A 116,238-nucleotide genomic window follows, 5' to 3' on the forward strand; every position below is an offset into this window, starting at 1 on the left:
TATGTTAGGATTGAAGCCTATCAGTAGAGTTTTTGTGTTCCTCTTTTTAATAATCTAACTCTTGTAAGGTTTAACTTTTTGCAATAATAACATGTGACAGGTGGGGGTCTGCCTAACCCCAGCTTCGTCTTTAAAAAAACTAGCCATTTGGCCCGGCCTATGGCCGGACTTGCTACATAGATAGCTAATGACTCAAAAACCTAAAGTCCACTTGAATAAATAATATATGTATATTGATAGCTAATGATTAATTACTTATAATATATATATATATATATTTTTTGTTTGATGGGTTTATGTGTGTTTTTTTTTTTAAGTATTATTGTCCTAAAAAACAAAGTAAATCTAAAATAAAGCAATAGATAAGAAGACATATAACAGAAAGTCGAAGCTTAAAGTATATAAGTGCTAAAACGTTATAAGTTAAGTATCCATGATAACAATCTCCTGAAAAATTGTTCCAAATTTGGGTGTAATGTTACCGGCGCTCTTCAAGAGGGCCAATAACGCCTACAATTGTTTTCACATAAATGTCGAGAGAAACCTAATCAACAAATAGCCGAAGTTAACAAAGGAAAGTGGTTATTGAAATAAAATATTACCTATGAGGTGAGTTTTGTTTTCAACTTGGCTTGAAATTTGCAATGTCAATACCTTCTCCATTCATTGGCATGACTAATGTGCCAGTTTTGAAAAAGATCTTGTGATCATTCTCAATTAGCCTATAACTTTTCGCAAAAACCACACGTCAATTTTCTAATGTGTAGATATTGCCTTCCTTTAACACATTTCCTTAAAGTATATCTCCAAAATCCTTAAAGTTCAATAATCACGCCAAATTTCTCTAATGTGTAGATATTGCCTTCCTTTAACACATTTCCTTAAAGTATATCTCCAAAATCCTTAAAGTTCAATAATAGATGAGCATTTGTTAACCATTAATTCAATTGTTTACCATTAATTTATATAAAATGGGTATTGACCATTGATATAATTTTTTAATTCTTGGTAATATTTGATAATAAAAGTTTATGAATTAGTATGTATCAAAAATCTTACTTCTAAAATATATTGAAACTCAGTAGCAACGCCAATAATTGATGAGGCTAAAAGGCTCTATTTTTTGTATTAATGGGTATTAGAGTGTATTATTATTAAGATGTCCAATTTTTATGGGTTTCATGATAAAAGTTAAACTTAATTTTTAAACACATTAGTATACTTAACACGTGGTGTCACATTCACCATTTGTATCTCTAATTTCCACACGTGTATTAAAATCTGATTTTTTAAGAAAGCAAATGGTTAACCTCTTTAGTCTCTTGGGTATCTATTTTCAGTTTACTTTAGCAAAAAAGTAAATTCAGACGCTCTCAAAGGTACTTTTCTTTTTCGCAAAATCTCTTGAACTCGCTATCGTTATTTATAGTTTTGTAATTTGCTATATTCATTCTTATTGGAATTGAGTCAGAGTGCTTTTGGTTCCTTCTCTTAAACGTTTAATTATCAGATTTGTTGAATTGCAACACTTTAAGAAACAATTAAAATATTTTTATAGAACCTACATTTAAATCATATCATATTATTAGTGTTTTTGATATATTGATTGTTTTTAGGTATTAGATATATCTTTACATTTGAAGAATGGTTTGTTTGATGGTCTTGCTGTCAAATTTCAATAAAAAAAATTTCGTGACTTATGAGATACATTGCCCTTAATCCATTATAAAGACCTACAAAGAAACACGATAAAACCTCACTGAAGTTGCCAAAATACACAATAGAAAGATTTAGATAAGCTGCATTATGTATCTGGCTAGAGTTTGTTAACCATGATTTGATCTTTTGTCCAGTCCTCATCAAGTCTGGTGTACAAATTAAATATTAAGTTCCCCATATCCTTTGTAAGACCATTGTTGCATGTGTGATATGCCTTAGATACTTCTAACAGAAAATTTTGCTTAATATTAGTTTAAGCAAATATTAGTTTCAGGGCATATATATTTGCTTCGAAATAAGAAACACCATTGATTGAACCATTGTGTTTACCTTTCCCACTGTCCCAATCAACACCAACCCCAAATTACAGTACCAAGAGTGGGTTCTTTCTTTTTATTGTAAGTGAGATTTTCACATTGCAAGAAATTTGGATGAGTGGTCAATATAATATTCATATCTCATAGTTATGCATAGCTGCTAATACTTTTATAATGCACCCATTATTTATGACCAGTTCGAAGCTAGTAATGATTCAAAAGAACTAACTCTTTTCAAAATCATTAGTGACAAATCTGAAACTACAATTCTAATTCATGGACTAAATGTTTGTTTTTGCCTTCCTCGATTGATTGACATTAATAGGTGTTTTGGTTTAGGGGATTAAAACCCGCCCCTCTTCATCACTGGTTGGACTTATTAGGCATACATGAATCAAAAGAAAGAGGTAGATATGTCCCTATGTGATAGCTTTAACACACCCTCCCATCCCTTCTTGACCAGTTTGTTTCAACACACCCTCCCATCCCTTCTTGACCAGTTTAGGGGTTTGCAGTGGTGAAGGGACCCTTAAATACATTACGGTGGCAAAGAGGTCTTTCAGGAGGGGAAAAAAAAGAGGTATTTCATGGAAATGTCCTTTCTTTGAAACATACAGAAGAATCATTGTTGAGATTAGGGAGTCTAAAAACATGAGTGGCAACGGGAAGGATAGACAAAAGAGAAAAAAAATGAAGATAAATTTGATTATCCATAATATCCAAAAATCAATTAAGAAACCCAAGTGAGAGAGAGTCTAACTCAACCACCTCCCCAACCCTAAGCACTTTACTCCATCCCATGTTAAAATTCCAACAGAAATTCCTTATAACGCAAGTTTCATTGGAGTCGGTTAACTTTACCCCACTACATCTCCCTCGCTAGTACCGAATTAGTTCCTCAATATTCTTTTCTTGAAATTATCCAAAGTAAAGAATAAGAATAAGAAAACCTTTTCTCGATAACTAATGCAAGTAATCAACAAATGAAAACCTGGAGAACTAAAGTTTATTTTCCTAATTTACAGATAACTCCTAAGCAGTTTAGAGAACAGGGAATAAAAGCACCAACAACACACATAGTCACACACAAAATATTATCGAAAACACACACACACACACACACACAAATATTATTTAATAATATCATGTCATTTGGGGCGAAACCAAAAGGAATAAAATAAAGAAATAAGACTCAGCAGTTCACAGTTCACAATGGAAGTAATACCAGCCATGACATGGCCGCTTCAAAGGACCTATGGATAATTGCAATCAAACCCTGAAGTACAACCGGTAATAGATTTGGAGTTTTGAGGTATTCAAACACATGGTGAAAGGCACTTCTAGAAGCGATCAATTCCATATCACCATTAAGGATGCCACAATTGTTTGCTAAAACAAATTATCTCCAAAAAAGCTATCGCAAAGAAGATAGGTTGCCTTAACGCCTGCAGAGACCGAACACAGGAAGGACAGCAAACAAAATAAATATCATGTCTTTTATCTAACCAATCAAAAGTTGTTCTTGAGTTACTCCCCTAATTCATGGCAAAGAAACATGGACTTTCCCAAACTGACGATTAAAGCCTCCTATTTATTTTCTTCAACTCAATTAATTCATTTAAACACTTTAAACATCATATTTTTGGAGAAAAAAAACGTAAGGTTGACCTAATCTTTAGTCCAACAGTTAGAACCTTCACTCGTGATTTTCCATAATTTTTTGAAACGAAGTCACCAGTGAGTCTCTATATATCAGAAGTAAAGAGAAAGACATTCATTCAATTACTAACCTGCAATTGCGCTCATTGCACCCACTTCAACTTAACCTCCTAAAGCTGCACAAAGAGCACTTCTTTGCACTAAAGCATCTTTCTCATTACCACTACCTCGATGACTGCCAGGGTTGTGAAGAGCATTGAGCTTCACTCATCTTCAAAACCACTTCCACGAACTAACAACCCGCGCGGGGACATTTCAAATTACAAACTCAGATCCGGAACCAATCAACATGACAAACCGCAAGATCATATAAAGTGGAGGGGAAAGGGCTAGATTCTAGAGCTAAATGATCATATAAGAAGATAAAATCTAAATTAGTTTAAGTAAAACCATAGGTTGTTTCAAGACCAACCCAAAGGTTAGTTTGATTATAAGGGAGTTTGATCACCTAAGTTTCTTTTATTAGTTTTTCTACTTCTTTGGCATGTCGTCATTCTTGGATTGTGTTACATATTTAGTTGTATGATTCATCCCCACCCTTGGTCATGAGTATCTGGACTCCAACGTGAAGCATGCAATCGTTAAATCGACATCTTGTTCGGCAACAAGAAATACTTCCATCAATGTCATTGCAGAATTGTATTGGACTTCATAACTACCTTTCTCGAGAAGAACAAGAAAACACAAAAAGCCCTCGACTCCGTAATGCTTTTGCAAATTGTCAATTCCTTTAGCTAAATGCCATAAGGCTCTTGCTGCCATCGCCTTCATCATAGTTTTAGTTCGCGTGGTCTTGGTTCCCTCCCTTTAATACTATTCCCATACATAGAAGACATGCTTGGTCCGATGATTCCGGGTATCTTTGGTTATTCTCGCTTCACACTCCCACCATTGCTCTTCGCATTGTTCACATTATTCTGCTTCTGCTGTTGTTGTTGTTGTTGTTGTGGTGGTGGTGGCCTCGAATTGGTCTTGGGCATGTTGGTTGCCATGGTAGTGCCAAATACTCAAACTTCACAAATGGAGGAATAGCATTCGGTGTCGTTGTCGCCGTGTTACATAGTTATCTTCACCATTGAATTGAGTTTTATACACGATTTTGAATGTCTCCGGTTAAGCTCTTCTAAAAATCAAAAGAGCAATGTTTCCTAACCCAAGTGTTTCATCAATAACATGTAACATCAAAGAAATTCTTGGAAACTACACAAATGCTTCCTAGCTAGACTTACATGAGATGTGAAGGCCATGAAACTCTTGGATGCACCTCTTTCCATGAGGTTGAGCACCTTCAATGCTATAATAAGAACACCTTTATATACGGATCCAAAATTTCCCATACCAATCAAGTTTTGTGGAGAAAACCATTTCCGTTAGAGACTACTTTTCCAAAAGAGTTTTAAAGAAAGATTTGCTCGGCGCTTTTGCTTCAAACAAAATGCAAGAAACAGAATGATATACTTAAAGGAGGGAGAAGAACACCAAGTATCACCTTTAAAGCAAGAGACATTTCCTTTTTCTTTGACATTTGGATAGGGCATTTCGGCAAATGAAGTTCGGTAACACCCCCGCATAAGTTACTGTTTCCACCAATTGAATATGCACTCACATTTTCAAAGATCCCTCTTATTGGTACGTCACCCTCAAAGTTATTGAATGATAGATTTAAACTTTCCAGAGCACCAATATCAGATATTAAAGATGAAGAGGAGGCTAGACGACCAAGCTCCGAATTGAGAATCTCGAGGTCACTGAGGAAGCAAGTAATAACAGGGAAGGCAGACATAGACTCTGTACCAACTACAATGCTAAGCACTCTTGATACGTTAGTGTCAACATTCACACAGATTCTTAGGACAATAGCTGCTAAAACACCAAATGTAAAAGGAATTATGTATCCTAAGATACCTATTGCTATGGCTCTCCTTCCAGATTGCAAAATAATGTTATGATCCATTTATACTCCAATAAGAAATTGGAAAATTGTGAAGCCAAACAATCCAAAAGTTTCAAGTACAACTTTTCCTCTGTCTGGGAATACTATTCTTGTGAACTCCTTACTCTGACCGAGGAATGAAGGACCGAGCATCAGACCACCCTGAAAACATCGACAGAAATAATAATGTCAGTAGCACGTACATCGTAGACTTAAGTATACTTTTCCTTTTGTTTTCATAGTGACGCAAGAGTATGTGCCTGTGTTTTACTATTTGGCCTCTATATGCCTTTTGACTCGATTGGATTTGTTTATCGTGCAAATTTTAAGCTCCTTCGCTCCAATGAGGCCTGCCAGAGATATTCAGAAGCTTGTATACAGCTCTGCAGAGATATGGGAGTGAAGGTTATTGATCTCTACACAGCCATCCAGAAAACAGATAGTTGGAAAACTTCATGTTTTATAGATGGTGTCCATTTATCTTCTGGGGGTAGCAAGATAGTAGTGGATGAGATACTGAAGGTCTTAAAGGAAGCGGAATGGGAGCCGAGCCTATATTGGAAGTCCTTGCCGTCTGAATTTGCTGAGAATCCTCTTTCTGCTCACAAAGAGGGTGCCATAAACGCTGATGAATGGACCTTATACAGGGAAAACTGGCATTAAATTTATTATTCTCTTTGCTCATAATGTTCAGATGAAAAAGTCTACTATGTTTGTATTGCATACGCAACATCTAAAGAAATTCAAAATACGTTTAAGTTGCCAATGAAAGAATATATCAGTTCAATAAGAGGCTTCAACTATTAAATGTAATTTCTGATCAAATTCCAAATGGTGCGGTTCCTTGGCTTTTGTCTCTGATCATACATGACGCACTGCAAAGACCGCGTTCTCTACAGCTTAACCAGCTACCAGTATAGAATATCAGAAAAGACGAAGTTGAAGGCCAAGTGCCCAACACTACCTTACATAAACATCCATTTGAGATTGTTAAAGATCTCTACCACTGGAGCTAACATTGATATTTACTATCATCCATGTTTTAGTTTCCCAAAATGATCATATATATTCTCTCCTTTTTGTAATTCAAAACTATCCTTTTAACTATTTTATCAGGACAGGATAGAACTGCAATACTCAAATATGTTAATCAAGTCATTTTAAGGGCCTCCACATCGTGCGCCTAGATTACTCTGAATTATAATATTAGCAGCTTTGATGAACCTAAGGTTAAGGTATCAAAAGAATGTGTTCCTTATCTTGCAAACAATATGAGTCAGAGCCTTCTCTATTTATAATTAACTTAAACCAACGATATACAAATAGGAATTTTGGGACACCAAGACATTCTAATTAGATTTCAACACCGTTACCTAATCAAATTTGGAAACCAATTTATCACCTTCAATCTATTTCTATTTCTATTTATTTTCTATGGACTAAATTAGAAACCACCTAAAACCTATGAGAGAGTTCTTCCCACGTGGATCTCTATTTTGTACAGAGAGTTCTCTCACACGTAAATCTCTATTTTGAATAGGAATTTCCCTGCCATAATTCCACAAGACACTTCAAAGAAATTTCCAAATTAAATTTCGAAGATTCAAATCAAATCTGATACAGATTGTATAATACACTGTTGTCCAAACAAATCTAATCCAAGTTATGTATGCTTCCAAACAAACAAATCTAACAATACCTACATTTTCCCAGACGTGCATGCATTCTAAAGAGATTTCTTCTACATTAATCATTACCATGTGTGGTGCTCCCCATTTGTGGAGTCATTGAGACTTACCTTCAAAAGTGATTTCCCAACCTGGTTGTAAACTTGTAATGCAGCTCTATCCTTGCAGCTAAATCAGCTGAGAAGTTAGCTTCTACATGAGTTTTCAATGGGTAATAAAACTCTTTCAGCCGGCATTCTCTTCCAACAGGCCTGAAGATCCAAAGGAATCAGACATTCCCTGAAGCAAAGGCTGATATAGCTGCAGATCTGTCGTCTTCAAGCCAAAGATTATACCAGCCTTTCCTTATAGTACAACCCGTCAGCACCTGCTCTTTGAGCTAGTGCATAGAATATACCCCTGATGAATAAGCAAAAGAACATACCCTGTTACTGTTCAACGAAGAAATGTCATATAGCGGAGGCCAATCCTCCTTCTCAGCCAACAAATGAGCAGCATCTTTAAAATGTTTCAAGGCGTGACTCTCATCAAACATCCATGGGAATATCATCTGTAGTAGTAAACCAAGATGTCAATAAGATGAATCCAGTAAATACAGTAAACACCTAATAGTATGTCTTTGAGGCGGCAGAAATTATACAAAAAGAAAATAAAAAAGAGAACAGGATGCCTTTGGGTAAACAGAAAAACTACTTTTTATGTGAAGGTTATGATTTCTACCTAATAGTATGTCTAGCTGCTTCTATTAGCTCCCATGTAAAATGCATATAATAGTTTTATTAATAGAGATAATCTAATGTGACAGAGGCTCTTAAAAGTATCACCAAATGACCACATGCTTCTATTCTAAGGGAATACTCATGAGACACAGTCACCCTGGAATACTCATTATTTTCAGAGAGACAAATACTAATACGTTACACAAAAAGAATGCAAATATTAAAATTTGGAATATAATCCAATATAGCTTAGCTTGCTCTATTTGGATATACCGATATACTAAAAATCATCTGTGAGGAGAAACCTGTGAGAATTCAACATGGGGGAAAATGCAACTAACCAACCAAATATCTAATGCAAAACTTCAAAATTCTGGAAAAACAACAGCAAACCTAAAGAAGAACTCTAGGCTCAACTACCTTGGCTACAATATTAAAGATCTCAATTCCAGGCAAGAACATACGCACCGGATGATAAGCCCAGGCTGCAATGACCTAAATCGAGTTATTTATGCTCAATGCTATATTAATTTCAATATGCTAGCCTAGAACGGAAACAATAGGCCATATAATCTCGACAAAGCATACATTTAATAGGTTTTGTAGAATATAGAATAGGTGCCTTAAGCAGTATTCATCGTTGCTGCTCCACATGCGTACAGACTATGAATGTTCTTAAAGATCATAACTTAAACAGTTTAATGTGTACATAGTAATTAAAGTCAGCAGCTCCGTTTGAAGTTTACAAAGTCTAATGCAAATCAGCAAAGGTTTTGGGAAACAACTTGTATAGTGCAAGATAACTAACAAAGTTTAGAATTAGTGTGCTTTCACCTTCTTTTACCCTTCTGTCGCTTCTGGCAAGCATCATACTTATGCACCATGTCTTGAATCCCTGCAAAGACCACACTACCAACTCTAATGTCGTCTTGTACCTGTGTTACAATGTTTTTTGTGTTTAAGCTTTCTTCACAACATACATGAGCTAAAAATGAGAATAACCACCTAGCTAATTTAAAACGTTGTAGATGTTCAAGAATTGCAAAGATGAAAACATACCTAAGTTAGTGAGTTTCTTGGCCTGAGTTATGACTTTGTAAATCTTCGTGAACTCCGCATGAATACAGGCTGTTTTACCACGACTGATGTTACCATTTTTTGTCGGTGAGAATGGAAGTTAGAGTCACCCTCCTCAATCTTCGTCTAACGAATCAACTGTATTAAAACTCGGTAAATCATATTTGTCCACCTTTAAACACCCTGATAAAGATAGAGAGAGCAAATACAACAGTATGAGCATCGCAGAAGGTCTCCAGTTTCTAAACCATGACAATGTTGCCAATTCTAAAAGGAGTCTATGCTTTGGCATGAGAATTTGGGATACATGAACTACCATAATTCACAGGTGCAAGGGCAAACTAATAGGTTTACTTCAAACTCCAGGATCAAATGAACTTCATAAAATCAAGATACAACAGGGACTGGGACAAACACTGTTCACCAAAAGGATTTCCTCTAGTCCATTTTCTATGATACATTATACTCATGTGCCAAATTTTCAATATTTGGATAAGTACAACATTGATCATCGTGGTTGGCAACTTGGCATTCTACATTTTAGTATCTTTGTTTACAGAAATTCATTCTGCACTTGATCGATTAAAAAACAGCATCAAATGAAAGTAAGCTTACTTGATATCAAGGCCTTGGGTCGGGTCTTGAACAATATCCGATGACGTATAATTCCAATTACTTCCAATTCTACCCTTGATGAGGTAGGTTCATCAAGCTTGCTTGGGTCCCCATCTCTTTTTTTCTTCAATACCAACAATGGTTTTTTCAAGGACATTCTTGATCCAGACAGTTCATGGTACCCAACAGTGAAAGTATAATTCCCCTGAAAAGAAAAAAATTGAATCAGTTAATTCGACGAATCAATTTGGATCCCCCCATTTTCAATCAAACACCTTTACCATACCCAACCCCAATTCGGGATGGACCAGATGTTGTTAATTAATATATTGTAAAGAGATGTTTTCAAGAAAAATGAAAAATTAAGACTTTACCTGAAACGAAGAGCGGCAGAGGCGACCAATTTCGAGGTTTTGAAGACGATCTTGAAAAGAAGGTTGAACTTCAACTACGCCTTGCATTTCTACGATTGCCCATTCTGCACACAACTTCTGTAAATAAAATTTTGAAAATGAAACACAAACGCTGGAGTTGGAGGCATTGGACTCAGAAGGGAGATCGAATACTCTATTCGTTCTCAAGGATGCAGAATAACAATAATATTTGTAAATAAATCTTTGAAAATCAGACACACATGTTTTTTGCTCTCAAGGAAAAAAATCCTATAACTAATCAATTCCAAATGCAGTATTATGCAGAATAACAGTAACTAAAAGACTTGATGCAAACAACATATAAACAAAAATAACAATACATGCAACTTTAAGTCAAGGGAAGTGAAAGTATATTACCGCCTTCTTTCCTTGTGCAGGGACTTCAGGCCTCAAATCCTGACCAATACTCTTACTTTCCAAATCCCAAATCTTAATCCCATCTTCCGTCCCGGCACATAGCCAATACCTATTAGGACTAAAACAAAGCGCATAAATAATCCCACCAGCATTAAGCAAATACAATCTCTTCCCTTCAGCCAAATCCCAAAGCAAAGTCACCCCATCCTTCCCACCGCTTGCACAAAGCGACCCATCAGGTGAAACAGCCACCGTATTCAAATAGCCAGTATGACCAGCCAAAGTAGATTTCAACTTACAATTTGATAAATTCCAAACCTTCACTGTCCTGTCCCACGACGCAGAAACAATCGTGGGATTCTCCACAAAAGGAGAAAACTTTACACTACTGACCCAATTACTATGCCCATCAGCTTCTTGAATTATGTACTTCCATTCACCCAGCGTATTCCAAAGCTTAATAGTCTTTTGGAAGATTTTAGGAAGATTTAATTGAACTTTCGCCAAGAGTAGTAGAAGGAAGCTTCTTCAAAAGTGCTCGCTGTTGGACTTGCAGTTCCTAAAAAGCATGCTTCAAAGTCATTAAGAACACTTCAGAGGAGGATATTCTGAGAAAGGCGTCATCTTGAGAGAGTTTGAATTAATGATGAAGGTGGTGGAGATATCTGTTGTGTGGTTATCTTCAAATGCAGTTCTTCTTCATCACTTGATCTCTGTATTTGTGGTAGCTTCTCAGAAGAAATTATTGTCTGTTCTTGAGAGTTCAATTATTTTGGAAGAAGAATGAGAGAGAGAGTTTGAAAGAATAGAGATAGGTTTTTAACTATTTTGGGCTACGGTACGAACAATTGAAATAGTGCGTAGAATTCATTTTTTTAGATAAAATCTGATGTGTCAGTATGAGAGAAAAAAAAGGGGCTGACGTGGGTCACTGGGAGCATTCTCCACTACTGAGTATTAATGGTCTTTGATAAGAGGAAACTGTCAATATCAATTATGACTGTATGTAGTATCGCCATTTCAAACGAGTAGTATTTCAGGTATATCAATTTTTTGTGGCAAGTGCAGAACAAATTATCGTAGTCCTTCAACAACCACAAGTTGAAAATACGTACATCATCGTCGCCACCACTAAACATACGCAAACATCCTTCGCAAGTAAGCAGATATTTCTAACTAGAATTTGTGAACTTCTTTGGGTGCACCAAAATTCTCATTTTTTATGTCAAACGAGATTATCATACCATCAGAATTCCAGTTTAAGGCTCCGTTAACATGTATGGATTTGCCCTCAAGACTCAAGTGGAGTGTACTTGTTATAGGACTGCATGAACTGTCCTCTCCCAATGTAAAGATTAGTCACGGGAAACTATCAACGTTAACCACTTTATTCATCGTAGCCTAATCCGAACTTGACATAATAACCGCGATCAGTAGTGAGGGTTATGCTTTATCCCGTGGTTGGATTGAAAACATGTAAATCCATACGTCTGGGGATAATGGTTCCAAATGTAGAATAACAAATCAAGCCATTGCACTATCGCAGTAGACAACATTATGAACTCATCCTGCTTATTGAAGCCGTTACAAATGTTGGTTGACTGCAACTACATGTCTAAGATAACCATTACCAACTGATAGGTAAAAGCACGCCGCCTTATTGCTTAGAATACATTATAATGAAGATAGGATTTTGGATTAATGAGCACCATTGCTTGCAGAAAGATTTGAATCTGGAGACTTCGCAGGTAGTCTAATAAGTATTTCGAGCAGCAGATCATACCGAATAGAATATCGTGAGGATTTAGGAACTCATCATCACACCACCACATGATCCTCCTTTTGTTTCCATTCTTCCATAACTTGACGATCAAGGAAAGGAATGTCATTCGTATTCGATCAGAACCTTGTCAACCAAATGATCAATCCAGTTATGTTGGTGCCCCTTTTCATTTTTGCCCCTTGGGTTTTTTGAAGCTCCATTATTTTGGTACCTCCTTTTCATTTAGCTTGTATACTGTATCTGCCTACTTTGGGCTGACTACCAGTCATTGTTGTTCCCAGCAAACTTTGAAAGGAGTATTTTTCCTGGGCGTCCCCACTGAAATCTGTTTCACTGCAAGTAGGCTTGAGCACTTCTATCAGCAGATTACTCGTACATAGGCTGACAGACGACGTCCATAATAATAATTATAAAAGAATCCGGGCCTGATCAGACAGCTTTGTAAGTCATTCTCATTAAAAACGGGAAGAGTTAATGGAAGTCGTGAACCCATGAATGCAAAGATTGAAGGACCAGTGTATACGTTGTCAGCTTGAAATCATATCGAAAGTATATTGTTAGCCCTTTTAGCAGTTGTACAATTCCTCCTGCCATTGCTAGTTTCAATAAATTGGTGATTTGGAAAGCCCATGAACACTAAACATCATAGATTCATAGCAAGATGGGATTTGATAAGAACATAAAGCAGTTAGGAGGTGGTCAGTTACGTGCACGGTCTCCATTGTTGTTTGAGCAATGTGGACAGAGTGGATGCCTCAGTAATGTATATTACAACCACTTGTCTCTACCTTTTATTTGCTACTATTTGGGATTTGTCTCTGCGTGAATGTCATTTCCATCTCCACCTATCTCTTTTTGATAACTCTAAAACACCAAGAAAAGAAAACTTCACGAAGGCCCAATCCCAATTGGCAATGATTAATGCTAACTTGCTAAGTCTTAATGCTAACTTGCTAAGTACATTTTCTTTGATGTATAGCTTTAACTTGTGTACAAAAAGTGGTTTCAAGCCAATAAAACTGGCAGTCCAACCTCCCAGAATGAACGTTTTCAAATATCCAAATCTCTATATATCACAAATTGGATTACAGCTGACTGGACTTCGATTATGGTTGTCAACTAATCCAACTATTTCAGAAATTCTTTCTCTAGTTCTCTACGTTTAATTCCTCTTTTATGTAGAGTTATTACGCGTAAACATTGTCACCAAATACGGGTTTAAAACGCGTTTAAAACCCGAGATATTGTCAAGGCGTCTGGTTCCAGTTTAAAACCCGGGTTTTTCAACAAAACGAGTTTTAAACCCGTTTTAAACTTAAAAAAAACCCTCCCGCTTAAAACTTTTTTTTTTTTTTTTTTTCTAAAAGAAAACGCTAGAAAAGAAAAGGATTATGGAGTTTACCTTTTTGAAGAGTGGGCGTTAGATTGACTTATTGAGACCGTTCTATTTTGCTTTAGACTATTAATAATTAATTGAAAATTTTAAAGTTATTAACTTATTTGTAGTACTTAATTATGCCATTATGGTTGGTAATTAGTAGTATCTTATTTTGAATAGTGTTTTGGCACTGAATCTAAAACTTCTAGTATTTGGATGAGTAATGATAATTTGATACTTTCATGTATTTGAATTTTCTTTTCATTTGTATTATTATTATTTTTATTTTATGTGTCTATTTTTTTTTTCCACTTTTATAGAAAATCAAACTCCTTATCTATTATATTATTTATCATCGGTTTTTACCGTTTCTTTTACGTATTATACGTTTTAAACCCGTTTTACCGTTTTAAACCCGTTTTTTATGCCCCACGTTTTTTTACGCTTTTTTTTTTCCGTTTTTTTCCCGAGACGTTCCGTTTAAAACACGAACTAAGTTTTTTTCAAGTATACCGTTTTAAACCCGTACCATACTTGGTGACAATGCGCGTAAATAACGTTAAACCACTTACATTAGGCTGTTAATAACCCAGCTTGGACCTGCCCCAAGGCCCAGTCGGGTCAAAGACAAAGTTGAAAGATTCTAGACCGACGAAACCATTGGCAAAAATAAAATCATTTCCCCCTATTGGGTGGGGGGGGGTAATACTAGTTAACCCTATTTTTTAAGTTGCCAAGTAGATGCCATGCAACTGAGTTTCAATTTCGAAAGCAGCAAGACCTTCAACCTGTGGCATAGGCGCATAGCAGGATGTAAACATGGAATAAAAGTCCGTCACACGAAACAAATTATTCAAAAAGTTATGGATAGCACATTGGCACGCTCTTCAAGAACTCTGCACTTGGGATCACGAAGTAGAGGTTGAGATAAAGCATTGGGTGTATAAATCCATTTCAAAGACAGCAAATAGAACTCTGAGATTCCTTGGTATGGCGACATATAGGCAGCATGCTAGAGTAAAGATACATTAACTGGATATTCACAAAACACTAGATAATATCAAAAAGATTTTCCGGATTCGATATGACATTAACATAACTATTATAACTTACAGTACCCAACCAAATTCGAACCACTCGGTCCAACCCGTCTCTTTGCTACTTTCTTCAAAAACACATAACATCCTATGGTATAACAAGCCAAAAAGGGGCAAAAACAGGTGGAAAAGTCAGACACCTTACAGTTAAGGAAGCAGTGTCACCCTATAGCTGAGGCTCTTCTACCTTGATCAGGGGCTGATTAGATGGAGTATGATTTTTATGTTTGTGCTTGGACGGTGTCCTGGCTTTCTTCTTTCCTGCTAAGGGTATCATTGGTAAAAGGGGGGATGGTGACCTGGATGCTTTCTTCTTTCCTGAAGGTGCCTTGGGTAGAACAGGTTCCTCATATGTCGCTGACATCCCTGGTTGACCCAGTTGCAATTCTGAACCATTGAGAGGACTGGCCCATGACAGAGGATTCACTGCGGTAAAATAAATAGATCTTATTAGTACCCTACTACCCTTTTAGTTGCATGGTAGAGTCTTGCATGCAAAAAAATAAGCCTGCTGCAAACAAAAACTACATCTGCCCTATTGTTCTCATCTGGTAAAGTGAAGGCCATCTAAATTATATGTATCTTTAGTCCAAGAAATTAACCCAGTAAAAGGATGCCTAGGAATACAAGGAAATAAAGACGGAACCAAGGTTGATTCATGGGGACTGTGATTGCACACACCCGTTCTTTAAGTTTAAGCAACAGTTCTGGCAGAGATGAAAATGAATGCTCAAAAGGTGTTTGTATCCTTTTTTCAAGAAACAGTTTTTAGGTGTTTTTGAGAAGCTGGGAGACAGAGACAGCAATTGTCCTCCTCACAGTCTGTTCCTCTCCTTCAAACTGACACCTGATTTCAGGATAAATCAGTTTCCAAGGAACAGATTACAGGGGCATATTTCTAGAAGAAAATATAGCTGTCCAGTGTACACAGTTCACTGTTCTCATCCTTCTCAGGGAAAATAAAATAATAAAATAAAATCCAACCCCACTCCCATACGTGAAAATTCCATGCAAACCGGAGAACTGAACCAGTTAATGTTACATGTTTTGGCTCGAAGAAGAGTTTTCTTCAATTCAAACCACAAACAATGAGATTTTGATGAGGCCTTTCCTCTTCTAATTAAGTTATGACAATTACACATACCATCAGAAGGTTCAAGATGCCTTGTTATTGAAAATTCGTTACGTGGACGCTTCCTCACATAGTCCTCCTGCAATGGTTTTGGTATTTGAAATGAAAACTGGGACATATTCACCCCATCTCTCAGATACTCCGGATGATCAAGCAGATATCTGTATCAATACACAGCAACAAATCAAATGAGTAACAGTATGGGAAAGGCACTAATATCAAGACTGCAAGCACTGAACCACAAAATTAACAAATTCTTCCCCAGCTTTCCTTGCAAAAAGAAAAACAAATAATTAAAAGCATATTTAATGGTTATGATCGGTGGAAACGTACTTCTGGATCTCGACCATTGAGCGGAATCTCTTGCCTGATGGTGCCATATAATACCTAAAATGTAAGAAAGAAAAAGTCGTTTTAAGTGTAAGATGAGTTGTGAACTACCTTAAAGGAAACTACAAATACAAAATCGTCTTCACAACAAATTCAACTTGACCCTTGAGAAAACTTAGTTTTAAGAATATGTCCCAAGTATATATCATAACATTCACGACTGTCTTTTAATTAACAATATATTCATATGGAGAACATTTGTGTTATGTTCAGGAATGAAACTGATATAGTATCAAATGAAACCCATCCAGCTTTTTTTTTGGCTTAGTTTGGAAACCTAATTAACCCAGGCATGTCAGATCCTCACCAGGCTTCAAAGAGGGGAACCTTAAGTGCAACCACCGCCAATAAACTCACAGGGAAGCTAAATTTTGAGTGAATAAATGGGGATTAGAGTGGAAGGAAAAATCATCAATCCCATGACATGTTCCTAGATGTACCCATGTTTTGATAATGGAAGGTCTTGATAACTTTCTGAATCTTCACAGGTAATAATTAATTCGCGTAAAAAACTCGTTATAATGTTAAGACACAGAAAACATTGAAACTGCGGTGATCGTCAGTGCGGAGAACTTCAAAATATATGTATGTATTTAGTAATATTTCACATTCAACAAGATGCAAATGGACTTTCAAGTTTCAACCCAAAATGCATGAAAAATCTTCATATTTTGCTCTTTTCGTTGAAAGGCTCACCCACACATGTAGAATCTTTGATGCAACCATGAAAATACTAGGTGTTGAATGAGTGAATGGGAATCAAGGCTGCAAGGAATATTTATCAATCCCATGAAACTACTAGATGTAATACTGGTTTGAAAACGGAAAATCTTGGCACTTTCTGTTTCTTTATTGATTCCTATAACAAACTTCGCACAACATAGAGCAAATTTGAAAACTTCATTCAAAAGTAGCGTCAGCGTCATAAATTTCAAAATTATGTATGTGACGAGTACTATTCCATATCCAACAAAAAGTAAGAAAGTTTTAACTGGAGGTTCACAATGCATGTACGATCTTTATGTTTTTCACATTTAGCATGGACTGCAAGATTTAAAATTGAATTTCCATTCATAATCAAGAGAATGTAACCTAAAATAGGACAGATAAACAGAAAACATACACGTCTGCAAATCTGGTGCTTCCTTCTCCTCTAATCCTCAGTTCTCTTTTCCACCCTTGGGGAGGCTGAGAGATATTGGGTTTGTCAATCGCCCAGACGCGGCTACCATCTTGGGAGATGTCAGCAGGATCATCACACGAGATATCAGGCCTCCACTCACGAGCTATTTCACAAACAAAAGGTATCTGCAATATACTTTCTCGGATTTCTTCATACTTCTCTTTTGTTGGGATCAGCCTCCATTTAAAACAGCTTGCACACTGAACAGTAAATGCCCCTACAGAGGGTAAAACTCTTGAAGGAGGAGCTGGTGCATAAGCTTGGACAGGTTGAGGTTCCTCTTCAACTGTACCATTTGCCTCAGGGTTATAAAGCACCAACTGATTTTGTCCATTGTCATAAGATTGGTTTTCTTGCTCCATGATCTGTAGTTCAACTTCTTCGTCATCTCCCAAAAGAGAAGCATTCAAGGGTTTTTCAAGGGTGTCCTCCAAGCGACTGGGGGAACTAGATTCAGCAAGTTGACCTTTTTCCTGCTTCACAATAGAGGAAGCATCCCTAACATTTGATTCTTCATCATTGCCTAATTTCGAAGCATCTCCCAAATGTGAGGCTTCTTCCCTCTTCACCTTAGGGGAAACCTTTACAGGAGGTGACTGCATCTGGATGGATCTCTAATCCTGTGATATAAAATTCTAGGAAAAGGTGTGCATGAATAAAGTTTCAAAAGAAATTATATGTAAGGTAACTGCATCAGCATTTCTAGAGAACCTTAAAAAACATACATAAACTTTCAATGGAAATCAATAAATGACATGATGTTACAGCAATAAAATATTTCTAAATTTGATCAAAATAAATAAGACACACGGAGGTAGAACTTTGTACCGCAAAAAGTTGACATTATTAAACAACAGCCACATTACAAATCTTTTGACTAAAATCTAACAACTGCCATGAAAGGTCTGCATCTAAACACAAAGTTCCCGATGATGATTCTAAGATCAAACTGAAAATTTTAACTACATTTTTACTTAATGTTATGAGGCTGATACTTCTAGAAACCAAGTATTATCGAAATCAGGTTGATTGTATTTGTACTGATACAATTTAACAAATTCAATTAATTAAGACAAACAATCTTTCCATATCAACACATGGTGTATGTACGCCTTGGTTTTTTCAAAAGTCGAAACCTCTGTGTTTGCCACCTCATACCAGTTAACTACAACACAAGTACCCATGTCATTACTTCGTTGTTTTTCTTCTTACAGAGTGCTCTACTGGATGGCATAAGTACTACTAAGGATCTATGTTGTCAGGGGTGAGGTGACGCAAGGCACCACAGCAACTTGGGGCGCCTTGGCGACGCCTTTGACAGCACTGCATTAGGGATCAGGTTCTATGATTGGTTTATCTACTTTAAATGTATCACACTGCAGATTAAGAAATCATTTATTGAGAAATATCTATACTATCATCATCATTAAAGTGCGTTGTATATCTAAAACCTGATAAAATAAATTACGCGGGGAAGAAGCTATAACATAAAATTCAATAGACACTTTCATTTCGGTTCAGTTTCAGTAAAAGGTGAGTGGGGTACAAGAATTAGTGACACAACAACTAGCTTCCAGAGATGTACACGTATTAACTAACCATTCAATCCGTGATTTTGGACTGGCGTCAGCAAATCCTATAAATAGTTATATATTGAGTCAATCAATGACAAATGGCTAAATGATGTAATTTCCGTATTGTACCATAGGAAAAGCAACTTGAGACAGTTACCACATTCCTAAAAATGACAAACAACTATATTCCTTATGAGTAACGACAACTACCAATCTAAAAAAAACCTACTTCACTAAGTGTCATCGTCTATATTATACTAAAATCAACAGAGTTACGTTTTCAAGGAAAAGGGAAAAAACTAGCAAAACAAAGCAACATTCCCAGGACAACTGATTAACAAGCAAAACCATCACATAACAATATTCAAGACAAACATGCAAGATCTACTACTTAAAATATTATGAACGAACTGAAAGTCAGATTACCCTAACTAACCTAATTCAAGAGTGAACCAGTTATAAACTTGTCTTCAGATAATTAAGCTGACATGCAACAGCTAATTTGGCCTGCAAATGCCAAAACCAACATAATCAAACCCTTGATAAAAATGCTCAAATCATAATAGATCTAGCATTGACAGAAACCAAGATAACAAACATGCATAGCAAACATATAGAAACTCAAAAAAAAAAATAACATCAAATTTTATCTCAAAATCAACCCACGCCACGTAAATTATCACAGCTTGCTTCAAGTCTTCAACATCAAAACTAATAAAATAATAATAATAATAATAATAAAACACATCTCAATGAGCTAAGAAACGTTAAAGCAGCATTGATCGGAAAAATCTAAGCTAAACATCCATTGATTTCATTAAAACCCTAAACACAACCTTCAAACCAAAGCAAAGGAAAAAAAAAAAAAAAAAACATGAAAACAAAGATCTCAATGAGCTAAGCAACATTACGACAACAGTTTAAGATAAATCGAACAAAGCTCGAGTTTTAAGGTGAGTTAAATCGTACGGTTTAATAAATAAATAAAAAAGGTGGTGTTTAATGACTTCACTCTTTTCTCTGGTGTTTTTTCGTTCTCCTCGATTCTCAAACAAATTAAAAAAAATAGAAAGTGAGAAATGAAAAATGAAAATTTTGGAATAGATTTACTGACTTATATATTTAACTTAATTTTTTTATATTCCGAAACTGACCTTGCTTTTTTTGGTTTATTTACTTCCACTGACCTTGCTTGTTTTAGACTTTGTACTTTCAAGTCTTTGATGTGATGATCGTAGTTATCATGTTTGGGGCAACTAATTTATACTGAATCTGTGAACTTCCATAGAAGAGTGATATATATGGTAATCTGTTATAATTAAAACATACCCATAAATATTAACAAATTATTAAGAGTAATGTGACTGTTGTGTAGAATTGGATAGAATTATGGTTCTATGATCCTATGTGTCTGGTGTGTGAGTTGGATAATAATCATGCCATACAAACTCTTTAGGCCTGGGCTACCGAGAATATTCTCATAAGGAGATGAGGGTTTCGAGACCGTTGGATGTGTGATCTAATGGTCTGAAAATAAAAAACAAATAAAAGAGAGAGAATGTGAGTTTGTTTTTTATTTTCGGACCGTTGGATCACACATCCAATGGTCTCGGATCTCGTCCCTATGAGAATATTCTCGGGGTGGACAAACTCTACTTTTTATTACTTGTGCTTGGAATAGTTATCTATGATTTGCATAATTGTATCCCCAATATCTCTCAGATTTGAGCTAATGTTTATTTGATAATCATCATTGGTTAAACTTCATCATGGATCTTTATAGTGAGAGGTTTAATGATCACTCATCCTTAAGTGTTTCTCATTGAAGACTAAATTAGTCATTCAAAAGACTTAACTCTTTTGGGCAATCCAAGTCTTTGCATAACCTTTGAAAACTTTACTAGTGATTTTCTTATTACTCTTCATAAGAACTTAGGTGTCAGTACCAGTTACAAAGCAGAGTGTCATGCTATCGTTTTGGGAGTGGAAATGGCAATTGCACGAGGTTGGTTAAAAATTTGGGTAGAGTTTGATTCCACTGCAACAGTGGCTTCTTTCACTAGTGGATAAATTATTTTGGGAACTACAAACAAGATGGAGAGCATATCCGCTGAAACTCTAATATATCCATCTCCATTACTCACACATGGAGAGACGCCAACATTGCAACTGATATCTTGTAAAAAACAGGTGCAAGCTTGCAGAGAAAGCTTTGATCATCACTGAAGGAAAGCCTGCATGGCTTATCCAATGGGAAAAGCTCTATAACAAATTTGTGAGAATAGGCTAGTATTGTGTGTTGTGTACCCAACTTGTTGGAGTACACATAATATCTTGGTTAGAATCAGAGTTTGGGTTTCCCATACTCAAACCATTCTTTTGTATTTTTCTCTTTATTAACATATTTTAACTTGCCTAGCAAAAAAAAAAAATCATTATAAACAAAATTAGAAAAATCATGGAGTTTGTATGTCAAGTTTATGTTATCTAGATTTCTATGGGATACCAATTGTCTACTTCAAAGAGTAAATCTTAAAACAAATAATGAACAAGCAAAACAATAATGAATTTTAAAATCTACAAAACTTAAAAAGATATCAAATCCTATTGATTTACTTAAAAATTAAACCAAACAAAAAAAACTTGATTCATATATAACAAAATTCAAAACTATAAATCATCTCGCTGTGCAATATTTGAGGTATTCAGAGTTACCCTTTACTCTTGCCAAATATGAATAGTTGTATGCTTGTGTATTTCAAGTAACTATGTGAGCCCTATATGATTATTTAACTTTATCAGCCCATGTACCTAGGTTAACACAATTACACTGCTTAGATTTTATATATCATTGTGTTTTTTTTTTTTGTATTAACCCATGTTCTTAAAGTGTAACCCCTGTTCTTAAAGTGTATGAATTATATCATTGTTTAGGTTGCTTAAATTGGCATGGAAGTCACAAGTTTCCCTCTATTATGCCTCTCTACATGTTATCTTGATAGGTATATATTTATAGTATGTTTCTATTCATAATGCGATTGAATATATAGAAGCAAATATTTTTGGTATGTCCACTTATTAGAACAACACATTTATTATGTGTGCTTCCTTTGCCCTATTTTTCCGGTGTATTTCTTTATATATATATCATTCATGCATGTTCTACCATATCATGTCCTACTAACTCAATAGAAGGGATGCAAGTAGGCTTACGGCTAGTGTCGGTGTCGAAAGCCTCAACCACATCACCAATTAAAGATCCATTAGCGTTTACACTTGTGGGGAGGTTTGAAGATGTGGAACCAAGCCTTACTAGATGCATCAACCAAATCTCATATGCATGTGTACTTGCGTAGTCAGCCTTATGGTCGAAGTAACTTTGATTATTTCACAATATTCATTTATTGATCTAAGTATACTATGTAAAACCAAATTTATTTATTCTCTTTTCATATATATATATATATATTTTTAAAAACCCACTATATATATATATATATTAACAAAACAAAAAAAAAAAAAAAAAAAAAAAAAACCTTCACTTAAAATTATTTATCATTTGCGAATACAGTTTGTCTTTTCCTTCAAAAATATCTAAATCGAGACAACAATTTTTTTTCCCATCTATAAGTATTCAACCTTTGCGAGGCAATTTGCCATTTCCATTTCAATATATTAAATAAACACATCTAGATTTTTTTAAATCAACATACACAGATTTATCACAATTACACATACAATCTTTATATAAAGCAAAACATGATTATTCGAAAATGCTTGTTAATCGTGGTCTCAAAGATTTTTTTTTTTAATGATTTTTTCATTCTTTATACATTCAGTATAATCAACATAGACATAGATAAATTTGTCTCGTATTCTCATTATTGAACCCTTTTATTTCTATATGAGAGAGTGGAGAACTTGATAATGAATACCAAAGTGCCTAATAAAAGTCTATTGGAAATCATTAACAGTTATTGGAATAGTGGTGATTGGATCAATTGGAGACAAAATAGTGGTATGGGGAACACACTAACTTTAGCTAAACTCGAAATCAATTGGGCTTTCATCGAAGCACTTGTTAGATGTTGGGAGCCAAATGATATGGTTTTCAAATTTGGCTCTCATCAACTTTGTCCTACACTAGAAGAATGTTCTCATCTTCTTGGAATGTTTCTTGGAGGAAGCCTTACTTTTCCCCACATAAAAGAAATCTATATAAAGGAGTTTGTCGATTTCCTACATATCTCAAAAAAAAACTCTTGAAAAAGAAACGAATGGTCAAGTGAAAACTTGCTCTCTTGATTTCCTTATCGCTAGATACTTGAATGTCGGTGATCCAAACGATAAAAAAAATGTGTTAGGGCGTGCAAATTCAATTGACTTAGCAATTGTGACATGTTCTTCTTTCGAATAACACAAATAAGATTGATGCTTTCTTATGCAAACTTATTCAAGAAGTTAGAACTAGGAGCGTTACTATCATACCAATGATATTAGCGGAATTTCTTATAGGTTTGACCAATTGTGTCATAAATAGACATACCAAACTTTCTGGATGCATTCCACTTCTTCAAGTTTGGGCATACGAGCATTTATCAAATTCCTTGGTCATGAAAATGAAAAGTGTTGGAGACGATAGATATAATCTTGTCAAGACAAGCATTAGCAAGCGTCCTTGTACAATTCCTAAGGATGCAGATGTATGGTATGCAAGCTTAAATTCTTTGAAGACAGAGGACATGAAGTGGAAATGTGATTGGAACTTGTGTCAGAGAAATATTTATCTACATATTCTAAGTCGACAAAGTCTTGCACTTGTTGACCTTCATGGTTCCACTCCATATGTGCCACTTCGAGTACTACGCCAGTTTGGCTGTGTTCCATTCAATCCAACCACCAATGATCTTGAAAATGACCGTGTTGATTTTATTTCATACTCCATGAAGAAAGAAATTAGATATGTCAAGACATGGGACCAGAGTCGTCAATCTGTTTTTTCGTTTGTTCAAAACAATACCTCAACCATAAGTGAAGTAAATTAACTTGCTCCAAAGCGTAGCAGAGAATTTGAAAGAGATCAAGAAAACCCAAATGACTAGATATCCACTTGTAATAATGCAAGAAGAGAGGGAATTTAATTTCTTTGTCATGATCGCATTATACATCAACCTCCACCGAAGGGACTGAATAATGATTGAGAATTTGGGTTTATTTATGTCAAATGCATGTAAGTCCAATTTTTGACATTATATTATTTTATTTATTTGGAGATGTATTTTAACTTTAAATTGGTGAAAAAAATTATCCAAAAGGAATAACAATAAATTAGATACAATTTTATTCTATCATTTTCAAACAATTAAAAATAAAAATAAAATAAAATATTGTTATGTAGATTTACTTGTTTAAATATCTATATTCATGGAGCTAACCACTTTCTTTTGTCTTTACAGCTGCAATTTTTTGGTTCTAGGTCTTTGTGTTTTTATGGAAAATATTTGACAAGGTTGCAGTATGTTTTCATTCAAATTTGTGGTATTCCTAATCCTCCAACAAATATTTACTTGGCCTCTAACTAGTCGTTTTCATTACAATATATTTCTAATGCTAACCATTATTTGTTTTGTTCTTACATGCTCAGTTCTTTTGGTTTTGTTTTGGTTCTAAGTCTTTCTATTTCTTGAAGTTATTTGGGTCGAAAAAATAGGTATGTATTCATTCATGTATTCATTCGAATTTGCTTTGCTCATTGTTTTAATTTGTTTTGAGTTTGTAACTACTATTTACATGGTCTCCAACTAATGTGATTGGTGGAGGCGGTGTCATATAAGTCGTGCATTTTTCGTGGAGATTCTTGCAATTTTTTTTGTGCGTTTTATATTATTAATATCTTCTTATACGTTAGTTAGTATTAGTGCATTTATTAGGCGAGTAATAATAGTACAAATTTCATTGTTTCTTTTAGATATAACAAAGTGGTTGTATTTATGTTTTATCAAGATGTTTTAGATTTCTCATGAATGAATATCTAATGTCGTTATCATGCTTAATTTAGTTGTTTGGATTTATGTAGGTACTCTACAAGAAATGTATAGAATGACATCTTTTGATGGTTGTTGCAAATTCAATTGCCATTTCAACTACTAGTTTTATATTACAATTGTTTGGACTCTTGCTACTCCCCAGCCTCCCTATGCCCTTTTTTCATATATAAGTGTGAAAGCGTGTTGGAGTATATATGTAATACCAAGTGTGAGAGCTTTTGAGTTACGCCGTTTGTCAAGTAAATGACTGGGTTTCTTGTTATATGCATAATGTTTTAGCACTTTTTGGATGTTGTTACTTTAGTTTTCTAATAGGTTTTATGACTTAATGTTGAAAATACAAAGGAGACTCTGTTGAAATTTATATTCATAAAATGTGTTACAAATAAGGGTTGTTTGTCTGTATTGGCTCATTTGTTGGTGTTTAAGAAGCAAATGATGCGAATAATGGTTCTGAATGTTGCAATATTTGCCAGACTTCCATTTATATTGTAATAACAATGTTTGTTGGTGACTACTTGTGTGATTATTAAGAAGAAAACATGTTGAAAAGTACTTGCTATAGAATTCAATCAGTTGTCTCTTTTTTGGTTTTGCCTCATCATTCTTAATTTAACTTTTAGCTACTATTGATATATGCGCTCGTCCTTTATTATGTGATTACCGCAGGAAAATGCATATTGGATACCACATGAGAATGTATATTGGCAAATGCATACAACTTCTCCAAAATATGTTATGTGGGTTACTTCCTATTATGGTCGAGCTCATGCTCCTGATATAGATGACCACCTATTGTCAAGAGTGGAACGGAGATATTTCAAATGATAAATAGGGGGTGTTCTACGGTGGGCATTTGCATCACTTAAAGAGGAACTGAATTTTGTTCCATAAAAACTGTGATGAACCATAAGTCCATAACAAGGTTCTTTGCTACGCTTACGGCCCATTGCATTGCAGTATTCTAGTAGTTGAGGGGAGTTTTACTTATGTGTGTGTAAGTGGTGGTACCGTACCTCTTCATGGGGCAGAGTTTTGCCTCAAGTTGGGGCCCTCGGTGGACGCATATCATGCAACTCCGAAGCTACTTATTAAAACTTACTAGTATTATGCACACTCTCGTTTACTAGTGAATGTGTAAACCAATTTGAGTGAAAACATCTTTTCTTTCTTTGACGGTTGCCATGCCTATCAATCTACATTTGTTACATCTGTGGAATCAACAAAAATATACACATGTTTTCCGTTTTCCTTTTCCTTCTTATTTTCGTCAGAAAAAAAGAAGCCCATCCAAATAATACCTCTCGACCCGGCCCAAATGCATTAAATAAAGGGGTTTAGAAACTGTACTAGGGTTTATCAAAAAAGAAGCCATGTCATCAGCTAACCTTCTTCCCTCCTCTCAAATTACCAAACCTTCCAAACTTTCATATTCCTCCAACGGTCATATTTCCACCTCTCAAATTCAAATAATTCCCGCCAAAACCACTCCTTCCTCAAAACTCACTCTCTCTCTTCACTCCAACCGCTTTCCCACACTCCTTCGCCAAGCTTCACCTACTTTTCACAATGGGGAAGAAGATTTATCAATACTCGAAACCCGAGAAGTTGTTTCGGAGATATTGCAAGAAGCTGGAGTGTGTAAAGAAGAAGCAATGAATATTGTTTTGAAGTCACCCAAGTATGTTAAGTTGCTTGTTGATAGTGTACTTGATTTGGATGAACATTCACTTTGGAATTCATGGAGTATTGAAAATGAAGATGTGGGTAGTTTGGATTTTAAGAAGAAGGTTTTATATATGGCTAAACAGAAAGGTGATAATGGGGTACTTCCATTTTTGGAGAGTGTTGGGTTGAATCCGTCTAGTTCGACAAATATTGCCAGGTATCTTGTATCGGAATCAGTTCCACGGCTCATTCAAAAGGTATTAGAGTGTCATCTTAATTTATGTTTGCACATTGTTCTACACAGTGTTTGAAGTTATTCTTCTTATGCTTGTATTTGGTGTATAGGTTAAGTATATAAAGGAAATGCTATATCCTGGTAGTGATAATTGTGAGTATGTTGGGAAGAATGCACGGCGTATGATGACTCAACTATCAATTTTTGTCGATGAGGACGTCCAACAAACCTTGTCATTTTTTGAAAAGGTATAGTTACACCTAGTTTGTACTTACAATTCTTTTGTAAGGTTAAAGATGTACTGCTATTTTATTTTAGCTACTATTGTGTGATGTATGTGAAGTGTGGGTGTGTTTTCATCAGTTTTGCTCTTTGAACTGATTTTGACACGTTTTGTTTTAGATGGAAGCAAAGCGCGGAGGACTTAACATGTTGGGTTCTGAAGATGCCTCTTTTCAAAACCTTATTGAATCATTTCCTCGTCTGCTTTTGTTATCGGTGAAAAATCATTTGGAACCTCTTGTTGAATTTCTTGAAGGTGTTGGAGTATCCAAAGAACGCATTGGAGTCGTACTCTTGTTATATCCACCAATCATCTTCTATGACATTGAGAAGGATGTAAAACCAAGACTGCGCGCTTTTGAAAAGGTAAACATGTGTGTCAAGTTTGAAGTTTTGTCTTCCTCATTTTTATGTATGTCCCCTGTGTGTGATAGCTAATCCATCTATCCAAGGTAGATACGAGTAAAAGGAAGTAGGCCAAGGAAACCAACAGAGATCAAATTCAAAACAAAAACATGACGTGAACTATTTACATAGGGTGTATATGGTTCCCTCACCTCCACTTGGTGAGAAATCTAAAAATTCCATAGGACTGCTAGAGCCAACGTTGTAGAGATCGGAGAAGATCAGAGAGATAAACCAGTCACCTGATTGAGCATCTTGAGATACTAATGAAACAGAGAGAGCGAAGTGATAGATGCTAGTCGATAGTTGGTCTTGCTGTTTGATTAAAAATTGAATAAGTCAATGTCTTCGTTTTCCTTTTCTTGGTCAAGAAGAAGCAATTTAGAGTCAGGAGAGGAAGCAACATGGGAGTTTAAAAGAATCCACTCAAGAAGTAGAATCACATTCCAGGACAGCGTATGTGTTGATTGTATATTGCTTTGTATCACCCTATGGGGTTTGTTAGGATTGATAAAGCAATGAAAGGATGTAATATGGTGAAAGTTCTAACTGATTAAGGTGCAATTCCAACAACTCTATATGTCCTGATAAAGGACTATATGTTTCATTATAATCTGACATGCTCTGGGTGTATCTTGCACATTTAGCAAAGTATATATATTGCTTTGTATCACTCTATGGCTTACAGACAGAGAGTAAAAGCTTTGGTTCTGTGGGGTTTGTTAGGATTGATAAAGCAATGAAAGGAAGGAATATTATGAAAGTTCTAACTGATTAATGTGCAATTCCAGCAACTCTATATGTCCTGATAAAGGACTATATGTTTAATTATATTCTGACATGCTCTGGGTGTATCTTGCACATTTATTAAAGCACGCAAGATTGACAACTGTGTGTGGGGTGGGGTGTGAGGGTGTGTGTGTTGGGGGGGGAGGGGACACTAAGACTACCTATTACTCCAAACCACAGATTAATTTTTGATGTAGTGTAATGCTGGACTAAGATTGTGCCAGTTTTTGTGAGGTGTAAGTTGCTTAGATGTAAAATCTAAGATGGTTGATTGTTCTCAAAACTTTTGGTCAAATTGACAAATGATGAAATATTAGTTTTTGACGGCAGAGATAGTTCTAGTTCTATATTTCATAAATGAGTAGTGAGTATAAGCGTATAACAGAGTCATGAATAGTAGAATACAAAATTTGCGTCAACAAGTAAATGTATAAGGTTTTCCCTGGTAGACTAGGAAGAGTTGTGCTGTTTTGTATATTGTAATAAAGAATAGCAATAATATCGCCCTTTGTTGTATTTTGGCTTAGGCCATTAACAAAAAAATAAAAAAAATTGGCATAGGCTATATTATGAACAAAAGTACTTGAGGCTCTAATATGGTGTTACGTTGCATAGTAATACTAGCGCGTGTAAGTTAACATATTTTCTTGGTGTGCCTATTAGGTTGGTGCAAAGGAGAAAGAAATCGGGAAGATGCTACTAAAGTATCCATGGATACTGTCAACAAGCATTCAGGAAAACTATAACGATGTTCTTTCCTTCTTGGAGTTAGAGAAGGTATGCCCAGCCAATCAGAAAACAGCCTTCATACAGATCCTTTTTAGTGGGCACACATACTTTTCTGTTTCCACTCTACTTTACCACTGCATATCAGTGGTAAGTGGACACGCATGTTTATCTGTGTGCTTTGAACCTATTGTTTGATATTTGTATGTCATAATACAAATGGCTGTTTCCTTCGCTTATGTGTTCCTGATTCATGCAACTATATTCTCATTGGTGTGATTTATTGATGGCAGGATATATCTTCATATATGGTGTGAAAGGCTGTCACGATAGAGTTCTTGTCTTTATATTTTTGAAAAGTTTCTGTATTACCTGCTTAAATTTTGCACTCGAGTTCTATTTGTGGACTTTCATATGCTGATCTCAGAACTCACAACCAAAAAATAAATTGACATTAGATGATGATATACAATATTCTACTGTGTGTGCCTTAGTATTACCTGTTTAGGAAAAGAACATTAGTACAATTTGGAATTTAGTAACTCTTCGAGAGTAGTTTTTTTTGTGGGAGCAGGTGTCTGTGTGTTTTGGGGTGAGGGAATTGTCAGACAGGTGCACTCTAATACTATATTACTCTGATTAATCATCTTTATTCATACATGATTTAGCCATAGGCATCATTTGCTCTAGCACTTTGCGGAACTTTTTATTTACCAAAGTCCCTTTGCATCATTTACTCCTACAATCTACTGGCTTTACACTAAGAGTCCATAAATTTGAGCGATGGAGCTCATACAAAATGAACTAAGATATGACTGATTTAGCCATCTTTCATTTAGTCTTTTCTTAATATGCTTCTTTAAAAGGCAATACGTATCGAACCTTGCACCATCTTGTATGGATACCACTAAAATAGGTAAACATGCTGAGCTACACTAGGCCAACCAATTGAAGCATCTCCAGAAACCAATCCCAAATCCGGCACATAAGGAGGCAAAAAATGAACATGCAGTCTCCCCTATAAATGTACTACTAGGTTCTAACTGTAGTAACAGGACATAGATCTTTAAACTTTACTTGAAGAAACATCCATGTTACTGTTCAGTGTTCATGTCTGATGCTAGCAAGCAACCTGTGGGATCTCTCCCCTACCCATTTAAGGAAGGTCTAGTCAATTCTGCTCAGCCTGATTTATTACTGCAGTGCTATCAACCCAGTTACTGTTGACAAATCCATAAAGAACCAGTTCATCTTTTAATATCTTTTCAGATTCAGAACAGACCTGTTTGGTTAACCATAGGTGGGAGGAATCACCCTGCTTGTTGTTTGTCCTTTATTATATTCTCTTCATTCCTTATAATAGCATGCTATGAACAGGAACTTCCATATATCGTTTGCACAAATGATATGATCAACAGTCGTTAGAAGAAGAGGAGACAGAACCTTACAGTCTTAATGGCCTCAGCTAACAAAAGTTTCCTGCTCTTGTAGACTATTCTATCATTGCTATGTGATTAACGTTACAGTCTCCTTTACAAGTCTTTTCTTTTTTGCTGACGCCTTCTCATGGATTTCTTTTGTCTTAATATATTGTCAGTAAAAAAGATATGCTATTTCATTTTAGGTGCCAAAAGTGAGAGTAGACCTTGCGATCAAGAGTTGGCCCCATATATTGGGTTGTTCGACCAACAAGATGAAGACAATGGTAGAACATCTTGGTGAATTGGGCATTAAAAGCAAGAAGCTGGGTCAGGTCCTTGCTCAAAGTCCTCAACTGCTACTTCGGAGACCTCATGAAGTTGTTCAGGTTGGCAATTACATATTTCTCCTTTTACCAGATGTATCAGATTCAATGTGATGAGCTGTGCCGGTTATAATGCTCATTAGTATCAAATGGTGCATGTCAATGTGTTTCCTTTTCCTCATATACGATTAGTATGAATAATAAGAGTAATAATTTTGATTATTATATTACTAGAGTGTGTTGATGCCCTATGTACCTGTACCTCATCACCTCATTATATCGACCTTTGGGATAAACCTAACGCACTGAGAATACTAAATGTTGTGATACATCACAAGATTTTCTTAAATGCAGATTTTTAGAGGATTGACATATAACTTATCGTGTGTCGGCTGCTGGCATAGTAGTTGACTTATAGTCTTATACAGGGTTACCACCGAGATTTTAAAGTTTTGAACGCACACAAATGTAATTAGATAATATGAAGTTAATTGAATTAATATGTTATACCTCCCATATATTGCCTCTTAATTCCTCAAGGGATATTGGAAAATGGAAAGTAAAGAGACTATGGGTCTCAATTAAGTTTGAAATAGGTAGCACGTTTGTGTTCTTTGCAGAACAGGTAACACATGGGTGATGGGTGGACTCTACATTTTGTTTGAAAATGAGCAATCGTCTGTCTTATTAAAAGGTAGAGACTAGGGTTTTGGAAAGTCCCCATTTGTTTACTACTTAAAGAAGTAAAGATTGGGTGAAACGGTGAAAAGGTCTCTTGTGAACTTTTTAAAAACTTTTCTTTTGGGTCAATTAATTAAATAGAGAAGTCTTGTAGTACCCATTGGAATAGATTTTTATTGAAAGTAAGGTGAAGTGGACCTTGTCCAGTACTAGGCGGCAAAAATTACTGAATTATTTGATGAACACATTTACCGGTTACCAATCTTATGAACATGCTTGTTGATTTCCACTGTTCCAATTTGGCCTCTTACCTTGTCCCCGGTTCCCCCTTGAATAGCATATTAATCATCGGTCACGCTGGTCTTTCATTCAGTTGTCCTGCTCAGATGGATGAGAGTATGAGACAGTTGAAAGAATATTTTCTGATGATTGGATGGGATTACTTGATTTATTGTATGTGTTCCGATGGAATATTTCTTTGTTTTATGACTTGAAGGAATTAAAAGTGTTCAATTTTACAGAAATTCTGTCTGAATTGTGGCTGTTGCTTCTTTCTGATAGTGGCTTATATATCTGTTACTTGGTTTTACGTAAATTGCTCTTTTCGTCAGATAATTAATCAGTTTTTTGCCAGTAGAATCTGTGGTTGTTTAAGTGCAGCCTCCGGAAGATTGTTTCCCTTCTGTGCATATGGTTTGAGTTACCTTTGTAGTTAATTAATTGTTGTTCTCCTACTGCAGGTTGTTTCATTTATGGAAGAACTCGGTTTCGACAAGGAAAGTATAGGGAGGACAGTAATCCGCTGTCCAGAAATCTTTGCTGCCAGCATTGAGAATACACTTAAGAAGAAGCTCAAATTTCTTGTTGATATTGGCATCTCAGAAGTCCACCTTCCTCGGGTTATCCGAAAATACCCAGACATTCTTGTTTCAGATATCAAAACTATACTTCCAAGGTAAGGCTCTGACCGTGGAAGTCAAATCTGCTATAATAGTTAACATACTGTAGTCAGAAGAATGAACCCCAAAAGCTTCTCTTTTAGGTGTAGAAATGCTTCAATCTGTCTTCCAAATAATGGATTATAACTTTAGAGGCAACTCCTGATCTTTATTTTAGTGGTCGTGGTTTTTCATATCAATGAGTTGTGACCCTATATATGCATTCTTGAGATTTTGACTTGAGTTGTACCTGCGTGTGACAGGATAGAGTACTTGATGAACACTGGGTTGTCTAAGAAAGAGGTGGCTTGCATGGTGTGTAGATTTTCTCCTTTACTGGGCTACAGCATCGATAAAGTTTTGCAACCAAAGCTGGAATTCCTTGTAAATACAATGGAAAAGCCTGTGAGGGACGTTCTGGACTACCCCAGGTATTTCAGCTATTCCTTGGACAAGAAAATAAAGCCCCGGTTCTGGGTGCTCAAGGGTAGAAATGTAGACTGCAGCTTAAAGGATATGCTGGGCAAGAATGACGAGGACTTCGCTGCAGACTACATGGGTATTGGAAGGATGCTTATTCCCCTCTCCCCCGAGACCTAGTTGGAAGGTTTTGGTGTAACTCTTAACACTAATTGTTCATAGTAATTGAAACCACAGCAAAAACTATCACATCTCTGCAATTTTATTTTAATTTAGAATTTGGGATCAACGAGACAAAATCAATCACACCATAATAAAAGAAACCAGGGAAAATAACAACGATTACAAAGACAATTAAAAATAAGACCCCATCCCTAGTGATATCGACTAATAAACCCACAGATCCGATCCATTTGGAATTAAACGGGGCTCAAGAGCTGGTACAAAGATGGCTTTGGATCAGAATTCATGCCGATAATGATGACAGCTGGAATGAATCCATAGTGAACAATGACCTTAGCTTTCTTTAATGACCATGTACTCCAATCTTTGAAACTCTCAAACATTGTTTTCTCCTCATATCCACCCCTTCCTCCTTTTCCTCCAGATTTCTTGCTCTTCACTATTACTGCCTTTGATGCCATCCCCGTCTTCTTCTTCTTCTGGCTTTGATAAACCCTAACCCTATAAAGTTTTAGAAAGAATGAACTTATATATAATAATAATAAGATGACAAAGCCGCATTTTATGTTTTCCAAGTTACTAAAGTACCCCGATGGGTTAACTTCGTCTTATAAACTTTGCAAGTTGGGCCGGGTTTGGTCTAGCACAAAAAACATAGAGGCTCAATGCTAAGTCCAATGGTAAGAGCATAGTTGTATAGAGGTAACGAGATAGTGTCTACTAGATTTTGGACCCGGGCATACCCCCGGGATCTATTAAATATTTTGTGTGCTGAAAATACTTTACAAAATATCTCACTCAAATTTTTAAATAAAAATATATTTTTATTGAAAATAAATCGAAATACGTTAATGAGCAGAAATTATGGTGCATAAATACTTGGAAACTAATAGATCAAATTGAGATAGTCTCTTCACTTTGTGGTTTAGAATATTAATCTGTAATTTTCAAATATAATTATCTTAAACTCGATCTAGCTTGTATAATAGTTTTTTTAGATTTATGGTGATTTAGCAAGAATCATCATCACACCGGCTTTACGTACTAATGTGTACAAATCACTAACACAGATTTATTGTTTCCATATCCTCAAAGAATACACTACTCCCACTTGAAAAGATTTATCACATGAACGTGTCCTACGAATGGGTGCTGTTATATTAAATTATTCTAAAAAAATATTAGCAACTATGCATAGCTATGAGATATGAAAATTATATTAATTACTCATTTAAATTTCTTGCACCACTTTTTATAAAAAGTAAACATCAAATCTTAATAAAACTCATCGACTTCTTTTTATTGTTAGGTTTAACAATAGAAGTTTGATTGAAGTTTTGTGAGAATGCCCAATGTGGCGAAGATAATATTGAAGTTACTTGAATAGTAAGGCATTCACAATCATAATAAAATAAATATGATAAGCACAACTTAAAATGCAAAACTATATTTGTCGAGACATTTATTCCACCTACATATAATATAAATATATTTTAGGATTATTAGTTCAATGCATTTGCATCAAGTTTCTTATTTTTCATTAATTATTCTTTGATGTTAGTTTAATGTAGTATGTTGCATCCAGTTTCCAAATTATTATTAATTATTCTTTGAGGTTAGTTTAATGCAGTTGCATTAAGTTTTCGATTTTCCATTAATTATTATTTGAGGTTAGTTCAGTGCAATTGCATTCACTTTATGATTTTCCGTTAGTTATTCATTAAGGTTAATTCAGTACAGTTGCATCCAGTTTTCGATATTTAGTTAATTAGTATTTGATATTAGTTTATTGTATTTGCATCCAGGTTTCAATTTCTCGTTAATTACTCTTTTAGGTTAATTCAATACATCTGCATTCAGTTTCTGATTTCCCGTTAATTGTTTTTTTAGGTTAGTTCGATAGTTTATAATTTTTATATAGTTTGCATACATGTAAGAGTCTATTTTTATAAACTCACTTTCGTTTTTGGTTCCTAATTACTCATAATTACTTATGTGATAAGGCTAAAAAAACAGACATTTATGCTTTGAGATTAGTATGATGCAGTTACATCCGACTTCCAATTTTCAGTTGACTATTTTTCGAGGTTGTTACAATACATTTGTATCCAATTTCTGATTTCCTGTTATTTAATCTCTGATTTTAGTTTAATGCAATTGCATCTAGTTTTTGGTTTTTCGTTAATTATTCTTTGAGGGTAGTTTAATGCAGTTGCATCCAATTTCTGATTTTATGTTAATTGTTCTTTGAGGTTAATTCAATGCATTTGCATCAAATTTCTGATTTCCCGTTAATTATTTTTTGAGGTTAGTTCAATGCACTTACATCAAATTTATAATTTCCCGTTAATTATTCATTTAGGTTAGTTCAGTGCAGTTTCATCCATTTTTCAATGTTTTGTTAATTAGTCATTGAGATTAGTTAATTGCATTTGGATCCAGTTTCCGATTTCCCGTTAATAAGTCTTTAAGGTTAGTTCAATACATCTGCATCTAGTTTCTGATTATTTATGTTTTGAGGTTAGTTCGATGCAATTATATCCAGTTTCTAATTTTCCGTTAATTATTCTTTGAGATTATTTCAATGCATTTGCATTTAGTTTTCGATTTCTCAGCAGTTATTAATCTATGAGATTAGTTCAATGTAGTTGCATTTGGTTTTTGATTTTATGTTAATTATTTTTTGAGTTTAGTTCAATGCATTTGCATCTAGTTTCCGGTTTCCCATTAATTATTATCTGAGGTTTGTTTGATGTATTTGCATACCGTTCCCGATTCTCCGTTAAATATTTTTCAAGGATTTGCATCCAATTTCTAATTTCCCGTTAGTTATTATCTGACGTTAGTTTAATGCAATTGCACCAAGTTTTTGATTTTTAGTTAATTACTTTTTGAGTTTAGTTTATTGCAATTGCATAAAGTTTCTGATTTCCCGTTATTTTATTATTATTATTTTTTTTTGATAAAATGATACTTTTTTTTATTTACTTACTGATTAATCGTTCAGTACAAATTCCTTGAACATCCGCTCTTATAGAGCTTAATACAAAAGCAGGTGGATGAGACCACCAGAACGAAGAGAACTCATTTAACAAGGGTCAATCACTTCGGTATATTATCTTGATGAGGAATTGGATTGGTCATCCAATCATCACTTGTAGCCTTGTGTCGACGCATGTCGAAAGCAAAAGTATCGACAACCGCAGTTAAGCTTCTCTATAGTTCCAAACCATCCTTGTATGTCTGAATCCCTTCAATAGGTGTTTGATGTCTTCTATTAGAGCTATGACAGATGAAGGTGATTCTTCTTTCTCACCAATTATTGCTTTATGAAGGAAAGATGAGTCCACTTCAATGATAATGCGATCGAGTTCTAACTTGTTTGCTACCAACAATCCCATTCTAAGTGCATAACATTCCATCAATATGGCATTAGCTCGCTTGAAAGGTGTTGCAAATTCATAAATAAAACCACCATATTACTCTTTGAGCTCAATTATGTATTTGAATCCAGTTTCCGATTTATTTTTAATTATCCAATGTGGTGTGTAATACCAACTTCTACTGATCCATCTGTAGTGTCCTTAGTCACCAGACACCAAGCGGAAGCGAGAGCGAGAGCGGAGGCAGGAGCGCGAAAGCGCCTAAGTTGATAAGCTCCCACTTTGAGAGCGTCCATAGAGCGCTTATATACACTAGTATAATTTATTAATTAATGAGTTATTAAATCATGAATATTAATTACCAATGATTTTTCAATTAATAAAAGAATAAAACAGATTAAAAAAAATGATCAAGGAACAAAAGAACAAAATAGTAAATTGTGTAGTATACCACATTTTACATTTTCACTTTTAAGTAGTAATAACTATATAAGGGACCAGTGGTCTTACAGACTACTAAAAAGAGTTGCACAAATACTAACTAGTTCTATGTTGGGATATGTTGGGATGGGGAGTGTAGAATAATGGCCTTAGTTATCTTCTCCTGACCTTTGCAATTTTAGTTTAGGGAGACCCACGGAATCTATCAGTTGAATGCATACAAAATACGAATTTGGTTCATTATTCTCCTTCAAAATGACACGAAAACTTGTGAAAAAACTCTTGCTAATTAAATATTTATCTCTTCAATTCTTCGATTGGGTTCTAAATCATACAGAATTTTGTTGATCTTCAATTTGCTCATTCGGGGTTTCAAATATCTGATAATACTCCAGATTTATAATTATTGTTTCTTTAAAACGATTGATTGGCTTTTAATTCAGTTATAAACTTACCAAATAAATTATCAAAACTTATAAAACTGCATCTCTCAACGTCAAGAGCGACTTTGAAAATTGAGAGCACGGTTTCAAAAAATTGAGAGCACGGTTTCAACAAGGTTTTGCTCTAAAACCGCCAAACCGCGGTTTGAGATCGGGAGCTCCATACCATTACCACGGTTTGTGTGACTAAGGTAGTGTCTTTGTAAACATGACATCAAAAGTAAATTATGCTTGATTTACTATGTGGGAACATCGAAAATTATCCAGTTCCCGATTTCTCATTAATTATTATTTAAATTATGCATGACTCACAACTATGTGGAATCTTCAAAAATTATCTACGAATGAGTGTTGTTATATTAATTATTCTGAAAAATATTTGCAAATATGTAGAACTATTATATATTAATATTATATATATCACTCAACCAAATTTCTTATAACGTGAAAACCTCATTCTCTATTAAAAAAAAAACTCACCTTTGATAAAATCCTTCAACTTCATTTTGTTATTTAATAATTGAAGTTTGATTAAAGTTATGTGAGATTGCCTAATAAGGTGAAATTCATATATATTGAAGCTACTTGAATAGCAAGGAGTTCCCAATCATACGGAAAGAGATAAGATAGACACCATTTTAAATGCAAAACTATACTTATCGAGACATTCCCACAACATATAACCCAATAGTGTTTTTGAGGTTAGTTTAATGCATTTGCATCCAGTTTCTGATTTTTCATTATTTATATTTTGAGGTTAGTTCAATACAGTTGCATCCAATTTCCAATTCCCGTTATTTATTTTTTAAGATCAGTTCAATGCAGTTGCATCCAGTTTATGATTTATCGTTAATTATTATTTTCGATTAGTTCAATACATTTGCATCTAATTTCCAATTTCTTGTTAATTGTTCTTTGAGGTCAGTTCAATGCATTTGCATCTAGTTTATGATTTTCTGTTAATTATTCTGTGATATTAGTTTAATGCATTTGCATCCAGTTTTCAATTTATCGTTTATTATTTGATAAAATTGCATTTGCATCTAATTTCTAATTTTCCGTTAATTAATGTTTGAGGTTAGTTAAATGAATTTGCATCTAATTTCCGATTTTCCGTTAATTATTTTTTGAGGTTAGTTCAATGCATTTGCATCCAGTTTATTTTTTGAGATTAGTTCAGTGTAGTTGCATCCGGTTTCCGGTTTCCAATTTTCCGTTAATTATTTTTTAAGATTAGTTTCACGTATTTGCATTATGTTTTTAATTTATAATTAATTTTTCTATGAGGTTAGTTCAATGCAATTGCATCCAGTTTTCGATTTCTCATTAATTTAATCTTTGAGGATTAGCTCAATGCATTTGCATTCAATTTCCGATTTTCCGACAATTATTTTTTTTATGTTAGTTTGATGTATTTGTATCCAAGTTTTTATTTTCCGTTAATTATTCTTTGAGGTTAGTTTAATAAAATTGTATCCATATTCCAATTTTATATTAATTACTTGTTAAGATTAGTTTAATGTTTGTATTTGCATCAAGTTTCTAATTTTTCGTTAAATATCATTTGAGGTTAGTTCGATACATTTGCATCCAGTTTTCGGTTCCTCATTAATTGTTTTTTTACGTTAGTTTCATTCAGTATTATATATTTTTTTAAATATTTGTCATTATTGCTTTGCCGTTATTTTTTTTTTTCATTTTCTATTATATATTTTGTGATGTTATTTTTTGTATAATTGTTTTTAACTATGTTTTGAGGCCGTGTTAAGAATATATTCGAAATAAGTCGGTATTTTATCATAGACACTAAAATTGTATGATTTGTAATAGGAAATTAGTTTATACAAATAACCTATTTTTTAATAATTTTTTTATTTGTTCAAATATATAAGAATTATAACACTAAAAATGTTTGATTCGTAATAGAAAATTACCTTTTAGTCTTTTACAAATCACCTATTTTTTGGTGATTTTTTTTATTTGATCAAATATATAAGAATTGAAAATACACTCAAACTCTCTAAATATAAGAATTATAAATACACTTAAACTCTCAAAAGATGTTCTATGTACGTGAGATTATAGGCTATTAGAAAATACTATTTTTCATATTAGAGTGCCACATAGGAGAGAGAAAAAACTAACTCTCATATTAAAGTGCCACATAGGAGAGAAAAAAAACTAACTCTCATATTAGAGTACCACACAGGAGAGATAAAATCCTCTATTAGAGGTCTCTGCTTTAGCATATAGACAATGTTTTCGACTCGACCATATGGGCGGGGCTCTTATAGTGTTTTACTTGATGGGAGTTTCTCTGTTTCTAATAGTGCAAGAAGTTCAGTAGGATGCACAACCCATTCAACATGTGTCATTAAGAATTAAATTGAAAATAGAACCATGATAATGATATAACATTTATTCTTTCAATAGTCAGGCTCGTGATTATCTAATACTAACTTTCCACCTACAATAAGGAAACCTTTATCTGGTTTTTGACAAAGGACGGCCACAAAACACCGTTATAACAGGCCGGCTAACAACATCATATTACCATTCATAAATTCATTGCCTCTTCATCTATTGTTTTGTTTCAGATCTATTGTTGCCTATATGTATGTCATTGCAGAAGTTACTCCCGTTATCAAACACAATAGATATACACACAATGGGGTGATAATTAAGGTAGTTATCTACATTATTTTGCAAACTAAAAGTTTAAGAATAATGATTTCTTACATCCATTCATCCTCATAAAAACTTTGATGACTTACATTTTCCAGTATATAGATGGCTATGTACCAAAACCAATATTCAATTCCATTTCTTAGGTATTATGAAGGGACTTTAAAGCAATTCAAAGAAGTCAAATTGTTTAGATATCTCTCAATTTCAGTCCTCTAGAAATTAGAGTTAGAGCATGTAACTTTTCAATAATATGTATTCTTGATACGACTGTTCATAAGTCACATTGTGATCAAAGCCCAAAACTAAATAAGGTAACTGAAGATCAAAGCCTAAGTATAGAACAGAAAACAAACTGAACACAATAGTTGCTAGAACTAATCGAAATGACAATTAACATTCGATCTGCAATTTCTAAGCCTTGACTTGGCCATAGAACCTGGATTTCTACCATGGCCAAACTTTAGTAAGCGTGTGTCTATGAGTTTGAGCATGATTTCCTCCAAGGCCAGTCTTGAGGTCTACTTCAACAGTGACTGTCTCAGAATAACGACACGTTTCTTCGATCACACATAAGTACATAACAACCCTTTATCATAAGGTAATTAGTTTTGACCACTCCATAGTTGGGGAAAACCTCCTATTGAGTAGGTGTGTCTATGAGTTTGAGCTTGATTTTCTCCAAGGCCAGTCTTGAGGTCTGCTTCAACAGTGACTATCTTAAAGTAACGACACGCTTTTTCAGTCCCACACAACAACCCTTTATCATAAAGTAATTAGCTTTGACCACTCCATAGTGGAGGGAAAAACTAATTACTTTAATATATAACAGAGTCGATGTCATGGTAATAAAACTGGCATAAGTTTTCAACTTACAAAGTACTCTTGCATACTAACTTTGAGAGTGCCAATGACATTTTCTTCTTGCCCAACCTTACGAGGACCTAAAAATAACAACCAAGCATCAGACACTGAAAACCCTGCCATTCATAATTCCCTGGTACATTCATGTTGAGTTTCAATTGATTCAACAACGCATAACAATAGTAGTGTGGGACGTGAATGGTTTCTAGCAGTTTTATACTTCTACAAAGAAGTTGCAGTGCTCATAGATCAGTTGCAGGTGCTCATAGAAGTTCCCTTAATCGATCAGGCCGGTCCTATATTTCATGGAAAATATTGTATACTTCTCATGAGATTTTGTCATCTCCATTAGACAGCAGCAAATCTAATTAGGCTATCTCATTAAGTACATGCTATTAAGTGTTTGAGTTTTTTTTTTGGTGACTTATTAAGTGTTGGAATTGAATTAGGAAACTGAAGGCAGAAACATAATTGAGTTTTTTATTATTTTTTTTGTTTGGTGACTTACTAAGTGTTTGAGTTGAATTAGGAAACTGAAGGCATGAACGTAATTGAGTTTTTTCCACGAAAAAACCGACATCCATGTGGCTTCACTCTCTTTTGAGAGAGTGCCACCTAGAATAGAGACTGTCTACATAAGATGTACTTTGCTTTAATATAGAGAGAGGTGATAGTAGATGGACCCAATGGTTTTTGGCGTAATTTGAAACAATAATCCATCCTAGGCGCCATTGGTAATAGCGGGTGTGAAAAACAAATTTTGTTTTGCTGGCCACCACTTACAAATGCGTGTGGAGTTTTAGCATTAAATCTTCTGCCTCTTTTGGCTTTTTTCCCAACTCTCTCTATATAAAAGATTGTAGATAAAAAGGTAATTGGACAAACGTAATTATTTAAAATCAAATTTGGTCAACACATTTTTTAGCTGCTTTTGATATTGGCGTGTGTGAAATGTTTTATTTTCTACTGCATTCATAGGCACCATACACTATCTCGCTAAAATTGGCGGTATAGATAGGTAAAATAATAGCGATAGCATTGACGGGATAGTGTTTTTACGCACCATTAGATCTCAATTTTCCTCATATTTGGTGAGACACCATTGGACTTGTCAAATTTAGTTGGGACTTGGGACACAGGCAAGTGTTTCTTCCTCAGTTTGGCATTCTATTATAGCTAAAAGAATCTTAAAATGTAGTCCAAAGTCGAAATACAAAATATTAGGTGGCGGGTCATTAAGTCAACTATACTGGGAGAGCCTTTCTCTTTCTGATCTGTTGTTTGACTTGCTTATTAATTATTACAATTAGCAAGTGCCTATGGTGTCGTCAGCCCAATATGACCCGGGTACACCGAACTCACTGACCCGCCAAATTAGGAAGCACACCTCCCTTTTATATTATTATTATGGTTTGATTGATTTATTACGAATGGTTTATCGAGATGACGGGGAGAGAAGGGTATATTGTTCCAGCAGATCCTGCTGCAAAGAAAACAGTGATATCTCGGAGTTGGATATTGTTAGATTGTAGTGGTGAAGGGACAATATTAGATGTTGATAAATATGCTATTATGCATCGTGTTCAAATTCATGCTAGAGATTTAAGGATTCTCGATCCTCTTTTGTCTTATCCTTCTACTATTTTAGGTCGTGAAAAAGCCATTGTTCTTAATCTAGAGGTTAGCTTTTTTTTCTTCTTCTTTTTTCTTTCTTTCTCGCTGCTTTATTCTGTTTTTTTGTGTTTTGGTTTTGCAGCATATTAAAGCGATTATTACTGCAGAAGAGGTGAGTTCTATATTACAATTTAATTAGCACTGTTATGTTTGAGAAATACGGAGGAAAAATAAAATAAATACCAAAATAGTTTATCCAAACCCACGATTTTTTCACGTATGCAGCCTCAATACTTTTTTGGGGACAGGTATTACTGCGGGACCCTCTAGATGACAATGTCATCCCCATAGTCGAGGAACTCCGCAGGCGATTGCCACCTGGCCAAGGAGACCTGAAAGAGGGCCTAAATGTGCAAAATGACATGGACGCGGGTGAAGAAGATGGTATTGAATTTTGTTAAAATGAAATTTCTGCTTCTCCTCATTTTTGTAAAGTTAATAGTCAACTCTGGTTGTATTCTCAGCTGTGCTCTTAATGATGTCCTGATGATTTCAGAGTCTCCCTTTGAGTTCCGGGCCCTTGAAGTGGCATTGGAAGCCATATGCAGTTTCCTGGATGCACGCACGACCGAGCTGGAAACTGCCGCTTACCCAGCTTTAGACGAGCTTACATCTAAGGTAAAAGGATCTTGTTTGATGTGATTGGTCAAAAGTGGGATAAAATTCACAGAAGGAAGGAAAATGAAAAGGAAGCTCATTATAATTGTACAAGTAAAGGAGAAAACAAAAGAACCTTATAAAGGTCAAAACTGCAATTTTGCAGTTGATTATCAATTCTCAACGTTTATTCTTGGCTGCATTTGTTGGAGCTAAATGTAATTTTACAATTGCTAGATTTATGACATAGGAATCGTCAGTTTTAACTTCTTTTCTGTCTGATTGTTCTCATTTGGTGGAATGAGTTCTGAAAGATCTTACTAATGCCTTTGCCTAATAATAGTACGCTATAGCAGAAATAAACTTTAGGAACCCTTATACTCTGGTGTATTACTTGACATAATTACAACATCTATCTGACATGGATGCACAGGGTGGAGGAGGAGATGATAGGGTTCATAGCCGAAGGTACCCAGGATTTTTCGAAACGGAGGATGAAGAACTAGAAGGCAAAATTGGTTTTGAGTGCTCTGCAGAAATCGAGAATGATGGGGAGGGTGAGGGTGGATGCGATAGTTGATGGAGCGGGAGCAGGATTGGAAGACTGAGAGCTGGGGGAGTGTGGTATCGGGGTGGTTAGCTGGATGGTGCTGATTTTAGTTCAGTGGCTATTTCTGGGATGCTATCTTGTGTTTTTTTTTTCCTCCTTTTTTTTGTTATTTCTTTTCTTTCTTTTTGGGCTTTTGTTTTGTAAATAGGGATCGGATGCTTGGTCTTAGGATATTAGCCACGAGCTTTTTCCCTAATCTTTTGCATTATATCACTATATAGACGTCTCTGATTAGGTTCTGAAATTGTATCTTCAGCAAAATTACCTTGAGATTCTTTCAACTGGTATTTTGTAATAGAAACATTCCATAGGTTTCATATCATAAACATTGCATAGGTTTTCACTTTTGAGAAAACACACTGCTCCCCCTCATTGTCATCTAATCTGTTGCTTTTTTGTCTCTGATGAAACTTGTATATACCCGAATGATTTTTTTTTTAATTGTTTTAATGTTTTTTTTGCGTAATATTATAATTAATACGATGATTATCACAAGTGCAGATTAGCAGCCGCAACTTGGACCGGGTTCGTAAGCTGAAGAGTGCAATGACCAGATTGACAGCTCGAGTTCAAAAGGTACAATTTCTTGTACGGTGTAAAGGAGGGCGATTAGTGATGTAAAACGACAATAATAAACGCCAACAAATTGTAATGAAACAATATCCAATTATAGGTTTAAAGCAAACCTATAATTTAATATGATGAAATTTAAGTGTATCTTTTTGCAGGTTAGGGATGAGCTTGAACAACTTTTGGATGACGACGATGATATGGCTGACCTTTACTTGTCAAGAAAATTGGCTGGCTCATCTTCACCTGTGAGTGGCTCTGGTGCACCCAATTGGTTTCCTGCATCTCCAACTATAGGGTCAAAGATATCCAGAGCTAGTAGAGCAAGTGCAGCAACAATTCGTGGAGATGAGAATGATGTTGAGGAGCTTGAAATGTTACTTGAGGTTGTAACTCTGAGCTACTAGTAGGAAGCACTTGAATAAGACACTAATCTAATCAGAGATTTGAATGTTTTACAGGCCTACTTTATGCAAATCGATGGCACATTGAACAAATTGACCACGGTATGTCCGACTATAATTTTGGATTTATCTGTAGTAAGCTAGATTTGGGATTGGGGTGACAGTTCATATAAGCCAATTTTGCCCATTTTTGTTGCAAATACGGCAAGTCAAGATGGGCTGATGGGGCATTAGTCTGTTCTTTGTTCTTTATAAGGAAACACTATTGGGGATTCAATTCTCACCACCATTCTATACATGCTGAATATATAGTCATTAGCGTTTTTTTCTGTTCTGCCATTTGAGTATATCTTAAAACGATCTTGTTTAAACGTGCAAACCATCTCAATTAAATATTATGAACTACACGAGGTTGTTTGTTTCTACAGTATTCTTGAAATTTACTCTGTTTGAGCAATGGTTAGCTTTCCATCATTCATGTCTATTACTCGTAAAGTACGTATTACATACTACAGTAATTTGTTTGTGCGAGTTAGTAGTTAACATTTTCATGCTGTGTTGGTTGCACTTGATATTGCTGTGTTTTTTCCGTTTACCTTTTACTGGACGCGAAGTTTAAAGTCATCTCCTCATTAATTTAATACCTGAAGTTTCATCTCCACCAGTCTTAAGCTTGGATAATGGAACCTGAATAATGTATATTAATTTATTTTAACACAGGAGATTATTATCTCGATGAAAGAGTTGATTTACCTTTGGTCGAAGATATGGGAGACTTGGAGAGATACACCTATTGAGAGATTCGTGTTTAGCTGGGAATCTCTGTTTGGGCCGTTGTAATCTATGTAGTCTTGAATTGTAGCTGTGTTTGCTTTTGTGTTGTTTGCTGGGTTGCTGTTTCTTGCTTTTGCTTTGTAATAGGATATCTCATTCTATCTGCATCGCGGATTATTAATTATATGTCCCTACATCACCGAGCGAAAAAAGAAAAGAAAAAAAAGTAATTTTATTCCATTCTCATGTCTGGAAAGCTTTGTGTGTGTGTTTGCGCGTGACTGTTCGTCGGATATGTAAAATCACAAGTCTACACAAGTGTACATACCTTTCTTCAGTAGTCTCTAGTTGTTACACTTGCTTCTTACTTCATAGCTTCATTTTGTGTCCAGTTACGGGAGTATATTGATGACACAGAGGATTACATCAATATTCAGGTAATTGCCTGGAAAGTTATAAAGTCTATATGTAGGTGGTTGTTGTGTTTATTTGTGCTCTGAACAAATCTCATGTTTCCATTTCTGCAGCTTGACAATCATCGAAATCAGCTTATTCAGGTATGTATCTTTCAGATACATTAACCCCGCAGCATTACTGGCCTCACCCATTCTTTGAAGATTATACTTGTCTTGAGGTTATTTCGTACAACATCAGTTTCTTGTGCTATTTCTCATGGACATTTTATTTTCCCTTTGTCCTGACCACAGTTAGAGCTCTTCCTAAGTTCTGGTACTGTCTGTCTCTCCATCTATTCTCTGGTAGCTGGAATATTTGGCATGAATATCCCATATACATGGAATGATAACCATGGTTACATGTTTAAATGGGTATGTATATTTTGCACAAGACTTTGATTTTCAGCAGATAACCTTCTATTGAGTGCACTTGGGTGATCTTTGGCATGTGGTGAGCAGGTGGTTATTCTCACGGGCATTACGTGTGCATCTCTTTTTTTATTGATCATTTCCTATGCTCGCCACAAAGGTCTTGTTGGTTCTTGATAAGTGGGTAAGCAGGTTCTCAAAGGATTTGAAAGAGGATCAACTCTTAGTTACACACCATATTACACATTAAGTCCGCCGAAGTTACATCACTGCTAGTGAAGCTGCTATAAGTGCATCCAGACTCTTCTGTTATTTATTAGTGCACCATTTTACGCTCTTGTCATCTACCGTTGACTTGGAGAAGACTCACATTTCCAGAGAGAGGATCGTTTCTCCTGCATCGTTCACAAATATGTTCATTTAACTGTATATGATACTGCCATTCTGACTTCGTCTCAGTCTTGGTTTTCCTTGGTTCAATATACCTCATTATTGATCCGCAATTATTAGTGATGTAATTGGTGCTACATGTCAGTAACCGTTCAGATACAAAATTGTTGCTGCACTCACATCATTGTTTCCAGATGGTATAAAATTTCTTTTTTGCTCCAGCTCAAACTATATCATTCCTAATTATGTATTGCAAACTCAAATGTAAACCAACGAAATGTCGAAATTTCAATTCTCAAAAAAAAAAAAAAAAACAGAAAGTGTGTCCTTTAGTGAGGTGGCACGTATGCAACCCACCAAACGGCGTTGCCTAGCTGCATATACATCACTAATAAAAGAGGGAGAGGAGCTTCCGTTACTTAACCATTTGTTTTTTTTTTTTTAATTGGCAGATCTGCTTAGTGAGTGAAATGATGACTTATTATAGTATTTTCATGTGTGATTTTATCTTTCGAAGATATTGACGAAAACTTGTGAGAGAGGAAAAAGAGAAAGGAATTTCCTAGGTTCATCCCAGATTATTCAAAATTCAGCGATTAGGTTCAGGGGCTGATTTGCCCCAGACTGCCTTTCCTGTCACTCGGAAGGTTAACACTTTCCATGCTGTTGCGATGGATGACGACTTGGAGGGTGGAGTCGTGGGGCTTTATCAAGATAGACCCAGGGCGTTTCCTACCATGCGTAGCAAAACATATGTCCCACTGGTAAACATCCATACTTTTATTTACTAATTTATTTATTGTATTCATAATTTCTTTGCTTTTTACCATCTTGTTTTTATATAATAATTACCTTCTTTCATCTTGTTATGACACGAGCTAAAATAACTGTGAGCACACAACTTTACGTAGTGTAGGACCCTTGTGCCTGTAATTATATAGTAAAAATAAGGATATAGAAGCATATCCAAGTACTGAAAGATGTTTGAAGAAATCTTTATGGTGAACTATGGAATCATACTCTACTGTTATGAGAATTAAGAGTCTAGTATCTTTAGGCGACTATTATACAACAATAACGAAAAAGCCTTGTCCCTAATGTCCACTATTGATCCACTCATCCACATGTATTCTGTGAGACATGTCTTTGCCATCTTTCACTTGTTTACAAGGAAGAGTCTCAGTAACACTGGCAACATATATGTGTGTCCGTAGCCAACTTGGGTACAAAGTGGACACAGAAAAATACTTCACTTACATAGAGAAGAGTTTAGGATTCAACAGTGGAATTCACGGCAAGATTGTAAAACTGGTTATAGATAACTTGCTTATATGGTTTTGGCAACCAAAGACACAACTTCTTAGCCATTTAGTTAAGTGATCTACGAGTTTGCAATTAAATTACATTGAAGTTGAACATCCAGGGAAAATTGTGGATGGCACAGTAGAGTTTTCCTAGTTAGATGGCTATCCTCGAAAATGACATTCGGCAGAAATTGTCTACTTTTTTGCATTGACTACTGTTTTGGTAAGCACGCCTTTGCTATATTCTTGTCTCTGATCATTCTCTTTTCATCGGTTGCTGAATGCAGATTTTTCGAATTCTGATGGGTATTAATGTTCGCGTCCTGTTTGTCCTTTTACTCTTGTGCTTTGGAGCTTTATTTTACATTGGAGCAAGTACTTCCCCAATCATTGTGTTTGTATTCGCTGTTTGTATTCTGAGCTTCCTTCTTTCCATCTATCTTACTAAATGGGTGCTTGCAAAGGATGAGGGGCCTCCTGAAATGGTTCAGGTTAGCTTTGATTTTTCAATACTTGGTTGTGTTCTTGAAATTTCTTTTTTAGAACATTAGGTTTACTTTTTGTGTGTTTTGTTGTTTTTCCATTCTCAAAGTTCTTTTGTTAATATTTAGTCGTTGTCCTAATGAAAAGTGAAACAGAGGAAAGGCACTTACATGCTTAACAAAGTCAATGATACAATTAGTACATTGACGTGGTTTAAGCATCTAGGGACGTCAGAGGTATAAGAGACATGGTCCTTTGCTGGAAAAATCTCATTGAAACATTGAAAAAATAGAGCCGAGTAAATGTATTTTTTAAAGCAGTCCTTACACTAGGGTTGTTGAAAGCAATTACTGCATTTTGGGAGCAGGAATCCCTAGCTGGGCTTGTCAAAAATATTATCGAGTAAATAGTCTTTTGAAGGGAAAACAGGGAATGAAGATTCTTTGTTGTCTTGAGAGGTGTCTAGTGGCCCACGGTCAAGCCTTGGGGATTAGGCTACAGGTCTTGGGATTGGTTGCTACCATCACCTAGGAAGGGGTTTTAGGAGTTTAGGGGTTTAAGATAGAAATTGAACCATTAGAAAAGAAGGGGACTTTTTGCTTCTAGCTTAGAGGTGTTTCACGTCATTTGTTTGGTAGTACTTGTGTACCTAACGGAAAGGTGAAGGCGAAAAGGCTATGCTCAACTTGGAATCTTATAGTGCATGTCCAATTCGCCCAATTCCGACTTTCACCTAGAACCCATAGTAGAATTTTGATGTTTGAGATTTTAATTGACAATTGTGTTGTTAGTCCGAGCATTTCAATGTCGAATTTCATGCCTGAGATTCCATAGTTAATGGAAAAAGTCCTAAATAAGAAGACATTTGGGGCTGGATAACTTGCTAAATAAGAAGACATTTTTATATCAATGCTTGGTAACTTTTGAGTTTCAAAAATTTATGGCTGCATGGATGTAGACATTTAGAACAAACGTTTTTCTGATTAGTTCTGCAATTGTTCCCCTCAACTTTAGCTTTCATTTCGAATTAAAACATGTTTTTCAAGTCCTTACTTTAGTTCTCTTAGTTTATGATCTAAAATTGGCAAGCAGTAATAAGGTCTAATAAATTGAAAATGGATACAATTAACAACCAGCAGTAGTAGCATACTAGCATGTAAAAAATTGCAGGTTCTATTTTATCTTAAAAAGGGAGAAAAAAAAAAGAAAGAAAGAAAAGAAAAGAAAAAGAGGAAAAAAAAAGGAAGGAAAGAAAGGATATTTGGAACTTGTCTGAGGTTGTTATTCACTTTCTAGATTTCAGAAGCCATACGTGATGGGGCAGAAGGCTTCTTCCGAACCCAATACGGGACTATTTCGAAGATGGCACTATTGCTAGCACTGGTGATTTTTGTCATCTATTTGTTTCGCAGTCTTACTCCTCAACAAGAATCTTCTGGTTTTGGGAGGTAAAGTTTTATTAACCTATTCGTTGTGATCTATATTTAGTTTTTATTTTTTATTTTCCTCCTTTTGTTTTCACTATTACTTGACGTTTTTTCCCCATTAACACATGTTCCGTGTTCTTCCAGGTTGTCATCTGCGTATATTACAGTGGCTTCTTTTCTTCTAGGGGCTGTATGCTCTGGTGTTGCTGGCTATGTTGGCATGTGGGTGTCAGTACGTGCAAATGTTCGTGTATCCAGTGCAGCAAGACGTTCTTCAAGAGAGGCTTTGCAGGTTTCTGTCTACTTGGTTGAGCTCTAAATAAAGTCAATTGCGAACTTTTATTTTATCTTATTGGCATATATTAACTACAGATAGCTGTTCGTGCTGGTGGTTTCTCTGCATTGGTTGTTGTTGGCATGGCTGTAATGGGAGTGGCTATCCTTTATTCCACATTTTATGTTCTCTTGGGGGTAGACTCCTCGCCAGGTTCAATGAAGGTTACTGATTGTGAGTGTTGAATTTCTCATAATTATTGATTGAATTTGTCTTGAGACTTTACATATGATGTAATTATTTATTTGCTCATATTAGTTATTCAGTATTCACTTATGACTAGTGTTAAGAATATGATCATATTCTCGACATAGACCGAAACAACTTTAGTTCATGGCTCATATTACTTGTCGACATATGCTGGTATAGTGATATGCGTTACCAGGTGTTATAGAGGATCTATAATTTGTTAGGGTCATTGTAATTATTGTATGTTGCACATTAATAAATTTCTGAGCTACTTGCCTTTACCGATTCTAGATAGGGAAATTGTAGGCTTACATATTAAATTAAAATTTTTTTACCATGCAATTGCGTAGCTCCAGCTCCTCTCCGAAGAGCTAACAATATTAAAATGCAGTATGAAAATATGTAAGTGTGAGTAGAATGCTTACGTAGTCTATGGTGAGGTTTTAGTTAAAGTGCAAACACACAACTATGATTGCACAAGCGATATACTTTACATGGAGTGGTGCACCGTAACTATAATTGATACAAAACTGATAGGTCTGATAGGTATATACTATATAGGCGACCCTTGAGGCCCACTCATGAGGTGAAAATTCTGGATTGGAAATCACCATGGGAAAAGAAAAAAACTATATCCATTTGTATGCTGTTATTGTTTCGCCGGGAGGCGGCCTAGTATCCCTACTGTGGTCCAACATATGGACTAACCCAGGCAGTTTGACACCGCTGTACAGTAGTCTTTTCAATTGTTTGTGAAAATTCTCACCACTTAATCTTTTAATATGTTATAATTATAATTTCAATTCTCAACATTTGGAGGTTAAATATTCTTTGCTTGTTAATGCCGTTGTTTACACTTCCCAAAGTACCGTTCTCCTAATCATTTGCGCTAATCTAGAGCATATTATTGAGTTCCTTTTTGATAGGTAGAAAAAAATCATTGTACAATTCTTTGACGACCTGTCTTTTCTGTTCTCTATCTTGTAGTGCCTCTTCTATTAGTGGGGTATGGTTTTGGAGCTTCATTTGTTGCTCTTTTTGCCCAGTTGGGTGGTGGAATATACACTAAAGCAGCTGATGTTGGAGCTGATCTTGTCGGAAAAATAGAGCAGGGAATACCAGAAGATGATCCTCGAAATCCTGCAGTTATTGCAGATTTGGTACTGAATTTTTCCTTTTTTTTGTTGGTGTTTCTTTATCTAAGAATCTTTCTTGGGCTTGGTTTTGTGTGCATGACAATGTTGTCATCTACTTGAGCTAGACTTGCTGCTATTTTTAAGGTTTTCGCTGTTTGATATTGCGGTCCTATCTGAAATTTCTAGAAGGTATATGTTTATATTGCATTTTTCGTTCTTCAAAATTTATATCTGAAATTTGAAAAATTGAAGAAGAGATTTAGAGTGAGAGACTGGTTCTGTAATTGAAAGGAGAAGAAATGATTGGTAGTAGGATGCCCCAACCAAGCTTAGGAGAAATAGAAATAGCACCTTAACACAAAAGCTGCGTCTTTAAAAAAGAATAAATGTTTAGGATCCAAGTCTTACAAAACGGAATCCACACCCTTAAAAAGTTGCAATGAGCAGCCCAAGGGTAGCAAACTTTCCAAGTCTGTTGATTACGTTTTGAAGTTGTGTGCTATCCACAAATTTTAATATTGCATACAGAAGGTCATATTATGCACAAGGATAATACATAATAGTCCCTTGATTAGGACGCAACTACTATTTTTTGAGTAGCTACTATTTTGGTAAATTGTAGCTTTTGAGGATGTTTTCTCCATTTTTCTTTCTTTTGTTGTGCTCGTAGGTTTTCTCGACCAATTTCTTTTTCTGTTCTAATAAAAATGGAATCCACACCCTTAAAAAGTTGCAATGAGCAGCCCAAAGGTAGCAAACTTTCTAAGTCTGCTGATTACGTTCTGAAGTTGTGTGCTATCCACAAATATTAATATTGCATACGGATGGTCATATTATACACAAGGATATAATACATAATAGTCTCTTGATTAAGACGCAACTATTTTTTGAGTAGCTACTATTTTGGTAAATTGTAGCTTTTGAGGATGTTTTCTCCATTTTTCTTTCTTTTGTTGTGCTCGTAGGTTTTCTCGACCAGTTTCTTTTTCTGTTCTACGAAAAATCTTTCACTTTACCGATAAAAAAAAGAAGCAATTGCTTGTCAGAGGGCTACCATCTATCTCATATATGTCATTTGTAGCTTGTACTATAGGATATCTCATCCTTTTTAGATTTGATTTGGAAATATATAAACTATGGACGGTTCTAGATTTGATACTGATGTTATAACAAATTATTCTATTGTTATTTGCAAGGTTGGAGACAATGTGGGGGATTGTGCAGCTAGAGGTGCCGATCTCTTTGAAAGTATTGCCGCGGAAATTATCAGTGCCATGATTCTTGGGGGAACAATGGCTCGTCGCTGCAAAATTGAAGGCAAGTGCTACTCATTTCTTATGTTTGATGTGTAAAACCCAAAAACGACATGTGCACACACACATGCAAACTGTTAAATGTGGGCATCCAACTCAAAACCAATTGGTGATGAGTTGATTGGCCCATGAACTTATATATTTTTATGCAAGGCTTAACATATCCCATGTGGGACTAAACATCTTAACTCATACAAAATAAAAGTGGGTGATACAACATGCTTTCTTTAGATAAAGCTATGTACATTCATGCATTCTGAAGTGCTATTGTTTTTCTTCTTAAAGTGATTCCATTTAGTTGAGTAGAAGGATTTAGAGATTTTTCTGTATTAAGATCTGGATGACTCATTTTATAATAGAATTGACGTTATCTCAATCTCGGAAAATAGGGACACAAAGTTATTTAGGGGAAGGGCATTTGGGTGCATGGTATGAGTTAGTTACTTCAGAGTGACGGATACCATTTGAGACAGTATAAAGTCAGTTGTCGTTTAATATTGAATTTTTTAAATTAATACGCCTCATTCATTGCATATTTGTCGTACCTTCACTGTGGCCTTGTGTTTTTCTGTTAAAGATGTGTGAGACGCATAGATCAGTTGATTAGATATTACAAATGCCGCGATGAATATGTTTCTTGGGAGTGCTTTGGAATGAACAAAACCCGAGGATACTTGAGAATAAGGAGAAGGCTACACATATGATCCCGGAGGAAACTAGGGAAGTTATGTATGATTACTCAAGGGGAATTGCATTTCTTTTTTCAAGATTTTGTAGGTGGGAGGATACTATTGTGTTATTTGAGGGAACCTAGCAATGCTTTAAGAGATGCCTTTAAGCCTCGGGGAAGAAGACCTCAATCTAAAAAAAAAAATGCTGAAAATATTATAGAAAAAGTATTAGATAATTCGAAACGAATAAAAACAAGATCATGTCATGTGAAGAAATTTACTTAGACCTGCATGGAGTTATCAAGGCTTGTGAACTATAGTATAAACATATTATGAAGAGAGAACTAAATCTGAACTGTCGGTTGAAAATGGATGGTTAGATTAAAACCCTATTAATGCTCTTTATGTATTTAAGTATTTAAGAACCTTGCAAATTTCAACCTACTCTTGGAATTCCGGTTGTTCAAAATTCTGTGGATTTTGAAATTTCAAACTGTGGTATAAAAATACCTTATTTATTGACTGGGATTTATATGTGATCTCTAATTATAAAAGGATAGGTTTGTTAAAAATTATAAAAAAAGAGTGCTGAAAAAGGGGCTTCATTAAGGCCTATCCCTTGCAAAGCCTTGAAGTGTACGTATTGAGGCGTATGCCTCATTTGTGTGAGGTGTATTCCTTTTCAACTAGCTTAGAGGCTATAGCCTCATTGCGTTTTTGTTAAACACTGGAACCTAGCAAGTAAGTCTTAACATCGTGCTAAACACTAGTAGCATGCTATTTGTAGGTTAGTTCAAACGCCTCAAAGGTCATCTAACTTAGCTTACTAATGTGGCTATTGTTTTTTCGTCTCTCTCTCTCTCTCTCTCGATGTTGTTAGCGTGTGTTACTCTAGCACACACCTAATACCTTCTTTGTTAGATGACAAAATATATAGGCGATGCTTGCTATTTTGTGGATAAGCCCATGTTGATGGTTTTTTATACAAAAGGGAGTGCTTTTCCCTTGGGTTTAGTGTTGAAGGAATTCAAGAAGATACCATTTGTGGTGTTTCAGTTGAAGGAATTCAAGAAGATACTATTTGTGGTGTTTCAGTTTTTTTCATTTTCATTGGTGGATGGTGTTGATGTCTTATGTCTTTTCTTTCGCTTTGTTTAATTGTTTTGATGTAGTAAGATAGCTCATCCTACTTTCTACTTTCCAGTTACCATTTTTCTGTTAAAAAAAAGAAGAAGAAATGTTGTTGATGGTTTACTTTGGCAAAATTTATATGCTTTTCCTCAATCCACAATAGTAATCTCTTGCTTCTCCCTGCAGATCCATCCGGTTTCATCTTGTTTCCGCTCGTTGTGCATTCTTTTGACCTGGTGATATCTTCTGTTGGAATACTCTCAATCAGGGGTACACGTAATCCTGGAGCTAAGACTCTTATAGAGGATCCAATGGCAATTCTTCAGAAAGGCTATTCTATCACGATTTTCTTAGCTGTTCTAACTTTTGGCGCGGTAATTATTTGTGTGATTGTAGGGACATACTGTTACTTAGGTTGATTGATTCTAGTTGCTGTCGTGCTGTGTTGCCTCTTGCTTGAGATTATCTTTTTTTTCATGCTGAGTTCAATTGACAATTTCTTCTCCATGTTAAGCTTTATTCTGATGCTACATTTATTGGTCCTTTGCTTTCTTTACAGTCTACTCGCTGGCTTCTTTATACTGAGCAAGCACCTACCGCATGGTTGAACTTTGCCTTATGTGGCTTGGTTGGAATCATCACAGCATATGCTTTTGTCTGGATTACCAAGTACTATACGGATTACAAGCATGAGCCTGTTCGCACCTTAGCACTTGCAAGCACTACAGGACATGGGACTAACATTATTGCTGGCATCAGTTTGGGTTTGGAGTCAACGGCTCTTCCAGTTCTCGTCATAAGCATAGCAATTGTTTCTGCTTTCTGGTTGGGTCGCACTTCAGGTCTAGTAGATGAAACTGGAAAGCCAACTGGTGGTCTATTTGGAACAGCTGTAGCGACAATGGGAATGTTGAGTACTGCTGCTTATGTTCTGACAATGGATATGTTTGGCCCAATAGCTGACAATGCTGGTGGAATTGTTGAAATGAGTCAGCAGGTAAATCTGTTATTCATTTGAATATTCTCTATTAGTAAGAATCTGTTAATCTTCATCCTCAAGTTCTGTCTTTATTAAGTAAGCATGACGTTACTGTATCAATTTGTGTCTTTTATAGCCTGAAAGTGTCCGGGAGATCACAGATGTTCTTGATGCAGTGGGAAACACTACAAAAGCTACCACCAAAGGATTTGCTATTGGATCTGCTGCACTCGCTTCCTTCCTCCTTTTTAGTGCTTATATGGATGAAGTGGCATCATTTGCTCAAGAATCTTTTGAACAGGTGCTTTGATTTAGTTCCACTTTGAACTAGTTTATTGCATTTTTAGAGACATTTACATTGCATCTCATTTTCCTTGAACAAATCAATTTCAGGTTGACATTGCAATTCCAGAAGTTTTTGTTGGAGGACTGTTGGGCTCTATGCTTATATTTTTATTCAGCGCATGGGCATGTGCCGCAGTTGGCCGCACTGCTCAGGAAGTTGTTAACGAAGTCAGGAGACAATTTATTGAGAGACCGGGTATAATGGTTAGTATGTGGTCCTTTAATAACTCTGTTTATATGTGAAGTAGGCTGGTCTCACTCGTTGACGACTCATTGAATCATTTTATCATGCGTAATCAGGACTATAAAGAGAAACCAGATTATGGGCGGTGTGTCACTATTGTAGCATCCGCATCTCTGCGGGAGATGATAAAGCCTGGTGCTTTGGCAATTTTTACACCTATGGTGGTTGGTAAGTCCTTTCTCTTTGTGGGAATTACAGCCTTACAGGCATACATGTCAAGTCATTTTAAAGAATTTTCTAGGTTTGGAGCCCCATAGGAGGCATTTCTGTAGTGTTGGATTCTTGAAAATTTGCTCATGAACATAATCATCATGTCTATGACCAGCAGGTCTTCAAACTTTGTGCTAATACATTAGGATCAGCCGTTTTCATTTTCATTTTCATTCTCATTCTCATATAGTTTAGCTTTAGCTAGACTTTAGAAATGGGATTTTTGATAAACTCTTTATTGTTTGAACCATGTTGATGACAAAGTACTGTGATGCTTTATCCTTTAACAAAAATGTTTATAATATTTGGTTTGCAGGTGTGCTTTTCAAAATATTGGGGCGCTTCACAGGTCATCCTCTTCTTGGAGCCAAAGTTGTGGCCTCTATGCTGATGTTTGCAACTGTCTCTGGTATTCTCATGGCTCTCTTTCTAAATACTGCGGGTGGGGCTTGGGATAATGCAAAGAAGTATATAGAGACTGGGGCTTTAGGAGGCAAGGGAAGTGATTGTCATAAGGCTGCAATCACGGGGGACACGTAAGTAAACGTTTTTATATATATATATATATATTAAATTTCTTACATTTCACACATTTATCAAGCATTTGTTCAGCATTAAGCCATAACCACATGGAGTACAAGCTAACGTATCTATTTTCATATGTGTTTGTGCAATTCAGTTAAAAAAATTACAGTTATGCTATTAAATGAGCCGTCTCAGTTCGACAGCAACTTTACGTGAGAAAAATAAATAAAATCTAGAGGATAGCTGTGTATAATTGTATATTACTACTATAGGTCAGTTTGGCTATATTGTTTTTTTTTCTTTGTGCATATTTGATCGTCAAGGTTTAATGAGGGACTCATAGGCAGAGGTGCTTGATGTATGAGGGTTTTGATGCACATTGATGGATTAATACTGAGCCAATCTCTTTCCTTAGTGTTTTAAGCTTTTGCGGTGACATTGGAGAAAATATTTAGAGTTTATTACATTGTTGTCACATGTTTTAGTAATAATTTTTGGATGACATGTGTCTTATCATAATGATCTTTTGGATAACCGTCAGGTTGATTTAGTTTAGAATAAATTTAGTAGCATTTTATGTGATACTCTCTCTCTCTCTCTCTCTGCTTGCAAGGTCTGTCTTTGATTACTTGATGATTGGTGGATTTCTTTGATATAGCATGGCTCTTAAGAGTTTTTAAGATGACATGTTTTTTTCTTTCAGTGTGGGAGACCCGTTCAAGGACACTGCAGGACCATCTCTTCATGTTCTCATCAAGATGCTTGCAACAATTACTCTTGTTATGGCACCAGTTTTTCTTTGAGAGTTATCGACATTTTTTTGGGTCTTCTCCACAGATGAGGCACCTACTTAAACATCAGGCATTTGATGTTTTGTATACATTGCATATAGTTATCTAGATATGAGGCTTCCCCCCAACCCCTTTTTGGATCTTATGAGTCTAATGTTGAAATGACTACCCTTTTGGGTCGTAGAATCTTTTCGGAGTGGTCTACACAGATGTACCCTTGAAAATGTTTACTAGGATTAGGAGTACATAAAATCTGTCAGCATCTATTATTGTTCTGAGATCTTTTAGTTGCTATTGAGCTGGGAAACAGGATATTCCCGATGGTGATCTAAACATATGTAGTAATTCAATGAGCATAAACATATTATTTACACTTCAGTTGAACTGATTGTTTTCTCTTGAAGGAGTATCCAAAAGAGCAATTAATCCGGCAGATTTAAATAGAGCCTGTTGTAAGGTCCCTGCACCGAGTGTTCTCTGCCTCAAATCTTTAGCGGATTTGGAGTTGTATTATTATGATTTAGTTAGATTCTTACAGGACATGTTGCCAAAGCGATTTAGATGTGTTGCTTAAGGTTTAAGTCGCATTTGTCTCGAATATATACTTTAGCCCAGCTTGTAGAAAAATTGAACTTTCTAGATAGTAGGGATAGTTGATTTGATTTGGGAATCCATTGATTTTGATTGAAGCATCTAATCAGCTGGTGGTCCAAACTGTAGCAGCTGCATTGTTATTGTCCGATTACTCTTAAACGTAGAAACATCAAGTCAAACAATCATTTTCTAGAAAGATAATTTGTTCAGTGGACGTCGCAAACAAGTGGATGCTGCAGGCAGAATTTCTTTGCTGTGGCTGGTGGGGTTGGGTCTTTATATTTTGTTCAATAGAATGAGGATGAGGTTTTGGGAGATGTTCCATTTTAGGCTTGGTGACTGTGAGCCGTGAGGATGAAGTAACTCAAGTAAGATGACTATAGAAGATCTCAAACATAATACAAAATATCCTGATATTTGGGAATATCTATCCAATTTTTAGAAACTCACATATAAATTTCCGAGTATCTGCGAACAGCTACCGGGAGATGTTCTAGGCTTGAGATAATACAAAAATATATATTTGGAAATAAATTTTGGTGAAAATATTTTCAATGATATTTACGATATATATATCGTGAATATTTTTGAGATATTTGGAGATATTTAATATTTGGGGATATTTAAATGTATATATATAACAATTTTATTTAATATTTACCATTATATTTCAAATAAATATAAATAATGTATCATGATATATCAATAAATATTCACAATATCTACGATATTTGTTGATATTTTGAATATATCAACGATATTTACATGTGAAACAATGTCAAATATTTCCAAAGAGAAGAATATATCCACAATACATATCCAAAAATTGAATATCGATAAATATCTATATCCTGATATTTTGTACTATGTTCTCAAAGACTCGAAACCTATAATAAAACAAGAGTCAACATTGTAAAGTACATATTAATGCGAGTGTAATTTGTTTGCAGGGCTTGAGCCGACTTATCATCTTTTATATACAACACTTCAACACTCAACACACACGCTTTCTCAACCTCCCCAAACAAAAAGACTTTTTTAGGGTGAAGCAAAAAAAACAATAAGACAAATGCAAACAAAATGTGAATCCATTATACAAAGTGTGAAAAAAATACACCAAGTGTAGTGTTGGTCTGTAAAAAATGTATATATTACCAAGTCGACACGAAAAGGTTAAGTGGCCCCATGAGTTACTTGTTCGTAGGTGATTAAAAAGGCAGAATTGGAATCTCTCTGAAAAACCAAAAACGAGAAAGATACAAATACAGAAATAGAGCTCATCTCGAATAAAAAAAAAGAAAATAAAAGTCGTGAGGAATGGGATCATCTATAGAATTTGAAAGCAATGGATGGATCTGGGACGGTGTTTATAGTTTCCCACATTTATTTGGAGGAATAATGCTTACAGCTGCTGTTCTTGGCTTCGGCGTAATTGGTGTACCCGGACTTCCAGATTTCCGAATTTTTCATAAAAATAAATATGTACGGGTTTATATGGATGGCTGCTTTGATCTTATGCATTATGGTCATGCTAATGCTTTGAGACAAGCTAAGGCTTTGGGTGATGTTTTGGTTGTTGGGGTTGTTAGTGACGAGGAGATTATTGCTAATAAAGGCCCTCCTGTTTTGTCCATGGAAGAGAGGTATACATATACTCATTTTTCTATTGAACTGATTCTTGTAGGAAAATGAGATATATTTTTATTGCTATCTGCTTATTAGAGAATACGTCTTAATGGAAAGGTAGGTCATTACGATATTTTTTGGTTTTTCTTGGTTCTTCTCTCATCACTTATGTGCTAATTGAGAGGGTTGTCTTTCTATTGCTTGAAACACACTCCTAATTGAACAAAATGATAGAACTAGCAGAAATGGTTGAGACTCCATAGGGTTCTAACATATAGCCTATTTTTCAGGCTGGTTCTTGTTAAGGGGCTTAAGTGGGTGGATGAAGTTATTGCTAGTGCTCCTTATGAAATTACTGAACAGTTTATGGACAGCCTCTTCAATGAGCATAAGATTGACTATATCATACATGGGGATGACCCTTGTTTGCTTCCAGATGGGACTGACGCATATGCCTTGGCAAAGAAAGTTGGTCGCTATAAACAGATCAAGCGCACTGAAGGCGTTTCAAGCACAGACATTGTAGGTACTAAGCTTATCCTCCACATTTTATGACATCAAGTTGAATGTTTCCTATTTCATTGTTTTTTCCCCTTAAATATCACATCTGAAAATATTATCTACTTTATTTTTAAAAGAAACCCGTTGAATAATTTTTGTGTACAGGGAGGATACTTTCTTTTATGAAGGCTCAGAGTGTTGACAATCCTATCAATGCTGCACATCCTGAGCAACTTTGTGACACGAATGAGAGTCCTACTGAAGTAAGCCAGCCCAAGGGATCCCAAGTATCCCATTTCCTACCTACATCAAGAAGAATTGTGCAATTTTCAAATGGAAAGGTAGGTTTGATTCGTTTATCGATAGAAAGAAAATACGTTATACAGATACCTGCTGTTCTATTAAGATCATTTATATGATTATATCTACTTGTAATCTGAATTGCGGTTTACCTTTTATGTATAATGGATTCAAATGTTTTAGAAATTTGGCTCGTTTGCTTTAAAGTACACAATTAAGATAACTTGCCCAAAACAATACTGTTGTTAAAAATGCAGATTTCTCTTTAAAATTTACGTCACTCGTTTCCTCATAATAAACAAGTATTTTTCGCAGATGGCAGTTAGGATATCCAAAATTTTGAACTTGAAATTTTGCCTCAGTAAATAGTGCATTATAAAAGCTGCAGGGCATGAGGTCTCATCTTTAGGAAAAGTTATCGGTATGAGATCTTCTAAATCAACAATTTGAAGTAGTAATTCCCTGTAGCCGACCTTATGTGGAGAGTGGAGCAAAAATGCCAGGCTCATATTTGCATTTTACCTTAGTCTTCTGCTTGTTTAGTACTGCTAATGATAGTTTGACCAACATCTGGTCTATAATGTAAACATGCTTCATTATATTGAGTTTCAGGCACCTGGACCAAATGCTCGCGTGATATATATTGATGGTGCGTTTGATCTCTTTCATGCCGGTCATGTGGAGGTACTGCAGATTAATCCCATCTCACTCCTTTTCATACCGTCTTTACTACGGTAGTACACATTTATTTCATACAATTTATGTTGTCATTTTCCTACTCATTTTTTTCCTCCTTTTTTCAGATAAAATATGTTGCAGGACATAATAACTTGCAATACAAAAAGATATGGAAACATATATGTGATTCCTATCTTTAGCGTGGGATTTTATTATTTTTAGAACAAAATTGTGTAAAATGCATGATCTGCTCCTACCTTCTAAAACCTCCCATCCAGGGGTTGTCCTTGATTTTCCCAGTTACAAATCAGAGTTGTAGGAGGCTAATCATCTGCTAGAGCATCCAAAAAAAACACCTCATCCTTGTTTCTGCTGACTATTTCCTGGTGGCAACTGGCTATACTGTCCCGCTCACAATCTCTCTCTCAAGTGTACTCATGTACTTTGTCTATCTTGTCTCCCTCTGCATTTCCTATCATGAAAAGCTTAGATGCAATCCTTTAGAGAGTACTTATCGTGACTCAAGGGAGGACACTGATGACAAAGTTCGTGATAGCGCAGAAAAGCAAACACTGCAATTCTCCATTTAAAACTCGATATACAGGTGTATGTCGATCCTGAAAAATGTTGATATAGGCGTTTGTTTAACTGTGACTCCATAGTTACAGTCAATTCTTGCTTTACATCCGTGTAAATGCAGTTGCAGGCATGGACGAGGTTTCCATTGTTCCTGTATTCTCTTCTACCTAAATGTATATACCTGAGTTGTGTATGTCCTCATTTTCAGATCCTTAAGAGTGCAAGGCAGCTTGGAGATTTTCTGCTCGTGGGCATCCACACTGACCAAACTGTGAAGTATGTATCTTAATGACATTTTCATTTTCATTGTTTTCCATAATTCCCATCTGAAGGTCAACTTCATGACAAAATTTACTGAAGATCTGGTTATGCATAACATTAGCATCCATATGGTGTTTAGTATGAAATGACAAGTTGCTTCTCCATGCAGTGAGCACAGAGGACCTCACAATCCAATTATGCACCTTCATGAGCGTAGTCTTAGTGTTCTGGCATGCCGGTATGTTGATGAGGTCATCATAGGGGCACCATGGGAAGTTACGAAAGACGTGGTGAGTTTATTGATATGTGTGAAATGGCTATGGTTTTATCTATTGATGCATCTTACCATAGTCTTTTGCTAGACATATTTTGACCTTTAGGTAATGCCTGACCCTTTTACATGAAGTTATAATGATTTAGTTTGAGTGAGGGTTCCAGGGACATGAATATTTGACATATAGACAAACACATGACCTTTGGCACACTTAGAAATTTTGGATTTTGCTCTTGGCGGATACAATCTCCTGAATATGTAGATATATCCACAATAATTAGATAATTCGGTATATCTAACCGTACCAAACATAGTCTCTAATTACCATTAAACTGGAGGTAGAAATTTCGGATTTGACTTAAATTTTTGTGGAGACATTTGATATAGTTAGGAAATCATCACAGGAAAGAGTTAACCTAATCTAAATTTCCAAGTGCACCAACAATCATGAGTTTGTTTGTGTCAAATTTCCATGTCCTGGAACCCTTCCCTGATCATTAACAACTCCTTGAGCCTCGTTTGATCATTATATGGTCTCATCCGTTGGAAATTGTAATTTCTTAATGTCATGTTAATACTCCCTTCTTATACATATTTTCAACAAAACACTTCTTACGGTATTAAAAATAGGGACCTTAGATATGTTAGCAGAAAAACACTTCTTATGGTATTAGATATATTAGAAGAACGACACATCTTCGAGGATTAATACTAGATATGTTAGCAGAAGAACACTTCTTACGGTATTAGATATATTAGATGAACAACACATCTTTGAGGATTAATACAGCATGTACGGGAGGGTTCTTGGTGCATGGACACGCCATAGATTTTTGGATTGACAAATTGGTGATGAAGGCTGACCCATGTTAAAGTTCAGATAAGGTGAAGAGTAATTACCCCATGACTACTTGGATTGAAGTTCAGAATTATGTGGATGTTAGCTTAGAATCTAATTTTGTCTGGGCTAAGAAAGATTTGAATGAGCTTATATTTCATGGGGATGATCTTGTTGCCTATAAGATGGAGAACTGTATTGTAAATCTGATAAGAAATCGGGAAGATTTGAATAGCACCTATCATCTGTATAACTAGCATATGCTTATGTTTTCTATTCTACTATTTAGAATCTCATTTGGCCTGCACTTTTCTCTGCCTGAGCACATATCCAACCAATTCCCATGACTTTCTAACAGGTTTTTTCCCATGGATTTCCTGTTATATAGTTATCTACAGGGGTCCTTCTTTATCTTTGTGTTATCATAGCCCTTGACTTCCTTCAACTGTTTCAGAAAATATCAATCTCAGAAACTTTGGAGTTTATCTTTTTAATATTGTAATCTATTTTAAGGTATGTTTTCTTGGATTTAACAGATAACAACCTTCAACATTTCCTTGGTTGTGCATGGGACAATTGCTGAGAACAACTCTCAGTTAACGGTAAGTTTAGCCATATTTCAGTTTCTTGCTTTGATTTACTCATTTTCTTTTTCAGTTTTAAATATGCAAGTATTGGGTTCTTAAGATTGTGCATGCTTCAGGGTGACATTGATCCGTATGCTGCTCCCAAGAGCATGGGAATTTTCCGGATCCTACAGAGCCCAAAAGATATAACAACTACGTCAGTGGCCAAAAGGATAATTGCTAACCATGAAGTATACAAGGTATTCAATGAAACCTCAATGTTAATTCAGTTGCAGCACCTTCTACAAGTAAATGTGTTAAAATGTTTTCCTGGTTTAACCACTCAATGTCTACACCTATACGATTTGATTCTTTTACTGGATATTAGTTCTTTGTTGAAACTGGTCCCAACCTCCTGGACATTAAAATATTAGTGAATTACCCTATCTAAGGCTGTGCAGTTAAATCGCTACTCGGTCGCGACTCGCTTGAAGAGCGAGTAGCAAGTAGGTGTAATCGGTCGGGGATTAATCGGACGATTTTTTATAACACTATATTTCTTTACAAATAATTATTAAATATATTTAGCTTTGAAATACCAACATAATGAAGTCAATTAAGAACCCAATCAATCAATAAACAATTAAAACATTCAATCAACTAAAAATAATTATGATTAAAGTGTAAAACTTTATAGAATCGAGGGTTGGTCGAATTGGCGAAATGTCAAGTTCAATGTTTAACATTGAAATAGTTGAAATAGTGAACATAATTACTCGGCTAATCGGGCCTAATCGGCCGAGGACTTGGGGAGTTTTTGAGCCCGATTGTGATCGGGGATTAAATTGTTAGTCGGGTCGGCTAAACAGCGAGTAGCGAGTACTCACCGATTACTGGGTGAGTACTCAACGATTTAATAGCCCAGATCTAAGGTCTATCATTTACTATTGCAATTGTTGGCAGTTGATCGAATAATTAGGATCAATGTTTTTGGAAAGTTGAGTTGGGAGCATATATTAAGTAAACATGCTTCAATCTTAATTTGCCATTAAGCTGCTACGTCTTTACTTTCTTTTCTCTCCCCGATTGTTAGAAGGTGGCTTTGGATACCAAATAAATCTGTGTTACAATTACAGAAAGGTAGATTTCCATTTGCAAATTCCTAAGACTAAGTCTACCTGACACGAGAAAATTAACGAAGATGGCCCAATTACACAAAAAGTCCTGAAATCTCTATTTTCTGAAAGATTATTCCTTCTAGTCCAATCACACAAAGTTTCATTCACTTCCTCACCGAAACCTTGTGCATGGACCTGTTCTCTGATTTCTCATATTCTAAATAAACCACACAGTAGCTTTAGGTAGACGGTCCAAAAGCCACTTAGCCTTGGTAAAGTGAGTGATGATGTCTTGGTAAAGTGACTTTTGGACATCATCTGGTTGTATCCATTGTTTGTTAAAAGAATCAAAGAAGAGAATAATAGCTCCAAAATCCACTTAGCACATGGGCAATGCACTGAAATGTGATCGACATCCTCACCGTAATTGCAAAGTACACACTCATCATATTTATAAATTTGATTACCATGCTATTAATTCTTTGTTTTTGTCTTTCGTTTATTCATTTATTTCATTAGCAAGTTTCGAGGGATCTATTCATCACGCCTTATATTTTCCTAAACTTCGTAATGCAGAAACGCAACGCTAAAAAGACAGAGAGTGAAAAGAGATACTATGCAGATAAGAAATTTGTCTCAGGAGACTAAAGCTCAAGAAATTCTGAATTTTAATTATTGAACTGAAGCTTCACTCAGTTGCCCAGCTATACTACGTCTTGCGGAGACTTGTTGTTGTTGGAGATGGATGGGTCTTGTATGTTTTTTGGTCCCTGAGAAGAAGATAAATATACCAGTGTGGGTTTCCACCTCTAGACCGTTGGGAGTTCCTTACATGTACCATTTCTTTTCCCCCCACAATTCTCCCTTCACAGAGTAGCAGAGTAGGATAGTAGAGTTTCAGATGAATGTTGATATATTTTTTTTGCTCAAGGAATGATGATATTGTTTTTGATGATTTGTTGATTACTACACTCATATCCACATCTACTAATTTTGAGGGAACTTATTCTGCAATTCTAAAGCTTATTTTGTGTTGGGAATATATTGAAGTCTTCAGCCGTGTGATATAATAGAGTCCGCCTATGCAATGCAATAACAGAAAATTAGTTTAAGGGAGTCGGTTAAGAATATTTTGGACTTGTGAGACGGAGGCATAATATTTTTAGTTTTTGCACCCAAATTTGATCAAAACTAGAATTTGACACATGTTTAACCACCTTTGGAAGTAGTAGATAAAGAATACCCTATTTAATTATTTGCAATTACTTCTACAATATGTGAAACAACGAGATTTCCTCTCCCATAATCTCTTAAAAAATTTATAAATTTTAAATGCATTTGAAAGTAAGTGTTTTTTTAACAAAATTTCATAAATTTTAAATGAATTTAAAAGTATTCATTTATTTAAATGTTGCGCATTAAAATGCATTTTAACTTGTTCAACAATTTAAAATGCATTTTAGTTATTTTGAATTCAACATTTTAGAACATAAATTCCATATCACTATTTCACTTATAACCACATGCCTTTATATTTAAAAATGCATATAATGAAAAAACTAAAAATATTATGCCTCCAATATTTTGTGGAGACATTTGACACTAGTCGTTAAGTCTAAACCTCAAACCACTAGACACTAAACCCAAAATCTTTATAAACTAGACTCTAAGCCTAAACCCTAAATCTTAAGACACTAAACCCTAACCCCTATAAACTAGACCCTAAGCCGAAATCCTAAATCTTAAGACACTAAACCCTAACCCCTATAAACTAGACCCTAAGCCTAAATCATAAACCTTAAGACACTAAACCCTAACCCTTATATCCTATATTTCTAAACATTAAACCCTAAACCAACCCGTTGCATTTAATAGTAGTTAATCGAACCCACAAAATAAATAATCAAATGCATTTTGTATGTGCATTTTAAAATATGTGGTGTGTATGCATTTTAAAATATATAAGTTTATAAAGTGGTGCATTTGCATTTTAAAATGTTTGCATTCAGTAAAACGTTTTTCATAGAATCTGCAAGTGTATCCATACAATTCAAAACCACTAACAGAGCCCGATTATCCCATTGAACTGCACCACAAATGAAAAAATATGTTTAAAAATATTAGTTATCTAGTCACTGTTGCAAATTTAATACAAAAATGAAATAAAGCTATAGTGTTGAACATAAATTAATAAAAGCAAAATATTTGGAAGGTAGAAACATACCACCACACAGTACACACTACACACTTTAAAATGTCAAAATAAAATTGAAAGTTGGTAAAATGCAATTACAAATTACAATTTAGTACACATTTTATATAAATACAATATCTAAAGATCAACATCGGTTGAGATTTGGGATTTACTGAAACAAGAAAACTAACTATGCATTTTAAATTGTAACTAGAACACGAGACAATGCTTGGATTAGTCGATCAGAAATTGTTTTGGCTTGTGGATTAGCATCATGCACTTTTAAAAAGAGATTAAATTGAGAGGAGATTAAAGGAATGATGAATGCATAAACTTAAAAAAATTATGTAAAGAAGAAGAACAAAAAATAAAATAGGAGCGGTTATTTATCTACTAAGTAGTTATTTTGCAAGGGCGAAAAAGAGAAGAAATTATCTCAAAAAAAATCATAGGTGGTAGCGGGCTGGTCTCGGGTAAAAAACCCCACATTCTAATAATTTTCTATAAAAAAACACTTATGCCAATGAAAACAAATTAGAGGTATTAAAACTCAAAAAGTTATTGGTCCGGCTTTTAAGTTGTTTTTTTCTTAAACTAAGCTCTCTGGGCCAATTTCTTGTATGCAATAATCAGTAACCGTCTCAAATCTAATGTAATGTACTGTGTCCCTCACTAACAGCCCAAGTTAACTTTCGTTTTCATTTATTATTTTATTTTTTTCCTATCTATCTAATAAAAAGGAATGGTGTGGGGCCCGTAGGGCCTCCATCTTGCGGCTCATATATCGTTTCTCAAGTTGTGACATGACATTTTAAAGTGAGCTAAAGTAGTGTGCTGCATCTCTACGCTGCAAATGGTTCCATTGTATCTCTTTTCTCTAATTTAGGATAAAGAGAGAAATTTCCTTCATTCTCCATCGAGATCATATCTGCCGCCTCTCTCTCTCTCTCTATCATGTATGATTCACTCTAATGGCTACTTTCTCCCACTTTTATTTTTCTCTTCTTTTTCACTAACTTGCTAAGGTTGGTGAGGTATGTATCTTTAGTGGATCGGAATTGCTAATGTTGTTTGATTATATCCTATAGGTTTGCTTTGTTGTACCAAAAATATCTATTATTGCTGCCATTTTGTAGGTTGCCATGAGTATGCATCTCCAGATCGAGTTTTGAAAACTGGGGCTTCAAGATCTATGCTTTTTACCAAGGGAAAACAAATATCCGTGCATATTTCTAATTATTTAAGTCCAGTGTATATAGATGTTTTTGTCCTGTCCACTTTGAGATTGGTGTTGTATAAATTAGTGTTAGTTGTTTCAGGTGTTCACGTTAATTGATCTATCCGCTCTAAAATTGGTTACACATGATTCTTCTTATATATTTTGTTTTTAAATTAATTTCTTTCTCATACAACTTTCAGATTACTAGCTCACAATTCTGTTGGCATGTCATTTGCGTCCTATTTTATTTAGGGGCACCATTAAGTGTGACGAGGTATACAAAATCTTTTCAAAATATATTATGCATAAGTAATTTGTTGGGAAGTATGTGTGTATGTGATTGAGTGTTCAAGCAAGTAGGGGGTTTTAGTGGTTTTGCACCACAATATGTTTATCTCCTTCTAGCTTTTCAATCAAATGGTTTTCTTGGTGCATCTCTGTCAAATGTTTGTTGTGCACCCGTGCTGTATTTTCTATAAGCAAATATTTTTTACGATTTTTTTGGATTTTTCTGCATGTACTTGGTTTACATGTGGCAATACTTCTCATAATATGATTCATTTTTTGTATAAACGGATTTCATTGTCTATTCTGACTCTCACTTGGTTGGAATTGGTTGTAGTTTCTTCTTTCTTCCTACCATAAAAATGAAATCCACTAGATATTTGCAGGGTGCATATATTTTTTTTACGTTATATTGTCACAATATTTATGTGTCCAAGTCATGAAAGATTCCAAATGTGTGTAAAATTATTTTTGCATTAATGATTTAATGTGTGTGTGTGTGGGGGGGGTTCTGTGATTTGAATGAATGTAATTGGAATTATTACCAACTAATGGGGTCCCTACTTATTATCTTTGTGGAAATGTGTTCATCTAAGTTTTGATTCATAGATGGAACTGTAATTATTTTTTGAGGATTTGTGGGTGTACTCTGATGGGGTATGAATTCAATGTGTTGGACTATGAATTGTGTCTACTTACCCTATTATATAAAAACCAAATAGATCTTATATGACCGTATTATTTGTAGAATTGTGTTCGCTACCATGTTTAGTTGTATAGTTGTTGTAGTATTCATTTTCGTATTGGATCATATTAATCAAAATTTTGCTATTTGATAGGTTCAACAATGTGCCGAGGACCAAAGGATAGTGGCATCCACAATCATCTATTCCCTGCATTAGGAAGGTGTGATGACTTCAATTTTTTATTTACTTTCATGTGTATTGTCCCTATTCTTATTAGGATTAAGGTCTTGTACTGGGGTTTATGAAAACTTAATGGCCATGAACAATTTTTTGTACTTTCGGCGTTCTTTTGTTTAATCATTATTTAGGTCTTGCAGATCTTACATTTGTGGTTTGCTCTTAGAGAATCTCCCCCTCAACATTTATAATTTCAACAATTGAAAAACTTATTTTGGGTGTCTACTTTGTCGTAATGTTATAAATTAATATTATACAATTTTGTGCATGCTAAGGGAGTCTGATGATAGGCATAGTGATCTTTAGTTATCTTACCAAGCATGACATAAAAAAACAGGAGATGCACTGCTAAAACAGGGGATGCAGAGCCGCCGAAAGCGTAGTGAGTTTATTTGTGCCGGAAGGCACAGGCATACTCTAGTTTTAAACACAACAAAACCCACGAGTATTAAATAACATACGTCATAAACCCAAAAAACAAAAACCGACATCACCTTTACCAGTTCTAGAATATTCTTTTGCTTGTGATTTGCTTGTTTGAAAAGTGTGAAATTGTGGGTACTTTGTTTGAAAAGGAAGAATAAGAAATTGGTTGATGGTTATATTTGCTGATTCTTCTTTGTTTGGTTGCCAATTTAATTGTGATATTTCTCTCCAAAATATGAAGACTAAATAATAATTTAGAACAGAAATTTATCTCTCAAAAACTTCCGTTATTGTTTTCATCTCCGTAATGTTTGTTTTGATGTGGATGTTGGACGTGGAAGATAGGGGTGGAAGAGGAAGACAACAAGTTTTTTTTCCTTGGTTTTTGTTTTTTTAGGGTCGGTCATGATGATGATTCAGAAAAAGTGCATGAACTACCACCTGAACAAAAAGAAGTGTATTCTTCTGAGCAACAAGACGCTGAGCCGAAAGAGAAAGACAAGCTTCAACTATGTACTCACCACATACGTATGTATTGTTATCCGATGGTAGAGAACCGATATACTATCAAGAGACTCTTGAAGGCACTGATAAAAAGAAATTGTTGAAGGTCATGCAATATAAGATGGGTTCTTTGCATAAGAATCATACCTATGACTTTGTTGAGAAACCGAAAAGAAGAAGAGTTCTTAAGAACAAGTGGGTTTTCAAAATCAAGCATTAAAATAGTAATCCACATCCAAGGCACAAAATTCGCCTTGTTGTGAGGGATTTGGTAAGAAAAAATGAATTAATTTTGATGAAATTTTCTCTCCGGTGGTTAAGATAACTTATATTAGGGCGGTGTTGGGTTTGGCCGCAAGTATAAACCTAGAGTTGAGCAACTAGATGTCAAGACAATTTTTTTTTCATAATAATCTTGAGGAAGATGTATACATGGGCCAGTCAAAGAGTTTTAAAGTCAAAGACAAGGAACACATATTATGCAAGCTGAGAAATAGTTTGTATGGGTTGAAACAGGAATCAGACCTGGTAAATGAGGTTTGAGTTTTTTATGGTGAAACATGGCTACAAGAAGTCTGCATTCGATCACTGTGTGTTTGTTCATAAGTTTCTAGATGAGGATTTTATAGTGCTCTCGTTGTATGTGAATGATATGTTGATAGTTGGCCAAAACATCAACAAGATATCCAAGTTGAAGAAAAACTTGAGTAAGTCATTTGAGATAAAAGATTTGGGTTAAGCAAAGCAAACACTACTTGACATGCGGATCACTCGTGACAGAAAGAATGGCAAGTTGTGGCTTTTTCAAGAAAACTATATTAAGAAGGTGTTGAAGAGATTAAATATGGATCAAACGAAGCCGGTGATAGGCATAGTGATCTTTAGTTATCTTATTTTGGGTGTCTACTTTGTCGTAATGTTATAAATTAATATTATACAATTTTGTGCATGCTAAAGGAGTCCGATGATAGGCATAGTGATCTTTAGTTATCTTACCAAGCATGACATAAAAACAGGAGATGCAATTGCTAAAACAGGGGATCTGAGTCACTTGCGTAGTGAGTTTATTTGTGCGGAAGGCAGGCATACTCTAGTTTTAAACACACAACAAAACCCACGAGTATTAAATAACATAACGTCATAAACCCAAAAACAAAACCGACATCACCTTTACCAGTTCTAGAATATTCTTTTTTTGCTTGTGATTTGCTTGTTTGAAAAGTGTGAAATTGTGGGTACTTTGTTTGAAAAGGAAGAATAAGAAATTGGTTGATGGTTATATTTGCGATTCTTCTTTGTTTGGTTGCCAATTTAATTGTGATATTTCTCTCCAAAATATGAAGACTAAATAATAATTTAGAACAGAAATTTATCTCTCAAAACTTCCGTTATTGTTTTCATCTCCGTAATGTTTGTTTTGATGTGGATGTTGGGCGTGGAAGATAGGGTGGAAAGAGGAAGACAACAAGTTTTTTTTCCTTGGTTTTGTTTTTAGGGTTCGGTCATGATGATGATTCAGAAAAAGTGCATGAACTACCACCAACAAAAAGAAGTGTATTCTTCCGAGCAACAAGACGCGCCGAAGAGAAAGACAAGCTTCAACTATGTACTCACCACATAATGATGTATTGTTATCCGATGGTAGAGAACCGATATACTATCAAGAGACTCTTGAAGGCACTTGATAAAAAGAAATTGTTGAAGGTCATGCAATATAAGATGGGTTCTTTGCATAAGAATCATACCTATGACTTTGTTGAGAAACCGAAAAAGAAGAAGAGTTCTTAAGAACAAGTGGGTTTTCAAAATCAAGCATTAAAATAGTAATCCACATCCAAGGCACAAAATTCGCCTTGTTGTGAGGGATTTGGTAAGAAAAAATGAATTAATTTTGATGAAATTTTCTCTCCGGTGGTTAAGATAACTTATATTAGGGCGGGTGTTGGGTTTGGCATAAGTATAAACCTAGAGTTGAGCAACTAGATGTCAAGACAATTTTTTTTTCATAATAATCTTGAGGAAGATGTATACATGGGCCAGTCAAAGAGTTTTAAAGTCAAAGACAAGGAACACATATTATGCAAGCTGAGAAATAGTTTGTATGGGTTGAAACAGGCACCGAGACTGGTAAATGAGGTTTGAGTTTTTTATGGTGAAACATGGCTACAAGAAGTCTGCATTCGATCACTGTGTGTTTGTTCATAAGTTTCTAGATGAGGATTTTATAGTGCTCTCGTTGTATGTGAATGATATGTTGATAGTTGGCCAAAACATCAACAAGATATCCAAGTTGAAGAAAAACTTGAGTAAGTCATTTGAGATAAAAGATTTGGGTTAAGCAAAGCAAACACTACTTGACATGCGGATCACTCGTGACAGAAAGAATGGCAAGTTGTGGCTTTTTCAAGAAAACTATATTAAGAAGGTGTTGAAGAGATTAAATATGGATCAAACGAAGCCGGTGATAGGCATAGTGATCTTTAGTTATCTTATTTTGGGTGTCTACTTTGTCGTAATGTTATAAATTAATATTATACAATTTTGTGCATGCTAAGGGAGTCTGATGATAGGCATAGTGATCTTTAGTTATCTTACCAAGCATGACATAAAAAAACAGGAGATGCACTGCTAAAACAGGGGATGCAGAGCCGCCGAAAGCGTAGTGAGTTTATTTGTGCCGGAAGGCACAGGCATACTCTAGTTTTAAACACAACAAAACCCACGAGTATTAAATAACATAACGTCATAAACCCAAAAAACAAAAACCGACATCACCTTTACCAGTTCTAGAATATTCTTTTGCTTGTGATTTGCTTGTTTGAAAAGTGTGAAATTGTGGGTACTTTGTTTGAAAAGGAAGAATAAGAAATTGGTTGATGGTTATATTTGCTGATTCTTCTTTGTTTGGTTGCCAATTTAATTGTGATATTTCTCTCCAAAATATGAAGACTAAATAATAATTTAGAACAGAAATTTATCTCTCAAAAACTTCCGTTATTGTTTTCATCTCCGTAATGTTTGTTTTGATGTGGATGTTGGACGTGGAAGATAGGGGTGGAAGAGGAAGACAACAAGTTTTTTTTCCTTGGTTTTGGTTTTTTTAGGGTCGGTCATGATGATGATTCAGAAAAAGTGCATGAACTACCACCTGAACAAAAAGAAGTGTATTCTTCTGAGCAACAAGACGCCGAAATGAAAAGAGAAAGACAAGCTTCAACTATGTACTCACCACATACGTATGTATTGTTATCCGATGGTAGAGAACCGATATACTATCAAGAGACTCTTGAAGGCACTGATAAAAAGAAATTGTTGAAGGTCATGCAATATAAGATGGGTTCTTTGCATAAGAATCATACCTATGACTTTGTTGAGAAACCGAAAAGAAGAAGAGTTCTTAAGAACAAGTGGGTTTTCAAAATCAAGCATTAAAATAGTAATCCACATCCAAGGCACAAAATTCGCCTTGTTGTGAGGGATTTGGTAAGAAAAAATGAATTAATTTTGATGAAATTTTTCTCTCCGGTGGTTAAGATAACTTATATTAGGGCGGTGTTGGGTTTGGCCAAAGTATAAACCTAGAGTTGAGCAACTAGATGTCAAGACAATTTTTTTTTCATAATAATCTTGAGGAAGATGTATACATGGGCCACCAAAGAGTTTTAAAGTCAAAGACAAGGAACACATATTATGCAAGGCGAGAAATAGTTTGTATGGGTTGAAAGCAGGGCAGAGACCGGTAAATGAGGTTTGAGTTTTTATGGTGAAACATGGCTACAAGAAGTCCGCATTCGATCAGCGTGTGTTTTGTTCATAAGTTTCTAGATGAGGATTTTATAGTGCTCTCTCGTTGTATGTGAATGATATGTTGATAGTTGGCCAAAACATCAACAAGATATCAAGTTGAAGAAAAACTTGAGTAAGTCATTTGAGATAAAAGATTTGGGTTAAGCAAAGCAAACACTACTTGACATGCGGATCACTCGTGACAGAAAGAATGGCAAGTTGTGGCTTTTTCAAGAAAACTATATTAAGAAGGTGTTGAAGAGATTAAATATGGATCAAACGAAGCCGGTGAGTTGTCCGCTTGGTGGCCAATTCCACATGACCAAAGCTAAGTATCTGAAGGGTGAGCATGAGAAGAAAGAAATGACAAATGTTCCTTATGCATCAACAGTAGGCAGTTTGGTGTATGCAATAATGTGTACAAGACCAGATATTATTTTCGCCGTGGGTGTTGTAAGCTGTTTTTTGTCAAATTTGGGGAAAGAGCATTAATATGGTCTTAAGTAGATATTGAGATATCTTAAGGGCACTTTCAAGGCTGTTTGTGTTTTAGTAAGACCTTACTTGAAGGCTAAACAGATGTAGACATAGCAAGTGATGTTGACTCGATGAAGTCCACTTTTGGTTATCTATTTATATTTATAAGGGGAGTAGTTTCATGGCAATTGAAGCTGCAAAAGTGTGTTGCATTCTCTACTACAGAAGTCGAATATATTGCAGCCACTGAGTGTTGCAAAGAGATGCTATGGATGAAGATGTTCTTCAATGAACTAGGGCTAAAACAGAAACAATTTGTGGGATTTTGTGATAGCTAAAGTGTCATCTATTTGAGCAAGAATCCGAGCTTCTACTCTAGATCTAGGCACATACATGCGTTATCATTAGATTAGAGAAGTCCTTGAACAGAAGCAATTGTGTATTGAGAAGATCTATACCGACAAGAATGGGTCGGATATGATGACCAAAGTTTTGCTCAAGGACAATTTCAATGCTTGTGGTGCTACCGCGGGATTGGTGGCACATTCCTCTTGTTGACATGGAAGAGTGTAGAGTAACACCACCCTAATGGATTGGGATGGGGAGATTGTTAGAGTTATCCCCCACCATAAGAGTGTAAGGAAGAAGATGAAAAGTATGGGCAACAGTAAGACAGGTTGAGTGTCTCACTAGAAGGGAGTATGATACTGGTGTGCAGTGAGATAGCTTGGATGTCTCACTAGAAGGCAGTATGGGTTTTGTAGACAAACCAATTTTTTCTGATATTGCAGTACACTTGAAATTTCGAGTTTTCAACCATGTAAACATGTACATTATAAATAGAACATTGTTTTCGGGGTGAGATACGTGAAAGAGAGAAACCAATTTTGAGAGTAACCAAAATTGAGAGAAAACTCAAGAGAAAAAACTTGTAAAGAGAGAGATTTAGAGATGAGAAAAGAGTATTGTAACCTTTGTTCTTCCCACTCTTATAAGAAGATCATTGCCCTCTTGTGTAAGTAGACACAATTGGCAGAACCATATATATCGTTTGTGTTTTTTGTGATATGTTTTACTTACTTTACATTACTACTGTTTGTTTATGATAGTTAATTTTATTGCTTAGAAGCGTGGTTGTTGGTTGTAGTGAAAATGTTAGATTTTTATCATTAGAGTTTAGAGTGTCCATATACAAGCTATCTTGAGGGGATCGATTGGTATCATTTTCCCCGATAACTTTTACGAAAACACACACTTGCCGTGTGTTTGGTTGCTAACTTATTGTACCAGTTTATAGTAAGAACTAAGAAACAAAAGATTACGAAATGGGTGCTTGCAAAGGATTAGGGGGCTCCCAAAATGGTTCAGCTTAGCTTTGATTTTTCAATACTTGGTTGTGGAGATTTCTTTTTTGGAACGTTAAGTTTACTTTTTGGGTGTCTTGTTTTTCCGTTAGTCATTGTCCTATTGAAAAGTGAAACAGAGGAAAGGCACTTACATGTTTAACAAAGTCAATGATATAATTAGTACATTAGCATGGATTAAGCTTCTAAGGACATCAGAACCTCAGTGGTATAAGAGACATGGTCCGTTGGTGGCAAAATCTCGTAGAAACACTTAAAAATAGAGCAGAGAACAGAATGTATTCTCAAAGCAGTCCTCACACTAGGCTCGTTGAACGAAATTACTCCAGTTCGGGAGCATGAACCCCTAGCTGGGCTTGTCAAAAATGCCATATTTATTAGGGAATGAAGATTCATTGTGTTGAGAGGTGTCATGACGTGAGCGTACCAACATAGAAATGATTTTAGATGTTGGTTTATGCTCCGGATTAAGGGACATTATTAGCAGATAGTTGAGAAAGGAAATGCTCGGCAACAATTCGCCTTTGAATCTTCCCAGTGGCAGTTTTTGGGAGATTGTTTGTGATGAAAACCTTTTTTGGAACCTTAAAAGATGCCAAGTTGTTCTTGCAGAATTTCAGCACCTCTGTTTCATCAATCTTTGCTCCTTCTCTAGGAATTATGGCACAGTTTATCTGTGAAGTAAAGCAAATAAATTTTTAAACATTGTTTTTACGGGTCCCCACCATAAAAAAAAAGTACAGCAAATAAAAATGCTTCGAAATAACTAAAATTGAAACAACCATCACCAATGGCATAAGCATACAACATTAACAAACCAACCATGAACCATCTAATCTAATTCTGTTCCATCTGAGGCGGACTTAACCCAGAACGAAATTTTAACCTGTAAATGACCTGTAACTACATACTCATGTGATCATGCAACTGATGCAAGTGCTCAAAAGTAGTGTGTAGTGTGTAGTGTGTAGTGTGTAGTGTGTACTAGGACACTTGCAAATAGGCTTGCGGCGATCAAGAACATAGCAGTTGATATGTATCATGTCACTAGTTCACTACCCCGGCCCACTAGGATCCACCTGAAACATAGCAGTTGGGCTGTTTTAGTACTAGGGAATAGTGTGAAAGTTAGGTATTATAGAAATGGGATCACATGAACCACGTGGAAAGCAGGCAGGTACCATACCAACGTACCAGTTTCACAATTTGTCACATTTTAGACCATTCAAATCAATGTCAAATCATGTGTACTGAACATGGTAATCGATCTTCTTTTGCATCTTCGGTAGATATTTAATGCTCAAATGTCCGTGAAGCTGAAAATAATAGATGTGACGTGAAAAGGTAGAGAATACTGGATTTACCTCCTCGCCATATTTATCATCTGGCACTCCGAAAGAAACAGCTTGAGCAACGTCTGCATGTGAAAGTAGGACAGCATCCACTTCGATTGGCGATATCTTTTCCCCTGCAGAAAGCAAATGACAACTAGATCAGTTTATGTATTCAGCACTCTTCTCCAATTGAAATAAAGTATGTAACATGTACGACTTAGATAGTTAGATGAGACGTCGAGTACAAGCTTTCCATCATATGATATGTAAATATGATAAAAATAATTCTATAAAACCGGTTGCAGGTTAAAGACCAATCATGTGGGCGGAAAACTGATGATATGAATAGCTTGAAATCAAAATGCGCTTTAGTGACAGACATGATAATGTCAAACATATGTCTGTTCATTGGAAACGAAGTTCTCAAGGAAATTTCAGTTTGGAACAAGCACACTGCTAGACATTGGAAAGTGGAAACATAACTCAATTTTTTCAACGACTGACTATACAGAGTAACAGATAGTCTTCAAATCTACAAATTATACAATCTTGATCCTGTTTTTGTTTGGCGAACGACATCTCTTTGTGTAGGCGCGTAATGTGTCAAAGTTTAAAAATTACCCTATCTTTGGTGTTTCAATACCAATGAGATATGCTAGATGCTCAAACAATTAGTTTGAAGAATTCATCATAAAAGTAAAATAATCACTACATAATGCAAACAGACTAGGAGAAACGCTAACAATACAAAGTGTGTAAAAGAGTATTACACTTAATTAAAATGTTAAGAAGCAATACATTACGTTGCATACTAACCACCTCACGGAAGGTCTCAAATCTGTTAGAAAAATTGATTTGCTTTCCACAAATACATTGAGATATGAATGAGTAATTTGTCTCTCAAGTTATCCCAATTAAGATGAAATGGGTTTCTCTTGAAACATAAAATAAGAAAAACCTTTTCAAAAGGATGCACTAGCTCGAAATAGTGCATGTCGAAAAAGTGTGAACTTTCGAAATGTGCATGGTTCGAAACATTGTATCATGCCGAAAAGGTGAATAGGCACTAGTTCAAAACAGTGTTTTATGCCGAAATGGTGTGTCTTTTCGAAACATGTGACTTTTCAAAGAGTTGCTTACTTTTTCCCAGAAATCACCGCTGTTGTTTTTGAAGATCTTGCACTCACCTATAAATAGTGGATGAATTTGGAGAGAAAGACAAACCAGATCACACATTTCTGATCTTTCTCTTTTTCCTCTGTTTTTAGTCAAATAATATGTTGTGTTTGCTGATTCTATAGAATTGAAGTCTTTAAAACTTTCATGAAGGAAATCCGTTCTATGTTGGGAGACAGTTTCCCATCAATTTTCAATCACCGTGAAAGGGAAAATCTGTCTTAAAGACATAGTGATTATTCACTAGGCTTGGATTTAATCATTGGTAAATTAAGTTCATTAGTTGAACTAAAAGATTTGTTCATGATATATTTGTATATCAAATTGATTTTCTTGTTTACTTAACAATAAATATATTTTTAGAATAAGTTTGGTACAAAATCTCACTAATAGCTAAAGAGTATCTTCTAGTGAGGTGGTATGTATACACTCAGACGAGAATAGCCTTTAACCATATTGACGATATGGTGCTATATAATGAAAGTTTACCTCCACGGTTAATAAGCTCCTTGATTCGACCCACAAGATGTAAATAACCATCTGAATCCAGAAAACCCAAATCTCCAGTATGAAACCAGCCGAATCCAAAAGCCGACTTATTCGCCTCTGGGTTGTTTTTGTACCCCTTGGTTACATTTAGCCCCCTGATACACACCTCACCACTAATTTGCACTGGTTGTTGCACACCATTCTCAGCCAAGATAGCCATCTCTTGACCCACAGGTTTTCCTACTGAACCAGGTTTATGTACTCCATTTTCGGGTAATGGGTTTGTCGACATAAGATGTGATGCCTCAGTCATTGCATAAGCCTCCAAGACAGGAGCGCCAAATGCCCCCTCAAGCCGACTCAATATGGTTGGGGCAAGTGAGGCACTACAACTCCGAATGAACCTCAACTTAGGGTAACTAGGCTCAGGCTTGCTGAAATGGCGATCTAATATAATCTGGTGAATCGTAGGGACTGCAGTGTACCATGTGGCATTGGACTTGATCATATCAGACCAAAACGTCGTGGCAGAAAATCTTCCAGCGGCAGGGAGAGTAACAGGAGATCCAGCAGCAAGTGAACTTAGTAACCCAGCTAACAACCCATGGACATGAAACAATGGAAGCACAATAACTGTAGAATCAGACTCAGTAAGTTTATACTCAGCTTTTATATTCTCAACCGAGGCAGCGAGTTTGGCCTGAGTTAGAGGCACGCCTTTGGGGCGACTTGTCGTGCCAGATGTGTGGAGGAATAGAGCTACATCAGATGGTTCATTGACGACTGACTCAATAAATACTGACTGGGATTTTGACTCTGTATGATTTGAAGATAGAGTGATCTGATTGCCATTAGAAAAAGTAGTAATGATGTGAGGAATAGTCAGTTTCTTAGCTGCAGATTGAGCTGACTCATTCCCTTCCGGAGAAGTGAGTAAGAGCGTTGATTCCGAGTCAGATAGGTAGAACTCAAACTCCTCTGCTGTATAAGCTGCATTCAATGGTGCTGCTGTTGCTTGTGCTCGGATTACCGCCAAAAACAATATCACAAACTGCAGCAAACATCGAACAAAAAAGAATCATACTGAGTTCCTAGAACATAAACAAAATAAAGTAAGACTCTGCAAAGGTCGAAGAAGAGATGAACCTCCACGGTATTAGGATAGGTGAGAGCAACAACATGGCCAGGCTTAACACCGTAGGAAACAAGGCAAGAGGCGGCTTGGTCGATAAGTTGTTGAAGTTGAGAGTGTGTAAGATCAAATTTGCCTGAAACTGACAATGCACGTCTGGAAGGAAATTTTGTGGCGGATTCTCTTACCAATGCAGTGAGGGTCATATCCTCCATGAGGGGTTGCTACAAAAGGAATGAAAGAATGAATGAAGAAGTTTACAGTACTATGATATTTCACACAAGAAGACCTTTTGATCAATGGACAATCTGATTCATTGGCATTGTCTTCCAACTTTTAGTTTTAGTTTTATTTTTTCATTTTCTGGTTTGATAGGAGAGAAAGAGCAGGCAAGATTTTAGTTAAGAGTTGGAGAAAAGTGGATTTGCTTTGGGAGGCGATTATGGCGCGTGAGAAAAGGTGGTTCTGTTGGAGCTAGGTCATATTTTTGGTCACGCATAGTTAATGTGTGCGTTCTTCTTTGCTCTAATCGGCAGAATTTACGCAGAGCTTTAATACAGGATTTAGATTTTACTTCTGAAATCGCTGTGGCAGAAGTTGACCCCCGTCAACTTGTACTGGTCTCATTTGGAGATGGGTTCATTTTGAATCTTCACTGGGAGGCAAACCTAACAGTACAGACCAAGCAAAGGTCAGACACTATTAGACCCTATGCAAGTATGTAACCAGAATAATCAGTTGAAACAATATATGGAGTATCGACAAGCGCATTCATCACTTCATTAAAAAGAAAAGAAACTACCCTAGCACATAAAGCTACAGGGGCAGTTTACAACAACTTAAAATAACATCAAAATCTGCCTTTGTTCTACCTAACATATCTTTCTACAACACTCCTCCATGGAGGTTCAGCGGAACCTTCACAATAGAACAGCAAAAAAAAAAGGTTCTCTAATATCTCTCATCCGTTTGAAACCTCTTATCTTTTTCATGCCTTTTGAAACAACCGGGAACCTTCAAAATAGAACAGCAAAAAACAAAGGTTCTCTAATCTTCTTCATCCCTTTGAAACAACACCCTCCAGTCCCCCACGCTTTAAACTCCAGAAGTTTAGAACAAAAAAAAGGCCCAATCTCTGATGCGTCTCTTACCAAGACCACATGACGGGAGGGGTTGCAGTACTAGGAGGCAGCTGAGGAGTCATACAGTGCTGTTGCTGCCACTGCTGTAATCCTTCTGCTACTCCCCATGCATTTGTATTTCCTGCTTGCTCCTCAGAGGTCATCTTATTAGAATCATCTTCTATTTCCATCACCTCTACATCTTCAGCTTCCATTGGCTCTGATAATTCCGTCACAGCACCAGAATCTGTTCCAGGGGCAGAAGGAAGCTTATTAGACACCCAAGGAACAACAGCCAAGCAGTTGTTAGTGCCAGCATTCTTGCCCATGGGCTCTGTTTGGTTCTCTCCCGTTTTGAAGAGGCCAGAATAGCCAGACCAAAAAGATCCATCTACAGAAAAAGATTGCAAAACTTCTTTAGTTATTAATTTATAGCTCTACAACAACTGGATTATATACATCTGAAACTAATTACACTGCCATTACTAAAGAGCCATATCAATATCAAATTCTGAGCAGAGGTGACAATACAAAACTTGAAACCAAAGATGTGTTTTCTTCTGGAATGAATTTCCAACCAATAATGCTCTGAACAAAAAGACATAGAAAGGGTAACATATACAGCGGCTGGAATTCAAATACCAAAAAACCACATAGATTGGGGTTGTTTAGCAATAATTCTAACAAAAACAGTTATGTTACACACTTACACCCTAGGTACTAACCAACTCAGCTAGACTACTTTGCACCTAAGCCTCTCAGCGCTATGGTGCTTTTAACTGCATAGCTTATACCATCATAGAATATGGTTTCAATAAAATACAAAACTGCAATATCCATGATGCGTAACAAATGTATTTCTCTATTTTCTTAAATCGGTGTCCTACAAAAGGAAAAAGGAAAATTCCATACAACTTAGCTCATTAACTGGCAAATGAAGCGTGCAAGAGTTGAACAAGTTTATCTAGAATATGGTTATGACTTCATAAGAAAATCTAACCTCTTAGCCTAGAGCGTAATATCTAGAGAAGACCACTATTCCATTCTTAGAGGGTAATAACAGTCAGATTGTCATAGTAGACTAAGACAACTTAAATACCGATCTCAAGTACATTTGTGTTGGAAATTTGAAAGCCCTCTAGACAACAATAATAACAAGGTTTGGATACGTACTCTTTAAACCAGGAAATAAGTCACCATTCACAGTAATAGACAAATCCGACAGCTGCAACGGCGAAGTATTGACAGGCTTATACAGCACAAGGGCCCTTTCTTCATTCAAAGGCTCTTGTTCAATTATTTGTCGAGATACCGTTGGCATTTCGATATCTACCGGAATTCCAAGTTGGTCTTCTTCTTCCATAATTGGTGGCAGATCAGCATCCTTGAAAAAAACAAAGTAATTAGAAATAAAAATATTAATAGAAATAAAAAAGAAAGAGGTTTATTGGCTTACCAGTCTTCGGATCTTTCTAGCTGGAGAAGATAAAGAGAAGTCAGAGAAATCATCATACACATCTTCTAATTCTTTCCTTTTCATCTTTAACGACCAACTATACCCAGACATTTTCTTTTCTTTCAATTATTATAATAAAATAATACCTAATTTTCTTTCTCTCTCTCACTGTTAGGGTTTTTAGTAGTGGTGCTGAGGTGGCTCACTAGTTTGTTTAATTTTTTATGGGAAAGAGATTTTTGTTTTTATAGAGAAAGAAATTTCGCTCGCTCTCTGGATGTCTCTGGAATCTACTTTTTTTTTTTCACTCACTTTTACTCCCGCCTTTTTTCACGTAATTAATTAGCCTCGCTCAAGACAATGGCCTATATGCTCTGTTTGGTTCGGTGCAATGGGTTGCATTTGCACCCATTTCCCTCTAACTTCCCATTTACTCGTGTTTGGCCTGCTATTGCTTAGAACCCGTTACAGCAAATGGGTATCTCCACTTTCCGCGTATAAATAGCTCGCACAACACCCATTTGCAACCCAAAAACCCATGCATCCACTTGCACGATCTTTCTTCTCTCTTTTCGTGTAACACAAACGTAAAACTGTCTCTCTATACTGGAACTCTAAGCAAAATCACCTGAATTTTATCTTCTCTTGATCTCAGCTATTGTTGTGCTTCCATTGGAGTTTCCTTCTGAAAAGGTAAGCCCTTGCCCTAGCCTTCACCTTCTTCTTCTTCTTCTTCTTCCTATATCTCTCTCTGATTGAATTAGTTGGATAGATAGACTTTTATGTATTTTTTCCCCTCAATTTATTTTGCTTCACATCCCATCGTCCATCAATATAATTAGACTATGTAATAACTTTGCTCTGTTGTATTAACAATGTGATGAAATGGGCCACCTACACGGTTTATTTAAGCGGTTGGAAAAAAGGGTCATGCTGAGGGAGGTAAAAAGAAGGTTCAAAAAGCTAACAGAATTAATATATCTAATAATGTTGACAAGTTAATGCCATGGAGAATGCTAACAGTAACTAAATACACGGAGAATGTTTGGAAGAATTGTGGTGTCTTCACTTTTACAATTTGCTTGCTCACTTCGCAAAAAAAAGTACCGAGTAAAAGTTTACAAGCTTACAACATGTACATTCAGGTTGTTTTGAAAAAAGTACTGCACATACAGAGACCGCAGAAACTATCAATCTCCCACAATCCAGAACAATAACCTCCAACAGAACATTTGTAGAGCATTATATAAAATAAAAATGAAATCGGAAAAAATATATAATTATTCAATGTAAAGAGACATTAAAATTTAGAACATAGTAACATCCTAATATTCAGCCTACAATAAAAAGACAAGTACAATTCAACTTGTTCTAAACTTGGGAATTCCTACGTGAGAATACGTTAGAAATGCTTCGATGTCTTATCTCTTACAGCAGACTGTTAATAAACTTGGGAATTCCTACGTGAGAATATGTTTGCTGTCTATTTTATCACATTCCTACGTGGTCCTTTTGTATTACTACTTCTAGAACAAATCTCCATGAGTTAAAAAACAGGACGCCCTGAAATCCAAAGTGTTTACTACTTACTTTTATATATGATAATGTTAAATACTCCTCTTGATCAATTTTCTCTCGCGGCGATAATAGTATAGAAGAAGTTGGATAATTTTGAAGATGAGGAGCTTAATTAGAGAGGTTGTTGTCATTACACTTGTGCAAGCGTTGCACATGTAGCAACAATATTTACTGCATACTTTTCTTTTAACTTACCAAGAGAACCTTATGTTCGTCATGTTGCCGAACGAAATGCATATATCAACTCGATCATATATAATGATGAAAAGTGTCGTAAAAATTTACGAATGGGAATGGAGTCATTCCATCGACTCTGTTTGTTGGTTAGGGAAAAAGGTCTACTGGAAGACACGCGAAATTGTCAAGTTGAGGAAATACTAATGAGATTCCTACATTTACTTGGGCATGATGTGAGGTATAGTGTGATGTCGGGTCGATTTTTCCGATCACAAGAGACTATTTGTCGACAATTTAATGAAGTACTTGTTGCTGTTTTGAAATTGTACCCATGCTTGGTAGCTAACCATGGAGAAGCCATACATGGTGGAGGAACCCCATCTGTAATCGTAAGTGATGTTAGATATGCACAATATTTCAAGGATTGTTTGGGAGTGATAAGCACCCAAAATTGTATTATAAAAACCTGTAGAGACATAACATTTCGGTCAATTTTGTGCTTAATAATCATGAAATAATCGCATCTTCGTACTTTTTGCAGGTTGGAGCAACTAATGTAAAAATTATGATAAAGCCAAAGATTTAAGCACGGAATAGGAGTATATACACATGCCTTCCGATCAAGCCCATATGAAGCCCAACAAATTTGGACTAAAGCCCAAAGACTCAAATAGTACAGAATCCAATCAGAAACGGGATTAATTACATGCCGACGTAAGCATCAAACTTCCGCTCTCATATCTCTTGAACCAGGATTCGAATCACGACGAGTGAGCTGCTCCGACGATCGATCGGTCGATGAACTCTACAAATAGGCGGAAGTTGTAAAATGCCAAAAGACCGGACCGCCATCGACATCAGACGTGGACCCACTAGGCGGGCCCATAAGATTTGATGAGTCATCATGCAAGTCAAGACAAAGGTGGAAATAATTGGTGCAATTTTGACACCTTGCATGAAGTTAATGAGTTAGTTGGATTTAGGTGATGATTATCTAAAAAAATGAAAGGTGTCAAATGGGAGTTAGTTGTGGATAAGTGAAAAATAAATGAGAGGAAAGTGTTTCACGTGGGAGAAGAGAAAAAGGCTCTCTTATGTAAAGGGGGGCTGATTTTGGGAGTGGGGAGCTTTTACTTTCTTGACTTTTACTTTTCATTTACATCCATGTCTTTAATTTTGTTTTTTTAGTTCTTAGTTTTTAGAGAAAAGCTTGTAACTTGTTAATGGGGGAACTCTCTCTAGTTTTAATAAACTCTTCTTCATTTAGGTAAACAGGTTGTAGTTTTCTTGTTTCATTCTCTTTCTTTTTCATTTCACATATCTTCTTGTAGTTTAATTCAATCCTAGGATCATGAGCTAAAAACTCTCCCAAGGGAGGGTTAATGATGCTCATGTGAGGATCATGCTACAAATTTAGATTCCAAAATCACTACTTAAAAGACTTAGGTTCTATTTTTCATCCCGTCCCCAAAATGACCAGAGATTGACAATTATCCGATCAATTGTTGTAAAGTAGAACTAGGAGTTGGAATGATATTTCGAGAGATGAAATATCATTTCAATTCTACATGCTAGCATGATATGTTTAGAGATAGGTATATTATGTTAGGGATTTGAGATGGTAGTGACCTGTTTAAAAAGACTTGTAGCTAGGCCTTGCATGAGTAGGATTAATCCTTCCCTATCTCTCTCTCTTTCATTTAACTATAAACAAACTTACAAATTTTAGATAACTTGTGTAAAAAAAAATCTATCTATAAAATCCTTCTCACTTAGTTCTCCAAAGTGTAGATTCCAGTTGTGACCATTTAAATTCTTGTCTTAGAAGTTGGAACGAAATCCCTACTCGAACTAGACTGACATTCTCAAAGAAAAAAAAAAAATGAGTAAGGAATTATTGAGCTTTAGCACGTAGTAAGTCAACTTCTAAAAACACTGAAAAGTGCAAAGATTAGGGAGCACTAGATGGTACTCATTTTAGAGCTACTGTTCCAGAAGAGGATGTAAAAAGATTTAGGAGTGGTAGGAAGGACTTTACTTCTCAAAATGCATTAGCAGCTTGCTCATTCGACTTGAAGTTCACATATGTACTAGTTGGCTGGGAAGGGACTGCACATGACCAAAGAGTTTTGGATAACGCTCGTACTAGACCTAATCCATTTGTTATTCCTTCAGGTAGATATCTATAACATTATATTTTTGGTTGATTGTTACTACCTAAAGTACATGTAATAACTATGTAATAACTTTGATTTTTATTTTATAGGTAAATACTACTTAGGTGACGCGGGATATGATAATGAGCCTGGGGTCTTAACTCCATATCGGAATACAAGATACCACATTAGTGAATACATTACTATTCGTGAGCCTCGAAACTTTAAAGAGTTGTATAATAAGCGGCATTCGCAACTTAGAAACACAATTGAGAGGGCTTTCGGAGTATTGAAGAAGCGGTGGCCCATGTTATCAGCTCGTTCCCATTATTCATACAAGTCACAAGTTAAGATAGCTATGGCGTGCTTCATACTCCACAATCACATAATGGGTGTTGACCCAAAGGATCCGATTATTGAGGAAACAGACAAGGAAATCCTAGCATCTCGACAACAAGTTGGTTCTTCATCAAGTCGTAATAGCCAAGAGCAAGTAGATCCGTCAAGTAGTAATAGCCAACGACCTACATTTAGAATTTGAACAAGCTCGATGGCTACAATTTAGGGACAACACTGCTAACAAAATGTATATTGACTATCAAAACTACAAACAACGTAGAAATGCGGGAAGAAATGCATAAGTATATATAGTTTTTATTTATTTATTTATTTTTGTCTTATAAGAGATTGGTAGCGACTTTCTATGTATACTCATTGTTTTGTTTGTGTTTGTAAATTAAGCTTTAATTGAATGTGTGATTTTAATTGATATTTTCTTTAAGTGCACTTGTCTCTCTCTCACTCAGTGTGTACAATTGTTGTGAATTTGTTGCTTAATTTATATTACAGATATGGCCGACAAAGTACCCGAAGTAAAGTCTGAAAAGGAGAAGAAGCAAATAAGTTGGACTTTTTCCATGGATGCTGCACTAACAGAAACTTTCCTTGATGCATATGGGCAAAATAAGAAATATGGTAGGGTTTGGGATGAAGCAGTATATACATCAGTCCAATTGGCAGTATTGGCCAAAACTCAAGAGCAAGTTGAAAAGGCTCATATCACGAGCCGAATGCGTACAATGAGGAAAGAGTACAACTCTTTTACTGATTTGGCGTCAAGAAGTGGATTCGGCTGGGACCCAATTAAGCAAACAATCACAGCTCCTCCTTCAGCTTGGATTGAGCTCCTAGCTGATCCGGTAAGTTGCATTTGTACTTGTTTCTTATGTTATCCCTCTTCTGATAAAATCCAGCTAATTATTAGTTTTACTGAGTAAATAATAAACTGATGAAAAAAAAAATGGGGCCAAAGACATTTCTTACGAAGCACTGCCAAGTGCTGAGGCTAAGTGGTTGTAGCATATCTGTTTATGAAGTATTGTTTGCAGAAGCTACTTCTACGGTTCCTCTGACAATGAACTGTGACAAAAAATGAGGCAGACAATGTCAATGTGGTTGTAGACCACTTTGACGCCAAAATACTGACCTGAAATAAGTAATAGGTTGAAACATATAACTCAATAATTTTGTATGCTTAAGCCTGATAGTGATTCGTATAACCATTAAGTTTGTATGCTACGTTTTCCATTGCTTGTGTTAAGAATCATTTACAACAGTTGGTAAACCACCTCTATGAACATGACTGAATGAGAGAATTGGTGTTTTTACACCCAATGATTTGAAAAATAAACTAAAAGCATTGAAAGTTTCTTCACGACATAGATGGTCACCATTTTTCGGCCGTGGGATGTTGAAGAATTCTTCCTGAAATGGCAGCTGCAAGTGCCGCTTTGAAACTAGGATCGTTTGACAATGAAGAGGCCATTTGTTCAACCAAAAAATTGTTTGTATCTTTGGTGGTAATCAACTCCCCGATTAGAAATTTTAGTGTCATGACTAAATCCGGGTTGGGTAAGATCAAGTGTTATAGAGGGACCTGAAGAACCAACCAGGGTGGAACATGGAACTGACTTGAGTGTAACCCCTTGCGTTATACCTAAAGTTGCACCGGCCCGAGAAGGGTGTGCGTGGTTGTGTTCGCCCGATGTGGCAACAAGGATGGAACAATCTTCTACACTTCTTTGTACCTTCTTTTTGACAGGGGTAGCTAGGGGCAAACGAGCACTTGAAATAAGCTCTGGGACATGGGTTGTCTCTGGTTACTTTCTGACCATATTTCCTCCATTGGTACCCATCCTTAAATATCTGTGTTTCAACAATAAAAAGCAAATGTATGGTTCAGTTATCAGTACTTTGAATGATTACCTAACTTGTATAACAGCATATTCGATGTGAAACTTAACACAACTTTTCTTCATCGGTATTAGAGATGTATTTCATCCTATTAAGCTGTAGAAATAACGTGTAAGTTTAATATTTTATTTATTTATTTATTAGTGTGTTTTTTTTCTTCAGAAATCAAATGAAAAGTATAAGGGATTTCACGATAGGGGGCCAAAGTGGCCTCTTGATCACTTGGCTATTATCTTTGGCAACACATACACATCGGGATCCTACTCAGTTGGAGGCATAGACTCTGTTGATCTAACCCATATGGATAGTGTGCCTGACTTGAATGTTGAAAATGAAGAAAATAATCCCGTTGGTTTAGGAGAAGGTGAAACAAAAAATGGTACTGAAAAACGAAAGTCCTCGGCCATGTCAGAAAACACGTTGGAGGAGAAAAGGCCACATGGTAAGAAAGTGAGAGTGAAAGAGATTGTTCAAGATATGACAAGTGCAATAGGTGATCTTAAAAAAGTTGTTGATCTTGCAGCTCGTGCGGAGTATGTCTGTGAGCAAGTTATGAAGATTGAAGGTTTTACTAAACGATACTTAAGGAAGGCTTACACAATCCTAATGAGGAACCCCATTGAGAAAGAAATCTTCTTAGGCGGAGATTTGGAGCTCAAACAAGAAATGGTAGAGGAACTTCGTGATCTAATTGGAGATATTTGATTTCTTGTTTTTATTTTTTAGTTGGGAGTTTAGAAATAAATTTGTTGGATATGTAAATAGATGGGTTTAGTAGTTTTTTCCCCTTTTTTTGTGTGCTTAATCTTGGATTTTAACAAATGTGTCATTCAATGCTTAGATTCATTGAATTACATTATTCAAATATTTGTTTGTTCGTTATAAAATTATTATTATTTCATTTTTTAAGTAATTAATGATCCAATGTTCATGTGCATAAAATTATTTTGTTTACTCAAAATGTGAACCAATTCAATCACAAAATTTGAATGAGTGATAAAAAATAGAATGCAATAATATGTATTTTGCACTGATTTATATGCATTGCAGTGAACCAATCACAAAATGCTTATTTTGCATCTATTTGCAAAGGGTGAACCAAGCAACTGTAAATGAAGTACCTTGCAAGTTGATGCATTGCAATAAGATGTATTTGCATTTTTTTGCAAATTGCATTCAGGTCCAGCGAACCAAACAGAGCATATAGTAACTAAAATTTGTTTGAATTTATCGGATACAAATTATCTTTTTATTCAGTAGGAACAACACAAACTCATAAGCCCTAATTTAAGGCAATGTTTCCAAACACTATGTCTTCGAACTTATTGCCATTTAGCACACAATATTTCCAAAAACACTAATCAACCTCCTACCTCCTACAAGACGTCATACCTAGAAGATAGAACACTTTAACACCATGAAGTCATCCTTTATTTTTGACTATTTTCGTAGGAAATAAATTTGCAGACGATCTATATCTATCTGATATTTTATCTTAGGCTTTATTATTTGTTTCGTCAACCCAGACCACCACGCTGAAGCTTTTGCCCACCTACATTCTATACAAATTTTGAACTGGCAAATGGTTGAGATCAAAGTCTATTTTAGTTTAGTTTCCTCCAACATTTCATGAATAAAAAATGAAATTATTTCCTCCAATACTTAACCTGTAAATATAACTTTACTGAATCACACCGTAATTCAGTGAAGAATGATCTTTGAGACTATGAACCCTTGAATTAAAATAACAGAGGAAATAGACGATTAATAACTATGAGTTATCTACAATGTGTTAAAGAGATTGTGAAGCAATTGAAATTAGATGGAAGGAAACCACCTATGTTACATTTAATGATAGAGCTATTATTTTCGATAATTATACCGTGATAGAAATAGTATTATAAATCGTGTGATCTTAGAATTTTGCAAGTTGATTTTGTGTGATTATCACAACAACTCACATGTACATGATGCCCCAAACAAAATATAAAGTGTGTGAACACACGAAGGGACTTGCATATCCTACCTACATTAATATCCATTCTCTCAGGATGCTCATAGAGAGCCACGTCAGCACAATTTTTAAGTGGGTGCACAAAGTTAATTAAAAATCAAGACAGTATATTGATTATTTGCGAGTCAGTCCCTACTACAAATTACATCTTACGTTGGATTTGCTCGCGATTGTTTAGATGTTCTCGAGATACATATAATAATAACAACTCAATTACACTCCCAATCTTTAAACCAATTCGAGATAACTACGAATCATTCAAACACAAAATTTGAATCTAAAAAAAAAGAAAAACCTTCGATTTCAAAGGAATCCTAAAAACCTAAAAAACCTCCGACTACTATTAACCAAAAACACCATTTGACTTCAAACTACGAAACCTAAAAATCCAAAAAGCCTTCGACAAGTTCCATATATTAAAACTCTTCATAATTAAAGTTTTGTTTAGCACACTTAACAAATTAATGTATATATCTTCTTGCGATTTTTTTAAATATACATATTAGCAATTTGGGATGAATATATATAGATTTAGCGAGTCAAAAGCAGAATCTTAATGGCGATATGAAGTGAGAGATCTGATCGAGCTGTGAGTCAAGGGAAAGAGTTAAGTATATAAGGCTGATTTTGCGAATGATCTATAGTCTGGGTAAATCTTCTAGATATTCTAAAAAGGTAAGAATATTCACTTCTAGATCTATGCTATTGTTTGGTCGATTTTGATTGCTAGGAGTTGTTACCATATTCTACATGTTCGAAAGAAATTTTGATTATGTATTTGTTGTGAAATTACATGTCTGATTTGTGTGAACTAACACAAAGATTGGTTCAAGAACCAATAGTTAAATAGAAAATTATGAGCTCATTGTTTGGATCAGTAGCCGAATAGAATATATGAAATTTGAGAGTGGAGTAAACAGTTTTTTTTTTAACATAGGCACGACAACCAGACATCTGGAAGATATGCCTCGAGTTGCTTTGATCCTGTATCAATTTGCATAACAAAGGAATCAAATACATGCATACTTTGCTGTCAGAAGTGCTTTCAAATACTAAACATATTGATTAATTGATGATTTGATGTATCTAAGAAACACGTAGATTATCGGCTCTAATCACTTGGAACTGAACACCACATGTTAGAGACCATAAATTTTTAGATTGGGACACATCTAAAATTGAAGTTGCAACTTGCAACCACATATGGCGTAAGGACTAAGGAATGATTTTGTTTGTGCATCAAGAATCACCTTAGCAAATAAGCTTCATTCGACGTAGAATACCAGCACCAAAGACCTTGGTCAACTATTATTATCTTATTTTGATATGGAAATGTGATTGTTTCTAGCATTATGAAATCACTGGATAAGTGGATATGGCATTGACTCCCGAAGCTTGGAACCATCACTCCTTCCTCTGAGTTTTGGCCATACCTGTTGTTTTTTTGGTCGGCACTATACCTATTGTCAAATACACTCACATTGATCGCCTTTTATCTGTTAGGGTATTATTTTCTGGAGTTATCTTTCGATTAATTACCTATTGAATATTTGAATCCTGTGCTTGAAACAGATTTGGATTTCGTTTAAGATTTTTAAACTACTTTTTTGTTTTTTTAAATATATCAATGATGGTTTGAGGACCATGTTTATGAATTCTTGCCTGATGGTTAACCATTGAATGCAACTACGACCATTCTTTGCCCGCTATGAGAAAAGCTTTGTTGAGCCAAACCGATAGTGTTGCATCAAATGCAAGCTAAGGTACTTTTTCCTATTATTCTATTTTCACTTTGAGGTACATTTATCACTGTAAGCTGCTTAATGTTTAGAGCTAATAGCATTTACTAAACCAACATTGTGCCATACTTGGATGCCGTTTCAGCATCTAGAGTTGCTAAAGAAGCTCGACAAGTTAATTTTCACAGTAAAAGAATAGATAAGGTGCATATGGAAGTGCATACCAATATATAGAGAAAACATCTTTAAGAATCTTCTAAATCTATTACAACTGCACTATCCCTTCATTTCTTCTAGCCCCCAACCTTTCTAATAGTTAAAGTTGTGCTGTAATCACTGCTTAAAATAGGTATTATGCTATCATCTAACTCTTAATTGTTATTTGAGTGTTCTAGGTTCAACATCCTCACAGTGTCCATCTAATTTGTGTGAACTATGAAACAGCAGATATCCATGCTCTATTTGGCTTCTGAAATGTAATTAGTGCATGGTTTGTCTCGCACTATTTTTCGGCTTTCGAATAGCAACCTTGGCATTTAGTTTGTTGTTTGCCTACAACGTTAATTTGAAGGTTGGGGATCTGGGCTTGGCATCAAATAATTCAATTGTTTATCTAGCTTCCGCTAGCAACCATTTCTAAAAATAGAACTAAAAACAATTATAATGTGATGCGTGTCGATCAACTAATAATCATGTTGAAGAGATTGAGAGCCCTCAAGGACCTAAAGCAATAATGCTAGGTTGTTACTATGGATTTGTTATGTTTAGTAGATTGTTGCATCCTTTTTTTTTTGCGCCTGCATTAGCGCTAAGGTTTTGCATATGATCTATTAGTCATAATGTTGTTGCAATTTTCTTTTTGCAGGTCAGACCCTACAGAAATGATAGTGTTGAATGAATGACGACAATAGCTAGAGATCCAAGTGTCATAACATTTGGCATTAATTTTGGTTCCATTGATTACTGCTTTGCTGATTTTGAGTGATTGGCTTTCCAGTCCTTTTGACAGACAATTGAGTACAAGTAGATAGAATAGGTTGAACATTATGTAAAGAAGCAACTGGTATTTAGCCAAGAGGGTTGTTATTAGAATGAAGTCTAAGACGTTATTAGAATGCAGTATAAGACGATAATACGTGTTTTGTGCTCATTGAAACCCCAAATTGTTCAACAGTATAAATCAGAATTGATGAAATTGCTCAGGTTTCTTGATGGACACACAATGTTGAGAATCGAGCTGATAGCCATAAGCGAAGGACTGCAGTCTGGGTCGTCATTAGTCATTACGACAAAATCTTTGCAAGTATGTCTTTCATTACTTTTCTTTCTGTCACAAAATGATAACTTCATCCTTATTTTCAATTCGTTAACAAAACTTTTTCTTTTCAATATGTTGTTTATTTTATTCAGTATTTCTATCTGTTTTAATTTGCCGCTGATATCAAGTTTGTATTGGCAAGAACATCTAGAGGACTATTTCACGTTAGGTGTCTTATAGTCCTGACTCCTGTGTCAACTATTTGTTTGAAAAAAATCTTAAGAGATGTGTAAAGATGGGTTTCAATTTTGATTTTGTGACTGCAAAAAGACAAAGTTATTGGGTGAGATCTTATTTTTCTTTTTAGAAATTCCAGCACCACTTTGTGTACTGTAGACAGTTAGGTTCTTTAATTGCACAGCCAAGTGCCAGCATTCATTTTCTCTTTAATAGATCTTTGAAGAGGAACTTAGTGGTGGTTTATGCTACAGATTGTAATGTGTCCAGCTCCCCACATACATTTAGTAAGAAAGAATTGTATTCTTCTTAGGATGATCCATAGATAAGCTAAAAGAATAGTATATAAAGTAAGATAAGAACCCATTGGTTGCGTGGAAATCCAGTGTTAGAACCATCACTAAAGAGGTTGATGGTATGTACTGATAGAGTTATATACTAAAAACATTACTTTTGTATTAACTTTAATTCTTCATTTTTTGAATGAGAATCATATGGGCAAATGTTATGCATATTAGTTATATGTGTTTCGACCCCCACATACGTGGCAAACGTCCATTAGTAGGGGTCTCCATTTTATTCATTTAATCGACAGGGCTAAAGCCCAATTTGCAATACCATGGATGTACAGGCCCATTAACTCACGTGTCTAAGGCTGAACCTTAGCCACATGGCTTGCCACTAATGTACATTGATTTATGCCCAGATTCATTTCTTATCAAAGAGATAATTATCAGTTAAGAGTTGTATTCTATCACAATTGCTCAAGCTACAAGATTACTTGAGCTACAAGGACTCTCTACTCTACCTCTATAAATACCAAACAATTTTTCATTCATAAGGAACTATGTGGAAACTTGATCCCTAGAGAATAGATTTTGGGTACGTAGGCAACCATTATCTTGGTTTAGTTTCATCTCCCCCAACATCAAATTCCTCTGTTTCTTAGTGCGTTCTTTACCATTGCTCTTGTTGTGTTGAAACAGTTTATTGCCGAAACATAATTGGCGCCGTCTATGGGGATTTTAGAATTCATTATCACGTGAAACAATCAAGATGGTAAGCACAAGAAGCAGACCAAATAGTCGACATATTCCTCCTGCTAATAATACTCGCAACCCTCGAAATTCAAATCAGCCAATGCAAGAACTGTTGAACAATCAAGTTGCTCCTAGTGGTAGGATCAATTTCAACATCCAATCATCAAGTACCGCCACCGCCCGCCACCGCCAAAAAAGGCAAGATAAACACGGCACCAACCCTAACAGTCTTGCAACAAGAAAACCGACAAGTCAGTAATCCTCCATGCGGTCCGCCGTCTGTCCATGTCGATCCTTTAGTTGACATGGATATGGACGTGGACATTACTCTCACACCAACTAACGAAAAAGGTGATAGTAACAGCCAATTCACCACCCCTAATACGGTTGAGCGTGAGTTACGATGAGTTAAAAATTTAAATAGAAACTTGAGAAGGAAGCTGGCAAAGAGGCAAAGGCCGGTGGGCGATCTTTGCAAATTCAACAACAACATCAAAGCGACCCGCAAGGGGACGCAGCCATTCCGATTATGGGGGACCGCCTTGAAGAACCACTTCATCATCCTCAAAGAACGTGTTATTTCTCAAACACAATCAACCAGTTACGCTCTAAGAGTAATGACCCTATTACCCGTACTTATGGGGAGAATCGGATTGGCGGGGATAACTACTACCCTAGACATGTCCGATCTCAAAGGGAAGATTTACCTCGAGAAGCAATTTCGGGGAAGACCGCCCGCTCGAGATATGTCCGACATGATGGGAAGGCGGGCATCCCGCAAAAGAGCAACAAAACATGGAGAAGTGGTATAATTATTCCGACCACCCGCCAAGGGTGACTATCGCCTAGACAGGGCTGGTTCTGAGGATAGACAAAGACAATCACCGGTCGGATCGTCGCGTACAAGCATCAAAAGATCTCTAACTCCAATAAGAGATAATGGAAGGTATCCTTCTCCACATGGGCACTACCAGGGGCGTCCAGTTGTTCGAGCCAATACTTTAACTCTAACAGAACAACAGTTAAAAGAGTTGATTGCAAAAGAACTTAACGATAGAGAGTCAAGGGATGTATGTAAGAATGAAAAACTTAACAGTCAATGATGGCGTACTTGATAAGTTTTCGCTTGACATTCAAGAAGCTTACCACCATCCCGACTTCAAACAACCCGATTTTGAACTTTGTGATGAGTCAGAAGGAGATCCTGGCTTGCATGTTCTATCGTTCAAAAATAAGTTGGTGTTATAGGGTGGAGATGACCCGCTCATATGTAAGCTCTTTCCATCAACTCTAAAGGGAGAAGCATTACGCTGGTTTAGTGAGTTGCCTTCAAGATCAATTCACCAATTCAATGAACTAGAAAATCAGTTTGTTAATCGTTTCTGCCACAATTGCAAGACGCCAAAAGATGTCGACTCACTTTTGAACATCAAGCAACAACGTGACGAAAAGTTACGTACTTTTGTTACTAGGTTCCGAAAGGCAGCAATAGATGTTCCAGAAGTTTTTGATGGGATGCTTCTTTTCGCCTTTAAAGAAGCATTATATTATGAAAGAGACAGAAACTCGAACTTCATTGTAAGGGATCTTTACCACTCTCTAATTAAAGATGTCCCTAAAACTTCGGTGACGATATATGTATGTTAGGGCTTTGAACAACACATCCAGATTTGAGGAGAACCTATCGGCGAAAAGACAAAGAGACAAAGATATTCGAGTAAAGATTTTTCGACGCGGAAGAATTCTAAAGCGGGCAAGGACGATCGATCAACAAAGATAACGATGGAAAGAATGACAATCGAAGCAAGTTAGTTTCAATCGTGATGGAAAGACTCTACCCGAGCTAAAACCCGACCCCCGCTCAATGCCAAGTACTCATATTTATTTAGAAGTTGAAAAGTGGGAATCTTTTTTCCCGCCTTTATCCACTTTCGAAGATACCAAAGGGACAAGGGACAAAGCCTTGGGTGTAAATTCCATAATGACTATGGCCGTTAGACGTTAACTTTGTCGCTCTCTCGGGTCGGATTCAGAAATTAGTGGAGAAAAGACTTTTAAATGAATATCTTACTAAAAACTCTCAACAAGGTAAATTCTTTGCAACTTATGAGCATGTCATTAATGTTTCCCATTCTCATGTTGAGTCTCTTTCCAAAAAGTCGAGTAAGAATCAAAAGCGTTTGAAAGTTAGTTATGTTGGTGAGTTTAACCGTTTTCGATCAACAAAGTTGATTTTGTCAAAGGAATCCGGACAAAACTTCCGAAGAAGAACCCTCCGATTCACCGATGATGATCTCCTTGGTGTATATCACCCTCACTATGACGCAGTTATAATTTCTTTAGCGTGTCTATAGGTGCTTCTCGTGTTCAACGAATAATGATCGACACAAATAATGGGGCCACCTCCAAAGATCATTTTCAGTGGATGTTATTCTCGATGCAACTTCGGCGGGGTATGATCATCGCCAAGACAATCCTATCATCGGTTTTGATGGGACAACATCTTCAATGGTTGGAAGAATTACCTTACCAATCAAATTAATGAACAAAGAAGTTGAGCTCGATTTCTTATTGATGGACTATCGCCCCACTATAACGCAATTTTGGGCGTAGATTGGATACATTCCATGGGGATTAATTATTATGTTAGTAGTCTCCACATTTCATCGCTGTGTCAAGTTCCCATTCTTTAAACCTCATTTTGGCATATATTTGCAAGGTTCAGTAGTGACCGTATATCTGCCCATGCCCGCATGACAAAGCAATGGATGACTATAAAAAATCTGAAGTTCGAGGTAATACGATCCCCGCAAGTGCTCATCCCTTTATGTTACACGGCATTGCCAATTGCCGCGGTGGTGCCCTTCATCTATAATATTGAGGCTCATGTGCAAGGGCAACTTCATTCCATTGAATAGCTTGATGGATCGACTTTTGGAAGTGCAAGTAGGAGATTCAGCCAGAAGAAACCACTTTTATTTCCGGCCGAACTTTCGAAATAGAACAAAAAGAGTTGGTTTCCTTTTATAGCGAAATAAGCGTATCTTCGCTTGGAAAATTGAGAAAATGCCGAATAGACCCTTACTTTTGCTTGTCATAAACTTGACATTGACATTGATCCAAGTTTCGTGCCGTTCGCCAAAACCAAGAAGAATGGCACCGATCGGAAGCTCAAAGTTAAAGAAGAGATTGATAAGCTACTTGCGGTTAACTTTATCCGACGAAGTTACTTACCCAAAATGGCTTGCTAATGTCGCCGCATTAAAAAAAGAACGGACAAATCAGAATTTGTATTGACTTTACAAACCTTAACGAAGCTTGTCGATTCATCCGTATCCATTGCCACTAATTTCCGAACTAGTGGATGCCACTTTGCGGATTCCAACACCTATCTTTCATGGATGCTTCTTCGTGGTACTACCGGATCTCTTTGAATGTGGATGACCAAGAGTTCACCGCCTTCATTAACTTGACCTAAGGCATTTTCTGCTAATAATCGTTATGCCTTTTGGTCTGAAAAAATGCCGGTGCAACCTACCAAAAGCTTGTCAATACAATTTTTCCGATCTGGGGGATAATAATGGAGGCTTATATCGATGATATAGTCGCTAAATCGAAGCTTACCGGTGATCATCTTTCCGATCTTCAACTTGTTTTTGATAGGCTTAACAAGTATAACATGAGACTCAATCCCGCCAAATGTTCTTTTGGCCTCTCTTCCGAAAATTTCGATACCTAATGACTCATAGAGGTATTGAGGCTAATCCTGATCAGATACGCGCCGTTATTGATATGCCATCACCAAAAAATAAGAAGAAAATTCAACGGCTTACTGGTCGGCTTGCCGCTCTTCATAGATTTATTTCTAAATATTCCGATCGTTGTCATCCCTTCTTCCAGACTTTAAAGGGGGCGGCAAATTGGAACGTTGATTGTGAGATGGCATTACAACAACTGAAGAAATACTTGGTCAGTCCTCCTATATTGACAAGTCCTTCAACGGGTCAACCTATTGGCATATACCTAGCAGCTACAACTCAAGCTGTTAGTGCTGTTATTTTCGTCGATGATGGTAGACCCGTCTTTTTTATCAGTAAGATGTTAACCGGAGCGGAGTCTCGTTATTCAAAGATGGAAAAAATTGCACTTGCATTGGTTCATTCCGCTTGTCGGTTAAAACCATACTTCCAGGGGAGGTTGGTCAGAGTTTATACTGAGTATCCCTTACGTAAGATCTTTCGTAATGCACAAGAATCAAGTAGATTAGCCGAATGGGAAAGTTATCTTAGTGCATATAGCATTGTCTTTGAAAGTCGTACTGCTGAAAAAGGACATGCTCTAGCTTCTTTGATAGCCGATTTTCCGATTGATGATTCTCCTATTGACGATTTCTTGTGCGGGAAGAATCTATGGAAGACATTCTCCCACCAAGAATCGGGGCTTAATTTAAGACCAACTTGCAAACGCAATTCCTAATCCCATTGACCTATGGATTGTTTACTCGGATGGCTCCCATAATAAATCTGGTCCGAATTGATCGCTTTTGTTAAACCCAAATGGAGAGAAGATTGAGAAATCTGTGTGACTTGGCTTCGCCGCTTCAAATAACGAAGCCGAGTATGAGGCTGCCGTTTGTGCCTTGAGAACAGCTTTGAAACTAGGGGCGCGAAAGCTCTAGTTATACACGGATTCTCGCCTTGTGGCCAATCAGTTTTATGGGTCTTTTGAAGCAAGAGATGACCGTGATGGCGGCTTATCTTGTTTTGATACATAGCCTTGCTCGACAATTTGATAGCATCTCTATCACTCAAAGACCCGAAATGACATACGCCATGCTGATTCATTGGCTTATCTCTCCGCCGTTAAGAAGCGAAGAGTCAAGACACATCATTGTGGAGTTTCAGAAAGAGCCAAACATTGACTTTACCGAAAAAGAATTGCATGACTTGTATGTACATGAAAGTAATTACTTGTTTTGCTTATACGCAAATGCGATGATATACTGACCCAATGATATATCGCATTCAATCATGACTCGGAAGCGGAAAAAGGAGATGGAAAATTCACAACATGACCATACTTTGGATCTTCCATTAGAATCTATAGATCCATTTGTTCCTCCTGAATTCGCTCCCGGAACAGATAGTGAGTTGGTACATGAAGGAGATGATAGTCCTGAAATTCCCGATATGATACTATCAGAGCCAGTGATGATCTCCGATGAGCAAGATTGGCGTCTTCCTTATATCTAATACTTGCAAGTTTCTTTGCTTCCGCCAGAACCAAAACTCGCTGAAAGAATCAAACGCGATGCATGAAAGTTTTTGGTAATATCTGTTACTGACGGAAGTTTGCAATTATATCGCAAAGGCTCAGACTTAAACCCTATGTTGCGATGCCTCTCAAAACAGGAAGGACTTCATGTTTTGGAAGAGATTCACTCCGGCTTATGCGGAAGCCACTCGAAGGGACGAAGTTTAGCTCATAAGGCTATAACATAGGGCTATTGGTGGCCAGAGATGCAAAAGGATGCAAAACACCTATCTGAGAGGTGTGAACCATGCCAAAAGCATGACAATATGAGTAAACTCCCTGTTACTGAGTTGCATCCCATGCTTAGCCCATGGCCATTTGCCAAATGGGGCTTAGACATTATTGGCCCTTTACCTAAAGCTCCGGGTAGTATAATGATTCCTTCTTGTGGCAACCGACATTTTACCAAATGGGTAGAAGCAAAGCCTTTGGTCCAAATCCATGCTTCCAACGCCAAAATGTTTTATGGAGAAATATTGTTTGTCGCTTTGGCATCCTTGTGGCACTTGTATCGGATAATGGTAAACAATTTGATGCGGAAGAAATTAAATCGGGCTTCTGGCTAATTTGAAGATACGACATAACTTCTCCGCACCTTATCATCCATGAAGTTAATGGGCAAAGGCGGGCCACCAATAAGGTGATTTTGGCCAACCTAAAGAGGCATTTGACTGGCGCCAAAGGAAATTGGGTCAAGGAGTTACCACCGCTTGTGGGCTTATAGGACAACGCCAAAATATTCAACCGCATTATCACCTTTTAACCTTGCATATGGTGTCAAGCGCCTTTTACCCGCATAACTGATTTCCAAGACATCTCGGTCGGTTGCTATTGAAACAGTTCCAATGACACTACTTTGGCTCACCAAAAGCTCTTATTGATGAGGTTCGCTCTAAGGGACTACAAATGACTTATTAAGTATCAAAACTTTACATGAAACGGAAACTACGACAAGAAGATCCGTCCCTAAGTCTTTTGTTCTCAAGACCGGGTTCTCAGAGAAACCCAAAGCTTATAGAATCGGGGAAAATTTGGAGAAAATTGGCAAGGACCCTACATCATAGATCGTCCAACATCTAAGGGGTCATATTTCCTCCGTACTATTTTCTGGAAGAATGATAGAGAAGCCATGGAATGCTTACCACCTTCGCAAGTTTTATTGTTAGGAATTTTTTTGCATTTTTACATTACTCCATCAATAACAAATCTATCCATCTATGTAGTTCGTTCTATTTTATCCATCAATAAAGGCATTCAACTTCCATTCTCTTAGTTTGGTTGTCATTTTACATTACTCTATTCTTCTGTACTTTTACTTTCAACAATGTCATTCATTAACGTTCATTCTAGGGAGGTCATTCATATTATGCCTTTTTTGGTCCAAGTAAGTCGCATTCATGCCTACTTGACAGAAATCCGAGTCAATAAGATGGTTATTCTTGCTCGGAACAACTATTGCAATACTCCCACAGTACAATATCCGTGCTAATTCCACTACTAAGGCAATGGTGTTGTGTTTTAGTTTGGTCCCAGTGCACGGGTGACGACTTTGCACCTGTGACAACTCCAACAGTTGTCAGGCCTTGCTTCACGTTCGGTACAAATATTTTGACACCTGAATAGCTAGGTTCATTGAGGATGATCATGTCCCCTTTGCCTTTCAATAACTTTCTCCAATGGTTCTACATTGGGAGGTTTTTCTCTCTACATGGGGGGGTCTCGTTCTTTTACATTCATAAATCAACAACACTAAATTTAATGCAGGTATGTTATCTGACATCACAATGATATTCAATAGCCAACACATACTTTATTTTTATTTTTATAAAAAGAATTTTTAGCTCTATGGTATTACATTCTCACAATCACATGATCATTGGTTTGGGAAAATCCAATGGTTCCTTCCCAATTTTTCGCATATACAACTCGTACAAATCTTTGTAATTCATCTTCTCACATTCTAGTTCATCTCCCGTTTCTATTAAAGTCTCTGTCAATTGTCTTACGGACGATTCACAGTGTGCCATTTGCACATGATCTTGGCTGAGCCGCTCGTTTAAATCTGTCATTCGCTTGTTATTTTTCTCTACCTCTTTTTACGCATGTTTAAGTTCCTGATCTTTGGTCGCCACGAGTGACTTCAATTCTATCACATCTACTTTTAAGTGTTTGTGTTCCTCCATTATCTCACAGGCTTTCCCAAATTTTTCGTACGATCTCTCCTCTCCGCTTCTTCCGTCCGGCGGTTAAGTTTTTGTTTTCGCCTTCTAACTCTCTCATTGGTTCCGCTTTAACGCTTTGTTTGCCTCTTCCAATTTTTGGTTGAGTATCTTCACTTTCTCTATTTCTTCTAAGGCATTGACTTCATTCGGAACGATATTTTTCTTCGCGACTTTTTCATGAATTTCTTTTTAGCCCGCATTACCACCGTTTTAACTCAAGGGCGAAAAATATCTGATTTCATCAATCTTTCAGACTTAAACACAAGTTTGCAATAACTGATAAAAATAATACTATCATACCTGGTTCATACTATCGAAAATCATTGACAATCGCTTTCTGTCATATTCTCCTCCGATGTTCTCCTCAGATTCGCCACATTTTTGATATTTTTCGAGCCGCTTCCATTGGCGTGATCCCGAGCGATCCCTTCACTTCGTCTTCCAAACTTGACCATCTCTGCTTCATCTACCATTTTCATCGGTTTAGTGTTGGACACAAATTTCTTTACCGTCCTAACCTAATAGTAAAATTCAACGGTCACTTACTATTAACAGATTATGTGGTTTTCCTCCATGAGTAGTATTACCCCTGACAGTATTTGCCAGTGGTTGTTGGATTCTTTGCTCCTGCATTTTGCTTTGCTGTTTGTTTTCTTTCACCGACTTTGTATTCTTCACTGCACTATCTTTTGTAAGTATCAATCGCTTTCGTTCTTTTCCCCACCATTCTTTTCCCTCAGATATACCAAACCAGAGCAAGATTTTACATCTCACCACACTTTTACATATCTATGTTTTCTACGGTACATACCTTTTCCTCTTTATGTTGAGAATGTATTATATTTCGTCTGGGGTGTTTTGTGCATTGTAGTCTCGTCCCTCGAGGCATCATACATTGTAACATTGGTTGTCTCTCTTGGTCTCCATTCGCCCATTTTCTTGTGGAACATTTTCTTTTGTACAATTCGCTATTTGTGGTTAGCAAGCTCAGCACTAATTCTCGCTGTGTTAATTCCGTTCCATCTTCTTTTTCACTATCGCTATCGCTGCCAAATATTGCATTTCTAAGACTCTTATTCTTCTTCGCCATTTCACTATGTGTCTCCTTGGACCTATCGGGCTGTTGTTCGATACCCCCATAGTGTCGGAAATCAACAATATCATCAAAGTAGCTCAGATCTACCAATCTTTCGTCAGAACATTCATGAAAGAAGAAATGAAGGTTGTTCTCCACTTCCTTGTCCAATTCAATGTCTGGTAGTGTACTCGCGTTTTCTGTTAGACACAAAATAACTCGTGTTAGTCAACAGTTTACTCGTAGTACTATTTTCAATACTTATGTTTTGGCTTACCTCGAAATTTGTTCGGCACTTTAAACTCTGTCGGATTCCACTTCCCTCGCAAGTGGTACAAAAATCTATCCCATCCGGTGTATACTTTTGGGAACCCTTTAAAACTTCTGTTTGAATCCTTGAATTCAACTTCAACTTTTATGTACCCTTTCGTCAGTATGGCTTTCGGTTGTATCAACGCGAAGATTTCTTGAGCCCCAAACCTTCTGTTAAATTCATTTTGTAAATGGTGCGCTCTCGTAAAGATTAACCAGAACGATATTGGCAGTTGTCCCGGTGCAATTTGCCACCACTCCAATAATTGCGCAATTTCTTTGCTCAACGGAATTGCACTCCTGCAATTTAATTGTGAGTACGTCATTACTACTTCGTCTTCTTCGACTTTCATTTCAAATTCATACACTTTGTCCATCTCAAATCTCTCGAGTACTAGTATTTTCCGTAGTTCTTTAAGTGACCATCGCCGTGGCGTCGTGTGTTCGGGGTATTTGTCACCTTCTTTCCACCTCACCAAATCTACGATCGTCATCAAGTTCTCTTCTTTGTGATTATCTTTCGCCTGTTTAATACGGTCGTTTTTACCTGTAAAAAAAAAAAAAAAGAAAAGAAAACCGGGTCAGAGAGCACAAAAACCGGGTTCATTGGGCCATATTAAAGAAGCGCAGGTATGGTGCCCCTCCTTTCTTGGTAGTGCACAGTATAATGTTTTGTTGAAATCAGTTCGAAAAAAGGCGCCATCATCGCCTTCACCACAACAGCTCATGAAGGGATTCGCTCCATACACCAACAATTTTTATTTTTTGTCATCTCCACATGATCCATGCAGAGGAATTCCTGAGGAAAGAGTTCAACAGTTCAACGGCCATGCATAAAAAAACAACAACAACAACAACAACAGCATAACGCGCAAAGTTTACTTACCACGATATCATCAGAATCCAAGATGCGCTGAAAGGTGAATATTCCGTAGCCATGTCCCTTCTTGATGAGTTCAACTCAAGCCCAAGCAAGCTGTTTAAATCTTGAGTTGGTGGACTGAGTTTAAATCTCATTAGTGCTACATATTGGAATCCTGCTCGCGCCTTACAAGTCCAGGATAGGTCGTCTTCGCTATGGGCAAAGACGACATGTTGGGGTTTTTTCGCATGCTCGCTGCCGGTTCCCTTGAGGAACTTGTGTATACACGCCAGGTATATGTATAGTAGCTCTCAAATCTTGCTGTATTAGGCTAGATGCAACAAAATATTTTGAAGGCGTTCAAGTAACAGGGTGAGCTTTGTGAATAAACAATTTATTTCGTGATCTTTCCGATCAGTTTTACTGGTGTGATAGTTAAGATGGGATGAAGAAGATGAGAAGAAGAGTTGCCTGAAACCAGAGGACCGTATAATAATCAAACACAGTTTAACCTTTTTACGTCTTCGAAACCAGCGCCGACACCGTACGGAAACTCGATGATCCCTGTCACAATGATGTACTAGTAAAATGGTGGTGTTTACTGGTTTTGGTTAAGGTTTTTCTCACGTTCCTTCTGTTTATATTCTTTCTCTTTTCCTGATCTTGCGCTGGTCTAGTATTTCAGTCCATGTATAATTCTATTAGCTAAACCGACTTAAGGTGCGAGACTTGATGATAAGCGTTATCCAATCCGGATTTAATTTTGGAGTCCTAGTTTTTCTGTGGTATTTTCACGTGCATATCTTCTAGTTATTTCTGAACAAATTTTTGACTCTTGAACATTTTTCGAATTCCAATTATTTCCTTCACAATAATTCGCGATTTTTCTCAATAGATTTCAATGGTCTAATCTTCGTATCGATATTCCGCTGGCACGCGTAGTTGAAATCAACTTTCGTATTGTTACGTAATGCGTTCGGTACAGTGTTCGACAATCAATTTCTTTTGAAATTTTTTTTATGGATTTTTCAGCCATTTTTTTTTAACTACAATGCGTCCTGTATACGTTAATTTGACATTATTTCGTTTCCGATAATTCACGAATTTTTTCCAATTGTCCATTTTCCCATCGTTTACGTTCACACGACACTTTGTTATACATTTCCCTTACTATTTTCGTATTCCATTTTTTCCCTGCTTTTTCTTCTCTTCTTTGCCATGTGAACTTTGTTCGCGTGACAAAGAGGGGGCGGTGTTTCGACCCCCACATACGTGGCAAACATCCATTAGTAGGGGTCTCCATTTTATTCATTTAATAGACAGGGCTAAAGCCCAATTTGCAATACCATGGATGTACAGGCCCATTAACTCATGTGTCTAAGGCTAAACCTTAGCCACATGGCTTGCCACTAATGTACATTGATTTATGTCCAGATTCATTTCTTATCAAAGAGATAATTATCAGTTGAGAGTTGTATTCTATCACAATTGCTCAAGCTACAAGATTACTTGAGCTACAAGGACTCTCTACTCTACCTCTATAAATACCAAACTATTTTTCATAAGGAACTACGTGGAAACTTGATCCCTAGATAATAGATCTTGGGTACGTAGGCAACCATTATCTTGGTTCAGTTTCATCTCCCCCAACATCAAATTCCTCTATTTCTTAGTGCGTTCTTTACCATTGCTCTCGTTGTGTTGAAGCAGTTTATTGCCGAAACAATATGCATGTGTCTAATACTTTATGTTGTAGATGATATGGTATGAACACACAGAAGATCATATCATCAATACCTTATAAAGTATAAGTAATCGTTCACAACCTATGGATTTGGACAAATCATTAGTACTGTTGTAGTATAATTTGGTATTAGTCTATCTTGACTATAAGATTACACTAGTACACTTTGTGTGTATTGAACATGACCAAGTGAGGTTGTTTCTCCTTATACTGACTATATAAGATAACAAACACCTCTGTTATTATGGATGCTTGTCTTCCTAATCCGGATATAATAACGGGCACTTACATGCATTGTACATTGCTTTAAATCATCAATGAATGAGATTCATTTGTGAATCAACAAACTCGATGGATTGGGTAATGACATTGTATGTAAGGTGTGTTGTTGATTATAGAAGGAATCCGTGGTCCATAAGAAGTCGTTGATGATGTCCCCTTGAGGAGATAAAAAGATTGTCATGTAAACCCCGCAGTGGATTTATTCCGACATGACAATGAGGTTGAAGTGGTACTACTCAAGGACATAAGAAGTTGATTAATGTAGTTGTCGATAAATTGACTTAATCAACGGACATTCGATATCTTAAACACGGGAGATCAACGAGCATATAATATGGAGCCCATAAACACTGACACGTAATTTGGGATTAGGGCGGTAGTACAACAATGACCTTTAGTGGAATAAGCCATTTGTTGACGGACTTGGGCCGCGTGTTTCGGGCTTAACATGGGAAGCCCAAGCCCGCCGAGGCCCAACCCTAATTTCTCCTCATGGTCCCCCAAGAGCCTATAAATAGAATACTCTTTCTCTCTGGCCAAAATTAACCTATTCACTATTCATTGTTCTGAAAAAGAGGCAAGAAAAGTAGATCTGAATTCGTTTCTGATCTTGAGAGAAAGAAAGGGGTTGGTAGATCGTTGTCCACACAACGTCCAATATGTTCTAAAGGAATATAACAGAAGATCAAGGGGTTGATTTCGGATTTGATAAAACTTGGATTCTCAGAGTTATCTAAATCGGATTCAAATGTATGTTTCCAATTACAAATCGTGGACACCCATTGATTCCGCTGCGCGTGGTGTTCGCGGTTTGTAGAAATAGTCATTATGAAATAACGGTTCTTACATGTACTTCATAGCCAATATCAAGCACTCATCACAATGTTGGATGGATATCATTCATAGCCATGAAGGATATCCACCAGTTTGTTAGAAGCTTAATTTACTATAGTCTTTGTGTGACCAATTTTTCTCAAAAAATAGGATATATAGTTGTATGAGGTTTAATAACTTGAACTAAACTATATATGGAAAGAGACCAAAGTGGAGGAAGTGTGGCTAAAGATGGTTAGTCCAAGTTCTATATCACGTTCAACATTCATTTTGTAGGAGTGTAAATTTACTCAAGTGTTAAGTTTCACGCTAACCTATGTTTTATGTTTCACATTTGGTTTTTAAAATAGTATGTTGTTTCCTAATACTTCAATGTGTAGCTCAACTTCATTCACTTTCGCAACACTACAACCTATCTACAAGAAGACTAACCAACCCAGCAAAAAATATATACAAGGAGACTAACCAAAATATCGTGGACTGCGTAGCACATTAGACTTGATGAAGACACATACTGCAACTAATTAGAGGTTGACATCCAATTCTTAATAAGTTGTTAGTTTCTCTTTATTCCTTTGGCTTTACTTAATTTCTCTCAAAAGGCATTCATGAAACAACAAAGGTAGTAAAGGTACTCTCGGGCAACCTACTTATACCTAATAGAGAGTATCGGGTGCTATATTTATTCAGATTTGGAAGAGGGTTATTAACAGAAGAGTTATGCCGAGAAGGTTTTTGATATCTTGACTTATTTGTATGTAGATGTAAGTTTTCTTCATAGTTGTAATGACATTTTGAAGGACGGTCTTTGCTTGAATTGTATTTGTTTGTGCAAGTTGTAGTCGCTAAGGCTGTGGTATCGTTAAAGCAGCGTTCTGCCTTTATTTGTATTTTAACTTGGTGTATCGGTTTTAGGATTAATGACCTCACAATATCTCAAAACTATTTTCAGGTACAAGTGATTGTTCGTTAAATTGAATCTAACCATTTTCAAAATGTAACACATGATGACTACCTCATATTGAGTTTGGGACAACCTGTTGATTGGGATAGACTACCAAGTTGACAAATATGAAGGTAGGCGGGGCAACAACATAGCACATAAGGTACAATTGTTTAATTTTAAATTCCTACCTACTTTGGTTTAGGTAGGATTTGGTTTAGGTAGGAGTTGCAAGAATAAATCTTAATGCATTAGTTTGTTTGGTTCAGGTAGGAGTATAAGTTTAAAATCTTAGACTCTACTAAGCTTTCTTTGATGGATGATCACCATTGTTGCATTTCTTTAATTTTGATTTTCTTTGATGGTTGATCATGGTGTTGGCCTGACTAGAGTGATTGTAATTTGTAAGCGCCAGTTCCGCCGTAGCTACCAAAGTCAATGTAAATCTTTAGAATATTCTATTTAAGTTTTTTTAGCCCTTGATCCCTAAGTGCTTAAGGCAGAATATCTTTAGATGAATTTGCAGTTGGAGACAATAATATGGTATGCACGTACCCAAAAAAAAAATGGCTAATAGATTTAGAAAAAAAAAAATATCAAATGTAATGTACTTATCAAAAGAATTTATGTATGAGTTTTCTATACTCATTACCTTTTGGTAACTCATTTTTATTTAGGCTATTCTTGCTATGTGAATTTATTGATTTGGTTTACTCACTATAGATTTGCACAACTTTTTTGTATAATGGAAAGGGTATAGTGAGTGGATGGTAGATCAATTTTTTAGGGAATACGTGGACGTATTGGCTATCAATATAATTTACTTTCTTTTTAATGTCATGCATTTAATATAGGCTACATTATATCAACATTGCTACTATGTCAAGCTGAGATTAGGCATAAGGTGATAATCAAATGTAACCATTACTTGATTAAGCCAACCAGTGTACATCACATTGATGCATGCTTTTTATATACAACAATATCCAAAAAAAACAAAGAATTTCGTTACAGTATAAGTATTATTTGGTACCAGTGCATCGTAATATATCATATCATATCATATCGTTACAGCAGCGTGAAGCCTCTCTTTGTATTTTAACTTGGCGTGTCATTGTTAGGATTAGTGACCTCATAATATATGAATCTATTTTGCAGGTACAAGTGATTGTACGTTAAAATTGAATCCAACTAATTCAATGCTAGAGCACGGCAGATGAAGGGTTTGCGAACTATTTTCTATCTCTTGCTAACATGATATGCAGCACATCTTCTGCCCTCTTCTTCCTCAATTTTCGTGACCTCATTAGTGATCTCATTGGTGATTTATTTTTAATTTGGTAGCTCTCAATGTGATTAATTAGCCAAACTTTTAGTTTATACAGCTATCTTTTGATTGACATAATGCAGGTCCAAGTATAACAGTTCCTAGGACTCTTGAGTTTTGGCTATGTAATCTTCCAGCCTTTTATTGCCAGTTTGCTCTATCTACTTCCTTGGGACATTTGCTTTAGAAGAGAATACCACTACTAATAACAGTAATGGAGGTACTTTTACATTTTTTCTATGTATACTTGAACAAGTTTTTGGAGTATGCGAGAGTTTAGGACTACTAATGAGATCATTTAGTTATGTAAATGTATTGCTCTCTATGTGAAATGTGAAAGAGAAATATAAAGTTGAACGTGCGGAATTTTGTCGTATTTTTGTGTCTATTGATATTTTTGTGTATCTACTTATCTACTAATATGTTCAATGGCAATGACAGTTCATTTTTGTGTTTCCAATGATCATCTTCTCTTTATTTCTTTAAGCTTTTTAGTCTTCTTTTAACTTTATGTTATTTTCAAGGCAAGTTAGAAGTTTGCAACTACTCTTCAACAACAAATATCTCCTCTTTCACCAAGTTGCAAACATCACAGCCCTTACATTATCTTTTGTTTCATGGCTGGGATTGCATCACACAATCATTAGGTGAGGTTCTTTGGCTAGCTATGAATAAATAATAGGAAAATAAAAGACCATTGATTGATATAAGACCATGTTAATTTCTTAGTGATGTCCTCGTCTTAAAAGTTATAACTCACGTAATTTCCGTTCACTGAGAAACTTTGAATACAATGGTTTGCTAACATTGTTAAATAACATGTGAGAACTTTCTTACTCTTAAAATTGTTCTTCAAGTTTGGGATTAATTTGAAAGAAATCGAACTTATAATCTTCAATTAATTATATTTGTAACTTCATAATGTTACTGTTTCGGCAAAAGCTAATGCTAGGAACTATATATATATTATACAAATGGGCTTAGGCACATCAACCAAAATTAACAGACCTACACATAATGGGTTTAAGAATAGCTGGCCCGACCACAGGTCGGGCTGCATGGCTAGTCTTAATACTAATAGAGGATTTGGGCACTGGCATACGCATACCCCGTACCTAGGGGTATAATACAGGGTGGTGCGGGTCAACCGCGGGCCAAATAGTGATGGGTCGGGGCGGGGCGGGTCTAGGGGATACAAATCCAGTGATCCCTGACGGGGCGGGGCGAGTTGAAGTGTCATGTCTTAGTACCATCACCCGGCCTGTTGGGTCAACTTACGGGGTGGGTTTTGGGCGGGTCATTCGGGTCGGGTGAAAATTATCATTTTAACCTAATTTCACCAAAAAAAAACTTTCTAATTCTGCAAATAATATATTTCCAATTCACAACATAGAGAAAAAAAATGGAATCAATCAATAAAAAATAAACAAAAATAAAAAAACTTAAACTTGAACCCAAAACCATATCTGTAAATTTGAAACTTTTTTCTTGTGATTTACCATTTGTAAATTGATTATTTTTCATAGCATGATAAAATGAAGATGAGAACGAGGATCTATTGTAGTAAACAATAAAATATAAACTAAAATAAGAATTCGAAATTAATACAAGGATGAATGATTCATCTTCTCCAAAATTCGAAAGTTAAATTTAAACTTTTGATATTTGCTCAATGTTCAAACTTGAATATTTGAAATTGATGTTAAACTCATAAGTTTGTGTTCATATCTCTCAAATTTATACAAAAGTTAAAATAAAATATAAACAAAATACAAAAATATTAGAGTTAGAGTTTTGAAATTGTGTGGGTCAACAGGATCGGGTCAACGACTTTTGACACGGTGCGGGTCGGGCGGCTTGATGGGTCGGGTTTGAATATAGAACCTACACCCATAGCCCGACCGCATAAAAACGGTGGCGGGGCGGGGCGGGTCTGTTTTTGGTTCGATGCGGGTTTGAGTGGCGGGTGAAGACCGGGTACCCTACCGAATGATGGGTCAACGGTTTTTTTTTTACACTCCTACCCGTACCGTAATACTAAATCACTAATAACATATTTACTATTCATCTTTTGCCAGAACTATCTCTATTAGTATAGTATACCATAATTAACATGGACCTTTAAATTAGACCAACCTTTTTTCTACCATGAAATGCCCTTAATCAAAAATTAAAATCAATTATTCAATGTCTTTGAAAAGGACTGCTTAGTCATTTAATAATTAACTACCATCTATACCCTCAAGATTATATAATAATTTAAGGACGTATGTGTAAATTCAAATTGGAAATCAACTATACGCCCCTATTCAATTGTTCGCCAGATACCCATCATTGATTGCCCACATAATTACGTTTTATGAAATTAAATTCAACATACCAACCGCTCTCTTCCCTTTTTACGGCTCCCCCTCTTTTTGCAAACAGAAAATACAATGATATCAACCATCATTCTCTCTCTTCCAATTCAGTTCTCCCACAAATAATCGGACGCCTCAACCAAGCCTTCAACCAACCCTTCACCAAGAAGACAATTCAGGTAGGCCTTTTTTGTTTCTTAACCTCCTTTTTCTCTGCTTCACTAAAGTTTTGATCGCACTTATAGTTCTTTGGTAATGGATATCTCCTCGGTCGATCTTAGATTATTAGTTCCTTTATAGTTCTTTTAGATTATTTGAAGAGAGTCGGTTTACCATCGACTACAATGTCCGACATTTTGAGGAACGATCCAAAGAATGAAAAACGATGGTTGTTGTATCGGTCTTCATAAGAAAGAGTTCATATAAACCAATTTGTTTTGAACTTCTCATGTGCAGTCGGATGTCAACTGTTGCAATGTTGGTGATCCGGATAAAAGGATGCATAGGATTATAGGAAATTTACACTTGCGGATGGAAAAGTTTGGTACCAATATAGACAACACAATGACAAGTGACTGCGGACTTGGGGATATTCGGATGGATTAGTAAATCAATACAAACTAAGAAAAGTAAAGCTCGAGTGGGAGGCATTACTGACGACACATACCAACTTTGTTCTGCGATGATACCGGTGTCTTTGTTGGATCCTAAGCCTTCTTGCTCTCGGATGCTCGACCATAAAAAGGTGAATCTTCAGGTGATCCCTTATTCACTCTGTCAAATTTTGAAATGGAATACAGAATTGGAAAAGGTCTCCTTGTACAATTTCAAAAGATGGTCATCTTTCTAGGTGTGAGATTAAGTTTGAGTTTCTAACTCCAAAGAATTGAAAATTTCTTTTTGACTTTTTAAGGTATCTATATAATGATTACGATTGCATTGCTATGTGCCAAAAACGTTGAGATCCTAGCCATGTTGTAATAGTTTTCAGATTTTATGGCCATTCCGAGTAGGTTGAATGGGTCCCTTGTCTAATTTCTTTATGGATATTGGCATTACCTATATTAATCCCAATTTATTAGGCAACCGAGGAACACGGCCTTTTATATGCCAAATGCCGAAAAGTTTCACGCAAATATAATTTATCTTCTCAATAATTTTTATTACATTATGAAGAAAAAGATCTATAAATCTTAGCAAATCTTTTGCTTGAATATTTTCTCGGGTTCGGGGATACAATGGACATTGATAACACTTCAAAACCGATTAATGCGGTTTGCAAAGGAGTCCTATGGAAGGATTTCTCGGAGGAAGCTTTAGTCTCGGAAAGCCGGGTCTTGAAAAACAAGATGCTTGGAGATGGCGGTGTAGCTGGAAGAAAACAGATAAGTCGAGCCCTGTTCAGTAGAAGCGGCGTGTCCCCAAACGTGTGTTTTAGATGAACAATTTGATGATGGTGTTAATGATGAGGAGATTCGCTATCTTGAGAAACTCGAGAGTCTTAAGGTTACTTCGATTGTGACTTCAATTATGCAGATGGTGAGGATAAGCATCAAAGGAAGGTTTTAAGAGATGGTAAGAAGTCAAGGTCGAAAAGACAATCGAGAATAAGGATCTTGTCGAAGAAGAACTTATATCGACGCGTTTTACAAAAGGATTATATTTATTCATCAGTTGAGGCTTAAAAAGGAAATGTCTCTTACAAGACGTCAACGAAGCTTGTCGGGCAAAGATGCATCGACAAGTTTGATTGAATTCCCAAATGGGTTGCCTCCTGCTCCACCTATAAGTAACAATTTTTAACCTTTTTTTTTGTCGCCCTTTGAATTTTTTTAGATGAACCTGTTGGTTTCCCATTAAGCTTCTCTATTCTTTTTGGTTATTGGGTGAGCAGAGCATAAAGAAAAAGCTTCTTCAAGTGGAGCAACAAATGAAAAAGGCGAGGTCGCTCAAAAGACGTGGGAGTGCAAGTAGCGAAGGTGGCTAAAGTCCGAGAGGTTTGTCTATTATTTATGTATAACATCTTCTATAATTTGTATTTCCCTATATTTCCTTAAGTGTCAACATCTAGAATTCTAAGTGAACAAATGATTAACCGGGGGTTTTTAGGGTTTTGAGACTATTAGGAAAATAATTGGGTCAAGATTCAATAGGAAGAAGCGAGAAGATAAGCTAAAGAAACGACGAGATGAGTTAGCACAGTCTGAGGCCTATTGAAAATTTTAATCTGTGTTAAAATTATTGTTGGGCATCTACACCCTTTGTTTATGCCATCAATATTTTTTTCACGACAGAGAAAGGTCGCCAATGCACGGACACTTCCACCAAATACTATTAGATGGGTCATTCGTCCTCACGATGACATCACATTCTCGAAAGATGTTGGCTTACCAAGTACTTTAGCTCGAAGCCTTGCGGTGAAAATCCCTCCGTGCTTCATTCTCGTGGGATCAAAATTGAGACATGATATGCCTATCCCCATCTCTAAACTATATACACATTACATTTTTTTACAAAATTGACGAGGTATTTGGTTTGGACTTTCGCCACCCACCTCTTCGCGTGAAAAATGTGCCGGTTCTTCCCGCACCAATCCATATGTATATCGAGATTCCAAGTCGAGCTTCCATTGTGCAGTCTCAAGTGCTACTGAGCAATACATGAAAGCCAACTCCTTGACGGAAAGCGTTATAATTTTATTATTTTTACAAAGTGTCAAGGAGGTGAATGGTTCCATTACTCGTCGTTGGGCTCACGCGGAGACAAGGTTCAGAGGAAAGTGGTAATGCCGACATGTGAAAAGCTACCGCAGATCATCCTTAACTTCAGATCCGTACCACTTTTGGTCCGTAAAATAGTCTACTGCTGCGTTGTATTTTTACTTTTGGGCATAGTAGCATGTAGTACTTGAAATTTCTTGGCAGAATAGAAGGATTTTACATTTTGCTGGAAAATACTTCTCATGTGATGAACTGATGATTGATTGATATATCACGAGAGTAAACGAGGCGTTGGTTTGGATCCAACTCATGTTTATCACGCAGTCGATCCTAATGGCTTGGTACACCAAACTACACTAAAATTTCAGTTTTCACATTGCGGTTTTAACCTTTCCAATGAAATGTTTGTCTCTGCTTAAAGTGCATTTTTGCTTTCAAAAAGAGACCCATTCATTACTATATGGCAAAAGAGTTATACAAAGCATTCGGACTCTACCGAAAGTCCGAAACTTGCCCTGACTGACATAGGGATCACACCATTACATAACTGAATATGCAGTCTAGCCAATTCAGCCAAAAGATGAGCATGCTGAATAA

General features: G+C 36.1%; 10 protein-coding genes, 2 long non-coding RNA genes and 1 pseudogene across 17 annotated transcripts; 7 read left to right on the forward strand and 6 right to left on the reverse strand.

Moving 5' to 3' along the window:
• Positions 1 to 5,619: 5,619 nt before the first annotated feature.
• LOC147509357 (uncharacterized) lies at positions 5,620 to 14,739 on the reverse strand. Its single transcript, XM_086597788.1, has 9 exons — positions 14,614 to 14,739; positions 14,474 to 14,527; positions 10,579 to 11,043; positions 10,162 to 10,278; positions 9,788 to 9,992; positions 9,155 to 9,355; positions 8,930 to 9,030; positions 7,487 to 7,926; positions 5,620 to 5,850 (listed from the first exon to the last, which is right to left on the reverse strand). Exons 1-6 carry the CDS (start codon positions 14,737 to 14,739, stop codon positions 9,288 to 9,290), a joined length of 1,035 nt encoding a protein of 344 aa, XP_086453914.1. The 3' UTR covers positions 5,620 to 5,850; positions 7,487 to 7,926; positions 8,930 to 9,030; positions 9,155 to 9,287.
• On the forward strand, positions 5,974 to 6,351 carry LOC147509358 (GDSL esterase/lipase CPRD49 pseudogene; annotated as a pseudogene).
• A 6-nt stretch (positions 14,740 to 14,745) lies between the features above and the next one.
• MBD02 (methyl-CPG-binding domain protein 02) lies at positions 14,746 to 20,212 on the reverse strand. 4 transcript variants are annotated; one of them, XM_086601682.1, is made up of 6 exons: positions 20,128 to 20,212; positions 19,552 to 19,622; positions 17,482 to 18,176; positions 16,302 to 16,355; positions 15,981 to 16,129; positions 14,746 to 15,262 (listed from the first exon to the last, which is right to left on the reverse strand). In XM_086601682.1, the coding sequence occupies exons 3-6, from the start codon at positions 18,141 to 18,143 to the stop codon at positions 15,003 to 15,005; spliced, it is 1,125 nt and encodes a 374-aa protein (XP_086457808.1). In that variant the 5' UTR covers positions 18,144 to 18,176; positions 19,552 to 19,622; positions 20,128 to 20,212; the 3' UTR covers positions 14,746 to 15,002. The 4 variants fall into 4 exon arrangements, with proteins under 4 accessions (XP_086457808.1, XP_086457809.1, XP_086457807.1 ...); XM_086601683.1 differs by having other exon boundaries at positions 17,482 to 18,161; positions 20,085 to 20,212; XM_086601681.1 differs by having other exon boundaries at positions 20,085 to 20,212.
• Positions 20,213 to 26,511: 6,299 nt separating this feature from the next.
• On the forward strand, positions 26,512 to 33,738 carry LOC147509360 (Mitochondrial transcription termination factor family protein). Of its 2 annotated transcripts, XM_086601688.1 has the most exons (8): positions 26,512 to 27,087; positions 27,176 to 27,313; positions 27,468 to 27,501; positions 27,604 to 27,713; positions 29,205 to 29,318; positions 30,892 to 31,074; positions 32,433 to 32,647; positions 32,894 to 33,738. In XM_086601688.1, the coding sequence occupies exons 1-8, from the start codon at positions 26,536 to 26,538 to the stop codon at positions 33,228 to 33,230; spliced, it is 1,683 nt and encodes a 560-aa protein (XP_086457814.1). In that variant the 5' UTR covers positions 26,512 to 26,535; the 3' UTR covers positions 33,231 to 33,738. The 2 variants fall into 2 exon arrangements, with proteins under 2 accessions (XP_086457814.1, XP_086457813.1); XM_086601687.1 differs by having other exon boundaries at positions 27,468 to 27,713.
• LOC147509361 (mitochondrial import receptor subunit TOM7-1-like) lies at positions 33,292 to 33,765 on the reverse strand. The gene has a single exon (XM_086601690.1). The coding sequence runs from the start codon at positions 33,692 to 33,694 to the stop codon at positions 33,470 to 33,472; it is 225 nt and encodes a 74-aa protein (XP_086457816.1). The 5' UTR covers positions 33,695 to 33,765; the 3' UTR covers positions 33,292 to 33,469.
• An 8,441-nt stretch (positions 33,766 to 42,206) lies between these two features.
• Positions 42,207 to 47,113, forward strand: MGT9 (magnesium transporter 9). Its single transcript, XM_086601689.1, has 11 exons — positions 42,207 to 42,729; positions 42,806 to 42,835; positions 42,972 to 43,107; positions 43,220 to 43,341; positions 44,432 to 44,506; positions 44,659 to 44,886; positions 44,962 to 45,006; positions 46,071 to 46,115; positions 46,206 to 46,235; positions 46,386 to 46,505; positions 46,593 to 47,113. The coding sequence occupies exons 1-11, from the start codon at positions 42,493 to 42,495 to the stop codon at positions 46,677 to 46,679; spliced, it is 1,155 nt and encodes a 384-aa protein (XP_086457815.1). The 5' UTR covers positions 42,207 to 42,492; the 3' UTR covers positions 46,680 to 47,113.
• Positions 47,114 to 47,309: 196 nt separating this feature from the next.
• On the forward strand, positions 47,310 to 58,358 carry VP2 (vacuolar H+-pyrophosphatase 2). The gene is made up of 14 exons (XM_086601685.1): positions 47,310 to 47,656; positions 48,484 to 48,687; positions 49,976 to 50,127; positions 50,251 to 50,398; positions 50,479 to 50,614; positions 51,617 to 51,789; positions 52,962 to 53,082; positions 55,067 to 55,254; positions 55,440 to 55,877; positions 55,996 to 56,160; positions 56,253 to 56,408; positions 56,505 to 56,616; positions 56,975 to 57,194; positions 57,887 to 58,358. The coding sequence occupies exons 1-14, from the start codon at positions 47,564 to 47,566 to the stop codon at positions 57,984 to 57,986; spliced, it is 2,406 nt and encodes an 801-aa protein (XP_086457811.1). The 5' UTR covers positions 47,310 to 47,563; the 3' UTR covers positions 57,987 to 58,358.
• A 1,165-nt stretch (positions 58,359 to 59,523) lies between these two features.
• LOC147509364 (ethanolamine-phosphate cytidylyltransferase-like) lies at positions 59,524 to 66,351 on the forward strand. Its single transcript, XM_086601691.1, has 9 exons — positions 59,524 to 60,211; positions 60,485 to 60,720; positions 60,861 to 61,036; positions 61,608 to 61,679; positions 62,461 to 62,528; positions 62,683 to 62,803; positions 64,162 to 64,227; positions 64,329 to 64,451; positions 65,886 to 66,351. Exons 1-9 carry the CDS (start codon positions 59,886 to 59,888, stop codon positions 65,955 to 65,957), a joined length of 1,260 nt encoding a protein of 419 aa, XP_086457817.1. The 5' UTR covers positions 59,524 to 59,885; the 3' UTR covers positions 65,958 to 66,351.
• A 10,273-nt stretch (positions 66,352 to 76,624) lies between these two features.
• On the reverse strand, positions 76,625 to 81,223 carry LOC147509365 (putative CoA ligase CCL9). The gene is made up of 4 exons (XM_086601692.1): positions 80,633 to 81,223; positions 79,487 to 80,537; positions 77,852 to 77,955; positions 76,625 to 77,161 (listed from the first exon to the last, which is right to left on the reverse strand). Exons 1-4 carry the CDS (start codon positions 80,831 to 80,833, stop codon positions 76,955 to 76,957), a joined length of 1,563 nt encoding a protein of 520 aa, XP_086457818.1. The 5' UTR covers positions 80,834 to 81,223; the 3' UTR covers positions 76,625 to 76,954.
• A 151-nt stretch (positions 81,224 to 81,374) lies between these two features.
• On the reverse strand, positions 81,375 to 83,335 carry LOC147509366 (DBH-like monooxygenase). Its single transcript, XM_086601694.1, has 3 exons — positions 83,196 to 83,335; positions 82,913 to 83,123; positions 81,375 to 82,130 (listed from the first exon to the last, which is right to left on the reverse strand). The coding sequence occupies exons 1-3, from the start codon at positions 83,304 to 83,306 to the stop codon at positions 81,766 to 81,768; spliced, it is 687 nt and encodes a 228-aa protein (XP_086457820.1). The 5' UTR covers positions 83,307 to 83,335; the 3' UTR covers positions 81,375 to 81,765.
• Positions 83,336 to 83,754: 419 nt separating this feature from the next.
• Positions 83,755 to 90,246, forward strand: LOC147509367 (uncharacterized). The gene is made up of 3 exons (XM_086601693.1): positions 83,755 to 83,888; positions 87,956 to 88,305; positions 89,522 to 90,246. Exons 2-3 carry the CDS (start codon positions 87,958 to 87,960, stop codon positions 90,062 to 90,064), a joined length of 891 nt encoding a protein of 296 aa, XP_086457819.1. The 5' UTR covers positions 83,755 to 83,888; positions 87,956 to 87,957; the 3' UTR covers positions 90,065 to 90,246.
• Positions 88,205 to 90,567, reverse strand: LOC147509368 (uncharacterized). The gene is made up of 3 exons (XR_015218478.1): positions 90,481 to 90,567; positions 88,430 to 88,525; positions 88,205 to 88,345 (listed from the first exon to the last, which is right to left on the reverse strand). It is a non-coding gene; the product is annotated as an uncharacterized LOC147509368 (long non-coding RNA).
• Positions 90,568 to 92,055: 1,488 nt separating this feature from the next.
• Positions 92,056 to 109,495, forward strand: LOC147509369 (uncharacterized). 2 transcript variants are annotated; one of them, XR_015216544.1, is made up of 3 exons: positions 92,056 to 93,136; positions 93,978 to 94,415; positions 109,244 to 109,495. It is a non-coding gene; the product is annotated as an uncharacterized LOC147509369 (long non-coding RNA). The 2 variants fall into 2 exon arrangements; XR_015216545.1 differs by lacking the exon at positions 109,244 to 109,495 and having other exon boundaries at positions 93,978 to 94,501.
• The last annotated feature ends 6,743 nt before the right edge of the window (positions 109,496 to 116,238 follow it).

This window comes from Coptis chinensis, chromosome 3, assembly GCF_015680905.1.
Source record: "Coptis chinensis isolate HL-2020 chromosome 3, ASM1568090v1, whole genome shotgun sequence".
In the NCBI taxonomy this organism is placed as follows: domain Eukaryota; kingdom Viridiplantae; phylum Streptophyta; class Magnoliopsida; order Ranunculales; family Ranunculaceae; genus Coptis; species Coptis chinensis.

What these genes read in the sequence shown, in the direction of transcription:
- MBD02 (XM_086601682.1), bottom strand. Translation starts at nt 18,143, where the DNA reads ATGCAGTCACCTCCTGTAAAGGTTTCCCCTAAGGTGAAGAGGGAAGAA. An exon ending in AGCACCAGATTTGCAGACGT is followed by an intron (nt 16,356 to 17,481) that starts GTATGTTTTCTG and finishes CTTACATTTTAG; the next exon opens with GTATTATATGGCACCATCAG. An exon ending in TCAATGGTCGAGATCCAGAA is followed by an intron (nt 16,130 to 16,301) that starts GTACGTTTCCAC and finishes GTATTGATACAG; the next exon opens with ATATCTGCTTGATCATCCGG.
- LOC147509366 (XM_086601694.1), bottom strand. Translation starts at nt 83,306, where the DNA reads ATGTCTGGGTATAGTTGGTCGTTAAAGATGAAAAGGAAAGAATTAGAA. An exon ending in CTAGAAAGATCCGAAGACTG is followed by an intron (nt 83,124 to 83,195) that starts GTAAGCCAATAA and finishes GTTTTTTTCAAG; the next exon opens with GATGCTGATCTGCCACCAAT. An exon ending in CTTATTTCCTGGTTTAAAGA is followed by an intron (nt 82,131 to 82,912) that starts GTACGTATCCAA and finishes CTTTTTCTGTAG; the next exon opens with ATGGATCTTTTTGGTCTGGC.
- LOC147509357 (XM_086597788.1), bottom strand. Translation starts at nt 14,739, where the DNA reads ATGTCGCCATACCAAGGAATCTCAGAGTTCTATTTGCTGTCTTTGAAA. An exon ending in TTCTTGAAGAGCGTGCCAAT is followed by an intron (nt 14,528 to 14,613) that starts GTGCTATCCATA and finishes CCTATGCCACAG; the next exon opens with GTTGAAGGTCTTGCTGCTTT. An exon ending in TCTGCCGCTCTTCGTTTCAG is followed by an intron (nt 9,993 to 10,161) that starts GTAAAGTCTTAA and finishes TTTTCTTTTCAG; the next exon opens with GGGAATTATACTTTCACTGT.
- MGT9 (XM_086601689.1), top strand. Translation starts at nt 42,493, where the DNA reads ATGACGGGGAGAGAAGGGTATATTGTTCCAGCAGATCCTGCTGCAAAG. An exon ending in ATCGAAATCAGCTTATTCAG is followed by an intron (nt 46,236 to 46,385) that starts GTATGTATCTTT and finishes TCCTGACCACAG; the next exon opens with TTAGAGCTCTTCCTAAGTTC. An exon ending in ATGGTTACATGTTTAAATGG is followed by an intron (nt 46,506 to 46,592) that starts GTATGTATATTT and finishes TGTGGTGAGCAG; the next exon opens with GTGGTTATTCTCACGGGCAT.
- LOC147509361 (XM_086601690.1), bottom strand. Translation starts at nt 33,694, where the DNA reads ATGGCATCAAAGGCAGTAATAGTGAAGAGCAAGAAATCTGGAGGAAAA.
- LOC147509367 (XM_086601693.1), top strand. Translation starts at nt 87,958, where the DNA reads ATGGCCGACAAAGTACCCGAAGTAAAGTCTGAAAAGGAGAAGAAGCAA. An exon ending in TTGAGCTCCTAGCTGATCCG is followed by an intron (nt 88,306 to 89,521) that starts GTAAGTTGCATT and finishes TTTTTTCTTCAG; the next exon opens with AAATCAAATGAAAAGTATAA.
- LOC147509365 (XM_086601692.1), bottom strand. Translation starts at nt 80,833, where the DNA reads ATGGAGGATATGACCCTCACTGCATTGGTAAGAGAATCCGCCACAAAA. An exon ending in CCTATCCTAATACCGTGGAG is followed by an intron (nt 80,538 to 80,632) that starts GTTCATCTCTTC and finishes TGTTTGCTGCAG; the next exon opens with TTTGTGATATTGTTTTTGGC. An exon ending in GGAGCTTATTAACCGTGGAG is followed by an intron (nt 77,956 to 79,486) that starts GTAAACTTTCAT and finishes TGCTTTCTGCAG; the next exon opens with GGGAAAAGATATCGCCAATC.
- LOC147509364 (XM_086601691.1), top strand. Translation starts at nt 59,886, where the DNA reads ATGGGATCATCTATAGAATTTGAAAGCAATGGATGGATCTGGGACGGT. An exon ending in TTCAAGCACAGACATTGTAG is followed by an intron (nt 60,721 to 60,860) that starts GTACTAAGCTTA and finishes TTTTGTGTACAG; the next exon opens with GGAGGATACTTTCTTTTATG. An exon ending in TTCATGCCGGTCATGTGGAG is followed by an intron (nt 61,680 to 62,460) that starts GTACTGCAGATT and finishes CCTCATTTTCAG; the next exon opens with ATCCTTAAGAGTGCAAGGCA.
- VP2 (XM_086601685.1), top strand. Translation starts at nt 47,564, where the DNA reads ATGGATGACGACTTGGAGGGTGGAGTCGTGGGGCTTTATCAAGATAGA. An exon ending in GCAAAACATATGTCCCACTG is followed by an intron (nt 47,657 to 48,483) that starts GTAAACATCCAT and finishes TGCTGAATGCAG; the next exon opens with ATTTTTCGAATTCTGATGGG. An exon ending in CTGTTCTAACTTTTGGCGCG is followed by an intron (nt 55,255 to 55,439) that starts GTAATTATTTGT and finishes CTTTCTTTACAG; the next exon opens with TCTACTCGCTGGCTTCTTTA.
- LOC147509360 (XM_086601687.1), top strand. Translation starts at nt 26,536, where the DNA reads ATGTCATCAGCTAACCTTCTTCCCTCCTCTCAAATTACCAAACCTTCC. An exon ending in TTCCACGGCTCATTCAAAAG is followed by an intron (nt 27,088 to 27,175) that starts GTATTAGAGTGT and finishes TTTGGTGTATAG; the next exon opens with GTTAAGTATATAAAGGAAAT. An exon ending in CCTTGTCATTTTTTGAAAAG is followed by an intron (nt 27,314 to 27,467) that starts GTATAGTTACAC and finishes GTTTTGTTTTAG; the next exon opens with ATGGAAGCAAAGCGCGGAGG.